This window comes from Hippichthys cyanospilos, chromosome 10 (genome assembly GCF_059441005.1).
Source record: "Hippichthys cyanospilos isolate Australia breed blue-spotted pipefish chromosome 10, RoL_Hcya_1.0, whole genome shotgun sequence".
In the NCBI taxonomy this organism is placed as follows: domain Eukaryota; kingdom Metazoa; phylum Chordata; class Actinopteri; order Syngnathiformes; family Syngnathidae; genus Hippichthys; species Hippichthys cyanospilos.
This window is the reverse complement of record NC_142378.1, coordinates 972,501-1,102,942: the sequence shown is the minus strand read 5'-3', so window position 1 is coordinate 1,102,942 and position 130,442 is coordinate 972,501. Positions and strand designations below refer to the sequence as shown.

Below are 130,442 nucleotides of genomic sequence, written 5' to 3'. Positions count from 1 at the left end.
AAACATCCCACTTCCAAAATGTTTTGTCTGAGAGCTCTACTGGTTGTCCCACTTCTGACACCATTCGTCACAAAAACTCTACTAATATCCCACTTCTGACACCAGCGATTACTTTATTCTACTAACATTTGCATAGCTAGAAAAATTGACAAAAACCTACGAAAAATCACGCTTCTAAAATATTTTGTCTGAGGACTCTCCTAGTTGTCCCACTTCTGACACCATCCGACACAAAAACTCCACTAATCCAACAAAAAAAAGTTTCATAATAATAATTACAAAAATTGCTATGTTTTTTATATTCTTAATAATAATAATAATAATAATGGATTAAAAAAATACAAAAATACCAATAAATAACAAATAGATCACAAATATATATAAATATATTTAGGAATGTGGCGTACAAAATTCTTCCGGGAGTTTCTTTTGTCAACAAGTACGAAAAAGCAAAAAAATACGAAACGCAAGCACCAAGTGATGAGACTTGCTGACGTTGCGTTTTCCAAATGACTTTTATTGACCATTGAAGCAAGTGTACCGATATCAGATATACGACACGGGCCGAAGCGGACACGAACAACCACGGCGGACGGCTTTCGCGCACCGCCGACGGATACGTAGCAACCAAGTCCGTTTTTTTTTTTTTTTTTTTTTTTATAATCTCCTAAAAGTAAGAAAATGAGTAAGGCCTCCACAAAGTCAGCTAATTATTTAAATAGTATCTTGTGAACGGGTATTTTTCTGAAAGAAATGAGTCAAACGACACAGACGACTACTTGGCAACGTGTTGGATGATAAACAGATGTAGTACAAGTGCTTCCGTTTTTTTTTTTTCTTCTTACATTTACAGTAGTGGAACCGATGCGTTCCGTGTCCATGTTCCCGGAGACAAAAAAAATAAAGTCCGGTCTCCAGAGGGCGCCGCTGAAAAGTCCACTTATATCAAGCTTCCCGGCCAGGACACGATGGTCAACGTGATCCTTCCCCGTAGTTCCTTAAGGAGACGTACCAACGCCATATGGGTCATGCCCCACGTACTTTTTCCATTCACCTCCAGTAAGATGTCCCCGCACCTACAGATATCACGTTAGAGCACGACGAACAGGGAGAAAAAAAAGGGACGCGCGGCTCACCTTATCCCGCCGTCGTTATAGGCCGGCGTGCCCTTGACGATGGAGCGTATAAAAAAGCACTGGTTGCAGTTGACTTCCTCCTGGCCCCCCACAATGCTAAAGCCCAGGCTGCCCGACATGCTCCGCCGCAGCACGATGTCCTTGCAGCAGTACAGGTGCCTGTAGGAAGGGACGCCGTGTCTTTACGTGGACATTTTGGGGGTTGTTGTGTCATCAAACATTGGCGGATTGAAATTCTAATCACAGAAGTGGAAAGCTTTTGTCGTCGGCTTTAATTTGAGGTGTAAGTCGATGGGGTTTATCGCCGATGGATTTTCGCGATTCCTTTTGAGAAAAAAAAACGTAAGACGCGGAAAATGTTGCAATGTAGCCTATTGCGACAATATGAATAGTAAGGTTTAATTGCATGTTCTATTTCATTGGACCGCAGAGAGCCTAGTTATACTAGGCCCTAGTATAATGTTTTTTTACCTCTTAGCCAGAGCTGGTCACAATTAGCATAACTTGGATGTTAGCATTGTGCAAGAATGTTAGAATAGACAAAATTTTACTTCTATTTACAGTCCAATTATCCCTCGTGCAGAATTTTTTTCCTTTGATCTTGACGTCAAATACATTTCCCATCAAAGGAAAAGCATTGAAAGAAGGCGCTAGGGAGCTGAAATTTCACCCAGACACTGACAACAAGTCATAGTTCAAAATGACACTTAAAATCCTCCACTTTCTTTATCTCCTCTCCCTGTATCTTCACTCTTCCACTTGGGTCCTTCACACACATATTCTCCGTCTCGCTGCGGCTAACCTAACTCTTTTCGGGGGCCAACCTCCACCACTCGAGCTTCTCCTCCACCTGTTGCCTACTCTCACTACAGATCGCAATGTCACCCGCAAACATCTTAGCCCATGGAGATTCTCGTCTAACTGTTAGTCTGTCCATCACCATAGCAAACAAGAAGGGGCTCAGAGATGATCCCTGACGCAGTCCCACCTCCACCTTGAACTCTTCTGTCACACCTACTGAACATCTCACCGCTGTCTTACGGTCCTCATACATGTCCTGCACTCTTTTACCCTTTTAGGCAATGAACGAAAATCAACAAAATCAAATACTCTTCAGGACTCTCGGCGGAATGACTTTGTGGTCTTTTGGGTGATCTTTTAAAGGACTTCTCCAAGACAAACCTGGGCAGCTGCAGCCACGACACCCACAGCGGGGAGTAGTCGCCGTTGGGCAGCGGGCTCTTGGTGCTGCTGTCGGGCGAGGACGCCAAGCAGGGCGGCAGCTCGCCCTCGGGCGGACCCTCGTCGGGGGGCCGCATCTCCAGGACCTTCAGCACCACGGGCGACGAGGTGTTCTTCAGGTTGGCGACCGCCTCGCTCCGCGTCACCCCCGTCAGATCCACGCCGTTCACGTTGAGCAGGATGTCGCCTACGGGAACCGGACGAGGGCAAGGGTGAACTCCATGAAATATTCAACAATCTCCAACCGCGCCCGCTCTTCAAAAAGAGCAAAGCGTGATCTTCAGCCGACATCTAAACCACAACTTGCTGTGGGAGCATCTGAAAATATGAATATTTATTCAGCCTCCTGTTAAGATTCGCGTCAAATTTACTCATTTTGTTTAGAAAAATAAAAGTACATTTCTGCATGATCAAACAATTTCGCATATTTGCTACACAATGGTTAGCATAGGAGCTAATAATGACGTAAAAAATGATTGGGATGTTTCACTCCAGTTTACATTTTTGTAAACAAAAGACTGGATTTTAATATATTTGATGAAAAATATATCAATTGGACGTGAACCACAGATTTGAGTAACTTTGATATCTTAAAAAAGGCATTCATTCTCTTGGAAACATGCAAAAAAAAAAGTCACTATGAGAACACATTTTAGCAACAGTTTTCCTCATGTTCCCATTAATTTGCTCTTAATTTGAAAAAGAAATATGCAATGTTCCTGTCATGGCATTAAATTAGATTTGCTGATACTTGCAAAAACCTGTTAAAACCTCACATACCCCTTGAGTTGCCTTCAGGTACCCCCTGTGGTACACATACCTTCATTTGAAAACATCATATGTAATAAAGAAAAAATGAATTGAAGCAGTAACAAATATCACTTATATGAAAAAATATATTGGGATGAAAATTGATCCATGAGGAACTCCACATATCACCTTCATAAAATTAGATTTTACTTAATCTAACTGCACATCATTTTTTTTGGTTGGTTAGATCAGCAACTAAACACAATTGTGCTTTTTCTTGGATTGCATCTTTCCTTTTTTGTTTTTCTTTCCCATTTATCAGTACATCATACAATTTCATAATCATTATCTCCACTTAAGTCATATTTTGACCCCACAAGCAGAAAAAAAAACACATTTAGAATTATTACTATTATCATACATTATTTTAGGAAGATGACATTCAAAACATGTCCGGGAACATTCCTTCTATTCTTAAAAAGGAAGAAAAAATCCGAGCATAAAAGGACAGTGAAAGAGCACAAATCATGTACATGCGCCGACCATTCAGCCGTCATAATCCCATAAAGAGAGATTTATATAGTGAGGGTCAATGACATGGTTCATATGCATTAAAAAAACCCGAGTCAGCAAAATGTCCCTCACGTGTATTGCCATGACATAAAATGATCCCGCAGGCAGTTCTCTCTTTCTTGTCGCTATGCTAACGCTAAGGTTTACTCAAGCTTGGAAACGATAGGTTGTTTTTGTCCGGAAATTCAAGAGCAATGTGAATTTTGGGGCAGGACTATGAAAAATCCCGCCGTCACCTTTGCGTATGGACCCCTCCTGGCCGACAACTCCGTCGGGGTCCACGTTGGTGACGTAGATGGGCAGGTCCCACCCGCGGCTGGACATGCCGCCGGCCACGGCCATGCCCAGCGAATCGTACGGCTCCTTGGTCAGCGTCACCGTCTTCTCGTAGCAGGCGGGCTTCTGGCACGAGTCCTACACGTATAGAAATGCCTAAAATAGGTCTCTAGTCATCATGCATTTTGTCGCGTTTGCGTGTGAGCTGACCAGCAGTGTTTGCTCAATGTCCACGGGGGAATACGGCGGGGGGCCATCCATGGCCCACGGAGCTTCTTGGAGGATGTCGGGCGTAGGTAAGCAGATCTGACGGGACACCACGAAGTGGACGCCTTCCTCGCTCGCCTGAAATGACACGGGCGTTGTAAAATAAGGACATTTCAGCTATATATATATATATATATATATATATATATATAAAGCTAACTGAACTAAGCTAGCTGGCTCACGTTAGCTATCCTAGTCAATATTAGCAAGGAAGCTAATGTTGGTTTTCATCAACAAAACATTGCTAGCAAAGGCAAACAACTAGCAATATTTTTAGATGTAGCAACATCAACTTAGCTAGCATGCTAATGTTGGTTTTTGTCTACAGCATAAAAAAAGACAGATTAGTAGTTATATTTGAGTAATGAGAGCATAAAAAGATCATTGCAGATGTATTTCCTGACCTAGCTAAACTCGGCTTGGTGGCTCACATTACCTGGAAAAAAAGATTACATAATATACATTTGGCAGTAGAATAAGAAGTGTATACTTTTTTTTTTTAACAGCCAGAGAGATGCCAGTACACACAACATAAGTTTTTAAAATACTGACAAGCAAAATTGATTTACGACAACTTTGAAAATGCTCCTGTTTAGTGATGACTTCAATTACTTTTATCCACCATTTTTCTCATCCTAAAAATAGCGACTGGCAATTTAACGGATTCCCATTCCTTATTGAAAGTACTTATACACACACACACACATACACACACAGTAGATAATTTTTGAAATCACTCCACCCTTATTTGCATTTGCCATCTGGTGACCTTTGACCCACACGCGCTTATTCGCACTGTCACCCGCCAAGCGTTTCTGTCTCCTAAGCTCCTCTGAGAGTCGCCCTAGTCTCTGCGGCGCAGAGCTCAACTCCTTAATAAGCCAGTCCTGGGCCCATTATTGCCCTAATTGGCCTAATTTAATTTCAGGCCGGTCGACTGTTAATCTCTGTCAGAAAGTGGCTGCTGGTGGAGAACCAATAGGGAGGAACCAGTGAGGCCAGTCAGAACTTGGGGCCCGGAGACCCTGAACGACTTAACGGCAATTAGACGCCATTAGCCGACAAATGTATTACCGGCGACTGGCGTGGCTCTGTCAGTGCAATCAAGCGTAGACAACTGCTCCGCAATTATTACAAATAACTATAATTGCCTTTAATACCACTAGGAAAAAGAACCGTAGCGTAACAATACCGCAGTTCCTCGAACGGTGATGGTAATTCTCAAACACGTTCATAAACGTTACATTTTGTCCAATATTTGGAATCCAAATTTGATCTTTGCATCAAAGGCGCTCCACGTCAAAGGGAACGCATTGAAAGACACCGGGGAGCTGAAATTTCACCTAGATGGTGACAAAACGTCAAAGTTTAACATGGCATGACCATTTCCTGTCATTTTTCCAGTACAAGTCAAGCTTGAGTATAAGTCGACACCCTGGGCAAAATACTGTAGTTATCATACTATCAGGAGTGTGCCAAGTACTGCTGGGGCAATGTGGAAGAAAATGTCGCAAATAGTTGCTAACCAAAACAGCAGCACCTACCGAGGCACCGCTTACAGTACTCTCAGACGAATAAACGGCAAGAAAATCTAGGGACTGGATTTGGACTGATCTTTACCAACCTGTATGAGCATGGCGGCGTGTTCCGGAGCGCCGTAGCGCAGATCGTGCCCGTTGATGGCGAGCACGCGGTCCCCGACCCACAGCTGTCCGTCCCGCGCCGCCAGGCCGCCCTCCAGCAGGTCAAAGATGTACAAGCCGGGCTCCTCGGGCCGCCGCACCAGTTTGATGCCCAGCTGCTCGTCGGGCGCGCTTTTGCTCAGCACCACGTGGACGCTGTCGTCCCGGAAGGGGTGGGGGGGGGGCAGGCCGTGGGACGGGTGGGCGGCGTGCGGATGGCGGTAGCGGTGGCGCTGCTCTCGGAGGATGGTGAGACGGAGGAGCTGGCACGGCTGCTTGAGGGTGGCCACGGCGTAGCAGTGGGATACGTTGCTGATGTCGATGCCGTTTACCTGGCACGTTCCACAAAGGCGTCCGGTGAAGAACCGCTATCGAGCTTCGATATGATTGGATTTACCATCCATTGATAGTACAGTGGACCCCCGGTTCACGACGTCCCTGCCTTGAGGTTTTTCCCCCTTTTTTGTCCCCGCTTTTGGCTTACGACACATCCAACATGGCGGTCAGTCTGCGCGCGCGACCGCCATGTCGGATGTGTCCGCGCTCGTACGTCTATACGCGCTGCTATTGGTCGGCGTCACGGTCAAAATGGCAGCATGCTAATGACTGGATCTGGTGTATAGTGCTTAAAAGAAGTTATTTATTGCGCATTTTACGGCTTAATTGAAACTTGGGTTAGCCACGCCTCCCAAGATTGCTAGTGATTTTGAAGTAAGAAGATTAGTATGGAAATGAAGCTGGAGATAATCAAGAAATACCAAGAAGGCTAAGCTAGCCTAGCCTAGGCTATTCTTACTAGGGAATTTGCCATAAGGGTCACTCAAAGGTAAAGAAATCCTTGATATATTTTTTATTTATGATGTTATTTATTGTATACATGCATATTAGATACGCGTAGCACTATTTTGATATCGATTTTTAATATGTATATTCAATTTCGATGTTTTTACCTGGGGCTTTACACGCATTAGCTATTTAACATAGGTTTCTCGTTACGATCCCAACAGCAGAACGGATTAATCTCGCAAACCGGAGGCCCACTGAATATAGTTTTGTAGAATGACCAAGAAAACTGATATTTTCTTAATATAACAAATATTTTCTTGAAAATGAGATTCAGTCGACTGAATATGATGTTAGGTCCCGGCGATACCTTGAGGATCATGTCCCCGGGGAGCAGGCGTCCATCTCGTGCGATGACCCCCTCCCTGTAGATGTCCTGGATGAGGATGCGAACCAGCGGCGTCTCGTTTCCGCCGACGATGCTGATGGCGAGCGGCTCGGTCGGCTCCGCCCGCGTGATTTTAATACTGGTCACTTCCCCGTCGGGGATCAAGTGGTGGAGCTGCGGCAGAGGCAACGCTGACAAAGGAGGAGAAGAAGAACATTTAGAGTCCAGCTGTACGTTGCTACGAAGAAAAAAAAACACACAATAAAAGCCAAGTTCAACAGGAGAGGAAACAAGGAGAAGTTTGAGAAGATGGCGGCGCAGCTGTCTCGACTCCCTCAGGTTACTCAAACGAAGCGGACGGAGCCAAGAAAAAGCAAACGGCGCTTGGCTGATTGTCCTCACTTGATATTTGTGCAATTAGTCACATACATCTGTACGCAATGTGCATGGGAACGAGCGCAACTACAAATCTCCGCCGCCGCTACGCGCCAGATTTTGTTGTGAAACAAAACGTTTTCGAGCCCTGATTGGGAGGAAACAAAGACATCCTTCATTTCCCTCTGCGTGCAACGCTGCAATTTGGATGGATTTGCATTTGGATGCATTTAAACTTCAATACGCTGGAAATTTCTTATCAGAATGCTGGTCAAATATTTTGTAACTGTACTTGCAGTTGGAGTGTGATTATTCTGCGCGGGAACTACCTTATGCTCTCAAAAAACATCTATTCTGTGAACAAATACAGCGCAGCTAAACCTCTGTAGAGTAGATGTCATGTAAAGTGAAAGATTTTGCTTTTGAGAAAGAAGACATGATTGATTTGGCACTGATTTTTATTTTGCGCTTCCCTAGAAAAAAAGACACTCAGGTGTGAAGGCTTCGCAAGCAGAGGCGGGGCCTAAACAATAGGGGCGGAGCATGATCGGTTTTAGTAGGGGGCCAGGGTGTACTAGTACTTTGATATACTTTTTGATATAATTTAACATTTTTAATTTTATTAGTGCTTGATTTATGAAGTCAGAAACAAAAAAAAAAAAGAAAAAAATGGATTTCACAATAAGAGATGAATGAATGAACCCATTTTTGATGCAGACAAAAGCAATTTATTTTTAGATATCGTGGGCCAAAGAGCACGATTGCCAAAGTCATATTTGAATTTCAATATGTTATGAATGCAGGACGGTTTTATTCATCCAAAATGCTTGTTAGGGGGTACTTAACCGAAAAAAACATCTACAGGTTGAGGTTAAGAACCAATCCGGTGTCTCGAAGGGGTATACTGTATAAAAGTTGAATTATTGGAAAAAATTCTCTGACATCAATAGTTGCAAATGCACAAAATCCTTAAGTGGTTTGACAATTCATGCTGTATAATACGAAAAGGTAGCTTGTATAAATGAAAGAGGAGAGGGCAAAGAATGGATCCCTGTGGAACGCCGCATTGAAAGATGACATGACATCAACGCAAACGCAGGTAGTTCTGGAACATCAGTGATAAACGGGGGTTCGCCACATCTCCAAAATGACTTTTATCCAATTGAGACATTCTGCTGGATTCTGGCATGCGATCTTTGATTTGGCTTTTACCGGCTGGAGATGAAAAATGTCTCCTCCTCCCTCAGCCCGTCTCACTTCGCTCGCATTGCACTTTCTCCGCTTCCAGAGTCAATATTGCGTCTGCTCGGAGTTACGCAAGACTCCCGACCGCGCTCACCTGTCGTCCGTTATGGCTCTTGTGTATTCGCTCTGCCTTCCGACGTTTCATGGGCGTCTCGCCGCCGATTCGCTGGCTGCTCGTTTGTCACGCTCGCCTTGAAGATGACCGCGGTATCGTTTGCATATTCAAAAGAAACCTGAAGCGTTTTGATCCCGGCGCTCTTCAGAACATATCTTTGGCGAGCTTTCATCCAAATATTCCTCCCATCCAAATTTTTCATTACCCTCAGCTTCTTTTCGTTGCGAAGACGTGATCACTTTCTTGTGTGCTATTTTGGTCATTTTTGGGCTCATTTTCTTCCACATCGCTCTGGCTATAGTTTAGGAAAGATCAGTTAAAAATGCTGGCCTTTCTTTTGATTAACTGAGAGTAAGCTGTGCCTGTGTAGGTGCTGTTGTTTCGGTTAGCGACTTGTTTGACCCTTTTAGTAGCAATATTGCACCAGGCAACTTTTTCGGATCCTTTTATCGCTCACCGTACAAGCTTTTGAAATAAGGATACGAAAACTAAATATTTAATTGAAAAAAACGCTATTATCTCTATTATTTTTGGAACATTTTTTCCGAGTAATTCCGGGAATATTTTAGCCAAGGGATGGCACACGCCTGGTAGTGCGATAACTGAGTGTTCGTGCCATGTTGACCTTTGTTGTCACCACCTGGGTGAAATTTCAGCTCCTTAATGTCTTCTTTCCTTTGATGTAACGATGAAAGGATTGGACAGGGGTTTCAATGACTTAAGCTCAAATTCTAACCCAAAACATGGGGATTGTGAGGCAGAAGTACAAACAGGAAAAAAATAATAAGTTGACCCGTTCGAGGTAATTATCAGCAAAGACCAAAAGGTCCACCAGGTTGGACGCGTTTTCCTCTTGAGAGACATTCCATCAAAGCGCGCACGGAGAGAGGAAGAGCGGTGTCCCGCGACGCCCGTTGCATCCCGCCCCTGTCCGAAAGCGCCCGGGGCCGGCGCTCTCCCCCGCGTCCCGATTCGCCTCCCGCGATGCAACTCTTACGCAACGGGCAGCTGAATTATTAAAAGGAACATCCGCTCGGGCTCGGAGCCGTGTCACCGTCCTTGTTTCGGCTTGGGGAGCGTCACTAATACGCATGCATACGCTCTTTGGGGACTGGTAAAGTGCACATGAGGCACTTAAACCTTTGCCGGACATTCCTCATCGCCTCTGCCGCTTCATTTTGGGGGGTTCTAATGTAAATGTAATGAAACTTCCCAATGGAGTATACATGTCACCAGCTGGGTGAAATTTCAGCTCCCTAATACTCACTTGTCAGTGAAAAATACTTTGCAATATTCTTAGCTTCCAATGAGTTACTTGTACTCTACAAACTTCACACATAAGTGAGAGATTTTGAAGTTGCCTGTGAATACTGTTTGTCTACATGTGTTGCTCCACCGCTTGTATACAATATGTAGGTTTTATATTTATATATGCAAATTAAAATAACAAAATACAACAACATTAATTTCAATCAATTTGAAGGAAAATGAAATACCGGATTAATCATAATTATTGATATTAATAAGAATATTTCTTTGAAAAAATATATATTTTAAAGGGCGTTGGAGATTTTGGTGGTATAGCACTAGTAGTATTGTATTGTACTAGTATTGGTACTTGGTATCGGTGACAACTCGAGAGTTGAGAACTCAACCGGTATCACTCAGGAAAAAAATGGTGTCGGAGAACCTTTGTTCCAACACTGCCAGTATGTCTGCTAATTTTTTGCCCAGCAATTGCATTTTCCATTGCGTGTCAGCTGGTGGAAAAATAAGACAAAGATGTTGTTTGTTTTGAAGACACTTTGTCTTATGATTAGTTTTGGCGGTAAACAATAATTGGAAGTGGTCTAAAACAGCTTTCTCCCAATAAAGTGATGCTAGCTAAAAATGCTATCACAGGACAAAGATATTCAAATTTCTGGACTATTCCTGCAACCGGCCCAAGAGAATGTCCATACAAAATCAAAAAACTGGAAGTAAAATCCAACGAGGCCTGAATAACGGGATTCAAATCCATCCACGCGAATCAAAAGGCTTCCAAAAAAGGTAGTCCTCGCTGGTCCATACCTCCTTGCGGCGCGCTGGAATTCCTGGCGTTATCCCGCTCCTCCGAGGTCTCGTGGTTGACAGCGGTGCCGCTCTTGGTCCTCCGCAGGACGCTGAAGGCCCGGTTGAGCCTCCGGAAAGAACGACTCCGCACTGGGAAAGGCGGTTTGAACAAGTCAGGGCGAGAAGGACTTTATACACACGAGAAGTCAACGTGTCCGGACATGTCTGAAAAAAGGGGCTGCGGCAGGTTTGCACCCGATTGGGTGCAATCGTTTTCAGGCAGGAACTGTCAGATGCTCTGCGCGAGCCCGTTTGATCGTCTCTAGCCCGTATCGAAAGAGAACATTTGTCGTTTGTATTTCAAAAATATCCTCAGTGACGTCAGTCCTGGAACTTTTCTGACACAGGCCTCGTGCAGCCTTGATGACTTCCCTAAGCATAATTTGTCAAAAGTTAGAGAAAAAGACTTCCATGTTTGAAACTTTGAAAAGACTTTGAAAAAGCGTCCCCCCCCCCCCCCCCCTCCCCCCCTTGGCCGTGGCCTCGACACCGCCGCTCCCTCGCCGCCCTCCGCGGAGCCGAGGAGATGCGAATGGCTCCTGACAGCCACATTATTCTTTAAAAGCCGCGGTCGCTTCTGGCCGCGACAGCTTGCTCAGCACCGGTGACGCGCACGGCGGCGGCGACGACGGCCCGCGGCGGAAAGTGCTGCGCGACGTCATTTGGAGTCCCCGATGAATGAACGCTGGAGTTACGGGCGGGGGCTTTTGACTGCGTGCAGGTGGGAGATGTTGTCGCTTGAAACGCGTGCTAGCAATGCTATATTTAAACTCCATGGACTTCCGTTTCTCCCTGAGTGCATTACATCCTTGTGACGTCGTCCGCATAGTTGAAATATCGGAACCATTGGAAAAACTAGATAGAAGGACCCCAGGAAAATGACAGGCTTCCTGTATCATTTTAGGCGTGGCTTATCCAGATTTTTTTCTGTGTCTAGCTCACCGGTGTCAAACTCCAGCGCTCGAGGGCCGGCATCCTGGATGTTTTTCGGTTTTGCCTCCCCGACACGCCTGGCTCAAATACTTAGCTTATTAGCAAGCTCTGCGGGAGCTTGAAAATGATCCTAATCATTTCAATCAGGCGTGTCAAACTCCAGTCCTCGGGGGCCGGTATCCTGCATGTTTTCCGGTTTTCTCACACACCTGATTCAAATGGTTAGCTTATTAGCAAGCTCTGCAGGAGCTTGAACATGATCCTGATCATTTGAATCTGGTGTGTCAAACTCCAGTCCTCGAGGGCCGGTATCTTGCAGGTTTTCCGGTTTTCTCACACACCTGATTCAAATGGTTAGCTTATTAGCAAGCTCTGCAGGAGCTTGAAAATGATCCTGATCATCTAGGCAAGTTTGTCGCTAAGTGAAAGCGGCTTCGGGAGCCGAATTTCAAGAGGCGCAACTCACACTGACACTTCTTGCTGCTGCAGCGGGCCGCCAGGCTGCCCGTGCTGCCCGACTGGCTGTGCTCCTCCATGCTGGCGTCGAAGGCCGGGTTGACCAGACCCGCCTCCTCCGACAGCAGGGCCACGGCGGCGGACGCGGGGCCGTCGCCGGGCAGCGTGGCGATGGTGAGTTCCGACGTGCTGTCGGTGCACTCGCCCTCTTGGGAGCGCCGCTTCCTGTCCGCCGAGAGCCCATAATGAGAGGCGCCTTTACACCTTGGTGGAAAAAAAACAAGGTGTCAGACAATGTCAAGTATGTTAGGCCCATTATGCGCGGGTGATATTTTCAAGAATCTTTTGTAACGAATAATGTGCGCGAGCAGTTTTGGCGGCAAGTAGAAGTAAAAGCCGATACGTTCATGAGCGAGACTGAAAAGGTCACAGTTGAAAAAAACAAAAAGCCTGAGCGGTGTTTTTGTTATTTATTTTCGCGATTCTGAACACAACCTCGCAAAATGCGTTTGTTATCATCAAGAAGTTTTGGAAAAAAAATAAATAAATCACACGCTTTAATTTGTTTCACAAATTGGTTGGACGTGTCCATGTCCTCGTCTGCAGTCGAATAGAAAGTCGGCCATTATGTTTGATTATCTAATTCAGTTCCAGTCTCATGAAGTCTGGAACAAAATCCGCCACAGATGCCGACGGGATGCGTGAAAATGTTTGGAAGACCCATGGCGAACATTTGGGCGGACGAGTTTATCATAATAGGCCGTAGAAAAATGTCTCTAGGACCGGCGTCCAAAATTGAATTGGAAGTCAGCCATTTTATTTCAAATTAGTCATTTCTCATTAAGTGGAAACTCCTAGAAAGTCAGAAAAAAACCGTTTCACTGATTAACACGCAATTCGGTGGACACGCCATACAAAGAAGTCAGCCATTTTAGTCTGAAGGAGATATTTTGGGAAAATGACAACTCAACCCCCTAGGTAAATGCACCCATCTGAGCCCCAATTGGAAGCACACTCCATGGATTTTCATTTTGTGACCAAAAAAAAGCAATAAAAACATTAACAGTTATTCAATTCCCTGCAGCAACATAAAAGCTTTTCGGCAACATTTAGCTCTTAAATCGAAGCCTTTTACCAACTACAAGACCCACAATGCATAGGAAGAACTTTGCATTATAGGAGTCAGGCTAAGCCACCCGATGAAGAAATTGATAGGCCTGCAAATGTAATAAAGGGTTTGCTAGCGCCCCTCCGTGTTTTTGGGGTCTCAACCCAAAATGTTCTATTGCACCCTGTTAGAGAGTTTCCATTGAAAGGATTAATGAAAAAACAGGTCAAATGCATGAAAAAACATCGGGTGTTCTATATGTAAAAAATGACATTATTTTCAATTTTTAATGGCAGTAAATGAACCCGACATGGGCTAAATTTGACACCAGTAAGGGTGTACCTTTCAGACTTCCGTTTGGAAGCATTTAGAAGGGTGGCATATTAAAGGTCAAAGTGTTTTGACAATTCTATGCAATATTTTAGTCTCCAAGTGTTTTTTGTATGCTTTTCATTTGACATCAAAAACATCAAAAAACCCGAGTTGGGGCAAAATTTCCCCCAGGGTTTAAAGATGTTAAAATTATGAAGCTACGGTTCACCCTTGCGCAGTATTTTGATCCTTTTCGGGTCATTATCTTCCAACTTTGACTTGGTGAAATTTCAGCTCCCCGATGCCTTCTTCCAACGCTTTCCCTTTGATGTAAAGATCAAAGCATTGCTCAAACACTGCACAGGAGTTAATAAATGTTTTATGGCCGTAGTAGCTCGGAAACCCCGAGAAATCGAAATCGCGTTCAACCAATGAAACTGCGGATGTCTTCTGGCCCGTTCGGAGCAATCAAGTCAAACACGCAAACACAAATTCACACGGTGTAAAAAGCCTTTCCGCGGGCAGGTAGCACAATCCCAGCGGAACACTTTTGCCCTCCGTCTAGGCTTCATCTGAAACAGAAAATAGCCCCCCCTAACCCCCCCCTCCGTCTCTGCGGAGCCATCAGCGTAAGACATTAACCGGGCCGTAACGAGCTGGATCCAACCCAGGCCCGAAGAAGAAAAATCCGTTCTCCGGGCCCAACCGCCGGCTCAAAACGAGATAAAGGGAAAGCCCGGCTGACCCGACAGAGTCCATATTTCACAGAGAAAAAAAATCGCTTCTACGTATCGCTAACGTCTTTTACTTTCGGTCACAGATCACAGCGGGACGGACGGAGCGTTACCCCCCCGCCCCCCAACTCCCCCGAGTCGCCATCGATCCCAATCGAGCCGCCCGCCGCACTCTTACGTAACGCCGCCGGGCCTGCCCGCCAGAGTTATTTCTGCTCGTTCAGTTAGTAAATTGAATGCCATCAAGCATGTCGCCACGGCAACACGGAAGTTAACCTGCTCAAGCGGTTGAATTGAGCAATATGTCAATCCGCTTCGGAGTCGGGGAGGGGGGAGGGGGGGGGGGGGCGAGGGCTTTCGAAGCAGCGGGGAAACGTCTTAAGTGCTTAATAGATGAACTCTTGAGAAAGAGTTGACGTCAAAGCCATTTGAATGAATCTTCATTATTCGCGTTATAGTTTTATAATGAATACATGCTTGCCCTTTGTTGTTTACTACCTTGAAATGGAAGTGTTTTGTTGTTTGCCCCGTTCTTAATTGCTTCTTTGACATCAACGCTATTTGATGGTGACTTGTGGGTAATTGAAAAGCACGGTGAAGCGCCGCATAATAGCAAAGAGTGCTTTTATTGGATTTTTTGTGTGTGTGTGAGTGGTCTCTCAAGCGGAGACTGGTGATGGAAAAGTGACTTTTTAGAGGGTTCCATACAAAAAGGCGGATTTACGGCGCCGGCGAACCAGTCAGAATGCAACGCAGCGCTTTTTCTAGTATTAACAGACAAAAAAAATTGACAAAAAAAAAAACACAATTCACAATTCCTTCTCCGTTTCGCAGTTTGAAAACTAATATATATATATATATATATATATATATATATATATATATATATATATATATATATATATATATATATATATATATATATATATATATACACACACATACATAATCTCACTTATATCTTACATAATCACACTTATGGCTTCAGTGATGCACATATACGCATTACTGGGTGTTGCATCACCTTAATTGTGTACAACACGGGCTATTTTCCGGGGCATTTAAACGTCAATAAACCCACAACGGCAATTAAAACTTAGCACTATACGTGATATTGTCAAAACTTCCTCCAGTTAATCAACAACGCTCCACCAGATTTTCAAATACAGCTATTAATTCGTCAAACTATAAAACACGACATTACGACATTAAATGATAAGTATATTTCCGAAAGTACTTTGTTTCTTCAGTCAAGTGCTTGGTTATTGGTTATTGGTCAAGTAATTGGTTATTAGGTAATAAGTACTAGAATAATAAATATTGACTACTTTAACAAACTACTTTAACAGACTACTCACAAAATGTAGTCTATCTATTGACTAAAATATGTGAGGATGAGTACATTGAATGAGTTAAGCATCAAAAAAAACCAACGTTTGACTGCAGAAAATAGCTTGATAAATTTAGCATCCTTTCAAGCTATACTCAGAAGGTACCTCAGAACGACAACTATTTTAAATGACGAAAGGAGAAAAGATACGCACGTAAAATGTTTTTCATGGGCAAAGAGACTATATTTAGCATTGTCACATCACAAGAAGCTCAGATTTACGGCGCAGAAAGTGCTGGTTTGACATGAAAATGCTTTTTGGAATAGCTTGTCTTAAAGGAATGAGGTATTTCAAGCTAACATTTGGATTTTTTTTTTTTTAAGGCCCGTCAACGACCCGCATGGCTGCGGATTGTCAGTCACTTCGAGAGCCGCGTAGATTCTCCCCTCCAAAAATCCAAAGCGGAGAAAGAACGCACGCACGAAAAAACAACAGGCCTCCCCCGGGCGGCTCCACGCTCGTTAGCGCTCATTCCCCGCGTCGCTCCTCGGATGCGGGAGGAGATAAGGCGAAAAAGTTATCCCCCGCCCCCAGCCCTCACCCCCTTCATCCCCGAGTGCTGTCATAATTACCCACAATGCTGTGGGGCGCGCATGGATGCGACAGTCATGTTCTTGCCATGGGAAATAAACACCCGGCTCACAAGTCATCAAAGCCCGTGAGACTCTCCAATCCTCTTTGGGGCGCCGATGGATTATCCGCGCTAACCCACATACGCTCGCTCTGCGCTCCCCGCCCGGCTGACGACCGACGCCGCCTCGCAAATTAACGCCACCGCCGCTGCCCAGATGACTGCGGGTCAAAAGTCGCCTTCTCCCATGCTGCGGGAAGGCTCTTCGAGTATGGCGGTTTTTCGCAACTGTTTTCGCTGGAAGGGTGAAAATATGTTCGGGGATAAACTCGAAACCGACAAATTGCCACAAGTGGAGATTTTTAGAATTGAAGTTTTGAGCAACTGGCGTATTTTTTCCAGTATAACTCAAATACAAGTGTAAGTCAAAAGCCCTTCAAAAGCCCCTCATTTTAACAGTTAAAAAAGAACTTAAAAAAGTACGGCGTACACGGACGACACAACAATGCTTGTGAAAGGATTTTCCAAATAAAAGCGTAGCAAGGCCGTTCAGGTTGTAAATTACTTGCTATTCAGTTTACTTTGAATCATTGGCTGTCTTTTTCACACCAGCCTATATGGAGCACTTGAGCACTGCTAGCCAGTGGCTAATTTATGCTAAACAGCGCCCGAGCCACCGGTAAAAAGTGGCAACGTCAGTGTCAGCGTAATTATTCTTTGTTGGCACCCTGAACTGGCGATCAAACGCGATTTCATAAAAACGTTCTGTCGTCTTTATCGGGAGTCGGGAGCAAGAATTCCAGTAGAAAGACTAGCCAGGTTGCGCTGCCTGGGAACAACTTCAAAATAAAAGTAAACCAGCGCATTCGTATCCAAAAACTAATGTATTTTGCGCACTATAAGGCGCACCGCATTATAAGGCGCACCCTCAATTAATGACTTATTTGAAAACTTTTTCAATCACAATATAGTAATACCCAAAGTAATAACAACAATAACTCTCAATAGCATCATGACTCAATGTCAATACGACCAACCTTCTTCAACTGTAAACACACAAAAGAAACAGGTAAAGCTTACTTTATCACTTCATTCCCCATCTACCAATCCCAATTTCAATATTGATCCATATATAAGGCGCACCTGATTATAAGGCGCACCGTCAGATTTTGAAAAAAATGAAGGTGCGCCTTATAGTGCGGAAAATACGGTACTTGTCAAACTAAGGTTTATTTTGAAGTGGGCTTTCTCACGCCAGCGTATTTTATTTGCAAGCATATTCGGAAGAAGCGTAATTCCGATCTTGGCTAACTTGACTGCGCCACATGGGGGGAAATATTGAAATTGTGTTTTGTAAACCCGGCCTAAGCCAACGTCGCTTGGCTTTCCACGTCCCTATTATCCATATCTGCATCAAAATGATGTATAATTCTCTGCCGGCTGAGGCAATTAGCAGCTACGAAACAAAGAGCGCGACGACAATGGGCGGGAGGGGGATAAGCGCGGCTGCGTGAGCTGCGAGCGTGACAAAACCTCACTCTCCAGTGTTTGTTGTCTTTCTCTTGTGTATTCGCTTCACATTGTGTTGTCACATGACATCACCTCAAAAAAAAAAAAGTCTTTTGTTTGCCACGCTTCGAAAACAAATCAACACAGGAATCCAATACGAACACCCCGCCGGTTATTCTATCTCGGACGCGTCGATGAGAAAGATCGAGGGACGTCGTTGCCAATGCGGGACTCTGACGGTCAATTTTCTGAAACTGTCGGGAATTACATCGGGGACACCTGACACGTAAAACGCTGAGTGAGGCGGGAAAAAAATCAAGGGAAAAAACATCTGCGGTGTCTCTGCCCGCAGCAAATTCTCACAGAAGAATGTGTGAAAAACAACGTGAAAGAATATGCATGGGAAAAGCTGCCAACAGGAGCTACAATGCAGATAGGAGACTGGCGCAGTCCTTGCATTTACACAACTTTTAAATTACATTTTCTATTCTGTGGCCAATACCACTCAATATGAAGTTGGTGGTTTTTTTTTTGCATGCTAGCGCAAAAACATTCATTATATCCTTTGGCAGCAACATTGATTATATTCAGCGCTAAATACTGCCTTTAAATTATTAAATTTAACACACCACACACACATATATATATATATATATATATATATATATATATATATATATATATATATATATATATATATATATATATATATATATGTATATATATATATATATATATATATATATATATATACATATATATATATATATATATATATATATATATTTTTTTTTTTTAATCAGGCTATATTTTTTGCTACCGTTTGTGGTTAGTTTTAAAAACATATTTAAATCAATTTTTTAAAATGGTATTTACATTGGGACATTCACTAAAATGTGAATATGCTATGATAGGAAATCTGAGGAATGGTAATTCCAAACATTTTGGGGTGTATGATAACATTCAAATGCAAAAAACAAAACAAAATAAAAGGTGGGCCAACCCTCAAAGATTTTCAAAAAACATTTTTTTAAACATTAAAAAAATTGTTGACTATAAAATGCTGAAAAACATATTACATATTACTTACATATCAAAATCTTACAACTACCGTACTATACAGTTTTAAATGACTTGTGAAATTACTGATTTAAAAAAAAAAAAACTTTTACAACCCAGGCTAAACTTAGCTCCTCCCCCTTTGTCAAGATGTATGATTTCAACATCCTTCTTTGACACCACTTACTAATTTCATTATAAGATTGGCTTCAGTGCCATTTTGTAGCCCCTCCCGCCCTCAAGAAATGAAAAAATGCTAAAGCTAGCCTGGACGTCTGCTAGCTGCATTGTGTTTGTTTACAGAGTGTCCAGCTCTACTTTTTGTCCCTTAACAATGGAAAAAAAGTCAAAAACCATGACTTTAGCTCATCGTGACTTACACTCTACACGGTTACGCACCGGATGCGTGAATTTGTGGGATCGGGCGCCGTAGTGAGCGGAGGCGCATAACCGCGCAGTAATCCCGTTAATGACGAATTAGAGAGGTGTTAATCAAAGGACGGCGCCTTGATTGGATCCGTCCGATGCCCACGTACATCCCATCTGCTGCACCGACAGCGGGAGCAGGCGTTCGGGGGGGAAATTCCGCGCACGGATTAGACCAGCAACATTCAGGTGAGGTCCTGCACAATCTGACGATTCAACGCACATTTTTCAACTGAAAAGTGTGGTTAGTCCCCACATGGGTCGGTTATTATTTTTCTTATTTTTTTAATTGACCGTTTAATGTGTAGATTGCCCTGTTTGAATATTTTTCAAAACTACGTTTTAGGCATCTTTCTTTCTTTTTTTTTTGTTCATCTAAATTTCGAAGTCATTTTCACATTTATAACACAACAATTTCTGAAATTCCGAAATTGTAGATTTATAGATTTAACATAAATATAAAAAAGCATGGAACAAAATGATCTTTTTTTCTCTCAATTCAAGAATGATCCAAGAATCAAGAGTTTTATTGTCATATGGATAGTATTATTATACAACACAATGAAATTCTTATTGTGTTCACTTCCGAGCAGTAGACTACATTCCACGGGCAGATAAATAAACAGCAATAAAAAAAAGCAATGAATAGGAATCAAACTAAAAATAAATAAATAAATAAAACCACCAAAAAGAATACTACACAAACATTTATAAAATATGTTTTTCTCTGGTTTTCATTAAAAAAAAAAAGTGCAAATTCATCTGCAAAAAAAACCCAGAAATGTTATTAAAAACAAAGAAAATGACACATTTTTTAGACTTCAATTTTAGATTTTTTTTCTTATGGGCTTGAATTTTGGTCATAGCATTTGTAACATAAAGATGTGTTAGCTTGCTCGTTGGCATGACCATATCTACGAGTCCACATAAACATAAAAGACTTGAAAACAACACCGTCAACAAACTGCGCCGAAAGTATTTCTTTGATATAACAAGTATGACTCCTTCCTTATAAAACGTATCGTTTTTGGAAGGTTGCTAACGTAGCTTTACCAACAGTAGCTAAAAATTGAAGACACGCAGCAGTAGGCAGGGAATTTTGAAGGGACCGTTGTTAGTTTTCCTTTGAAACCTGCTCGGCGGATTTGGCTGGCCGGCTCAACTGAGTCATGGCTTTCCTGCCCAATCGATACGTCAAATCATGAGTGGAGCCCGCCTCCCGATCGTACCGGAAAGGCGCTTTTATATTGTGACGGTGTCTCCTTACAGTAGTGGAAGTTCCCGCTAATCCCGTTGAGGGGACCACACCCCGGACTGGTTTTCACACCATCTCAGGAGAACATCTGCTGGGAATTCCAGCTCGCTATGTTGAGACGCTACACTGGAAAACTAAACCAAAAACCAACCTTAGCTTCCTAGCTAATAACCCTTCCCATGTACACACATAAACAATTTTATATGTGGATATAAGTGACAAAAAAAACCATAAATCCTACCAGCATTGTCCACCAGTGGAAGTAAAACTAAATATAAAAGAAATCCTAACATTCCATCATCACAGAAGCATTAAAAAAAATGGAATCCATGCCATGTACACACATATACATATTTCTAAATGTATAAAAGTAAAATAAGAAAAAACAAGTACAACTATACATTATACCATCAAAAAAACTTTCCGCTGTCCACCAGTGGAAGTAAATCAAAATATGAAAGAAATCCTAACGATCCATCATCACAGAAGTATAAAAAAATGGAATTCGTCCCATGTCCACACATATACATATTTCTATATGTAAAATAAGAAAAAAACAAGCAAAACTATACATTATACCATCAAAAAAACTCGCCTACCGTCAGAAGTAAAACAAAATATATATATAAGAACTTAGAATATCCCATCCTCATAGAAGTTAAAAAAAGAACTTACACACCTATACAAGATAGCGGCGAAACCCGAGTCAGTTCCACTTCCACCGCGGCTAATTTCCCTTACTTGAACGCTTGTAATCCTCTCAACGCAAAAAGACCCATCACAGACCTCCATCTCCACCCCACGTGCCCGAGTGACCCCCCCCGAGGCAGCGTCCCGGTTTGCCGCCCTTCCGCGTGCCGGCCCGGTCCAAGCCCGACCCCGGAGCCCCGGAGCCCCGGAGCCCCGGAGCCCCGGCGCTCGCCGCGTTCGCGTGAGGGATTAACGCCGCCCGCCGCTGTCACTTACACCCCGCTGCAGACCGGCCAAAAAGAAGCCGCGGGAAAATGCTCCCAGCGGCCGTAAAGGGCCGGCATTTGCAGGCGGGGGGGGGGGGGGGGGGGGGGGGGGGGGGGGGGGTCGAGAGATTTAGCCTTCTTAAGCCATCTGGCCGACGAAAAGCACTTGAATGATTCAAGGGCAGATTTTAAAGCGGGATGTGTTACGGGGGAAATAAATAGAGTGAAAGGTTCATTGACGACTATTATATAAGCGCCGGCCAACAGAATGGGACCGCTTTGTGGAATTCCGTTTTTTTTCGGACTTTTCTGTCCGTCGTACTCAGAGAAACAATGTGAGGAAAAGCCGAGGTCGAAATCACCCATTTTGAGAAAAACGCGAAACAAATTTTGTGGCGTAATATTCAGTTTTTATGATGAACTTTGTACAAAATTGTGTGTAAAACAAACTGACGTTGCTTCCTGTTTTTTTCTCGCGCTTCACTATATTTAGATCAGGCGTGTCCAAACTGTGGCACAGGGGCTGTTTGCGGCTCTTCTTGCATTCATAAGCGGTCCACGCTATATTCTAAAACGGAAATTTGAAAATAATAAGTTGGTTTTGTATGCTTCCAGATTTCCTAAATACGCTAAGATGCGCTTTAACTATATACAACTAAACTTCCCATTTATGGCTCCCCCTTGTGGTGGGAGGTTAATCCCGCAAATCTGGATGTACTCCCTTTATGACATCTCCTCCATTTTTTGTTTTGCTTTTTTGTTTAGGTTTCACATTCCCTTAGCCCTCCGTGCGTCTAAATCGAAAGAGACAGGGGCCCGGACAAAAAGTCCAATTAGTTAAGAGATTGAGTCATGAGTTGCTCTGACCCCATGACTAGGAAGTTGTGCTGTAAAATGAGTGACTCTTCCAGTTGGGATCCAGCTAGCGCGTGCCTTCCGGGTTGCTAATCCCGTTAGGGTGCGTCCAAGCAGAAGTGTGATCAAACGCCCCGCAGATGCGGCCCCAAGGCTCCGGCGTTGTCGGGCTAATGGTAACGTTTAACAAGTTGAGCTCTCGAGGAGAAAACACACTTTGGATTTTTTTTTTCAATGCAACTACTGGGCTTTAGGTGGCGCTGGTGCGTCCTAAAAACCATGCACCGTTGTCACACACACCAAGTGGTCAATCCATCTGATGTTGGGCAGCAATGTGGGCAGGTGTGTTTATCGAACGTATGGATTTGAAAGCGATAACGCAACAAAAAAATTGGTGATTTCTTTGTTTTTTTACGACACGGGTGATTGTTATGCCACACGGCATCAAGAGTGATTGTGTCCACTTTGCATGTCATCGTTATTCTTAAGATTTGTGTAATGCTTTGTGTGTAATGCTTCATATACAGGTATATGATTGTTATGCCACATATAAGATGTATTGTTTTCCAGACGTAGCTTTGAGTGATTTGTTTACTACACAGACATGTGATTATTATGCCACACACACAAAAGAAAGTGATTGTTAGGCCGCGTACAGAAATGTCGAATTGTTATGCCACATACGCAAGTTATGCTTCATAGATAGGTGTGTAATTGTTATGACACGTGAGTATATTTTTTCCTATTGAGTGATTTGCATGTGATTGTTATGCCACACACAAGTGTGTGAGTGTGATGCTACATACAGAAGTGTGTAATTGTTATGCTTCATACACAGGTATGTGACGTGTGAGCATGTCATTTTTTTCATCCAGTTGTAGCTCTGAGAGTGATTTGTTATGCCTCACAAACACAAAAGTGTGATTGTTGCGCAGCATGCAAAAATGTATGATTGTTATGCCACATACAGAAATGCATGTTATTCGTCATGCGCAGGTATGTGATTGGTTATGACGTACAGAAATGCGTCATTGGTATTCCACTTACAAAGATGTGTGATTTTGTGTATGATTGTTTTATTTTAGAATGTTGTTGTGATTTTTAAACACTTTGGAAGTGTTTTTTACGACACAGGTTTATCTATTTATTTGTTTATTTTTTTAGTATCTTCTATTATTTTATTATTTTTGTTGTTCTTTTTTTATTTTTATATTTTTTAAGTATTATTTATATCCAAAAATACACAGGTATGCGATAGTAATTGTGTTTGCTGAGTGGGTGCGGGATTGTTATGCCACCCGTTACTTTGAAAGGGATGAATTCCCACAGGCTTGTGAAGCCAGGTGTAGCTTTAAACACGACTTTGATAATATGAGCGATTGTTATGCCACATATTGCCTTTCTTCTTTTTTCAAGTACTGTTCTATTTAGAACGGATTATTCTCTTGCTTTCCGCCAATGAAATTCGGATCTTATTATGGAGCAGAGCCTTGCGGGATCCGGCCGCAGCTCCTTTTGTTTATTTTCGGCCTCGCTCCCCGTATGAAGAAAATGATGTCTGATAAAATGATTTCTTCCATGCGGAAATTCCAATAACCCCAGGTAGTCTTAACCTGTCGAGCTCTCCGCGGTCCACAGCGTCATATATTACGTTCATATCAGTCAAAGCTAGACACGCACCCGCGAGAATAAAAGCTAAAAGACGAAGACGCCGATGGATCAAACCTACTTGCGTCGGCTTGGAAAAACCAAGAAAAATGGAGCGCGGCCACTATCTCCAGCCAAGCGGAAAAACACCACGTCCGCATTTGTCCGTCCCGTCATAATCGAGCGATGGCGGCCGTCACGGGGGGCGGACGCTTCCCCCCGTCGACGATGACTATATGCCCCGAAGCTCGCCGCGCTCCGAGTGACCCACATACAATAAGCGGGCACCATTAGGAGTCGAGCGGGCGTATGCGCGGGCAGATGGAGGGTAAAAAAGCACAGGAAGTGACCTTATAGCCTCTTGTCTAATCTCATCTGACGCCACTCTGAGTGCAAAGTCCACTTCTTCTGAACCCATCCATCTACAGGCGGGGTACACTCTCCATCCCGCCGCGCTAACGTTCTCCCTTACGGACAATTTCGAGTCTTTGATGAACCGTACATGCGCGAGAAACAAACATAAAACATAAAAAAGTCTACAGAGAGACGCTCGAGTCGATATTCTATTGACTGCAGCAGCGGAGGGGCTAAGAATGATAACAGCGTGTTGCCTTCTTCTGAAGTCATTGGTCAATTCGCCCGTACGTTGACGACCGCTTCAATAAATGACTTCCATTCAAAAGGCCTCGGCGGGGGAATTTGCTTGCGTTTGGCAAAACAACCGGACGCTCGGTGAAAGATTTGCTGGAGACGAAAAAGAGCACAATGCACTCATAACGCATCCTTTTTGTGTGTGTATATATGTATTAGGGGTGTGCACCTCTCCACTAAAGACGATTTGATATGGTGTGAGAAACAAGTCAAGGATGGATCCATTTGAAAGTGGAATGATTGGATTCCAGCTGGTACGGCGCAGTATAAGTGGGTATGATGCCATGTTTTGTTTTTTTTGTAGTCATTTCACAGGACAAACATCTGTAGGAACTTGTCAGCACTGTAAATGTGACATTTCCTTTCCTTTCAAGACTTATCACACCAAAATGACGCTTTGATGACGGTTTGTTTATCTTCTTTGTGCATCATAACCCAATGCATCTCATAACCCGGTGCACCTTATAGCGCCATTTCCCCAAAATATACCTGTTCATTGACACTGCACCTTATATAACCCTGCGCAGCTTATAGTCCCAGAAATACGGAATTTTAAATGGAATAGAATTGGTTTCACTTCACAACTGAACCTCCTTGAATCAATAGCACCCAATGTATGGAAAATTGCACCGATATATATATATATATATATATATATATATATATATATATATATATATATATATATATATATATATATATATATATATATATATATATATATATATATATATAGTTTTCAAACTGCGAAACGGAGAGGGAATTGTGAATTGTGTTGATGAAATTGATGAGCGAAGCTGCGCTATTTGATCAAGGCTGGCTCTGTGGCAGTTTTAGGGGTTGTCACTGCCAAAGGCTGCAGCATCCAAACAGTCCTGGAGAGCGCAAGGCGCTACCTGCAGACTCAAGCGAATCTACGGCATACGTCCCGCTGCTACTGTGCGGATGGGATGTTTGAGGGTGAACCTTGTTTCCACGATGATGGTCAAGTGGAATGAGAAGAATGGGCAGGAGGAGGTGGGTGGGGGGTGGGTTGTTGACGCTACGGTTTGACGGCGCGAGGGTTTGGTACTCACAGCTCGGAATACAGGATGTGCAGGTTGCCCAAATTGTCAGTGTAGTTGGCCGGGCTGAGCCAGGGCAGAACCAGCAGCAGCAGAGCCTTCATGGTGGCCTCCGTCCCCTCCTCGCTCCGCTGGCTCCTCGCCGCACTCTTCCGACTCCCTCTTCGTCTTCCTTACTACTCCCCGCCCCCCCGCGCAGCCACCCTCCAGCGCCCCCTCTCCCCGTCTTCCTCTTCCACCTTCACTTCTTCACGCCAGACCCCTACCCCGACTCGCCCCCGCCGCCACCCCGCCTCCCTTATCTCGCCAGAATGAATCCTTTCCGTCCCGCGGAGCCGGACGGGTCGCTCCTCTGCCTCAGGCGGGCCAGAGGACGTCAGAGGAAGAAGAAGATGAAGAAGAAGATGAAGAAGAAGAAGGTCCCGCTGTGGTACAGGAGGAAAAAGACAAAGTGCAGGAAGAAGAAGAAGGAGCAAGGTGGCACATTTGGACTACAATCGGAGATGTGCAGCCCCCCCTTTAATCTGCTCTGGGCAGCGGCCAGTTGTAAGAGGATTTGTGCTCGTATGCGTGTGTGTTTGTCTCCATCCTCGTGTGTATGTGTTAGAGACAAGAGCGCAGGCTGTGACTTATACTGCAGCAGAAACCAATGAGGAGGAGGGAGGGTGCTGCTGGTGAGATGGAGCGGACCAAAATGAGGCAGGAGAGGGAGACGGGGGGGCTACCTGCTACAATCGCTACCATTGGTTCTTGCCTCACACACGTACGCTCGCGCTGAGTGCCGCGCACATACGTGTACAACCTCTGCATTGGCCCCCGAGGGGGAGGGGGGGGATGAGGAAATCATCCCCCTCCCCAATCGTTTTCATCGATGGACTGCTTGCTGTGCAGCAGATTGGTGTGACGGCTGGAATGAACCTGCCTAATGTATATGGGAGATGCGCGAAAAAGTCCAGAGCAGCAACACTCTACAGCGAATAGTATAGGATTTCCCTATATATATATATATATATATATATATATATATATATATATATATATATATATATATATATATATATATATATATATATATATATATATATATATATATATACGTTAGTTGGGGGGGTGCGGATGACCCCGGGGGAAAGGCTTCATTTTTGGCTCGTGAAGTTCAAAGAGTTGCCCCTTATTAACTGTTTTAATGCCATGGACGAAAATTCTCATCTTTTAAAATAGTACTAACATTAAAAAATAATCAAATCCTTGTCAAACCCGTTTTTATGGAGGGTAGCTGGCACCCTTGACCAATGCTCAGCCAATATAGGCCAAAAGGGCACTGTAGTGATAACTGTGACCATTGGATGGCAGTGTTGGCACGCATACCACATAGCTATTACCTACATGCAATTCAAAGTAAAGAATGGAAGTCAATCTTTCATATGATAGCACCCATGTTTACATGGAAATCGCACATAATCTTCTGTTGGCCTTGATAGATGAGCGAAAATGCTAAATATCCTGGCCCTCTAGAGGTTTTCTTTTCCGCACTAAAAGAGTTAAAACCGTAGCATTTCCATCACAGATCTACTGTAGGGAACAGACGAGCTCCAGCTAACAACACCATTACGAATTAAGCTACATTCACTGGAAAATATGGAACATATCAATGCAGTGAAAACATACAGTGAAAGATTTCTGGTGCTAAAACTGTCCAATAAAAGTCATTTTAATGGCTAAAGCTAAAACAATTGATTTTGTCAGCTAGCACGCCGAGCTGAAATATCACACAGGCTCAACCTCACGCTGCTTTCGGCAGCCCGTAAATAAACGAGGCCGCGTGGACGTGCTTTGCTTACAGGCTGAGTGTGTCGCTGCGGAGTACATTATATTTTCCTGTCCTATTTGAATAGTCCGCAGGGTACGCGGCGAAATGGAAATTACGACGGGACGCAGTTTGAGTGCGGAAAGCGTGGTGGCCCCTCGAGGAGGCGTTTAATAGGTTTCGACATTAACGCTGCCAAACGCTCACGTCTCGATTTTCCCGGTTAATTTCCCACCCACGGCCGACGATTATTACCTCGGTGTAATGATCACCCTGCCGTCTTCCTATATTACGATCACTTTTGACTAAAAATATGGAAATTGAAGCTATTCTATCTACATAATGTATGCGGTGAATAATTACGGTAGGGAACATACTATAATAAAAAAGTACTTCCTGTTTAATTTCGAACATGGGCACATAAGAGTTTTTTTGTGCGTGATATCATAGTAGATATGTCTACCAAATTTCATGATTATCGTTAAAACTGGTGCTGGGGCTAATATTTTCCTAGCTTTTCAGTTGGAATTTTTTTTTTTTTTAAGTGTTCTTGGTCCCTGGATCAATTTTTAAGAGTCTCGTCTAAGAATCAAAGGCGGTTTACTGGACTTGTCTGTGTGGACTCTGGATTTCTATTTTAATATAAACAGTATATATTTTTTTGGTTTATAAAATGACATTTGTCGCAGCGTCATAGTCACAACAATTCCTCGATAAATTAATTCAAATTTAATTTTCCACCCAATACTGCATAAATTGTAAAATAAATGAAACAGAAAATTAGCTTAGATTTGCGATTTGTTTCACTGTACTACAAATGTTTTGTCCATGTCTCAATTTCATTTTGGGTTTTAGCTTTAAACGCATCAAAAGCTATACTGTATATCCGTTCTTTAAGAGTACAGACATTCAATATGTATTCCTTATGTAATCCATTATTTGGATACTTAAGTATTCAAGTCATCAAATACTTTAGGTACTGAAGTGATCGATATGGATTACTTTAATGCGTACAGTAATTACTTTAGCACTTTAATCCCTAGCGTAACCGATTACTTTAGTTCTTAAGCATAGAATCGACTACTTAAGGTACTTAAGTATTTTTATTTAATATTTGATTACTTCAGCACATAAATCACTTAGCACAAGCCCTTTTTACATACTCCTTTAGCCAAACACTTGACGGAAACAGAAAAAAGACATTCAATAAAAAAGCAAGTAGATTTCATGTCTGGACTCTAAAAAAAAAAAAAAAAAACGTCGAAAATATGTCTTTGGCATTGAATGAGTTAAGTGTCATAGTGCTGTGTGCTTTCGATCCGAGGAAAACCTGTCATCGACTCGCAGCTACATGAGACTGAATTCCAAACAAGTTCCGACACGATCGGCCGTCGAAGCCTCAGGTGAGAACCAACACCCCGGATAAAAACCGTACCCGTTTTGCATTCGGCCGTGCCTTGAATAACTATTCATCAACACTCCGATACCAAGCAGGATTCAACAAGCGTGAAAGCAGCAATACGAGCAGATGGCGCGGCGCGGCGGTCTCAGCCATGACAACACTTGAACCGCTGCCAGATTGCTCCCTGATAGTGCCGTCAACCCCTCCCACTGTGGGAAGTGTGGTGGGGGGGTGTCATACGCAGGAATGGTTTATAATTGCTTCCTATTCCAAGTCGCTGTGAAAATGTGGCGTTCCTCCCCCAAGAGGCAACGCAAGGTGCAAAACATTACACACGTGCTGTACTGCGACAGTACCAACCAACTTAGCTTATTACGGTTAAGTAGAAATTAGATCTCACCATATGGATCTAAGTACACGGAATCCATGCATACACTAAAGCGATAGGGAATGAGATGGTAATTAGCAACAGCTAGCAGTAGCCAACTGCGCCGCGGTGTCAATTAGATACGTGTTACAGAAGCCCTTTGGTCGTGAAAAATCAGGAAATCTAGAAAGGCTTGAAAGTTAGGCTAGCATCAAAGGTTAAATATGGTTTGCAAAAAAGAAAATCAACATTGTTATCATTTAGCTGTATCAGTAACCACAAGCTAGTTAGCCACCGCCAGCCGGCAGCTGATTTCTTTGCTCATTTGTCAAAGGTAGAGCTTTTGAGTAGCTAATTGTGTTTTAGTGTAGATTAGCTACAGCGCACAGCATGGTGGAAGAAAACCATCCTTCAAATGTTGCATAAAAGCCTTTCGGTTATCCCGCAATCATGCGTGAAATATCAGAAAATCTCAGTCTATCAGATGACCTAGCATCGGTTAAATGACTGCGTTTACTATGAGGGAATGACAATTTGATAGGAAGAAAATCAAGCGTTCGCGGTAAACAACTAACATTCGATGGTAAGCACTGGCTAGCTAAGCGCCAACAGGCTAACGCTTGTCAAAGTTGGACCATTTTAGCATCTTGTAAAAACAGCAGTTTCTCACTGTTTCCAAATCTTGAGCCTCTTTTGACCGAAAGCCAAACACAAAAGGAGTCGTGTTCTTCAAAACGTAAACGTCGAATGAGACTGTGGCTTTTTCTGCTCGTGCGTGATAAACTTGCTGAGATGCGCTCATCATCTCAGGGGCCTTCGGGCTAGCCGAGCGCTAATGAGCGTTAATGAAAACACGGCCCGACCGAAAGGAAACCAAAACACGGTGCTCTTAATGTTGGATAAACACGGGGGCTGTGTTAGTTTGGATGAAAGCTTTCCCTTTTGGGCACAGAAGCCGGAGTTTGACAATTTGGAATAAGTGCTTAGTTAAACAGGGTAAATATGAAAAACATGAGTACAGCGATAAGGCGGCACGGCGTCGGGGGAGGCTTTGTGTTAAATTACAGTAACGTCGTCCTTACCTGATTTTGATGTGGTCCTCCATGTCACCGCGGGCCAGGATTTCGGCGCAGTGATCCTTGAAAGGGCAAACCACGGTCAGCTTGTCCAACAGCTTGTGCACCAGCAAGCTCGGCTTCCTGCAGTTCTGCAACATGAGGGGTGCACGGCACACTGGACAGAAGTCGCTCTCCAGCAGGAAATTCGTGAGGCACTCCTGACAGTAGGTGTGCCCGCAAGGTGTGTCCAGCGGCTGGATGAGCGGCTGCAGACAGATGTGGCACATCAGGTCATTGTCCACCTCTTCTTTGTAGAGGTACTCGTGGTTCTCCCCGAGCTGGTGGCTGTGGCCGCATGAGGCACACAAGTCCGGTTGCGGGGACTGAGGACCTGAATCCGACGAGGAAACGGGGGGCGGCGGAGAGTCCTCCGTCGTCGCGGAAGGTTCGGGCCGCCCGCTGAAAATGTTTTGGACAGTTTTTAAAGAGTCACACTTTGCTGGTTTTCTATTTCAGGGGAATAGCACTCACTAGTTGCGTTTCTCCAGATCCGTCTTGTTCTTAGGTCTCAGAATTAAAGACATTTTTTACTCAGTCTTGCTTATCTCTGTCTTGGAAAAGGCTTACTTGAGATTTTTCATCAAGACGGGTCCATTAATACGACTACGAATACTTGCTGTGATCCGTGATAATTTGTCGAAGATATTTCCAAATCGTAGCAGAAGTTTGCGTTTGATAGAAACGTAACGAAAATAGAAACCGGTCATTTTGTGTCCTGTTTTATTGCGGGGAGATTGCTTTTTAATTTGATGGTCCGTCTTGTATCTAGGCCCGATAAGTCTTGGTCTAGTCTCCATACTTTAATTTTGCTAGTGTCTTGCTCTTGGTTGGTGTGGTCTTGACTGCAACCTTAGCTCTCATGAAACTTGTGTTTGGAATTTCCTACCTGTTGTCCGTAGTGTCCTCCAGGTCACCGGGTCCCTGGACTTGAGCCGCAGGGTGAGTCATAGTCAGGTTATCCAGCAGTCTCTGCATCAGCAGCCTGGGTTCTTTGCCGTTGTGTAGCACGAGAGGCTCGCGGCACACTGGGCAAAGGTTGCCCTCCGATAGGCAGACGTCAAGGCACACCTGACAGTAGGTGTGTCCGCATGGCATGTCCGACAGTTGCTCAAGTGGCTGCAGACACTTGTGGCAGACGGGGTCGCTGAGAGGCGGCGCAGAGGCCTCCGCCATTGCGAGGTGACGTTGCAGTTCGGGCTAGATCCAATCAGGTGGACATGAGCAGGACACATGGGAGGATAATTTAGCTAGAAAAAGAGGAGAAACTCAAGTTAAGAAAAACAGATAAATCAATTGTCCACAGTGAGAAGGAACCAAAGACTCAGAAAAGTGGTCTAGTATAAATACGGTGCCAGTCGGCATCGAAGAAGTGCGTCTTGATCCAATGGTAATTGGACTATGAATCCATTCAGTTCCAAACCAAAAACATGTACCAGTACTACGATGATAGTCTGGCTAGATCGGTCAAGTGTGTGAAGATACCTTCTGAAATCAAATGCACACCCAGCTAGCCAACCGAGACCAAATTGAGGACATGTGTCTCGGCCCAACTCCAAGTAAACTAGGCTAGGGTGAAGTTCCATTGAAACAGACCAAAACCATGAATCCTGGCTGCTGTGAAACATTGCAGGAACTTTATCAGCTATTTATCTGCTGGTAGTTTGAGATCCCCTTTTTCCATTGACACCAAAAAAACATTCCGGGTCTGGAAGGTTCCCCCTTGCACTACCAGGAACCATCCAAGGACCTAGTCACGACTAGGGTCTTTGGGAACTTTGGGTGAGGTATTTTGGGAACTTGAGCTCAGCCACTACTATGCAACCCACTTGCTGGACAGGAGAGGTAGTGCAGTCACCCCCACCCGGAACTCTGTCCATGGGTATAACGCAAAGTCACCGTCCATGGATAAGGAACTTGGGATTTGGAAACCCTGCGATCAGGAACTCTGAATTCCTGGACTTGCGAAAAGGGCTACAGTCTGTCTGGTTAGATTAATTGAGTCTTAGTCCACTTGCAATAGAAATATGATATTTTTCAGATCCAAATGAAAACGACCAAAAACATAGACCAGTGCCTCTCTGAGAGTCTAGCAGGTTCGGTCAAGTGTGAAATCATCAGGACGCGGGAAGGGACCAAAACAAGCAGATTTGGGTGCAAGATTTGTACACGGACCAAAGACTAATCTAATACTAATCTCATACAGAGGTCTGTTGTGTCAAGTGGGAAGATGAGCATCCGAATTCCGATGGTGCGATCAAGCGGAAACTTGCAAATCCTCATTCACGTGATTCGGTGTAACTTAATATCCGAGCGGCATAAACTCATCCGTAATGACGGATAATAATGGTTTCAAATCCAGAAACCTGTTCTTGCTCCGCATTGATAATCAACTGAGCAACATGTATGCGGCCCACATGCCAGTTCTGTCTGCTGTGTTGCTTCAGGGCTTTACGTCATCCAGAAAGCGGGCCGCGAGCAGATGGGCTCAGTCGGACAAACGTCACCTTGGCAATAGACATCTCGGCGAGGATCAAACCGCGGGATGCCACTTGCTTTCAGGACCCCATCGTTCGGTCTTGGCTGCGGCATGGCATTGTCAACGCTACGCACACAACGCTCTCCGGACCGAAGGAAGGAAATGTAATAAGATCCTCCTCGAAACCGTCAAATTACAGCGTGATCTGATGATACATGAAACGCTAAATGGGATTTTCCATGTTTGAATTCGATTGCTGCCAAATGTGCAAACGGGACGGCGTCCAGATTGAACCTAAAAAGCTTTACGCCTGCGAGATATTTTTAGTTCAATCGTCGCTGTGGAATGGAGAGGCCCATAAATACGCGATAACAAATGTTGACAAACAAATAAGTAAATAAATAGAATTCTTATTTTAAATATATGTTTTCAAAGAAAAAAAAATGGAAAAAATTCCGTTCAAAACGACAAAATGTTTTATGAGGATCATTAATGAAAACGCCATAATGGAATGCTTTAATAAAATTGGTCAAAAAGTTTGAACATTTCTTTTCATTAGAATAATTATTTTTGTATACCTTTAGCTAGCATAGCTTTAGGTATGGATACTTTTTTAGAATTCAATCATATTTGTGCAACAGCATAAGTGGAAAAATAAGACAAAATATATGGAAGTCAAAATAAATATGGACATGTAAAAAAGTTTCAATTTATGAAACTTTTATAATATATTATAATAATAAAATTATAATATATAATTATATTATTATTATTATTATAATTATTATAATATAATTATAATAATAAAAACAAATTTTAAAGTATTATTTTCATTGCAAATGTTATTGAAAATGCTAAGAATGTTATTATTAAAAAAATAGAAAACCATTTCTAATAATAACATAATAATAATAATGATAACATTAACTGATAATAATATTGGAGTTATTTTACATCCAAGCAAATTAAATCATTCACCTCTACTAGTTCCTCACTGTACTCTGATAATCGGAGTTAGGGAAGGCGACTACTGATACCAAGTATTGATATTGGGACAATACGTGACCTTATTTCAACGCATTGGTACTCGCAACGGCTCTTGGAGTTGTTTTACGAAGAAATTACACAAAAGAATAGAACATTGAAATTTTAAGAAAAATGCCAAGTTTCAATAAGTAGCTCATTCTCTAAAATTATCGGTCATTTGTTTTTTGGGGTGGAGGAGCGGTTTCTGTGTTAAAAGTACTGTAAAAGTATGATATTGGTATTATTGACAACTTGAGTTGAATGCTCATGCTGTTATCAGTTTGAAAAAATAGCGTCTGGAACGGTGACTGCATAACAGTACTCGAGCCACATTTATCAAGAGGAAAACACAATCAAAGTTTTTTTTTTTTTTTCCCCATGCACACAAATGCACGTAGAGACACGCACAGTGCACACACACATGCCTTGACAGGGCACACACCCTCGCGTGGCGGCAACACCGGCAAAGTCCGATAAGGCGCTTGTTCAACTCGCAGCCAAACGCCGACGTTTAATCAATAACCGACCCTGCGCTCTCATACGCAAAACACTCCAAGACTGCAAAGTAATCACTCCTTGCTTTGTTATTTGTGATAACAAAATGTGGGAAAGGCTCTTGGCACGCCAGGCTCATGTTTCAGTTTGCTTAAGTGCGTATATGTTCCGACTTTGATGTTTCTTTGCCTTCTTCTGTTGTTGTGCGATTTGCCTTTTCGCTAACGAGTAAAATACCGATAACAATATATACAAAATAATCCCGAGAATAATTTGAAACGCAGGATAAAAGGTACAATTTTCCATCATTCCGGAGAGGTCGCCCGTATTTATGGTCCGTGGCGCTTTTCCAGAGTGATGCGAAATGATGCGCGGATGTACGTAAATAATGAAAGCAGAGCTTTTAACGGTTAGCAAAAATGATGCTAACAAAGTGGAGCGAGCGGCTAGCGTCAAAGATCTTTAAATATACAAATAACAGAATGGATGACGTATAAAAGATTACATCGGAACTGCGTTTTTCTGCTGACTGGCAGCGCGTTTGACAGATGAGCAAGCAGCTCCGCTTGGACACGAAACTAAACATTTACTCGGAGCAACAAATTAACATCAGGCATGCCAAAACGCAATCAAGTCACTTTTTGTTCAGGCATGTCTCTGAATCAGAGTAAATTCCAGCCAGGTCGTTTATTTGTCTTTTTGTACTTCTTTCACGTTCGCTTTGTTGGAACTTATGTCAAAAGAACAAAAAAGCTATGTAGCTAGCTAATAAGCAAACAAAAGGAATTGAAAGATAGATGGTTGGACGATTTTATTCCAGTAGATAAACAGCTAGCTATCTTGATGGAGACATTAAAAAACTAGCTGCAGTAAACTTACATATTTTCACATCTCAAGAACACGTTAGCTAGGTAGCTAAAACTCCCTATACAGTTTACACAATCCAAACACTTGCTACACTGAATGAAAGTAACTTTTACTGTTGCTATAAATCTTTGTCATCCAATGGGAAAAAAAGAATGGGAGCCATGGGAACTAGATTTTTGTTTTCTTCACCTACCTACCTACCTCGGTAGCTAGCTCTCTAGCTATCAATCTAGTCTATTTTCTGCCTAGCTTCCTAAATACCTAGCTATCTAGCTAGTCTACTTTCTGCCTAGCCACCTAGCTAGCTAGCTACCTATCTCGTCTACTTTCTGCCATCAAACTGCCAGGTGATAACAGAAAGCGCCTTATTCCAAAACTAGACTTTTCCCCGGCACAAAAAGGAAAGTGCACTTGTTTTTTATTCACAAAATAGAACCCTAAAATAAGGGAGTACAAAGCAAGGACAGTTTGTCTATTGAAGTACAGAATGTAAATGTAAGAAACACAAGAGCAACTGTTCTTCAACCTTTAAACAGACCAGAAAAATCACGACACCAAATTGCAAACAAAAGCAAAATCAGAACCAGTCTACTTTCTGTCACCAAACTGCCAGGTAATACACGAAAGCCCCTTTCTTTTCCCTGCAAAAAATTGAAAGAGCACTACTTTTATATGCACATGCACAGAATAGAACCCTAAAATAAAGGATTACAAAGGAAGGACAGCCTGTGTATTGAAGTGTGAGACGCACGAGAGCAATCGCAGATATGAAGCCCTCCAACAACTTTCTTCAACATTTACGTGTACCGGCGAAATCACAACGCCAAACTGCACTCCAACCCAATCTAAACACACTAAAACTAAACCATTACCAGCAACCTTTTACGACTCAAATCACCTCCATTCAAATCCAATGACTGAGTTTGTTATTGCTGGGAAGGGGAGGAAAAAGTCTACTTACACGACTTCATGAGCAGTTCACCTGGACAGGTAGAATGTTGTAACACTAAACCGTAGAAGAAAGGGGCTGCCGCGGAAACTGGGAAGGAAGAACTTTGTCCCCGTCTTCCCGCGTCGGTCAGGAAACTTTACCCCAAAAGTGCTGCCCTTTGGGGGGATTCTCCCATCCGCAGCGGCTCACCTACGACAGGCCGAGGTGAGTATGAAGCAGGAAGTGGCGGCGCAGACAGGGGTGGGGCCAGAGATATTAGTAACAACAGACAAACCGGACCAACCTGATCGCGCAGCCGGGGACTGACCAATGAGAAGACTGAAAAAAAAAGGTGAGCGATTTGGCTAAAAAGAGAACATTTGAGAACATTCTAAATACTTTGAGGAATCTTGAACAGTGGAAAAAAAAGAAAGTTGGAATATTAGAACCAAAACATTGTATTTTTTTGTTTAAAAAAATCTTGGTTTCCATGAAAAAAAGAGTGATATATATATATATATATATATATATATATATATATATATATATATATATATATATATATATATATATGAATTCAAATTACATGTAAAATTGAGATTTTTTTTATTTGCTACAAGAGTTTAGAAAATGAGTTGCTACATGCTTGCTAACTCTGCTAGCTAACATGCTAACAATGAAAAGGACATGTTAAAATATGTCACAGTACAAAAATGATTTACCAGTAGGCTTGTCTTTGTTTTTATGTGCTTTTAATTAGATTGTTTTTGTAATGTTCTTTTTTCTTTGGGCCACTACAGCCCACTCTGTAGCGGCCATGATTCAGCGGCGTTTGCGTCAATGTCTGACTCACACCTAAATGCTTGTTATGTGTTTCGAGGGCGTCGCAATCAGAGAGGGAAAGCACAACTTAAAATAGCATTCATTGCTGGCCTCACAAAAATTGTTCTTATGAAAAATCGAGTAAATGAAGGCTGGATGTGATTTGAGATGTCATTAATGTGCTTCACCTTTAAAATGATGCCCATTATAGTGATACTCACAAAAATAAATGCTTTACGAGAATAAAAATAACATGTTGTTGTAAAGAGTTTATTATTAAATATGGTCCCTCGAGATACAAGTGACCTGGCAATTTTCTGCTCTGACTTGCGGGTTTGCCTTTGATAAATGCGTTCAACTTTATGCTAACAATCAAAGAAAAATGTTTTGCAAGAATGGAAATATGATACAGTATTGAGAGGAAATTGAAATAAATAAAACTACGGTATTATTGTACTTAAAATGTATGATTTTTCACGTGAAAATAATATGATCATTTATGCTTTATTGGATATTAGTACATGGTTTAGGCATATTTTTAACCCTTTTTTTGTAAAAGATACCAATCACAGGAAAAAAAAAAAAAAAAATCGCAAAATTCTCCGGATCAGTGTTTGCTGGGAATTTCCGTCATTGCTCTACTCTATTTCTAGCTAGAGACGCCAACGCCGTTGATGTTAAGAAACCAAAGTTCTTTCTGATTGGACAGAATTTGCCGAAACTACTGCCACCTAGTGGCTTGGAGTGCCAATAAATGAATAAAACCACATTATGAGGTTTTGTGTCCCGCGATTTTTTCAATAATCGAAGCCACGTGGATGGAATTTTTCCTATTTATTTCTTTGTATTATTTAGTTATTTGTGTGTGTTAATCACTCTTTTTCAGGGATGAGCGCCCAGTTTCGGGATTTTTTTCCGATCATGTCTCCCGCTAACTAGCTGGACTAAAAATGCTATTCCAGTCGATTTTCATACTAGCCATATCGCAGGAGTAATGCGTCTACTCGATGACGTTATTTCGGAATCAAATGCACAGACAAAACAATAGGCGGGCACCCGACGCTCGTAAAGATGCCAAACTGACGTATGTTTCACATCTGGAAATGGAAGTAGGGCTCATCGGAGACCCCGGCACTGTTAAATTATTCATCTTTCTTTGTTACGTGATTTATGCAGTGACGCTCAGCGTGGCAAATACTTTTTACGTTAGTCACGCTACTGTATTTTTCCCGTTGTTGTTGTTTGTTTGTTTTTTCAATCACTGTGCATTCAGTTTGCATTCAGTTTGCATTCAGTTCCTCATTTTTTCTTTTTTGTTTAATCATTTATTACAGCGGGAAGGTCACATTGCGATAAAATCACCCTTTTTGTCCGGGGAGGCTGGAACGATAAAAAGTTCCCTAAACAGATACCAAGTAAAACAGTCAATCACCGCAAAGGGGGTGATGAAAAGATGAAAAAAAAAAATCTAGTGGTAGAAAACATCTTTGTAAAAACTGGTTGTGTATGTAGTGGACTGAACACTCGTGAAACTTGTTTCGTCATCTCTTTAGCATAACAATGCCAAACGAGACTAATCAATTTGACTCCTGCGTGCTCCTAATGGCTTTATTGAAGGATTCATCAGTCTGGTGTCTATTTTCAACCCAGGGAGGAGTGTCAAAATTCCAAAACGAGCTGTTTGTGAACACTGTCACGCGTGGATAGCGCCACTTATTTGGCAATTTGTCACCTGTCGCGGCGAAGAAAAGGAAAGTGTTAGCACCTGTGGGACAGGCCGGACGTTAAGTATGATGTAGTGTCGGAATCGCCGGGAACGGCCGGCGGGCGGCGCGTCTCGATCCGTTTTCAAGCATCAAACGGTGGCCGCCAGGCCTCCGGGAGGCAGCTAACGACGGGCTGCAAATGAAGATGAATCCAGCTAATTTCTCGGGGTGTCAGAAACACACCTTTGAACGTCGGGACTGACACTGTTACACGGTCAGTTGAGGTGGGCAAACTTTGCGAATTACGTTTATATTAAGAGCCGTTTGGTTTGTTAGCTGTCTAGTTAGCTCGCCGGCTAGTCAGCGAGCTAACTATTGGACCTAGCTAGGTCCTAGCTTGGTCGGTGGCATTGGATGAGTTTGATTCATGAACTCAAACTGTTTGATGTTTGAGTGATGGGATGAGATCTTGCGAGATTAAAAAAGTGTGGGATTTCTCGTTTCTTTTAAATTTGTGGCAATAGTTTGGTTTTCCGTTGAAGACGTTATTGGTAATATAAAGGTACATCAGACAGAGACAGTTTGTAAACGAAAAATCAAGCCAACCACTGAAGCTAATATGATCAGTGTTTTGTTTTACTAGCTTAACTGCATCTGAAAAATGAGCACGAGCATTTGCATGCTAGCTTGTTCATTTTCTCGCGGGCTTCCTCTATAATAACAAGAAAATATATACCGGACCAAAATTTTGCCAAACTTTTGTCTCGTCTCGTTCTCGCAGACTCAATCTCATGAGACATCTGGTCTCGTGGGATTTGGGCCTCGTCCCATTCCTAGCATCGACTAATCATCAATTAATATCAGAGCACCCGTTTGTCATTTGTGACAGCGTTTTTGCGTAACTGTCTCCGTGGTAACATACTACTAGCGCCTTCTGTTGATGTTCACCTCACCCTGGCGTGTTGCCGAGGCGACGTGCGATGACGCTCCCCTAGAGGTCATCGCCTTCGATAGAAGAGCAGCCTCGGAGAATAACAACGCCGCCTTAGATGTGAAGCGTTACATAATGCCTCGGGGCTCACTTTCACAGCCTGGCGTGGATCTGGAACAGAGCCACCTGGAACAAAGACTGCAGACGACGTCACATGGCATATGCTACTCAATTGATGCTTTGTCCTTGTTGAATGCTTTAATCCACAAACACATGCTAACGGAACGTATTATACTAGCGCTAACCACAATCCGTTGGCTGAATGTCCAACTTGCTAGTTCAGTGGCAAGTTCGATACTGTGGGGGGGAGGGGGACTACTCGAGCTAGAAAACATTTGAATGAGATGAACGGGAACGTTACCCAGCTGATAAACTAGCGAGTTAGCTAAAGGGTGACCAAGTCCGTTCCACGAGAGCCACGATCCAGCCCATTTTTTATGTTCCTCATCAACCGACACACCTGAGTTAGTTCATGCTAAGTGAGTCAGTTTATGCAAAAACTGCCCAAATGAATCCTAAATTTGGACATTTTGGAGGAGTTAGTTAGTTAGTTAACTACCTCATGCTAAAACTAATCAATTCAATTAACTTACCCCATTAATTACTTAGTGAGATCATTTTCTTTGTTTAATAAGCTGATTTATGTTAAAACCTAACTTCATTTAACTAGTTAGTTTGTTAGTTGAACAAGGCGATTCGTGTTGAAACTAATCAATTGGTGAAAGTTAGTTGGATGGTTTTCATTTATATTGATGAATACGGCGACTCTTGTTAAAAACAATCAATTCAAATACGTTAGTTGGTTCTTTTTATTTCAATGAACTCACGCCAGTCACTAAGTTAGCTGACGAATGCTAAAATTGATCAATTCAATTCAATCAACAAAGTTATTCGGCTCGCTTTTATGAGTTCAAACACTAAAATAGAAGCATGCTAAAAATGTAGTGTGCCGTGAAATTTAGCTCGCTAGCTAACAATGTAACAATCTAGCTACCTAACTAGCTTAGCGGTTTGTTCATTCATTCGCTAATCATACGTCCATTTATCAGTTTATTATTTCAAATACGTGCGTTGATATTTCTTTTAACGTTGACATCTTTTTTTTTTTTTATTACGAAATAAAAGCCATTTGCGATGGGTCCATCCTCCATCTGACTCTTTAGCACGACTTCACTCGATTGCGTCATCACCAGAGCAACGCGGCCGAAACAATCTTCCCTGTAACCTGCGAGCCGCAGGAGAAACGGACTCAATAAGCCTGCGCGGAGATTAGAATGAGAAGTGAATAGCGCCGCAAATGTGACTAATTGCAGGAAGCGAAACGGACAGGAGGTGAGCCTTGTTCTCTCATCCTTCCCCCCTCCTTGACCTCCCCTGCAGCGGCTCGGTGACGCCAGCGGAGACGGGGGATGGGAGGAGCGGGATCAGACGTAAATAAACGCTGACCTATCGCGAACATGCTTACAAAACTGTATTAACATCATCTCTTTAGTGTGTTTTGCGGGATTATCATTTGGGGAAAAAAAGGCTCGATTCAAGGGAAGTGATATCCTTCATTTGACCTTCATTGTAAAATCAAGCAAAAGCAGCCATTGTTCAAATGAGCTTCATTAGTGGCTTTTGCATTTGTGCAACTACTATTTTGGTGCATTGGAAGAAACTGCATATGACAATGACAACAAAAACAAACCAACAATGTAAATAAGATAAATGACACATGCCACAGATCTATATGTCGTTATTTTTTAATTATTTTTCAAATTATTAGTTTATTATAAAATATTATTTTTTTTTAGTTTTACATTTTTTAAGAGTACAGAAAATGTATGGTTTTTACTAAAGTAATAAAGTAAGAAATTATTTTAGTACTTGTAAACTAATGAATTACTTTAGTACCTCAAGTAATCAATTAGTTCATCTGTATTTTAACAATCTGTACTTTAGCACTTAAATACCTAAAATAATCAGTTATTTTGGCACTAATCCATCTAAAGTAATTGATTACTCTAGTACCTTAGTACCTAACTACATAAAGTAACTGATTATGTACTAAAATAATCAATTACTCAAGTACTTTTGTACATTACTTTGTCAAATAATCAATTACTTATCTAAGTAGTTATCTAAGTAATTGGTTACTGTAGTACTTTACATTACTTCAAGCAATTGTGTGCTTCCGTACTTGACTAACTAAAATTACGTTGGCGCTAATTTAATTTAAGTAATTGATTAATTTAGTACTTAATTAACTAAAATAATCACCTGAGTACTTAATTACTCCAATTAATTGAATACTTCAAAGCTTCATTTAGTAACAGCCATTTGAAGACCAAACACTTGGAAAAACTATGGAAAAAAAATGTAAACAAGTAGCTGGCATTGAATGTCTTAAAAAAACGAAAAAATATGTCTTTGGGATTGAATTAGTTAACACCAATAATGTGTCCAAATTGCTGTAGATTGCTATTGCTATGACTAAGTAAAAGGGGCCCTAAATCTGAAGCTAATCCCTTTTGTGTGGCCCCTAAGGCTAAAAGACTGCGGGCTAACGATGAATGCTAATTGGAAACCTAATTAAATGGATCGATATGTCAATTGAAGGGGAAAGGCAAAGGCGGCCATATAAACCTGTTAACATACTGTACCGCCTGGGAGCTGTGCTCACACACACACCAACGCACGCATTTCATTGGCTATTCAAGAAGACAGGCTGAGTTGGTATAAAAAGCCCTGGTTAAAAAAAAAAAAAACGACCATTCATTTCCTCTGTGTCATTTTCATCAAAGCGTCAGTCGTTATGCTAAATTATTCAAATGCAAACGGCTGGCAATAAAGTCGTTGCGTAACGCGGCGGGCGATGAAAAGGGAACAAATGGCGCGGGCGCAAGTAAAGGAGGCGTGGCCACACAACTGGTTAGTGTGGATAAGTGTAAGTAAATTAGTGAGGTGGAATAAGCATCCTTCTGAAAAGATTTCCTATAAAAATGATTTCTAAGTGCGCCAGACCAATTAAACTTTATACCTTTCAAACAACAACTTCAGATTTCTTCTTCTTTTTTTTTAATACTGTCCAATATAGTACAAGTAACTATAAAACATGAACTCATATTGATCTAAAAACATTTCAAATTTTCACATACAAAGTCATCTTGTGGGCCGGACTAGAAGAGCCGCTACAATGCTAATCTTTCTTGTTTTATTTATTTATTTTTTTTTTTACAAACTACTCCAAAAAGCTTGCTCAGTTTTCATGTTGTTTTTTTTCAAGGTACGCTGGTTAAAAGGCTGATTTGACACATACGGCGGCGGATGGCTAGCAGCGCGGCAGATTGATACACTAGCAAGCGGCGGCACACTACTTAGCGCTAATGAGCCCGTGTAACTTTAAGGCATATTAATGAGCGCCTCATTCATAATGAAGAGCTGCGGTCCTGCGGACTGCATCCAAATGCTAACTCTGGAGACACACACACACACGAGAGATGCTAACATGCTAGCAGCAGACAAAAATGAGAAGAAACAGAGTCCAATCTGCATTGTTACTATACAAATGGGTAACAATTTTTTTTTTTCTGAAGACCATCACTTTAGAGCAGCGCCTACTTGATGTACTGCAATAAAACTCAGTCCTAACGGCCTGTTAATACTCGATCTAGTTCAGCCGCAAATAAAGGCACTTTAGCTAAAAACTCATTTCAACCACTTTGATTCATTCTACATCTATAGAATAAAATCTATGGTATTAGATAAGGGCGTTGGTAACAATTCTTCACATCTCACAAGCAGTGCGCTTGTGGCTGCGAATGATGGAGCTGCGCGGAGGCGTGGGAGGGGCTGGGGTGTGAGCGGACTCATGGAAATACGTGTTTTTATGAACGCAATCTATCGATAGAGTGTTCACGAAACGGTGCTATTCGAATAAAAATGAACACGACGTGATGCCGGTGTAAAAAGCAGGAATATAATAATGGCCTAAAGACGTAATTAGCATCCAATCGTGAACAAAAGGCCAGAAGAAGCTGTCGATTTGGATTGATGGCTCATTCTTCAACAAGAATTGCCTGTTGACCAAAGGGGACTGAGCACACGCGCACACACGCAGACCACACCCCCCAAAAAGTATAGAAGAACTACGTGCAGAAGAGGTGAACCTCTACCGCGTATGCCGCGAGTCCCGTGTACAGTATTTCTGATGAAATCAATTGTTTCAATGACGTGGTGCTACGTGCGTCCTTTCAACAAAAACAAACACTTTGGGAACTAATTTGACGTCGGGAATTCATGTAGGTTCCTTTAGGACACACGAGCGTCATTAATATTACCTACACGGACGGCGACCTTCAGCCGAGACATTTTCCGGCGTCCGGGCCCGGCCGGTGCCGCGGGCGTCGCTCCGGGGCCTCGCTGACTCACCCGCATCTGTAATTGAGTTTTTCTTCATTACCATTCAAGTTTGAAGAATTATATTTCAAATAAGACTCAAACGCTCGGGTGGATGCGGCTCGCAGATGATGGGCCTAATTTTGTAAGGTGAAGAGCAGAAAGGAGGGAGTTACGCAAGAGAAAAAGCACAATTACGCAAAGCTGACTGCGGCCGCGGGAAGCTGGAAATAGCACAAGTGAGGCGGCACATGAGGAGATTTATGGACGGGGCCCAGGCAAACGCTTCTTTACTGGGACGCCAAAAGCAAAACAAGGTCCTGAATGGAAGTCATCATACGTTTGGATGGAGATTGAAATGATGATTGATTTTTTTTCTTTTCCTGGGCTAAAGGGGAAGTCAAGGCAAAAACGCTTTTTTAACAATATAATGGTTCATTCAGATGATTTTTTAATCTCACGGGGAGCCATTTTGTTCCTATCGTCTAAAAATGACAGCCCAATTGATCAGGCTCGTGTAATGACCAATCACAGCTCGGCGTGCAAACGTCACATGACCTTACACAGGAAGGAAGTGAGCTTTGATTGGTTGTTACATGCGGTCTAAACTGATATCATTATTAGGCTAGCTATAAGTGGTTACCTTTCAAAAATAAAGAACAAAAAGTTGGCCATGTGTTGGCCATTTCTTTGGAGAAATTCAGGTAGAGATTTCACAGGGTTATAATTATAATAATTATATTTTTATATATATTTTCTTTTTTTTATTATTTCAATCAATTTGACTCCATTCATTGATTTTGTTTCAATTCATTTTAATTCATTTTAATCTTTATTTGGTCTTTCTCAACATTCTCAACAGGAATCATGCATTGCAGACCAAATAAAACCATAAAAATTATGGGGGGGGGGGGGGGGGGGGGGGGGGGGGGGGAATGGAACGTAATGGGATATTAGGCCAAATGTGAAAAAAAAAGTACAAATCAATAGCCTATGGCATTATGAGGAAAAATGTACAAATGATGCGTTGCATATGATAAATATATATATAATATAATAAAAACCATAAAAATGATAGATAATGTTTGCTTTCATACTTTTTTAACATGGTAATATTGTTGGCCAAATGAAAAATAAATTACTTGCACATGCACACAATCGTGGGGCATTATGGGAAAAAATGCCTGACAGAAACGAAGCATTTCTTATGACATAGTTTTGTTGATTTAAAAATAAAGATAAAATCTTGCTTGCCAGTTTTTGCACCTTGCCCCCATATAAATGGCTTTATAAACATTTCAAAGAGGGTGTTTAGAAAGCTTTTAATTGTCAAAATTACATTTATAACTAAAATGCAAAGACAAAAATTGAAGAGTTTACTTAGATTTAGTTATTTTCTTTTTTGGTAAATGGAAACCCGTGATTTACGCACTGAAAAAGGCAAATATGGCGCGGTGCTAACTTTTTCGAAAATTGAAGGCTTTTAGGCGCACCTTAAAGTGCGGAAAACGCTCTGTGAACTCCGCAATCCGTCAATTCTACCCGTGTTTTCCAAATGTGTCATTTTGTGACATTACAGCCTTCTCAAGTGTGTTTTTCCCTACCGCGATAAAGAATTCTATTTTTACTTGTGGGTCCGCCTTTGAATCTTTGGGGGTCGCGCATAAATAAGTGAGCCCAAGTGAGCGCGTTGTTCTTACTCGACGTTCATGCGCGTCTTCAGAAGCTATCCTCGCGGCGGCGGCGTTGGCGGCGGCGTTGGCGGCGTTGGAGGCGGGGCCGTCTGAGATATCGATTGAAGTGTCTCCATCCATCCTTATTTCCTTCCTTTGAGTGGCGTTATGTAACCGGAGGAGAGACGGAAAAGGAATTTGAAATACAAGTTATATGAATAGGCCATTCTGTCATTTCAATATTAATATCGGAACATTGTGCAGAGTTGTTTCGATGCAGAGAAAAAAGACTTTATCCTTTACACTTTTACACACAAACTACACACATTGCATTTTTTCCCCCCTAATTTTGTAAATGCTTCTAAAGATGTAATAATTTGAGTTATTTATGATTTTTTTTTTCCCTTCAACCACTCAAATTGTTCAGTGGCGTCAGTTCTATCCATGCATATGTACCAGTGGGTGAAATTTCATAACACCCACAAAAAAAATGGAAAAATGATGTGGTTTGTCTTTGTAGCCTGTGAAGTGACGATAACACTTGAACTGGTCTCTACGCCACCTACTGTCTTGAGGTGAAACACAAGTCAACAAAGAATTTTCTGTTTGCTGACCACCGCTCGACGGAATGTTGCAAAAATCGCAGGAAAATCAATGGAATGAATCCTTTTAAAATGCGTCTCAAAAATTGTAATTAAAATTGTTTTATATGGTCCGAAATTTGGACAATGATTATTTTTGTACACAAAATCTCACACTGCAATCACATAGAGATGTCACTTTTCGCAATTTTACATATTTTAATCATCTTGGATCATCCCGAATGTGTTAAAAAACATAAACCCCAAGATTTTTTGAGAGGAACGTAAATAAAAGCAGACTCCATGATTTTTTTTTCCTATTGTGGGAACTTTTAGTCTGCTTGTACTGCCACCTAGAGGACTGGAGTATTACTGTATCTTCTACCGTATATGTCCTGCTTGTTCTGAGCATTTTTTTTTGCACAAATGTCCCTAAAGTTTTGTATTCAAAGTCTTACGTGTCCTCCTGAGACCCAGCCTATTCATTTTTTGTCCACCGTTGTGTCCATTTAGCCTCAGTAAAAGGACAATGTTACCTCCACCCCACACAAACACACAGCGCATTATTAGAAAGCCCGGAAGGTCCTCCGCTGAGGACACTTGGAACAGTTATCTCCAATAATTCAAACGATATAGAGCAAAAACAAACGTCCACTACAGTGGACACAAAGGAATAGGCTGGCTTTCAGGAGGGAATCAGTATTCCATACATCACCGCACCCTTACATAAGCCATATGTCTAATATGATATGTATGGACGCACGCGTCCCCACGTCCCAGGAAGGGACGTCGGGGGACGTTGGCCTTGGTGTCAGAGCTTGCTTCCGAGAAGACGCGCTGCGCCGCAATGCGTCTCCGTGAGGCGGCGCGAGTGGAGGAATACTAAAAAGTCCATTTTGCCCGGGTTCTTTACTTTCAAAATCAAATCAAATCAAACAAACAGGCTTTTTTCATGGCGCGCTGTCCTTCAACTGGAACATTAGTAGTCTGCTGCGGTTGCTAAGCAATACGCGGCCGCACAATGGAGACAAAGTCCCATTTGGAATCATGTATTCTATCTTCATGTGGTGGGAATTTTAAACAGCTAAAATGATGATTCCCAGATATGAACAATTTATAATATCACCATTAGCGCGAACTTGATCACCCAAGTTGATTTTTTTTATCTTGTTAGCAGAAAAACGTGAACAAAAAAGATGTTCTATACTATTATATTCAGACCGATGCCAATAGGAGTGCTCGATTCTTGAATCGCCGATACTAATACTTGATAATTTGAAAAAAAAAAAGATCATTTTAAACATAGGCCTATACACGCTAATATAGTATTTTATAAAATAGCTATTTTTCAGGTTTCTAGTTCCTGATCGTAAAAAAATATTTGAGCAGTCACGGATACCGAAGTACAGTACTAATAACACTAGTACTTTTGATACATAAACTTTACCCTCAAATGAAAGGTCATTTTAAAAACGGACTTATGCGTCCAGATTTTTCCTTTCAATTTGATGAAATTAACGTTTTTTTCAGTTCCAGTTCCTAATTGTAAAAAAACACAAGCAGCCACTGCAAGTACCGATACCTTGAAAGAAAAGCGGTACCCATCTTTCTAGTAAAAAAAAAAAACGTGAAATAAAACTGGTATCTGCACAGATGCCTAGTACAGATACTCATCCTTTCCTAGTAAAATAAATAAATAATAATAACGTGAAATAAAATTGGTATCTACACCTAGTATCAGTGCATCCCTTGCAAAAAAAAAGAAGAAAAAATAACTTGAAATAAAACTGGTGTGGTGTCTGCACCGACACCCTAGTACTGCTACTCACCAATAACTAAAAAAAAATGTTTTTTTTTTAAAAAGGCCCTTTCCCGCCCCTAGTAAAATAAATAAATAAATAAATAAGAACGTCTGATAAAATGGTGGGTGGGTTTATACGGGCAAATATAATTTTAGGTTTTCAAAGCCGTACCAGGAACAGTCCATCTTTTGTTACAAATTAAGAGCAAATTAATTGGAACATGCAACAACTCATTGCTAAATCGGGTAACAGTGACTTCTTTGCAAAATGTTGGATGTATTCATTTTCTCATCCAGATGTGCGCTGTCATTAGTAGAATTTCCAGTCGGAAATAAAAGATGATGTTTGATCTATCTTCTAGAGTCGCTGAACAAACGACATCTGGATTTTAAAAAAAAACTCTTCAGGCTGATGTCAAAAAACAAGCCAAAACAAACAAAAAAACCCATGATCCGATTCAATGAGCGAGACGCCGCCATGTCGTGGGATCAACGTAAACACGGGAGGTCAGGAGGCGGCGCCCGCCGACCGGCGGGACCGCCATCCATCACGGCTCGGACGAGGCCAAGGTGAGCGTTTGCCTCGAGAGGATGAGACGGGCGAGGGCCGGGGTCGAAGGTCGAACGTGTTCTCGCAGCGGCGAGGGAGGCGCTCGCCGCCGTAGTCGCATTTGTTCTTTTGTCGCCGAGCAAAAGTCCGTTTAGCTTCTGCGCGAAATGGGACTGAACCATTTCTCTCTCTATTATGATTGCGATGGGAAAACGCAAAATGCCAAAATCTATATTGATTTATTTCTTCAGCTAAAATAAGTGCAATTTTTTTTTTGTCAAGGTTTTTTGCTACCAATTCTAATAACTTAGAAGAAATAAATAATATACATAATTATTAATGAGTTTGGTAGATACCATTTCCAATTTTATGCAAATAAGTGCAGTTTTGGTCAAGGTTTTATGCTGGAAATTCCTAAAACTTAGTAGCAATAAATAATATACATAATTATTAATGAGTTTGGTAGATACAATTTTGGTCAAATATATGAGGAGCAATTTTTCAAATCCACAGGCAGTTTTTACATGAATTTCATATATATATATATATATATATATATATATATATAAATCAGATATTGATGTATTTATTTAAGACTGCTTGATAAGAAACAACATTCTATATCATATCATGTAATATAATATAATAATTCGTCATGTAGTGGTGTCTTAATATTATAATTTGTAAAAAGATTTTAGAGGAAACACAATCATTAAAAAAGAAAATTTGGCCTGGTAAAACGTAAAATGTAATAGTAATTTTCAATCTAAATTCCCTGGGTAAAGAAAAAAAAATGGAATTTGATCGCCCTGCTGCTTTCGTGCAATAAAGTGACTTTTATTCCGAGAAATGTCTTTGATCTATATACAGCGTATATCTGAAACGCAACATGAATGTTTTGAAACTTCCAGGTTTGCTCCCCATGGCTACTTTTGCCCGATGATAAAAAAAAGAAAAAAAAACCCAGAGGCATTCAAGCGTATGCGCAAAAGAGCATGAGCATGCTCCGGCGGCTCCGGCGGCTCCGGCGGCTCGGCGGGAGTGAGCCGCCGCCGCTGTTGAGCGCCAGATAAGAATGCCGCTAATCTCTGGGCTCGCTATCGCCGCCGCATCAAAAACATGACCTTAATCCCAACGCCACAACAAATATACACTATCCTTTTCGTGTAACACTCTGCCCAATATATATATATATGTATATATATATATATATATATATATATATATATACACACACACACACACACACACACACACACACACACCGTATTTTCCGCACTATAAGGTGCACCTAAAAGCCTTAATTTTTTTCAAAAGCTGATGGTGCGCCTTATAATCAGGTGCGCCTTATATGTGGATAAATATTGAGATTGTAGATGGGGAACGAAAAGTAAAGTAACGAAAAGTAAGCTTTACCCGTTTCTTTTGTGTGTTTACAGTTGAACAAGGTTGCTCATATTGACATTGACTTATTACGCTATTGAGAGTTTAGAGTTATTATTTGAGTTATTGTTATTACTTTGAGTATTACTATATTGCGATTGAAAACGTTTTATAATATGTCAATAATCGAGGGTGCGCTTTATAATCCGGGTCGCTTTACATATGGGAAAAGTTTTAAAATATGTCATTAATTGAGGGTGCGCCTTATAATCCGGTGCGCCTTATAGTGCGGAAAATACAGTATATATGTATGAAAACATCAAAATTGTAAAGACATTAAAAATTGGTACCAAAATCATATAGTAAGAGCTACATGTACATAATATACATGTATACCATCAGAAATCATCATAAATAAAAACTATAGAAAGGATTTATTTAGCTTTGAGTGGCGCTTGTTATGCTCATATTCCCTAGTAAGGGTAGGCTAGGCTAGCTTCATATTTCTTGATTATATCCAGCTTGGTTTCCTTATAAATCATCTTCTTACTTCTCTCTTTAACATCACTAGCAATCTTGGGAGCCATGGCTCACCCTTTCAACTTTGAATTAAGCAGTAAAATACGCTTTTGTAACCACTCGCGATGGAACAAAGCTTTACCGTTCCGCCATTTGGAAATAAGTGATGCCGACCAATAGCGGCCCAGCATTGGAGTGAGGCGTTGCATGGAGGCATTGACGGCAACAGAAAATAAGCGCAATTACCTAAAAACGCCTGCAGATGGAGACGAAATAACACAGCCGACCCCCTAAGGTCGTGACAGTTGTTTTGTTCTCATAACAGGGAAAATGTCATAAAGAGGGGACGAAAAAACTCAGTATTTCACATCGCAGCATGAAAAAAAAACGAAAGCCTGGGACGCTATAACCTGGGGGTCCACTGTATTTAAAAGTATGTCTTGGCACGCAAAAGTGCCTTTGGGTTTAATTACACATCCCCTCATATAGATGGTAGCTAACCTTCGGCCGCAGCGTGTCCGACCTAATTGCGATTGTTAACCTTAAAGTCGCTCCGCTGAATAAAATTGACGAGCTGTCCAGAGTCCTTATGTCACCGCTCAGAACGGATCGGGCAATTTTCTCCCGTGCCGCAACCGTTCCTTAGGACGTTTTTTTGTTTTCGTTGAGCCGAGTGCTAACGCTGACGCGGCAGTCATTTTGAACAGCAGTCAAACATCATTATTCCCGCCCGAGGTTCAAATATTTCTTTTTTTCCACTTTTATTCGATTAGGACTGACTTTGGATATTTATATACGTTTTGTACGCGTTTGCTCTTACAATAGATACATTTAATTCCCTTAAAGTATGAAATCAAAAAACTAGCGATTCAATATCATTACTTTTCTGTCCGCCATCTTGATTAGCGCCAAACGTTACGCAACAGCAAATATCAAAGACGTGGTTTGGACGCCCGCCACGTAAGCGGAGTGAAGCGTGAGTTCCCGCGTGTGGAAAACTCGGCGGCGTTCCGTACGTCCTCGCCAGAGGCGGCGTATGAATAATGTACGATACGAGTTGTGCATATGCGTCGGCTCCAGTGGAACTTGGCGGGAAGTCCCGAGCGTTCCAAGCCTCGTTCTATTAATACAGCTTCCGAACCTTCTTGCTCATTTTTGCTACAATTTTTCAAATATTTCACTGAAGAACTCCGATCGGTTGGAGAAGCAGTCAAATATATTTGAAGTGAAATGGGGCCTGACGCAAGTGATGGATGGGGGTGGATTTCCAAAACAGGCTGCGTCGCCAAATAAATAGAAACGACATGAAATGACTAATGCCATCGGTTGTCTCCGTCGCCCCGGAGCAGCCAATCAAATCGAGAAGGAGGCAGAGACAAAGTGAGCGAGGACATGAAATATGGAAAAGCGCAAGCGCCATGATGGATGGCGCGCCGGCGACGTGAAATTTACTTAAGACTCTTGCGCTATTTGGACCATCTTGGGTCATTTTCTTAGACATCATTCTGGAAGTATTTTAGCCAAGGGACGGCACACTCCTGCTAGTGTGATAAATAGTTACTTGTGCTATGTTGAACTTGGATATGTGGGTGAAATTTCAGCTCCCTACTGTGTTCTTCCGGTGCTTTTGAGTCATTTTCTTAGACATCATTCTGGCATATTTTAGCCAAGGGACGCACACTCCTGCTGGTGTGATAAATAGTTGCTTGTGCCATGTTGAACTTGGATATGTGGGTGAAATTTCAGCTCCCTACTGAGTTCTTCCAATGATTTAGGGTAATTTTCTTAGACATCATTCTGGAAGTATTTAGGCCAAGGGACGGCGCAATCCTGATGGTGTGATAAATAGTTGCTTGTGCCATGTTGAACTTGGATATGTGGGTGAAATTTCAGCTCCCTACTGTGTTCTTCTGATGCTTTTGAGTCACTTTCTTAGACATCATTCTGGAAGTATTTTAGCCAGAGGAATAGCACATTCCTGTTAGTGTGATAACTAAGTTGTCTTTCCATGTTGAACTTTGACATGTCGTCACCATCTGGGTGAAAATTCAGCTCCCTAATGTGTTCTTCCCTTGCTTTCTCTTGGGGTGAAATGCTTTTGATGTAAAGATATACTGCTGCAAACATTTGAAAAGAGTTTTCAAATGTATTTTTAAAAATACGTTTCGTTTTTTTCTTGTAATAAATGACAACGCCGATGACCGGCACGGAATATTAAAAACAACGACGAGTCAGTGTTTGCACACACATCAGAGAAAATGGTTACTAATGAGCAGCAGTGAGTCACACGGGACCCAACTGTTTTTTTTATATGATCCACATGACGTAACAGCGCCGTTGCAAAATCAGCAGTGTGAAGAGCAGAAAGAAAGAAAAACACAAGTGGAATATTCATGAAACAATTGCGTAAGCCTCGGAGGGAGGAATTCGATAGGCGTTATCGTGAATCGTCTGGCCCGAGTCGCACATGGAAGACGTTCGCTTGCGTTTCATGTCAGACTTTTGAGACGGGCCCTTACTTTTAGAAACTGTCGTCGTATGCACGCCGGGCCAGCAGGTGGCCATGTTTATCTGTAAAGAAAGGATGGGATTTTTTAACTTTAGACTAAAATCTGATTTTACCTTTGAAAGACAAAAACATTTTTGGAACAAAGTATAAGATTTAATAGATTTTAAAAAATTCCACAGCAATTGTGACCATATTATGAATTTTGTAAAAGAAGCTGTACTGTCAAGATTTTTTTTTTTTGAAAAACAAAAATGGTATTATTGTAGGATTAAAAAAAATACTGCCTTTATTTGGTTTTATGTTTTTTAACTAGCCACCAGGGGGCAATCTGTGGCGACACAACAAAATATTTGCAGCCACAGGACATCAGCGTGAATCATGAATGGATTTAGAAGAGGAAGATGATAGTGCCCAAAAGCTAGCTTAAATTGGGCGCGTCACTATCGTGTTGGTGCAGCATTCTAACAATCCGGGTGTGTCGGTGATATATTGAAAATATTTGCGGAGCTGCTCTTATTTGCAGACATGTTCAGTCTGTGTTGAAGGTACTACAGTATTTGGCTATAGGCAGGCAGTTTGAACAAAAAGTTATAAAGAAATTGAAAAAGATTTACAGGACTCTTTTTATACAAGCATTTGCAATAAAGACTATTCTCTTGCTATTTTTCTTTGCGTGTTTCGATGTGATCCTAACAGTCCTGCCTGGCTCGGACTTTTCTTCATCTTCACCTCATTGGTGGGATCATTTGAATTGATTTCCCGATAGCAGGGAAGCAGCGGCGAGATAAGCCAATGATATGGGAAACGTGAGCCGGGTTTCTTTATCTGCGGAAACACTTGGTCTTTGCTGAGGCAGCTGCGTTGTTCGGCAAATGTGCAGATGTCTCAAATATTTACATGAGGTGAGTACGGACATTCAATCTCTGCCTGGTGCTTCCTCTCGTTCTTCCTGCGAGGTGCGGGGCTGTGGATTCTCTCCAAACACTTTTATTAGACGTATTAAGGGAAGCTAAATATTTGTGTAAAGTATCAATGGTGGAAGAGTGGCACAAAAATAACATTTACTACACTAACGTTTTTGCTCTTCGGTACCTGCTTTAAATTGGGGCCATTCCCTCATCTTGAAGCTTGCAACAAAAATCACTAACCCCACACCGCAATGCCTAGCGTGCATGCATCAACACGTATGCTATACGTGAGCGCAATGTGTTTCCCAAACCTACTAAAAAGCAAACACGTCATGGTGTTTGAATGCCTTCAATTTCTGGAGACATTCGATCCAAAATCATTTTCAGAAACAGTCCGGTGTCACATACCCTACAAGTACAAAGCAGGGATTTCCTGAGAATAGTTCACTAAATAATGCCTGGGGGAACTTACAACTTCTATCTTGCATTTCCTTGCGAAGTAACCAATGCAAACGCAAGTTAAAAATGATTTATACATTCAAATCATATTTAAAACGCAACGTCAATGTTGTTTTCCTCTTTGTCAGACAGTGACAAGCCTCAAAAATGTAAAATTCAAAAATAAAAACTTTAAAATACTACAATTTCGAAGAATTCTAAAATTCCAAGACTCTGAAGAAGGCGAAAAATATCGCCAAAACATGTCAAGTGAAATCTCTTAGAAATTTGAGGATTTTAAATTATTTTATTTTTGTTTAAGTCTTGTCACTGTTCCTCGCGGTTTTAGGAATATTCCTGTGCGCGAACAAGGATGGACTCGAACGTTGGTTCGAGGTTGCTCGCTTCTTTTATAGAAAATAATGTTCAGCCAACTGACGTCCGCCCTCTAACTCATCTCGTTTTGGTAATTATGGTAAGTAAAAATACTGATATAATAATGCACGTACGTGCATAAAAACTCGGCTTATGTGGCTGATGGGTCAATCTACCTCGAACGGCGTCGAATAAATCTTTAAGTTACCGTTTATAAGACGCAGGCATACATTTGGTCTTCATTTTTGGGAAGAAACTGTGTTTTACGCTTGGGGAATTACGGTGACCGGGCGATAAACTATTATCAACGGTGCAAGGTGACACAAGTGGCGACGATTACCACGACGGACAAAATCTACCGACAAACTGCCCACCTCTGAAAACTGCGTTGAGGGAGGGAATATTTTACAAAACGGGTGCCATTAATTAAGTAAGTTGTGTTACTTCAAATATTGGCCATACGTCACCATTCAGTCTTGTTCTGAATGAGCGAGAGCAAAAATCCTGTTCCCATTTTTCTCTCCGCACGTTTCCGCATTGAATTTTTTTCAGTATTCCCTCCGAGCCTTCCTGTGGACTAATATTTGTCTTTCTACCTCCTTCCTTCTTTGTGAACATCTGGAGTGAAGCTTTGCAGAAATATAAACTTCCTCGGGGACTTTAGTGGCTTTTTGGTGCATGCGTGAACATCTCAGCGTCAGCACGTAAACGTGCTTATCGCTCAAACGACACGCATCATTACAAGCTTTCCGTAGTACAGAGCCCAAAACAAGAAGACTCAAATGATGAAGTGATCGGCCGAAGGAAACTACGGCGCATCGGATCGAAAGATTTAGTACGACTGACCCCGAAATGACTAAAAAAAGAACATTAACAAAAATTTTAAAAAATGGACATAAATTTGGCTGAATTAGGGCAAACACAAACACAAAAATGATCAAATTCTTAAATGCAGATGCAACTTGAATATTGTTGACCCAAAAATTGCTTGAGTCTGATCAAAATAATAAATAAAATACAGGCATAAATCTGCCCGTTTCACTATTATCTCAAAAATAGACAAAAATAGCAACAAAAAAACAAACATATACCTGACAGTAGAAGGGAAATTAAAAAAATGACAAATTCTAGACAAAATATGACTAAAGTTGACAATGTTCCATAATAAAAAAATAATAAAGTTTGGAAAAATATGAATTTTACACACATATATGGTAAAAAAAACAAAAAAAAAAAACAACAAAAGTCAGACAAAGTATAAAAATATGGTGAAACATTTTGAAAAAATTGGAGGTATGGCAAGAAATGGTATACCCTTGGCATAAAAAAGAAAAATACAAATTTGAAAAACTAGTAAAAAAAATACCGCCAAAATAGAGCAAAAATCTGACAACCTGGAGCAAAAACTAATCCCCAAACAGAGCCAAAACTAAGCTCAAGATGTACAAAAAGTAAAACTGAATGACAATAAGAAAAAGATAAAAATTTGACAAAAATCATGCAAAGGTACTGCAAGAACTTATCTTTACATTACATCCAAATATGACAAAAAGCTATAAAAAAGATGACAAAAAATATGGCAAAAAAAAACAAAAAATAGCCAAAATACAGAAAAATGTCAAAGCTAGAACACATTTCAAAGGAAAAAGCTAAGCTCAGGAAAAGCAGAAGTACAAAAAGCACAACCAAATAACAAAAAAAAAATAAAAAATCCACGGAACTGAGGAAAATGCGGATATTGGAGGAACTTGGCAAAAATCCACCGAACAAACGGCACAAGTTGCGCACAACCCCTTAAAAAAAACACAAAATAAGCCAGGGAACTGGCCATTGGGTTTTTGCACTTGAAGCAGTATTGTTTCTTTAATGATAGCGCACCAGCTATTTGAAAAAAAAAAGAAAAAAAAAAGGAACGCAATCAAAGCGGACTCGTTGCTTTATCTGGAATCGTGACGGCTCATCTGCTCCTCTGACAACAATACAGCCAATAAATAAGGCACTTCCATGTGCACTTCTTGGGCCCAAACCGGAGCACATCTACACTCCCTACGCGTGACCGGGAACAAAAGTGGACGCCCTTATCTTGTACTTTGCAGCTGAAAAGAAAAAAAAAAGAAAAAAGCCAAACCGAGCGGGGCTTCTACTTCAAGTCCAATTTCCACCGAGTGATGAAAGTCCTGATTGTTCTGCTTCTCACGTCTGATTGAAGGCTCTTTAAAAAAGAAGGTGCAATTGGTATGGCGGCGCTGGGGGAGAGGGAGTGGGCGCGGCTCTGCTGAAAATGGCTACCCGGCCGAGGCCCGAGGCTGATGGATAATCAGGCAATCGGGATTTGGAAAGATTGGGGCGTGCGGGGTGCCTTGGTGAGTTCAAAAAAAAAAAAAAAATATATATATATATATATATATATATATATATATATATATATATATATATATATATGAATGCAAAAATGGAAAGAAACTTAGTCACAAAACTTGCCAACTAAACTAAATCTAGAGATTTTTTCTGATTTTAAATTGCGGCCTAATATATACATATATTGCCAGTAGCGAAGGTAGCGGTAAGCAGAGCCGATGAAGAACCAGGAGAAAGAGCAGTTTCAATCAGGGAACTGGCTGGCTGTTGAAAGAAGTAGATGGATGAGAACTCGGGGCTTCGTCGAGACCCCTCGCCAGGTCCCGGAAGGCCCCCCCTCCCCAATGGCGCTCCCCGACATCTGGAGCCTGTTTAGTGTCATCCGCGCGCCGTGACACTCTTCGGAAAAATGACAAGAATCTGAAGGGTTTGCGCAAGGCGCCTTGTCTTAGGCCTTCTACTATATATAACCAAAAATTGACTTAAATAGATTGAATAGATGCGGATAAATGCGCCCCCCCCAAAGGGGCAGGGGGCAGGCCTCAAAAGCTGTTTTATAGCCCGTGGATCTCCTCAATTCACTTCAACATAGTTCCTTGGCACCATGATGACACAAGATGGCAGCGAAGCACAACTTTTGTCTAAATAGAAATACTCAACTTATTTCGATGTTGTTCCCAGGAAATAAATATTGATTATATGTATTAATAAACATATATTTCTTTTTTTTGTCTTTATGCTGATCCCAGTCTTCGGGTTTCCCAAGTCTGACCCGGCGGCCATTTTGTGGCTCTTTTGAATTGCATGTGTGTGTAGTGTTTACACAGAGCTGTCACAATCTGTCTGTGAAAGTCTTTGGCGACCACAGATTTTTCACGCCGGTCAATCAACAGATGAGCTCGCTAATTCTTTGTGTGTGTATGAGGGATTACCCCCAATTCACCTGACTATGTTTTCCGTGGGAAACTTTTCTACACAAAACCAGATGGGAAAAAAAAAATATATATATATATATATATATATATATATATATATATATATATATATATATATATATATATATATATATATATATATATATATATATATATATATATATATATATATACACACACGCACACATACACTCCTAAGGATTAACATGATCATATCACATTGTCATTAGATGACTTAAAGACATTTGGCTGACTCCCCGCAGGAAACGATTTCACGATTCAATGAGCAGCAACAACCAAAACACAACTGACGTCTGGAAGCAACTATGCAAATGTTCAGCAGAAACAACAATAAAAAAGCCATAGAAATTGTTATTTATAGTCTCAAATATCCATGCAATATTTGTTTGACTTTGGTGGGGTTTATTTCTCCTTAAATAATGTGCATTCATATTGAAAAGTATTTTATTATTTATTCAAATAGAACTAAAGTTCAATCGGGGATTCAAATAAACACAAAATAGCAACAAAAAATAGAAGATCTCAAAGATGTCAAAATTAATTTAAAAAAATAAAATTCAAAGGCATTTCATGTATTCATATAAATCAGCAGAGAAAAAACAAATTGCGACAAAAATAGAAAAGAATAGAAGAGATGACCTCTAAAAATACGGCACAAAATCTGTGTAAAACTATATTTTGTGTTTAAAAATATCGTAAAACCTAAAACAATAAATACAAAGCTACATAAAACAACACCAAATACACACGTTGGACACTTATCATTAGCAACAGATTCATGAATATTTTAAAAGAAATAAATGCATATTGCAATGCTGAATTAATTTCATTAAAAAGACGTGTGCGATCGAAGTAATAATGCGATCTATACTCGACAACACAAGTGTATTTTAATGAGCAAAACATGTCGAAAAGTACTCACTTGTGAGGAAAAGTGACTGAAGTTCCCGCAGCCACAGATAGAGGGCAGCGTTTGTCTTTCCAATCTGCTGGGGGGCCTGAAAAGGAAAAAAAAAAAAAAAAAGTTAGCATTCAAACAAACTGGCTTGTGCGCATTTGTTTGCATTCCAAATGGAATCTTTTACGACAGGCCTCGACGACGTGACCTCCTTGCCCCCGACCCACTCTTTCCCCATTTGCCCTACTTTGTTGCAGCCTCTAAGAATGATTACTTTTAGTGTAATTGGCGCTCTTGTACCTTTGTGTCCCGTGACGAGAGCGTCTCAAGACCAGGCCCCGAGTGGATCCTGACGAGTGCTGTTGTAAGCGGCCTCATTTGCTCCCTTGTGCCGCAAAACCGCCGCATAACACCGCACGTGATGCGCACGTGTTATTTTTATTTCTTCCTTTTTTTTAATATATTTTCATCGGCGCTGCCTTCAAACAACATTAATAAATCAATGACATCTTGTCTTCATTGAAGACGAAAGAACACAACATGTCAAGAGCACAGTTTGGCCCGTCACCTACAAATGACCTCTAAAATGAAATTACAAGCCGCTTGCTCGCGGGTTCTACCTGTCCACTAGACCCCCATCCCAATATGAACACCGACAAGCGCCTCTTTCTTTGGGAAACAGCACTGAGAAAGCAGAAGCGGCATCATCACATCTCCTGGACTAACTTTTCTGTTTGGGTGCGCATGTGTTAGATGAAGCCAAAAAAGGAAAGATAAAAAAATGAAGAAACAAAACATGGAAGTGAAGATAGATGAAAATGAACACAAATGAAAGGAAAGTATTAAGGAAAAGGGGGAAACACGGGCAAATGAGATCAACAAAGCTGATAAAGGGAGGGAGAGATGGATGGATGGAAGGAAGGAAGGAAGGAAGGAAGGAAGGAAGGAAGGAAGGAAGGAAGGAAGGAAGGAAGGAAGGAAGGAAGGAAGGAAGGAAGGAAGGGAGAGAGGGAGGAGTGGAGAAAGGAAGCAAAGAAAGAAAGAAAGAATTGAAGAGAAAGAAAAATAATACAACAAAAAGAGAGAAAATGAATCAAAACAAAGAAAAAAGAATACAAAAAACAACAAAAAAGAATGAATGAAAGAAAATATTAGGTAAATGAGTAAAAGAATGACGGTTAAAAGGAAATAACTAAGGAAAATAAGAGGAAAAGGAAGGAAGAAAAGAGAAAACGGGAAATGTCAAAAATTGGGGAATCAAGAAAGAAAGGGAAACAACAAATACAACAAAAAGGAAAAAATATAGAAAAAAGAACAGAAAAGACAAATGGGAGAAAACAGAAAGAAAGAAACAGAAAAAAAAGAAAGAAAGAAAGAAAAAACCTACACAAAACAGATTACATCTTTTGATAATTTATATAGTCTCCAATATTTGCTAACATTGTGAACTAATGCTAGATGCTAAATTAGCTAAAGAAAATTGCCTTATTTTTCTTTCAGACAAGACTATTTAGACTAGCAGGTTTTTTTTTTTTATTTTTAGGTACGTCAAAGGATTCTCCTGACCCCCTTATGCAGTATTTTGACCATTTTGGGCCATTTTCTTCCACATCATTCTGGCAGTATTTTCGCTAAGGGATGGCACACTCCTGGTAGCGTAATAACTACAACATGGTGGTGCCATGTTGAACTTTGACTTGTTGTCACCATCTGGGTGAAATTTCAGCTCCCCAGTGTCTTCTTTCACTGCTTTCACTGCTGTGTATACTTCTGTACTGGACTTATGTGTATCTTGTGTATTTTATTTCTCATATTTTATATCTCGACTTGAGGATACTGCTGGAAATGTGAATTTCCCTACGGGGATGAATAAAGTATCTATCTATCTATCTATCTATCTATCTATCTATCTATCTATCTATCTATCTATCTATCTATCTATCTATCTATCTATCTATCTATCTATCTATCTTTTCCTTTGATGTGAATGGCCGGTACTAAATGAGCTCATATTTGTACCATGTTACACCTAACGAAACAAATGACTTAAAGTGCTTGCCTGCACCGCTAACAAAGATTTTTTTTAATAGCAACAATTTTGCGCTATTCTTGTCCGCATGTGCTTACAGGCCATGTGAAGCGGATGCGTTTGGGGCCGGCTAATCAGAAGCAGCGAAAACATGCGCCGCAGACACGACACGCCGCAGAGGAGAATTTGTTTTTTGTCCTCCCAACAAAGACAAGATGCGGCGCTACATAAAAGTCATCAAAGTCGAACAAAGACAAACCGGCGCTTCGGACAAGCTAAATAGAACCGAAACATTACATCAGCAGCTAATCTGGGTCTTACGATGAAGGGATGGGGTTGTTTTTCCCCAAGCGTTTACTAGATCCTACGAGTCGAAAATATAGCAGACCCTTGGAAAGTTGGGCCATTTAATGAGACGGACCAGACAACAAATTTACAGACGAGTACGACCATCTGAAGACACAGACATAATGGGCTTCTTCAGTGTCGGGACACCAGGAAGAGGTAAAGCCAGAAAGAAACTGATGCGTTGGACCAGCCAAGACTGTTAGGATCCGAGACAGCCATGTTGACTGCTAGGGATAATTTCGCTAGAGGAACAGGAAGGAAACTATGACTAGATGGATGGACACTACAACGTTACGGATGAGACAAGTGGGTAGGATGTTGGACAGATTTCTTCCATCCAAGAATGACACAAACGGACGAGAGACTAGAAAGTGAAAATACGGTATATTAGACACAAGGAAAAGACTGAAATTGGACCCTAAGAAGATACGAAACCTCAGAGGTGGGATCTCATGACGAGGTCGACAGGTACAAGAAAGATACTGCTTCATTGGACAAACCAGACTGACAAGGACAAAACAACACGAGACTTTTTGATCAGACATCAAATCTGAATCCGAGACGACCGATCTGTTAGACCCGACGAAGAACCCAAGCGGAGATGGATATCTTGTTACAGTACCCTTAGCAAAAGACAAATTAGACACTAGAAAGAGAAAGACCAAAAAGTCGTAAAACAAAAGTGTGTCAAAAAATGGAGCGGCCAGCCAACTTGAAGGAATTTGAACTGATCTACCTGGAGAATTGGAATGGATGTGAATTTCCCTACGGGGATGAATAAAGTATCTATCTATCTATCTATCTATCTATCAAAGATGGACATAGTTAACCCAAGGTAGTGAGTTGCTCTCATTTTTGAACCAGCAGTTTTAGGGGGTTCTAAACATGTGGGTCAAAACGGGTTAAATGGTCCAAATGAGCCAGAAATCTTTTTCGTTTTGACCCTGACCCAAACCCTTTAGACCAAATTTGGACTATTTTGGACCCGGCTGTTTTTAGATCGTACGGAGAGACGGTCAACGTGGTAGGACCAGATACTGTAGGTGTTTTGGAACACAAAATAAGATCTGTAGGACATCAGACCACCGTAGAGCAGATTGGGATGGGACCTCAGGAAACGAAAGACACGCTCGTTCCCAGCATCATCATAAACATCACAAAACACTTCCCGCTGTGTCAATGTGGAGGTCAGATGTTTGCTTTTGGAGAAGCGTCTGCGAGAGGCCAGCGAGGACAAAAGACACCGCACGAAACGCAGCGGCGAAGACGCGCCAAAGTATTTGGGGATAAAACCACAATAGAAAACCTTCAAAGCATTGAGAGCCTTTCCAAAAATGCCTGACAGTTAATATCAACAAAATGTCCATTGTGCCCGACGACGATCTAAAAACGCGTCGCCGTCATTCTATCGGAAAATAGATCTCTCGGTCTATCCTTGATCGCCGTGTGGGGCGAGGCCCGCCCCCCTCCCGCCGCGGCCCCCCGCCGTAATGAAAAGTGTTATGAATGTATGTGCGTCTTAATTCTCTGGCGGCCGAGGTTTTGTGGGTGGCGAAATTGGGGTGGGCCGACTTAAATGGTAAACCGTGTCCAGTTTAACCGAGCTTGCGCTAAGCCGATTCTTTAAGGTCACGTTGGCACCAATGGGGGATTAGCTCGGGTCGAATCAATGTCTGATTGGGAGCTTTCTCTTGCCCGTTGCCTCCCCGCATCCTGGCAGAATGCTGCCACAGTCTGACGATTTGTACCCGCCCCATAAGAAGGATCTCCCCTCCCACGGCGGACAAAGACGCACATTAGCTCACTTTTTGCGGTTTTTGGGCCGGGAGCCAGGCCCCCAAAAGGATCAAAGGGATCAAGTCTCAGAGAAGGCCAGCGAGCAGGTGTCGGTTATTAGCTGTTAGCAACTATGCTAGCAGTAAGCGGCTCCCAAGAAACGCCAAAACTTACGTGGAAACACTAACCCGAAGGTGAAACCCCAGTTCCTCACCCTGACTTGAAACCTTACTTTGAAACCATAAGTCTAAACCCTAAAGGACTTTGGAGTGAAAATCCTGTGTCAAAACCCTCTTTAATACCCGTAAACACAGCTTGAAACACCGGTTCTTGGTTGAAATCTGAAGCCGGGCCTGTATCCCCAATATGAAACCTACACTATCCTAAATTCAAATTTAAACTCTGCCAACTCTACCCTTGGTTGAAATCCTTTCTCCAGTGTAAAACCTTAAGCAAGACTCAAAACTTGCTTCAAACCATTACATGAAACCCAGACTGAGGTTTGAAAGCCTAACCTGCCGCTAAACCTTACATGGAAATTGGACTCTGAAACACTAATCTTAATTGAAAGCCTGTCCCTGTCACAAAACTCTAACCATAACTCTATGAAACCATAACGCTTATTTCAAAAGCCAGCCCTATCCTAAAACCTCAATTTTAAACAATGACTGAAAACCTAAAGGCTTGAAATCGTTAGCTGAATTCGAGACTCAGGTTTGAAAAGCCCAAACTTTCTCCTTAAAATATCAAATTGAAACACTCGCCCTTGTTTGTAACATTAATCAAGGCCTGGAACAGTACTCTGAAAACCCAATCCGCATTTGAAAGCCTAGACCTGTCTCAAAACCCTACTTTCCATTACAGTGGGTTGAAACCCTAAACCACGGCTCTAAAACCCTAAGTAGGAATCTTAACCCTTCTTTAAAACCTTCACTCAGATTCAAAACTGTAAAAAAAGTCTTAAAAGTCCAAATTGAAACACTAACTGGTGTTTGAAACATTAATCCAGACTTGGAACCCTACTCTAAAAGCCCCAAACCTCAAAGCCCAACCCTATCTCAAAACACTACTTCAATCCAATTCCCCTGGCTTGGAACACTAAACCACAGCCTTAAAATATGACCTTCAACTCAGATTTGAAACCCTAACTGTCTCTAAAACCCTGACTTGAAACCCTAATTCAAAATCCTAACTCTTGAATGAACCCGACGCCAGAGAACCTGAACCCAGACTTCAAACCCTCAAACAAAACCTGAATAAATTTCTGTTTATTTTCCAGCTACGGCTCTTCGGTTCCCGGGCGGGCTACCGTGAACGGACCCCGAAAGTCATCGTAGACGCTACTTATCATTCGCCCCGACACCATCAAAATAATAATTGGCGCGCCGGGTCCTTGAATTGGCGCGCGAATATCCGACGAGGCCGCGGAGAACGCGGCGGGCGCCGTTCTGAATGGTCATTAAGCGCCGATAACAAGTCTCAAGTGAGCGTCCGCCGCCACGAGTGGACGGCGAGGGCCCGCCGCTGGCAGAAAGGACACTCCGCCCCCTTCAGTCGGAGGCCATTGAGAAGCTCAGCAGCTGGGAGTGTTTGAAAAGGGGGCGGGGGTCACGGGGCGGGGGTCAAGGCGCCCAATGGGTTGAATTGACACGGAGCCGGCCGTCACCTGTGACATCCCCGACATAATGACGAGAAAGCTACTCTAGTCTTTTAATGAGCAAACAACAAGCACAATGGCCGCCTTGTGGGCGGGGAAGACCACGGCGGGGACAAAAGTATTGGGACGCCTGCCATTATCCTGACAGGAAGTGAATAACCGAGCCCATTTTCCTCAAGACTTTGGACAAGATGTCAGAGCGTGTCCGAAAAGTCTTTGACGGGCCGCTTCCAAATCAAAGTCAACCAAGCGTGCCCTGACGCCGATTTACTACCAGTGACGTCTATAGATTGGATCCCAAAGACAATTTTTTTTACTGGGCCGGCTGTGAAGAAGCTAATGGGAAATGATCAACAAAAAATAGATGCCTTCTTCTGGTCACATCAATTCCAATTTAATGGTTTGTCGAAGTTGGAAAAGGGAACTCGATATGCTCAGGTTTTAAACGAGGGTTTCAAGGTTTACATTGCAAACGAGTCTTGGGGATTCAAATTAGGGCTGCCCAACGCGGGTTCTGGTTTGAAGCCAGGGTTAGAGTTTCAAAGTTGGCTTTTAGGGTTTCAAGCCTGGGTTGGGGATCCAAACATGGGCCTGGTTTTCAAAGTTGGGTTCCAAACAATGGTTAGGGTTTCAAAGTTTCCACTCGGAAAGGTGTTAAATTTCAAGCCCGGTTTGAGGTTTCCAATTAGGGTTTAAAAGTAAGCTTGGGTTAGGACATGTGCTTTAAAATGATGGCTTCGCCCAAGGCTTTCAAAGTAGGGTTTTAAAACTTGAGTTAAGGTTGCAAAAAAGGGGGTAGGGTTTCAAAGTCGGGTTTTCCACCAAAGGCTCAGGTTCTGAATTGGGGTTTCAATCCACAGGTGCGGTTGCAAAAAATGTTACAGTATGCCCAGTTCAAACGGATTTTTGACATACGGTAATTCCTGCTTATTCATGTGTGTCCACTGGTGTGCCCATTCCGCAGAGGGAAAAATATCGCACCCAAACACACGAGACATCACCGGAAAGGCCGGGATGTCCTCATATGAGGACACCGGGACTCAAATGAGTCAAAATAAATAAAGTTTAAAAAAAAAACAAATGCAGTTTTCAATAGCTCGTTCACCGGCAGACAAGTTCAAATTGATTTTCGGCGTCATCGGTAACGAACGAGTCGAAAGGGCTGAGCCGGGGCGCACCTGGGAAGGAGCGAGGCCTGAAAGGAAGCTTCCTCAGCTCAGCAAACCACTTCAGTTCTCACTTGAGCGCCCCTCTTTAGGCCCGGACCCCCAGAGCCCGGCCCCGCCCCTTCTTCGATCTCGCCGCCGCTTGTGAAATTCCTACACTGGCCCGGTACCGCCGAGCCCCGCCTCCTCCCCCTTGCCATCGAGGGGCATTCAAAACGAATTAACACCCAATCAATGGGGGGGGACGGTGAAAAAAGGGCAAAAAAAGAAACGGGCAGAAAGGGAGAAATCTCCTTAGCAACATAATCTAGGCGGTCTGGCGAGGGACGGGCGCTGAAAGGAGGAGAAAAGGAGTCTTGTCGGCCGCGCCGCTGTTTGGGGAGGCGCGAGGAATCGGGCACAAAAGGCGGCGGCTACAAAATGGAAAATGAACACATAAGAAACTGTTCCCTTTTTAGCCTCTCAGAAAAGGAGCACAATCGGGCACGTGAAACCCGAGCCGGGCCCCTCGCTCCCCTGCGCCAAAACGCTAACTGTAAAAGGAAGTCGGGATTACGGGAAAAAAAAATAAACGTTATGATTGACCGCTCAATACGGCCATAAAAACAGATAGAAAATGTTACATTAAATTGCTAATACTGACTGACATTTAAGAACATTTTATTTTACAGTTTTTTTTTCCACAACTAATGTCAGTGTATGTTACATATTTCAAAGAACACAAACTCAATGTTCTGTTCCCCCAAAAGAAAACAAACTAACCATTGTGCGCTTTCCTATACACGTGATAATTTACCGATTTGCAAAAATGTAACCACTGATGCTGCACATTCTTAAAATGAAAGCAAACTATTGATGAATGATTTTGAACTGTCCTGGAAAGTTTTGAAACCAGAGGCTGGAAGAACCTGTTCAAAAGAGAGATTGGGAACAAAAATGCTTTTTTCTCCCACAAATTTTAAAAGATGAACTTGCAAATTTGGTATTTTAGCCAAGTCCAAGCAGCATCTGGCGGGCCACTTCAACTGATGCGGCGGGCTGGATCCGGCCCACGGGCCTTGGCTTTGACACCCACGGTCTAAATCAATGGCCCAAAGTCGGACGGACGGGTTATTGTGACAAAAAACAAAAGCTTAACACGGTGTTTGTCATTTTGTTGAACAAGCTCCCTGGAAGAGGCCGCGTCCGCCATATTTGCGCCGGGCTAAGCCTGTTTGCGGACCTTATCTCCAAGCCGTCGTCGGGGGGATTTACGGCGTCCCGTCTAGCCTTTGGGCAAACACTCAAGTCTGATTGAAGGAACCGGGAGTCCGCTCGGGGACGACGTCAACGCTCCCACGCGGGGTCCTAACAGGCTATTAAGGTGCGGAGCCGGCCGTGTTATGATATTGTTTCCATATCGGAGAGCAATTAGCGAGAGGGGCGAGCCCCGTGGCCACCGGCCGCCCCGTAAGCGGCCTTTGACCTCCCGGCCCATTGAGAGGGGGGCGGGCTTTAATTAGGAGGCCAATAACCCTCCTGTTCTGTCCCTTTCTCGCCAGCGGCGATCATGCTAAGGGGTCAATTTGACCCGCGGCGCATTTGCCCAGCAAATGTCTTACAAATCCTAGTGTCAAATATTCACTCTAAAGACAAATACAATTCAAAACAGCTTTGTTTTGTTCTGATTTTTTTGAAAAAAAAAAAAAATAAATAAATCATGCACTCAGGGTCAAACTGACCCGCTGACTTGGAATCACCACATTAAGGTTTTTTTTTTTTTTTGCTAAGAACTATTACTGCAACTGAGTCATAACTTAACAAATCTGAATTTGAAAAAAAAAAAAAAACATACACTCAAAAAAAATTTAAAAATGGGTCAATTTGACCCACCATGCAACAATGCGAAAAATTGGCAAGAAATTTCTTCCCCGACTTACAATGGAATAATGGTATTTGAGTAGAGTAATTTAGAGTTTGGATTCCACAAACCTATTTTTGACAAAAAAAATAAACTTCAAACACAGGGTCAGTTTGACCCGAAACACAACTCGATTGTTAAGCGCAATAGAAAGGAGCTTGCTTTGCTAAACTACAGTGAAAATGAGAACTGATCATTTTGGTGTAAATTCACAATATTCATGCCATAAAAACCCTTTTAAATCTAAATTTAGTTGTAACGGGTCAGTTTGACCCGCCCAATATTAACGGCGTTATGAGTGAGCCTCCATACAGTTTGTACTGTACATTATTTTGACATGTTGTCACCATCTGGGTGAAATTTCAGATTCCTAGAACCTTCTTTTTTTCCCTTTGCATCAAGGCATTTCACATCAAGGGAAAACATTGAAAAAACACACAAAGGAGCTGAAATTTCACCCGCAAAGTGACAACATGTCAAATATCAACATGGCGGGACCACTTAGTTATCACGCTACCTACCGTCAGGTTATGTGAAGAAATATATGAAGAAAACAACTCAAAAACAATAAAAAAAAAAATGCATGAGGATTTGACGACATTGAAAAGGAGAATGAATGCATCGGAGTGGAGTAAACGTGACTAAAAAACGGTGACAAGCAAGAGGAAAATCCACTTGTTTTTCTTCCATGTTAAACATGCGTGACGTGAAGGTCACACGTATAAAAAAAAAAAAAAAAAGAATTTGAAAGGCGGGTCAGCACCAGAGCAGAGAAAAGCATCTAAAGAGGTGAGACAAAGTCAAAAGGTGGAGAAAAAAAAATGGATGACAAGAGCGATTCTCCGCATTCAAGCGCCCGATTTCACACTGGCACAAAGACGCTTTGGGGACGTTTCATCCTTTTCACATTTCCTGCGCGTTTATTCAGCGTTTATTCGCCGGGCGCGGCGTCCGCTGGAAGGAGTCAGCTCCATTCACGGCGCTCTTTTATAAATGGCCCCGGCGCGCAGCGGCGGACCGCGGCCAATCGGCCAATTACGCCCCCCCTCGGCACACCGGGGCCGCGAAAGAAGGCGGCGCACAATGGGATCACAGGCCAGATAAACGACCCTTTAATGGAGTGGCCCCGCAAACAGGCCCAAACCGCGCGCCCCACTTACGTATTCCATCACGCCGCTGCCCCTCGCGTTTCCTCTTGCGGAAGGCGCAGCCGGCACCAGGAAAAATGACTCTTTCCCCCGGGGCCCCCGGCCCCACGCGCTCGCCGCCCCTTTCAGACTTTTGGCCCAACAAAAGCATCTGTTGCAATACTGCGCCCGCGGCCCCCCCGGCTTAACCCTCTCGGGGAGCCGCTTCCGCCGCAAATTCGACGCCTATGAAAAATCTTCGCAACTTATATAGTGCAACAAAATAGACAAAAAACGTTTGGTCCTTATTTGTCCGCCGTCGTGGCGGTTAAAGGGGCTTTGAGGAAAAAGTTCAAATTCGCCTCGCTCCGGCCTTCCCAAGTGGAGTTTGCGTGTTCTCCCCGTGCCCGCGCGGGTTCTCTCCGGCTTCCTCCCATGGCAAGTGTATTGGACATACTGAATTGTCCTTAGGCGTGCGAATGGTCGTTGTCCAGCGAGCCGGCGACACTTGAGAGGATGAGCGGCTCCAGAAAACGGATTGATGAATAAATATGACGGATGGATGAGCTCCTATCGGAAGCAGGACATTGGTTGTCTAAACCTAGCTTAACCCTTCTGGCATTATGCTACAAATTATGGAAATTCCTTTGATTTTTTTTTTTTTTTAAGATATCATAAAAGAATCAATGGAGAAAAAAACACTAGGGAGCTGAAATTCCAGCAGATGAATAAAACGTAGAGTTGATTGCAGCTGGACGTGTGAGATTTTGTGCACAAAATTAATCATTGTCCAAATTTTGGACCATATGAAACCATTATAATAACAATTTTGGGGATTTATTACATTGATTTTCCTGCCATTTTTGCAACATTCCGTTGAGCGGTGGTCAAGCTATGACTTGTGTTTCACCCCAAGAAAGTAGGTGGCAGTAGAGGCCCGTTAATGACTACGTATGTCTTACCCTTGTGCATTCATTTTAAAAAGACGCGTTTTTTGTACCAACGTGGTACCTGCTTTTGAGGGCGGGATAACTAACATTTTGGATGAATTTTTTTTTCTAATTTATTTTCTTATTTTTATTTTTATATTTTTATAGTTTTTATATTTTTTTATATTTTTATTTTATTTTATGTTTATTTTATTTTTATATTTTTATTCATATATTTTTATTTATATTATTATTTTTTTAATCTTATTTATATTCTTTTTTTTTAAACCACTCAGTGTTCAGTGGCATGAGCTCTATCCATCCGTATGCAGTTTTTATGAAAGGCAAAATACACAACTTGAAAAAGTGAGTCAAGCTCAGCGCTTTTCCCCCATTCACACAGAGTAACTACAAGTGCATTCGCACCGGTTCGGTGTCGGAGTTGACGCGAGGACAAAAAATGAAAAGGTCCCACATTGGTACCATGTACGCGGGAGGGTCCAAAATGTTAGTTATCCCGCCCTCACGTTGGTCCAAAAAAGTAGTACTTTTTAAAATGAATGCACAAGCGTTAACACGTAATAGCAGGTACCAAAATCCCACACGCAGACTCGTAAAAAAGCGTGTTTGGGAGGGGCCAGGCTCCTGAGCAGCGCTATGCAGCTGAGCCTTGCTCACCTTGTGCCACTCGCTATTGTGCGCCATCGCAGGAGCTTCTCATCCCATCCATCTTTGTCCCGCGCGCTCAAATAGATAGAAGCGAGCGCGAGAGAGGGATGGATGGCAAAATGTGCAGCTGCCGGATGAATAGGAGTGGGAACGAAGGCATGAGTTGGGAAGGGGGCGGCTGCAGGGTGGTCCCCCCGTTTCTCGCCCCATGCCGCTCGCTCGGGCGGCGCCGCACTTTGTATGGATTCACACGTCCTACTACATTATTTAGTCATCGCGCTGCTAAATGGGACTGTTTAAATGCTTGAATGCACAAGCAAACAGGATTTTTTGCTTTGTTTTTTTACGAGCCTTTTAGACCGTCGGCTTGTACAATGCCCGATGAGTTCTGCTTCCATGTCAATATTACCGGTGATTAACTTATCCTAAAAATAGCGTGAACGCATCTCGGACATAGAAAGACTTTGCGGTCGTTTTGGGAAAAGAAAGTTCTTAAGGATTTAGGGTTGCTTGTTGTCGGAGGAGCAGAACGGTGCGCAACAACATGACGGCCAGCGCTGAGGTCTAATTGAAGACGCGCGGCGCAAAAAAGCCCAGAAACGAGAAGAAAAAGGAAAACGAAGGTAGAGAGGAGAAAGATGAAGAAAAAGGAAGAAACAAGAAGAAAGAGGAAAAAAAAAAAACAAACATACGTCGCTACATGTGTCGCTGCATACGTCACCAAGATGCTGGTCTGCTATTGGTCGCAGTGTCACTAAGATGTCCAATATGCTACAGACTTGATCTGGTGCCAGTGCTTACAATATCGTATTTATTGTGCATTTTAATTCTTAATTCAAACTTGAAATTGGTTAGCCATGGGTCTCAGGATTGCTAGTGATGTTTAAGGGAGAAGTAAGAAGATGATTACCATGGAAACGAAGCCGGAGATAATCAAGAAATCGTTAGCTTCGCTACGGAATATGGCGGTAACTAGCTTAAGTCACGCCACTAAATAAATACAATTGTATTTTTCCTTTATATATTTTTTATTTATGGAACGCATTCATTTCGTGCGGCGAACGTTCACAGTATTTAATAGTAGAAAGTGGAAGAATACCATGATCTAGACTAGGGAGTGGCTAAAATTTTCGACTCCGGAGTTGCAAAGGGTTGTAAAATATGACAAAAGGCCCGGACTCGGATCAGATCGATGGAATGATTTGATAATCCACTTCATACGTGAAAAAACAGCGGGATATCTACAAAACACCTGCTTTAATATCAATAGAAAGTTAAATTACAACAGTGTTATTCAAATCCCATGTAGTTAACTAGTTACTGAAATAACTCTCCTCCCGATAGATAATTACCGCATTTTCCTCACTATAAGGCGCACCTGATTATAAGGCGCACCCTCAACTAATGACATATTTTCAAACTTTTTCCATATATAAGGCGCACCGGATTATAAAGCGCATCCTCAATTAATGACATATTTTCAAACGTTTTCAATCACAATATAGTAATACTCAAAGTAATAACAATAATAACTCAAATAAGAACTCTCAATAGCATAAGTCAATGTCAATATGAGCAACCTTGTTCAAATGTAAACACACAAAAGAAACAGGTCAAGCTTACTTTATCACTTCATTCCCCATATACAATCTCAATATTCATCCATATATAAGGCGCACCCGATTATAAGGCGCACCATCAGCTTTTGAAAAAAATCAAGGCTTTTAGGTGCGCCTTATAGCGCGGAACATACGGTACTTCAAGTTTGGCGGGCCGTAGTTTGCATGCCGAGTTTAGGCCTCGAGGTAATGTCATTTGTTTTAAATGTGTGTTTCATCAGGGATTTTCACTGGAGGATCCGAAATGGTCCCCCCAGCGATAAACGGGGGCTGAGCGTATTAGGCTCTCTAAAGAACATAAGCAAAGAGTTGCAACACTTTGCCGGATGAATAACGCCACAAAGGCTGCAGGTGCAAATCCAAAGTGTCCCTCCTCCTTCCCCGCGCCCGGCGGGTCGCACTCATGGGCCGAACCTCCACCTGCCGGCGCCCCCGAACGCACCTCTCGTCTTCAATCGCGGTCAGGGACACCCCGTCCCGGTTTTCGACGCGGGCCTCGTCCAACGCCACAGTACGAGATATCTCGCACTTAAAACAAATTTCCTCGCGGGGCCCATTGTGAAGCTTCTTTTTCAAGAGCGTGTTTAGCATTCAGCTCGGCTCGGGAAGTCTTTGTCCCACCCGTTTGCTCTTCAAACCTCCCGAGTGTCGGCGGTGGGCGGGGGGCACCTCGGGATTTGGGGGGGGGGATCGATTTGATTCTAATCGGAGCATGAAAAGAACATGATCTAACTGCTTTCACGGGCGAGTATATTTAGGCCCCGGTCCTCGAGGCCGCCGCCCCTCCAAAGACTCACACAATGAAGCCGGGCCAATTTAAAAAAAAAAAAAAAAAAAAGCTTTGAATGTCTCGTCAATGACTTTGCGAATGCAAAGGAGAGAGATTTGGGGAAAGAGCGCTGACAGGGTGGAGGGAAAGGGAGGTTTCAAAAAAAAAAAAAAAAGGCCAGAGAGCAGACATAAAAATTCCAAGAGTTGTTTAAGGCATGGGCGGGTTCATTTGCATGACAGCGCCTGGTGAATACAGCTGACCCCTCTCGGACCGCCCCGGTGCTCGGGGCCGAGCCGCGCACGCTTTGACCCGGCTCATTGACTCTGAATGAATACTCTGTCCCAATGAGAAAGGTTGGGACATGACTACCCTGCCCAAAAAAAAAAGAAGACAGTTTTAAGCCAATTTAATTAAGACGCTTTGGCCATATGAGATGATGCAGAAAGGTAGATTGTTGTCACATGTTGGACAAAGCCAATATTAGCCATAAAATCCACAAAGCTCAAATTTGATACCCATTCTTAGATACACATACACAAAAACGTAGCCGAGCCCTTAAAATAGATGCTCAATAACCAAATATGTATGAGTAGATTGTTGTCACATGTAGGAAACACCCAACCCTCGCCAAAACACCCGCAAAGGTCGCATTTGATTAGATTCCGTTCTTCTGATTATCAGACACACACAAGTAATCAAAACATCTTCAGTCAAACCCTTAAAGTAGATGCTCAATAACCAAATATGTATGAGTAGATTGTTGTCACATGTAGGAAACACCCAATACTCGCCAAAACACCCGCAAAGGTCGCATTTGATTAGATTCCGTTCTTGTGATTATCAGACACACACACGAAAACAAAACATCTTCAGTCAAACCCTTAAAGCAGATGCTCAAAGACCAAACCTGCATGAGTAGATTGTTGTCACATTGGACATATTGGAAACACCCAACATTAGCCAGAAAACCCACAATGATCACATTTGATAGATTCTGTTCTTCTGATTGTTACATGCACACAAAAGCAAAACACTTATAATAAAAGTATTAAAATAGACACTCAGGGAGCAAAACTGTCAAAGTAGATTGTTGTCACAAGTAGGAAACACCCAATATTATCCAGAAAACCCACAAAACTCACATTTGATTAGATTCTGTTCTTCCGGTCATCAGAGACACACTCGCACACACGTACCAAAAACATGTCGTCAAACCCTTAAAAGGTGCTCAATGACAAAATATGTATGAGTAGATTGTTGCCTCGTGTTGGAATCGGCCAATATTAGCCAGAAAATCCTCAGAGCTCAAATTTGATCCCTGTTCTTAGATGCACATACACATACACAAGAAAGTGAGCACATTCTGCTCTTTTTTTCATCAAATTATTCCGAATGTTTTGACCATAATGCAGACATCAGCCAGGTGTTAGTATCCTATCAATTCCATGCTTCTAAATGTAAAAAGGGAGATTGTTGGCACATAAGGGACATCGACTTTGGATGAATTCCCAATTACACAACCTGAAGCCCATTAAACTTCAGCAAAATCAAATCTAGCGATATGCTAACATTTGACGAGCGGCGGCAAAAGACTGCGGGGCGATTGCTGTCACGCGTAGGCTGGTTAGATCCTCTCGTCTAAATTTTAGCCGTACTAAGCAGCTGCTTGCACTCTTCTTTGGTGATTTCTTGAATGCTTTCTAGGCCGGTGGGAAGATGAGCACAAACGCGGTTATCGCGGAGCCGCAGGCCCGTTGTGAAGTTGCGTCACGCCCACTTCCATAAATCAAACCCCCTAAACGGGCCCAACACGCGCATACGCAGCCGACAGGTGCAAGCCAGCTCTCGCACGTGCGCCACTCCGCGCTTGTGTCTTTGATTTAATGCAAACAAGCAGGTGAGACGAGGACATAAAGTGGAACCCCCGAGCGATGCGGCCCGCATACAAATCAGCCCCCGACTCGCCCCGGCCCGCGAGCCCGTCCCCTCGACCTCACGCCAAGTGGCGACAAAGCTCAGACGGGGGCGCAAACACTCGGCGCATTCATGCGGGCCGCCGCGGCTCAGGCGAGAGATCCTGACCTCGACCTCAGCTGTCTCCGCGACGCTAAATTCGTGTACTGTCATAAGATGAAGAAAAAAAAAGATGGGAGCCCACTGGCTGGAATAAGAAAACCTGCGCAATTGGATCAGATTAAATCAGCTTGTAACTGGGTTTGGGTAACTGTTTTTACTTTGTATTTTGGAGTTTAATATCAAGACCTGCTCGATAGTTAGTTCTACTGTTTTTACGTCTGTATCCAATCCTAATCGCTGATGTTACTTTTTTTTTTTTTTTTTGCATTCAGCCCTGCTCCTGTTGTTACTTTGTATTTTTTTTTAGTTCTACATCCAGCCCGTATCCCTGTGGTTGCTTTGTGTTTATAAGTCTTGCATACAGTCTGGCTATCTGTTGTCACTTTTTGGACTTCTTCATCCAGCCATGCTCTCTGTTGTTTGTAGTTTTGAGTTCTGCATCCATCCTTGCTTTCTCAGGTTACTTTGTATTTTTTAATTCTACATCCAGCCCTAATCCCTGTGTTTATTTCATATTTAGGAGTTCTGTGCTCAAATTTCTCGATGTAGTTACTTTGTATGTTTTGGGTTCTGCATCCAGTCCTGCTCTCGATTGTTACTTTGTGTTTTTGAGTTTCGCAACCAAGCTTTGTTGTCTGCGGTTAGTTTGTATTGATGAGTCCTGCGCGCACATTTTTCGATGTAGTTACTTTTAGTTAATTTTAGTTCTACATCTAGTCCAAATCGTTGCGGTTACTTTGTATTTATGAGTCTTGAATTCAGTCTGGCTATCTGTTGTTACTTTAGAGTTTTGGACTTCTGCATCCAGCCCTGCTCTCTGTTGTTTGCAGTTTTGAGTTCTGCATCCATCCATGCTTTCTCAGGTTACTTTGTATTTTTTAGTTCTATGTCCAGCTCTAATCTCTCTTGTTTGCAGTTTTGAGTTCTGCATCCATCCATGCTTTCTCAGGTTACTTTGTATTTTTTAGTTCTACGTCCAGCCCTAATCTCTGTGGTTACTTTGTATTTATGACTCTTGCGTACAGCCTGACTATCTGTTTTTACTTTGTATTTTTGGACTTCTGCATCCAGGCCTGCTCTCTGTTGTTACTTTGTATTTTTGTGTAGAAAGACCTTTTCTTTTCCACCTTGGTGTCCTGCGTGGGTCGAATGGCTTGATTAAAACGGAATACACACATGCCCAAACTTGGCCCAACTTGAAAATGTTTCTCTATGATTCACAACAAATGTGGGCCCAATTTGCATGTCTTGGAGAGATTATCCTGATGTATGCAGCATGGAAAAGATTTTTCCTTTGATCGTTAAACAGTTGAGCTGACAACTGCAGAGCGAAATCCAAACTGTACATGTGTAACACTAGCATCTAAAAGTTATGTGGGCACTGACCAAAAAACGTTGAGATGTTAAAAATCGGTATATGACAATGACAGTTCAGTGAAAGTTATTACAACTTTACCCCTGCGTCTCATAGGCGCATGCTCATAAAAACAGCACAAGCTCATTTTCCACCGAATGAACATTTGATGATGGGCCATTTCTGGACTGTTTGTGCGGCCGGAAACTTGTCAAAGAAGAAATGGAATGCCAAACAGTCATAATGATGACAAAGTCAAAACCCGAGATCAAAATCACAGCAATGGTTACTTCATTGTCCAAATGAGCGCTTGTTTCTTCTTAAGCTTCTCCATCAGAGGAGCACAAGACGAGCGATAGAGAGAGAAATGCGCCGTTTGTTCGACCTCGGACGCGGGATGGAGCGCAAACAAGCGGCCATGAAAATCGACATAATGACACACTCAATTTAGCACATTCTATCCCATCGTGGAGTGTCATTTGTTTAAGTCATTGCGGTAAACACACCCATTGGCAGCCATTAAACTGAACAGTGGTACCTTGACTTATGAGCGTCATTTGTTCATTGACAGAGCTCGTACCTAAATTCACACATGTATTAAGGGATGTTTTTTCTCACAAAAATGAATTGAAATCCTATGAATCTACCACACTGTTTTAACAGCAAAGACCTTCAGTGGCAAAATTCCCACCCCGCCACCTTTCCACCTCCTACTCCCTGTGGAACATCTCAGCTCCTTACCTCTGATGAACAGATGAACATTTATGGTTTAACTTAAACCTCTGGTTTAACTTGACCCCATTTGACCTTTGACTGTCAGTCATTGATCCTCAAAGGCATACATTACTTTAGCAAGAAAAAAGAAGGAAAAAGGAAGACAGAAGACAGAAAAAATAGAGGAAGAAAAAGCAGAAGAAGGCAGAGGAACTGAAGGAGCAAAGAGAGGATGAAAATGGAGTGGAAGGATAAGGAAAAGAAGAAAAAACAGCAGTCACCTTCATAGAAGTCAAAGAAGAAGAAACAGATGAAGATGAAGAAAAAGTAGGCCAAGGAGATCAATTGGAAGAAGAGAATGAAGTGGAATAAAAGGAAGAAGACGACGAAAAGTTGGAAGAGCACGAAGGGCAGATCAAGTGGAAGAAGCGGTAGAAAAATGGATGGAAGGGGAAGAAAGGGAAGGACAAGAAGTGGAAAAGGTGAAGAGGAATAAGGGGTGGAAGTAAAAGAAAGGGAAGAAGATCAAGTGGAGAAAGAACTGAAAAAGAGGAATAAAAAGGTTGAATTAGACCGGGATCAAGTAGAGGAAGAAGTGGAAGAAGATGAAGACGAAAAAAAATGGGTTGAAGAGGAAGAAAGGGAAGCAGAAGAAGAGGAAAAAGAAGACCAATAAGGGGTGGGAGAGAACAAAGGGGAAGGAGTAGAAGAAGAACGGTAGAAAAAGAAGGAGATAAAGTGGAAAATGAAGAAGCAGAATAAGGGATGGAAGACAAAGAAGGAGAAGAAGTCCAAGAAAACGCGGAAGGAGAAAAAGTGGAAGAAGAACTACAAAAATCGGAACGTGGGAAGAAAGGGAAGACGAGGAAGAAGAACTAGTGGAAGAAGAAGAAGAGTTGGAAGAGGGACTGAGTCAAGCAAGGCGTAGAGAAAAGAACGCTGTGCGGGTTTTAAAAAGGAGAAACATCTGAAGCAGCAGAAGGACGTGAGGCATTCGAGGTTAGTTGCGAATCGAAATATGGACGTTCTAGGACGACTTTAATCAAGGCAAAGTACAAACACCCAGATGGATGCAAAAAGGCCGCTCATTAACCAAGACAAACCGGTATCTCCAACCAGCAGGGAGCCCAATAACGAGTACGAGCAAGAGCTTCTCATTACGACCGCGGCCCCAAATTCGCAGAGCGTTTGACAAGTGGAGCAAGAAAAGATTGAAATAAGGGCTGTTTTTCTTGCCGTAATTTGCGTTTGCTTGATCTGCCGGAAACAACAGAGGAGGCGGCCGCGGGGGCCGCGGGGGCCGCGGGGGCCGCGTCGGCGCTGGGGGGGTGACAATAAGCTTTAATGGCGGCGCGTTCTCGTGGGAACTTGACCGTGAGCCGACGCCGCCGTGGCCGACGCCGTGGCCGACGCCGTCGCCGGCCGTTTATCTCCGTTTGGTTTCGGCCGGGGCCTCGTTTAATCGCCGACGATATCCGGGAGACGCCGCGGACGGGGCCGCGGGGGCAAAGGGGCGCGCTTCCGTCCGGGGCGTCGGGAGTGTCCGAGCGAACGGCGAGCCAGGCTGAGGAGCGCGGTCCTAATTAGCGGGGGGGCCGATGCGGGACGTCTGTACGGGCCGCCCTTTGTTCGCGACCTCTTCTTCCTCGGTGGCTGTCACTTTACTTTTCTATGAGGCTGAGAGACGGGCCCTCCAAACGTCCTCCGACTTACACGCGCCGCCTTTGCGGGGCATAACGATCTTGCGGGACGCCACACGACTCAGTCGGTTTCAGCCTACTGTATACAACCCAAACCAGCGCTTCTCAAATGGGGGTACATAGCTAGGTGGGTACATGATATTTGAAGGGGGTTTTGGGTTCACAAATTATAAATATATATATCAGCGAATCTCATCAAATGCAAGAAAAGAGACAGCCTTCTTTTCAAATGAAGAGCAAATTAATTGGAAGATGAAGTCATTCATTTCTAAATTGTGTTATACAGTAAAGACCCATTTGGAAAAACATTTATGACTATTTTTCTAAATGATGTGGTAATTTATAGTACGCATGTATACGGATAGTTGGTTAAATAGAAGCCCTGTGTATCTATTATGTGTTTATATTAATAGCAGTGGAGTATAGTGTATCCGTTTTGAAATCAGAGGCAAACTATACCCATTGCATTTTTTTTCCCTAACTTTGTAAATGATTTTAAAGGCATAGAAAATAAAGTTATTGATGATTTTGTTTTCCCTTCAACCACTCAAATTGTTCAGTGGCATCAGTTCTATCCGTATATTTGTAGTTTAAATTTATTAACACCCACAAAAATTGAAAACCGGTATGGTCTGTGTTTGCAGTGAGTGACATGATGATGACACTTTGAAACACTCTTGACTGCCATCTACTGTCTTGAGGTGAAACCCAAGTCAACAAAGAATTTTCAGTTCTCCTCTCAATAATTGTAATTTTAATGGTTTTATATGGTCCAAAATTTGCTCAATGATCAATTTTGTACACCAAATCTCACACGTCCAGCTGCAACCACATAGAAACACGTTTTAATCGGCTGCTGGAGATTTCAGCTCCCTAATGTGTTTTATCCCATTGATTCTTTTATATCATTAAAAAAAATGAAATCAAAGGAAACAAAACAAAATGGATTTCAGTTACCGTGGGTTATTTTAGGATCGTAACCCACAATAAACTATGGAGAGAGGGGAAAAGACGCGAGGTTTACCGAAGTCCATTCGGTTGCGCCTCTCTTTGTTTCAGCATTTTGCATATTTTGCAAAGAGCGCAACTATTGCCGACTCATTTTTGCATAGAAACCCAATTATTCAGAAAGAAGCGAAGGCGATTTCGTACCCATGAAGCCACGCTATTCACCAAGGGCCTCCCCGGCTCCTTCCGCCCCCCCCGCCACCGCAGCTGCTATTCACCGCCGCGAGATAATTGGTAATGAAAAGTCATCGCGCGGCATTATGTTGTCGTTGGGGTCATTGTTCATCTCATTGAAGTCTATATGGCGGAGCAGAGTGTTTTCCTTTGAGTCGGGGGCATTGAGGATCTGTTGCCCGGTAACTAATAAAGGGCCCAATCAGCCACTGTATTGGCCAAGATGGGCCGCAGACCGGCCCCGCCCGCCTCGACAATGCCACCTTTGTAAAAAGGCGGCGATACAAGTTAATGATGCTTGTTCAACAAAACCTTAATGGGCTTCTTCACGCTCTAATATAGCATGGGATGGGCCGTGAATGGGGCGGGGGGGGGGGGGGGGGGGGGCGCGGGAGGGGGGGGGAACGTCGACGTTTTAACAACTGTGTGTTTTTACCGCTGCAAACAAACAACGCAATGGGACGGACTAAGAGGAAAAGACTTTTTTCTTCTGTTTGCTAACGTGGGCCCTGAATCATCTTTCCCCCGCCCCCCCCCCTCCGTTAAAATTGAATTTACATTCAATTGAATGGGCCGGTGATTAATTGCCCATCACAAAGTCAAAGGGGTGAATAGTGGCGGCGAAGCGCTGCACTCCGAGCTTTAAGGAAAATAAAGAGAAGGCGCGCAACGCTGAGAGCAAAAAAGGAGGCAAACAAGCCAGGGCTCAAACTATTTTTTCACGTAAACCACAACAATACCATCAAATGAAGCCTCCGTCAAGTTATGTCGGAAGATAAATATTATACCAATCAAGTCATAAGTGAAAAAAAGAACGGTTATATAAAGTCATGTACCAAAAAGTGGGGCTATTACAAGAATAATGCCGTGAAATGTTACGTTTAACAAGTCACGTTCCAAGACAAAAATTGTACGAATCAAGTCGTAAGTGAAAAAAAGATTGGTTATATGTCACGTTACCAGAAAAATCGTGTAGTCACGAAAATAATGCCGTAAACTACAAGATAAGATGAAGCCTCCTTCCCACAAAAAAAAGTTATAATCTTTGACGAAATCATCATGTTAATAGGTTTCAAATGAAATGCTGCCTTTAACAAGTTATGTTAGAAGATGAAATATTATATGATAAGTCATAAGAATGGTTAATAATCATGTTAGCAGAAAAGTCGAGCTATTACAAGAATAATGTCGTAAAGTACAAAAATACGATGAGAGAAAGCGGTCATGTCACAAGGAAGGAGTTAGAATCTGAAGAATAAAATCGGAACGTTAAGAGTTGAAAGTGAAACGTTACACTGCACAAGTTATAGTCAAAGTTTTAAGAATCAAGACGAGTAAAAATACATAAATAAATAAAGATTATTTCAGTGACATCACCAGAAAGCTCGTGTTATTACGAGACCGATATCCGAACGGATTGAATTTTACACGTAAACTGTTTGTTTTTTTCACGACTACGCCATTTCTCTCATATTCCGATTTCGATGTAAACGTCACTCATCCATCCCAGACATTTTTTTTTTTTTTTGAACCGTTGGTAGACATCCAAGCAGGAATGATCTCAATTCGGAAATAAAGCTCGGAGGCGGTCATATCCCCCCGAGCGGAATAAAAAGGAATGATAGGATATACCTTTTTGTCCTTAAATGGACTCATTTTCTCCTTGAATTCTGAAAGTAATGGCGAGGTAACAGCCTGCGCCGCTCCGTACCCGGCGGCTTAACGCTTGCTAAATCCTTCCACGTGGCTCCACTGGCCCCGGCAATTAGGCCTCATTATAGCCTCATAAAGGGCCTCGTTTAGGGGATTACTTCATAGACAATGAAATTTTATCCTGCAGAATTATGGAAAAATAATATCGGGTGCGATTGGGGGGGACGCGCGCCACGCATCATTCCGCATGGTTGCCGCGCTGCTCGCGTACTGAAACACACACACACTGTTTGCTTGGCCATAATAGCTAAGTGTGCGTGCGTGTGTGTGTGTGTGTGCATACATGTCACACACTGCCTTTGCTTTATTATAGCAATTATGTTATGGGTGTGATGTGACACTTGGATTTGAAAGAGTTTTAGGGAAAGTTGGGATCTTTAAAAAATGACAGTCCTTCTCTTGTAAACATTTATTTATCGGCATTCACCTGTCCAACGCTACGCTAAATTGGCGCTAATTTAGGCCAGTGCTTCTCAACCTTTTGTCAGTTCTCTTAAATATCTTTTCAGCCAAGTACCCTTAACTAGTGCGATGCATTTTTGGGCTAAAAAAAAAAAAAAAGATCGAAAACGTAACATCAGGGTCTGATTTATTAAGTTTAAGAGCCTTTCCGGCTTCATTTGTATTGTCCGCAGAAAAATATGTCCTCTTTTGGATCATAGACGGAATCTGGTATCATTATTAAGAAATATTTATCCATAAAAAATCATCAACATCAAGCGTCCGACCTGAATAAATATTTGTACGCAGAAAAATAGTCAAGTTAAAGCATCCTCTTTCGGGATTACAGTCGAGATCTGGTCACCAAAAAAATAATTATTATATTTATTTGTCAACAAAAAAATAATCAACGTAAAGTGTCAGACCTGTTCTCAAAAAGAAATCATTCTAAATAAATATTTGTCCACAGAAAAATATTCAACTTAAAGTGTCCTCTTTTGGGATCATAGTAGAAATGCGTTGACCAAATAAATCTTTAACTTGACAGGTAACGAGAGGTGGCACGTGAAAAGTTTGTTTGTGAATTTGTTTACCTGAAACATTTAATACAATATTTTGAAAGGATTTTTGAATTTTGTTTTATAATATCAAGTACCCCCACTGATTTAGGCAAATTCCCAAGTCCAAATTGGACAAAATGAGAACCCTGAAATTCCCCTAAAATGGCACCCTTAACATTTGGTGCAGCATTTTATCCAATCCTTTGATATTTAGATTAAAGGTGATTCCCAACAAAGGGAAAGCAATGAAAGAACCTGAAAGAGCTGAAATTTCACCCAGATGGTGACAACATGTCAAAGTTCAACATGCTTCAAAATGGCAAGACAGAAAGATGTGGCACAGCTCGGCATAATATGTACAAATTAATCATCCGTAACTTTTAAAGGAATGCCACATAGAGACGTAGAGTCTTTTTCGCTCTTGCATGCTTACGTCTGCAAGAAAAGTCAGTGAACAAAATGGCGGCAGAGCTTAAAGGCAAATATTTTAGTTGACCTATTTTTAAAATAGACTCACCCCACTTGGTCGTCTTTTTTCCCTTCTCCATTTTTTTCCTCACTTTCCAGGCGGTACGATCAAGCTAGAAATGGAATGATCGACATCAACCAGTTTTATGTTTATGGCCTGAGCCGTTGTCAGGGGCCATTTTTTTTTTCAACTTTCTAGAACGTGAGTTTTAGAGCGATATGATCTTAAGGTCCCCCAAATCCTTGTTTATGATGTCACCAAAGACAGAGGCGTTTCAAGCATTTCGAGAACACACTGATTCCTAGAGGACGACCCTGCCAAGCGTCGCCGGATCAGAACCGCAGACCCAGCGAGTGGCTCCGAGGGTCCGAGGGGCTACCCGGCAGATGAAAGCAGAAGCCGAAGCCGGCGGGTGGCGGGTGGCGAGCCGCCCGCCGCAAGGAGTCGGGCCGGGAGGCCCGGGGATCAAACCCGCTAATTATCGTCACAAGATGAGGGATTAACGCATTTCTGAAATAACTGCCTGTTTACCCCCGGTGCCGGCCCACCTTCATAAACACTTTCTAATTGAATCCTAATCGCCATCCAATAGCCCCTCGCAGACGCACCGGGCGCGGCGCCACAAAGCCGCCATTGCTGCGAGTGACCAAATCGCAAGGAAAAAAAAAAAAAAGCACGATTACGGGAAGGGTCATGGCAAATCGCATTTGCAATACTAAACCACGAGAGAATTTTTCAGGGCTGGGTTCAATTGTTGGCTGGCATCAATTCATTAGGCGCACCCTTGAACTGGAAGAAGATGGTTCAGTCTTGGCAAAAATGCTAATGAAGGCTCACTTTTAACAAGTATTCAATGAACAGCGTGCTATCTTGTTTTGTTTTTTTTAATTGTGGTAATGTTTTTCAGAATTCTAATAAATATGAATAAGGTGACCAGAATTTTAGCAACACTGTTGTTGTACATCGCAACTACTTTATTAAAACGAGACTTACACAGCGACTATAAATACGTGTTGAATTTCTCGGGGAGAAGTGATAGCTGAACATAAATTTGATGTGGTATGCCTTGGGTCATTAAAACTCACCTCTTTACAGCTTGTGTCAACAATCCATGTCATAACTTTGTTGATTATAATCTGTAAATGGGAGAAACATGTCAACACATGATAATTGTTTGACATCATGTGATATGCTTTGTATCATGTGCTCTTTTTTTTTTCTGACCATCCATTCATTCATTCACCCATCTCTACCATGTATCAAATAGTCACGATTACATTCTACAATTTCAAAGATAGCTTTTTTTTTTTTTTAAAGAAAATCACGTTCAAGCCAATAAATATAAATCAATTTTTTTTTTTTTTCCATACGCTTTGGATCATACGTGCATAAATAAACACACATTGTACATACATACGGAATTTTTCCCCAGTATGTGATGTGGAATTCATTGGATCATGAGCGTTTTCGTTTCCACTTAGATTGTTGACAGTTCCAGCGATGTTACTTTGCTTTTGTCCGTTCTAACCTGCAAACAGAGAATAATACGCTGATTAGGAAACTTTATTTTGAAAGGCTGAAAAAGGCGTTTTGATGTCAACTGTTTACAAGTAATACAGCTCCAAAAATGACATCTTTTCAATGTCCTGAAACAACTGAGTTATGCAGCACCAAAAATCACAACTCGGTATAATATGTAAAAATTAATCATTAATATTAGTACATGAATAAACATTTTTGAAAGAGTCAGGCAAAGTCCGAAAAAAAAGCAGCAAAGTGAAGTACTGTTTAAGGCTTTTTGTTTGTTTGTTTGTTTTGTTTAGTTTTGCTTTCACGTGTTATTTTGTTTAAAAAATATCAATATTCTTAGTCTGGTAGAACGTAAAAGTAAGAAAGCTATCAATAACACCAACGAGGTAAAGCTGCAATAGACATGGCCTTAAATGAAAATTCATGTAGTATTTTAACTTTAATTGCTTTTTGAACGACTGTAAAAAAAATTCAAGAAAAACAGTATGCATAAACCTGCATAGAATTTACGATCCTAGATGAAGCCGCAATAAACAAGCCGTGATGTAGCGAGGTAGCACCGCAATGCATCATTTCGACCTGAGAAACCAACTTAACAAATAAACCGTTGAAGAAGTGATGTTTGGGCCGGAGTTAATGAGGGCTCGTTGCGTTGTGTCCGCGATGGCGGTGGGCGACGACTTGCCCGGGGGCCCACCCACACCAGCCCCCCCCTCCCGGCTCTCTTTTGTTGCGCCATCAAACATAAGCACCTTTGCGAGCTCCCGAGGGGCATCACACGCACCGAGGGAGCTGACGCCGGCACCATGTCCAGATCCTTCTACGTGGACTCGCTCATCGTCAAAGACGCCCGGCCGGCGCAACACCCGCCGGTGGCGGCGGCGGCGGCGGCGGTGGCGGCGGCGGCCGCTGCGGCCGCGCACGACTTCCTGCTGCCCATCGGCGTGCACGCGCCGGGCGCGGTTCCGACGTGCCCGTCCAGGAAGAGCGGCGCCTTCTGCGTGTGCCCGCTTTGCGTCACCACGCATCTTCACAGCACTTCCAGGAGCGGCGCGACGAGCCTCAAGGGCCACTTCGCGGCCGGGGCCGGGGCCGGGGCCGGCGCCGGGGCCCCCGGGACCGGTGCCGAGTACTGCCACCGGCTCGCCCACCACCAGCACCAGCACCAGCATCAGTCCGCGGCCTTGGCGCACCCGGGGCACGCACCTGTTTGCACGGCGGCGGTTTTCAGCGACCCGCGGAGGTACCACTGCATCTCCATGGGTAAGACTTTTTTTTTTGATGTTACGTCATACTTTAACAAAGTTTTCCAGTCTCCGAATACAACTTATAAACGTATCAAACGCATGTGCGCAAGAATTTGCTATAAAACCAATATAGCGCTCTGCATGACTCTGTTCTTGAAATAGAGGTTCCCAAACTGTGGAGTGAGGTCCAAAATTGGGACAAGATTGTTTTTTATTCCCTAACTATTCACATTATTATTTTATGAGCCATTATTTACTCAGACGTAAAATAAGCATCGTAATAATTTGCACCTGAGTTAGCATACAGCAGAATAAAAAACGCAGATGAACAAACTAACAAATAAACAAATAAAGTTACCATACATAGGAAAATTTGTAAAGCTGAACAGTTTTTAAATGAATAAAAATAATCATTGTTTTTCTATATTGATTTAATTGGGTTTGCTTTGTCAAACCAATGCAACTAATACACATTTTCAACAGTCAGCTTATAACACAAAACATCAATGATAAAAACGTCTCATAAAATTATAATCAGCCACACAATTGTTTTCAACAGTCATTCATGTCGCTATGTCAAAACATAGAATTAGCCCAATAGCATAATTGCAATTTTTGAAAACAAATACACAACAAAATCAAACGCCCGGTTATTGAAGATTACCCAGATCACCTCAAACATAGACACGCACAGTAAATTAAAAAAAAAAAATTCATTTTAAGCAGATATATTGGCTATTTTTTTAAGTTAAATATGACTTGGTCTCTTATGCTAATAGGCTAACAACATTTTAACTCTACTGACCCAGCTTTATGTACAAACCAAAAATGACCCGTTATCCAAGACTAGACCCTTATGAATGTGTTATTTTTCGTACGTATTTGTTTTTCAACGTGGCGGATTACTTTGAGCGTAACCAAGTAAACATAACGGAAGGGTGAAATGGGTCAATCTGACCCATTGTCAAAAGTGTCAGGGAAGTGAATATAAGCAGTATCTCATTATTAACACTGTTCGTCATAATTTCAATAAGTACTCTTACTTAGACTGGGTCAATCTGACCCAATATAAGATGGTGAAATTGATGGAATAAACTCAATACTGTATCTTAAACTCAATCTTTTCAATAAGTAGCTGTAGTCAATTACAAGTACACTTGCCAATAAATATTTAGACTGGGTCAATTTGACCCGGAACAAGATGGTTAAATGTGAGCGGATTCAACTCAATATCTTACAATTAACGATGTTAATCATCATTTCAAGAAGTGCTTACTGTGAATTACAAGTATACTTACCAGTACTTCGACTGGGTCAATTTGACCCGGAACAAGACTGTTAAATGAACAGATGGAATTCCATAGCTTACTAGTGTCTGTTGGTCGTCTTTTCAATCAGTATTTACAGTCCGCTACAAGTGCACTTAAAAGTTCTTAGAATGGGTCAATTTGACCCATAACAATAATGTTTAAATGGGTGACATCAATTTCTAAAACTACCACACACAAATCATCCCGATAATGACTGTTTATTTGTGTTTAATGGCTCCTTGCCCACCACACAAAGCCACAAATATACTTCAGACACTTAGACCAACTCCTTTCATGCTTTGGGTCAATTTGACCCATTTAAACCGTCTATGTTCTGGGTTAAATGACCTCGTTAAAAACCAAACAAACGAAAAGCATATTGGGACTTAGTTATAATTATAAATCAATTTAAAAGGGATTTCACATCAATGAGAAACTATTGAAAGAAGACCCTAGGGAGCTGAAATTTCACCCGAACGGTGACAACACGTCAAAGTTGAACATGGCACAATCACACTACTAGGAGCGTGCCGTCCCTTGGCTAAAATACCGGGAGATTTTCTTCACGCGGAAGAAAACGAGCCAAAAATTCTCACGGTACCGCACGACGATTAAAGCGACGTGAACTCATTCGACGGCGGGGACTTCCCTCCATCCTTCGCTAAATGCTCACTTCATATCCCAACAGGCGCCCCGGAGAGCGGCCACCTCCAAAACGGCAAGCGCATGCGCACGGCCTTCACCAGCACGCAGCTCCTGGAACTGGAGCGCGAGTTCTCCAGCAACATGTACCTGTCCCGCCTGCGCCGCATCGAGATCGCCACCTACCTGAGCCTGTCCGAGAAGCAGGTGAAGATCTGGTTCCAGAACCGCCGCGTCAAGCACAAGAAGGAGGGCAAGGCGGCGCAGAGGAGTTCCCGCGCCGGCGCCGGGTGCAAGTGCTCGGGCGCGCACTACCCTCGCTCGGAAGACGAAGAGTCCCTCTCTCCCGCCTCGGCCTCGGAGGACAAGGACGTCATGTGACTATTGGGGGTTTGGACCGAAAGGCCTCCGCCGGACCCAAAACTTCCACCCGCATGAAAACTGTTGAAGAGGAAAACTTCATTGATAATGTGAATGCGCGTTTTGACCCAAGTGAACGTTTCGGACCCAGCTCCATTTCCGATAAGTCTCCTCAAAATGGGTCCATGAGCCATAGTCGGGGGTCGGTTCCCTTCTCGCTTATAAAACACTGTCCGTTTTCAAGAATTCGTTGTCAGGGCCAATGATAAACCTCTAAAGGACTCATTAAGGCCAAAGAGTGCAAGCAAATGGCAGCCAAGCACCACTTTTGTCCGAATGACACGCCTCAACTCACTTTCTTGCTACCAAAATGCCATAATACGGTAGGCGAGCAGTACTTTTTTCCAAATGGAACTCCTCAACTCACTTTCTTGCTACAGAAATGCCACAAAATGAGAGTTAAGCACTATTTCGGTCAAGAAGAAATTGCTCAACTCACTAAAACGACAGGCAAACAATACTTTTAGCGAAACGAAACTCTTCAACCCACTTTCATGGTGGAAAAACGCCACAAAATGGAAGCCAAGCAGCACTTTGGTCTAAATGAAACTCCTCATCTCACTTTCTTGCTACAAAAATGCCACAATATGGTAGCCAGGAAGTACTTTTTTCTAAAGGAAAGTCCTCAACTCACTTTCTTGCTACAGAAATGCCACAAAATGAGAGTTAAGCACACTTTTGGTCAAGATGAAATTCCTCAACTCACTTTCTTGGCATGAAAATGCCAGAAAATGGCAGCCAAGCACTACTTTTGACCAAATGAATCACCTCAACTCACTTTCTTGCTACAAAACGTCATAAAACGACAGGCGAGCAATACTTTTGTCGAAATGAAACTCTTCAACTCACTTTCTTGGTGAAAAAAATGCCACAAAATGGTAGCCAAGCATTACTTTTATCAAGATGAAACTTATTTTCTTGCCACAAAAATGCCACAAAATGGAAGCCAAGCGGTACTTTGGTCGACACGAAACTCCTCAACTCACTGTCTTGGTACAAATATCCCACAAAACGGCAGCCAATCATGACTTTTATCTAAATAAACCTCCTCAACTCACTTTCTTGGTAGAAAAATGCCACAAAATGGCAGCCAAGCACTACTTTTATCTGGCGGAAACTCCTCAACTCACTTTCTTATTAATGCTGCAAGATCACTTTTGTTGTCAAATCCACACCCTCAACTGAATTCAAATCGCTTCCAATGAGATTTGGAAATCCCTGTTTTATCCAGCCTCCAAGTTTTCCACTGTGACCTTTCACTGTGAGTGAGTGCGTGCGTGCGTGCGTGCGCGCGTTTGTGAGCTGTGTGCGAGCGTGCACGTGTGTTGCCGAATCTTTAGAAGCAATATGAAAATAGCATATAGGACAACCTGTGTGTGGAACCCGTAAGCAACATGTGTTTGCAAGCTATCTGTATATGATGTGTATTTATTGCAATAAACAATTGACTTTGGTTTTGTCATTTTTCATTTCCCGCTTTAAGAGGACGCAATGCGCTATGTGTTGAAATAGTGAGCAAAAGACGAGAACCATTTTTTTTTTTTAAAGATTCAGTTAAGATATTCGGATAAAATAGGATTTGAATAGGAAAAAAACCTTATGGCTGTGAAATATGAATTTGACTTGAGTTTGCGATTTTAATTGACGAATTGACTTTTACGCATTTTCACAAAATCATTTGAAATATTGATACTATAATTCTACACTTATTTCTATTTGAAATGATAAATAATACACGGAGATAGCTCATAATTTAACAGAGAAAAATGTGCTTAAAATTTCGGTAAACGAATTTATCAACGGTGCATATTGTCTACTAAAGCATTTTTTCATACACTTTTATTACAATTCGAACCTTTTGGCTGCTAGAAAATGAAGTCAAGACTTTGAGGAGGTTGTCAAAAAATGTGTATGTTTGTCAATAATTCCAAACTAATCTTAACTTTATTTTAACACACACACACACACATTATATATATATATATATATATATATATATATATATATATATATATATATATATATATATATATATATATCTCATACCAACTGTACGTCTGGGATTATAATGTGTTTTTTTTTTTACTTTTGTAGTTCTCAGTCATTCCCATATATTTTATTTATCAAAGGGCAATTTACATGATATAAGCCCTTGTTAATTCCAAATGGAACTCACAAACGATGGCGATAATGGTCCCTTTTGAGGAAGAAAAAAAAAAGACGATTTTTTTCCCCCTTTTTTCCGCGAGGTTCTTATAAAGCAAGTTTAATTGCGTTTGGGGTCCCACGTCGCTCGATTGTATCTCGCTATTTGGGGCAGCGCGATGGAGGGACAGGATATATAGAAGTGGCCAAAGGCTTTGACAGGTTAGATTGTCCTAAGGGGGAGACCCCCTGATGTGGGGGGCTGCGCGCTCACATCGCTTTTGAGAGCGGAGGGGGGGGAGAATATTGACAGGGTTCCACACAGGGACCCACACAAGGCGAGTTTAGTCACTGTTTCATTAGGGCCCATTTGAACCTTTCAACTCGGGGGGACGAATGGGAAAAGACCTCTGAGGAGGGGATTAGGCCAAAGGGGGGCGGGGGGGGGCTCGAGGGGCGCTTAAAAATTAGCTGACGCCTAATTTAACTCGTTGCTCTCGGAGTTTGGGATACATTCCTAATTGAGAGGGGAAGCAGGTGAACTTTTTGGGGTTCCCATTCAGGGAGGGAGTAAATGGCCCCCTTTCACACTGCTGCTGATCATATATTATTATTGGGCGATAGGGGAGGGGGCACCTAATGAATATATACTAAAGTTCCTATTAAGTGAATTAGTGGTGCATTGCAGGTGTTGGAACACGTAGGGGGGGGGGGCGTCAGGACCCCTCCCCCGTTTTGAAGGAATGTTTACTATTATTATTATCATCGTATGAGCATTTACTTCTTGCCCACTTGATCGCCGTCAAACCTGCCATTGGAAAATCGGCCAATTTTACGTCTGCGGGGTTGCGTCAAAAAAAAGAGAAAAAATTGACGTCATTTTATACGAGAGGTTGGATTGTTGACGTTTTGAAGCGATCGCTGTGGGTTATTTATCGATAGATTGTTTTATAGGAGTCAGGGGGCTTGTTTGTGAGTAAAACACGGCCACTCGGAGGTGGAAAATTTACAATGTTCTCAATGGGCTTCCTAATTGTGATGAGTGTTGTTACGTTACACTGGAAACATAAATTGGCCTCAATCGACTTATAGAATGCAATGCAGTAGTTAGAATAAAGATATATTTTAACGTTGTCTTAGATTGTGTTGTCCTCTGCCATACATGTTTTAACTACTTGATAATTTGGTGCGATACGTTGCAGTAGTTTTCTAATTAGATTGACTTTTTGCAATGTATGACGTATTTCACGGTCATTACGGGAGCGGTCAAGGATTTTGTGGACGTTTCAGCACACCGGACAGCTCCGGCGAAAAAGGATTTGACCCGGAAATGTTTGCGTTATGATAGTGACGTCACCGGTGTGTAAATACGTGATAACTACTTCGATTGACAACAAATACTAAACTTTAAAATAGATCGCGTGAAAAGTTGATTAAACAACATTATTCAACTTGGCATTAAAGATTACCGCAGTCACTTTTTAATGTCAAATTAAAAAAATAATCGAATTTTAAGCAAAAACGTTGTACAAAACAGGACCCACCTCACGGAACTGCAGCAGAGGCCTCTAGTGGACAGTAAAGGATATGCATGCAGATCTTAACGTATTGACGACTATTCATTTATCAGATCAGAATGTTTCTCAATTTGAACTTTCATTTTAGGTCAAAGGGACTTTTTTTTTTTTAGATTAAATACATGGCAATATTTCCAATACAAGGTGAGATTAAATTAGGACACGCGTTTTAAAAGATAAAAGACACCTAATTCGGTACACCGGTCAGGAACCGCAAAGGGCCAACGAGGGAGTGCAGGTGTACCTAATTAAATGCACTGCAACTTTGAACAAGTCACCACCGCTTTTTTCTGCACTCCGGGTCTTCGCCACACAAAGTTTCCAGAATCACTATGCACTTTTCATTGAGTTATTTTAAGAGCAAAACAAAAAAAAAAGAAGTTAAATAAATACAATACTTGGTGTAAAATCCCACATAAGTGCAACGGTCGGCCATTTTGCGGTGGTGCGCTTCCAGGATCCTTTTGTTTGGAGAACAAGGACGGTTTTCTTCCAGCCAACATGTGGAAGTCATTGCGTCCAGCCAACGTCTGCATGCGCGAGGAGGGTGGAGGCGGGGGACATGTAAGGGGGTGTTGGCGTGAGGAACCCCACTTCTTTACCTCATGGCCCGGTGTGTGTGTTGGGGGTTGTCAAATTCTCTCGATCCGGTAAAAAAAAAAAAAAAAGCTGACGCATGCGTGCCACTCACTTAGTTGCGCTTTGCGAGCGCGTTTGTGTTCAGCGATAAAGCCGCGGATTAAGATGGTGTTGGGGCGCCCTCTATTAGACCAGCGCGCAACTGCACCCTGCATGAAGCTTGCCAACCTACTGAGGCGACTCCCAAAATAGTTGACTTCGCTTCACACGATCACGAGACAAAAAACAAATTCCAATTTCACTCGCGAAAGAAAAAAAAAAGACGAACTAGCATTCCCGACACAAAAGACAGCAATTACGTTTAAACAAAAATGAAAGGAAAACTACTTACTCTCTGAAAACACATAGCATGCATGCATGCCATATTTTGAATATTCAGGAGGAAAATTATACAGTATACATGACTTGACTTCCCCTCAAAATGCAGACAAAAAGCTTGTGTATTCAACCTGACCAGCTTAATGCTAATACAACATGCAAAAATGCCATAGACTGACTAATGATCTTGATGTTGCTGAAATTATTTTTAAAGTTAAGGATGAATACAAACGGTACTTCAACACATGTAGATAATTTAACATTATTCACAAGCATCTATTCTTTATTCTCTGCAATAACTTTTTTCCTGTTGTCCAACAAAATTCGATGTGGTTTTGTGGGTTTGCTATCTTAATGATAAAACACAATGTAAAAATGCCACAGACTTACTAATGAACTTGCTTGAGTTGTGTTTAAAGCAAAGAAAATAAACACAAACGGTACTGCAACACATGTAGACAGGTAACGGCGCTCAGGTATACATTGTTTAACCTTTGAAAATAAATTTATTTCTTGTTGCTATCGACAAAATGTGATGCCTTTCTTAAAAAAATACATTTATATATATATATTTGAACAAGCGACTTAATGTGTAAAATTTTGCAAGCTTAATGTTAAAACACAATGTATAAATGCAATAGCTCAACTAACGAACTTGATGTTGCTGAAGTTGAGTTTAGAGCAAAGGCTGTAAGCACAAATGGTACTGCAACACATGTAGACACACAGCAACACTCAGGCATATATTCTTTATCCTCTGCAAAAAGAGTTGATGTCTGAGAAAACTTGACGGCTTCTTAAAAAAATAAACTAAAATATGAACCATTGCTGCCTAACCTATCAAGCTACCTAACGCGTAAACATTTGCTAGCTTAATGCTAACACAATGCAAAATTCTATCGATTGGCTAATATACTTGACTTTGCTGAGGTTATGCTTAAGCAAAGGCTATAAACGTGAACAGTAGCGCAAAACATGTCGGCTACAGGCATTTATTCTTTATCTTCTGCCAAGAAGCATTTCTTGTTGATCTCGAAGAACGTTGTTGCTGCTTAACTCAAATTTACACAACGTCCATATTCCTAAATACAATTTGACATTTTTACTATTAGCATATACAAGACGCTCAATCGTGGAATTCAAACTTTTGTGCAAGAATGGGGAAGGTGCAAAAGGGAGGGGGGTGGATAAAGAGTGGGGGAGGGAGGGGGCATTTCCTGAGAGTGACTTACTTGGAACCAGATGATGACTTCGCTGAGGGGAGGGAGGGGGGGGGGGGGGGTGGGGGGGAGGGAGGAGGCAGGACTGTAAGTTGGACCCACTCGCAGGTCGTCCTCGCTCAGTCACTCACTCAGTGGACGTGGACACACACACACACACTCACATTCATATCCAAACCGTGGACTATTCTGCGCCATTCTGGAGGAGACTTTTTCCTAAACTTTTTTTTTTTTGGATGTACTCCTTCTGACGGATTGTAACGAGAGGATTGCGCAAGGTAAATTGAAATCAGGGGTGGGAAAAGGAAAGAGTATCGCGCTCTTTCATTGGGTTCATTTGTCAAAAATGAGCTTTTTTTTTTTGTTTTTTTGCTAATATACATGCGCTCAATTGAGGGAAGTTTGTGTATTGCCCCCGTTGCGCGCCATATGGTCACCCCCCTTCCCCCCAATCCTCCACACCGCTGAAGGTGAGACTCACCCGGCTGGAGAGAAGCTCCGCGCAGCTGGAGGTATCACCTCAAAAGTCCTGCAAGTCATCCACCGGTGGGATTCTTGTTTTTCCCCCCCAACTTTGGAATTTCAACTCAGCCTTGTTTTGTTTCCTGTGGAATGCGTGGAATTAATTAAAAAAGACAAAAAAAAAAAAAAAACAGGAGGAAAGCGTCATTAAGAGAAGATTGGACTGTGGAGCGGAGGATTGTTCAACATGTGCACGCATTTTGGGTCAAGCTGGCTTTTTTTGTGGGGGGTGGTGGAAAAAGGGCTAAATTTGGAGCAAAGTGGATACAGTTGTACAATTTACATGGAAAATTAGAGAAAGTCACAAAGCCGTTGCGCATTTTTATGCATTAGGTGCACGGGGCCGCGGCCAAAAAACAAACAAAAAAACATGCGCATCTCGGCCGTGCAAAACGGAGAAACACCATCTAAAATAAGTCTTAATAAGTCTAGGACATAAAAGAAAAGAAAAAAAGAGGCAAAAAAGTACTTGCACGCTAAATCGCGCAGCAGTTAAAAGAGACCAAATACAAACATTTATGGCTACGAAACTTTAAATGCACCTTGATTAAACCAAACCTTAAACTTTCATCATTTCGCAGAAAACGACGACGAAGCTTCACAAACAACTTTGCCAACTTTTTCAAACTAAAAATAAAAGACCAAAACGTGCAAAATAAATTCATACAACTACGTGATAATCAATTGGAATCGATTCGCAATGTACAAAAAGTTAAAAACAACAAACAAAAAAAATCCACCAGAAACAATTAACGCGTTAGGGGAAGAAAAAAAAAAAAACGACCGAAAGGTTTCAAAACGTGGACTGTGTCTCCCTCTAGCGGCAACCTGGTGAACTACAATAGCAGGAGAAATAATCTTGAAGTCAGTTCAAAGAAAGCAAAGGGAAAGCGAGGATTTTAGAAAGCAAAAGGTTTAAGTTGGAAATTCTACTCAAACTCTAAACTTGTGCAAAATAAACCTCTGGCGTATTTAATATACACTTCAGTTGGTAGTCCTTTACTTTTACAAAGATATATAGCAAAATATTTGTGTTTAGCAATGAAAAAAATAGTGCAGCTTGTGGCGGACACTAGGACCATGTCTCTCACCCAGTAGGCATGTCTCTATGATCCTTTGATGCTTTGAACCTGTTGGCTTTGTCTTTGCTGTTTTGGACTTTGTTGTATCAGTTTTGTGATGGCATGCTAAGAGTAAAGATCTCCACTAGCACAGCAACGTGGAGTTTCTTCGCCTCGCCACGAGCTTTTATTTTCTAACGTGTGCTCACACCGAGAAGCTAAACATGCTAAATTGGCCTATGATAACAGGGAAAATTAGCTGTAAATGTATTTTTCTTTCAAAATAAAAGTGTAAATATTTTTAACAGGTAACAAGGTAACAATCCTATTTTGACGACGTGATGAGTACAAAGTATGTTTCCAATTGTACATAGAAAAAGTCAAATGTTATCAGGTGTCTGCAGTGGATACTAATGCTAAAATAATAAATAAATGAATAAATAGATAAATAAATGTCATTATGGGGAATAAATGTTTTGTTTTACTATTTCGCCCACAAATAAATTTGAACGTACTTTTAAACATGTTTAAAATATCAATTTCTCCAGAAAAAAACCCTTTGGGGGATTGAGAACGCTCATTTTAGCTGTAACAATTCCTTGACATTTTGAGTTTAACGTTATTTGTCTGTTTTTAAGATGAGTGTATTTTACGCAGGATGAATTCCATTTCCTTTGCTTGTCTTCACAGTCCAGAACATCCATCAACATGGATGATTCCAGAACATTCTGCGTGATCTTAGGGTGCATCTTGGCGCTGAGCTTCACAGGTTTGTTATGATTTGCTTTGACGTTTTGGAGCGCCTTCCTCTCGCGCAAACTAAAGCGAAAAACGTTGACGTCGCAGTGGAATGCGGGCCTTCGCCCCCCGCCATCATCTCCGACAAGACGGAATTCCTCCTGAAAGCGGACTCGGTCTTCAACGTCAGCTGCACCGGTACCGGCAGCGTCGCGTGGGCCGAGCCCCTGCCGGAAAATACTTTTGTGTTACCGGGCTACATGACGGCCACGCTCTTCATCTACAACGCCACCGTGGCCAACACCGGCTTTTACGTTTGCGTGGACGAAGATTTGGCGGCAACGGGCGGTGACCCGGAAGTTGAACACGAAGCCGAGATATACGTTTTTGTTCCAGGTCAGTTTCAATAATTACATGCGTATTTTACGAAACCGGGCGTATATCGCGGAGACGTTTTGGGTTAAATATAAAGACGAATTTGATAGAGTTGTCCGTTTTGAGAAAAAAAAAACCTCCTCAAGATCTCGACTTTTATTTCCCAGCAGCCAAACGGCTCAAATTCGAATTGAGGAGCATGAACATAAGAGATTAGTAGAGGATGTGCTCTGCTGAAAATTGGCAAAAAAGTTTTGTTTTTTCCCTCTCTCAAAACTAGGGGCATCAATTTGGTAAAATTCAAAATAAGTCTACTCAAGTGTACACCCCATTTTTTTATGTCAAAATGTAATTTGGCACGAAGACGTTACAGCAATCACGATCTCGTTTACACCATATCCTCATGAGACCCATCTCAATCATTTCTGTCCACTGGTGTCCCCATTTTGTCTCAGCAAGACAGCAACGCTAGCCGCATCGCACTCAAACACCAGACATCATTGGAAAAGCCAGAACGTCCTCTTATGAGGACACTAGGACTTAGTTGGGTATATCCAAGATAAGACGAGACAAAAAATAAATGTCCACTACAGTGGACGCAAATGAACAGACTGGGTCACAGGAGGATATGTACCAAGAAATGTAAAGAAGATTTCTTTTATTTGTCTTACTTTGAAGATCCAATCAATAACAATATTGGTGGATGGGAAAATAACTGAAAGGAGATGATAAACGATCCTCTTTGGCACCCTCAGATCCCCAAGTTCCCTTCGTCCCAGAGACTCCCAACAATCTGGTCGTCCCCATGGACGCCTTGGGAGTGTCCATCTCCTGCCGCGTGTCCAATCCCCACTCTCACGTCACCCTGAGAAAAGTCCCCGGCGGGGACAAGATGTCCGCCTTCTACGACAACAAAATGGGCTTCTTTGGTAACCTCTCCCCCGGCCAGTACCAGTGTGAAACCGCCGTTGAGGGCCGGCTGCTCACCAGCGCTATCTACACTGTCAAAGATAACGGTGAGGCCGCACTCAAAAGTTTGGATCACATCTGGATTACGGTTACATTTTTTTTGGAGTATTTTTGAAGTGCTAAATGAGAGTCTAAAAGTCATTGACTACAACTTTGTACAACTTCAGATAGTACTAAAGGAACCGATTACTTAAGGTGACAAAGTACTAACATATTCAATTGCATAAAGTTATTGATTATTTGAGGTAATTAAGTATTAAAGTAATTAAAGTTCCTGATAATTATTCTCATTACAACGATTTGCCCGAAAACAAAAGTTCAGAACGTTCAGAGATTCCCGTCCCATAACGTTTACTTCATACGACTGAGGAAATGTAGTCATTTGCTAAAAACCATCCGACATATACATGTAATGTGTAATTGCATTTACATTGTAATCTGGATCAAATCCGGTTTGGGCAAAATTGTAAATGTTGGTCCTGTTTTGTAGTGGTGTACATCAAGGACAGCGTAAAATGGGAACATGCCAAATAATGCACCGGACTCAGCCAGTGCACCAGTGCATTTACGATGAGAGCATCGGCGGCTGGGCTGGCTGCACGAGGGCCGTTATATTAGGTCATTATGGCAAGGGAGGAAATGACCTCACGGGCCTGTTTTTACTCACCCGGCGCCGGATGACAAATGACTTTACGCCATCGAGTGGTCAGACGATCCCTAACACCGTCCGTCTTCTGCCTTTTCCAGTCGAGGCGGCGGCGGAGGCGGAGGCGGAGGCGGAGGCGGAGGCGGAGGACTTCGACGTGGAAGTCAAAGTCAGCGCGGAGGCGCTGCAGGCGGGGGGGCCCCTCAACATCACCTGCGTGGCCCCCGCCGGCTCCGCCTATCAGCAGCAGTGGCTCCACCCAAAAACACAGGCGAGCCGCATTGAATTTGTTTTTTCTCTCCAAAACCTCCGGGCTTTACGGGCCGTCCTTTTTGTGCTCTATTTCACTTCAAACCGTCGGTCACGCCTCCGCGTTGTTGTCCTCCCCCGGAGCTCCGTGTCTCAAATTAGCCAAGAGTCGGTTTTGGCCCCGCTTTTAGCTAACGCCTTAAGAAAAACACTGGCCTCGCGGCGGGCGCTTCTCCCGGCGGGCGCTTCTCGCGGCGGGCGCTTCTCGCGGCGGGCGCTTCTCGCGGCGTTACGATCGAGACGTCGGCACTAATTGTTCACGCGCAACAAACGCGAGAAAGTCCAAATGCGGGACAAACGGCCCGGGAGAAGGACATAGTTCAAAGTGTTGTAAATCCTTCGACCCCGCCGGCCTCGGGACTTGGAGGGCGGATGTTGTTTTGCGCATGACGGCGAGGGATTGGTGTTATTCCTGTGCAGGTTTGGTTTGTTGTCAGTGCAGGATCCTGAGCCCGGGGGTTCCCCCGAGTTCTTTTCCAGAGCCTTCAAGTCTCGGACTCGGTCGCGATTCATCTCTTGCCCCGCGTCCTGTGTTTTAATCATTACGCGCTACTGTAAGTTTGGGTCTCCCGAATAACTCTTCCCCTCCCCGTTCTTTTATTACAGGCTGTCAACGCGGTTCAGAAGAAAGAGATTTTCCCCGACAGGGTCGTCTACACTTTGGTTATGGAACGAGCCGGCCCTCGGGACGGCGGCTCCTACGAGTGCTCGGTCACCCATCGGGTCACCGGAAAGGTCCGGGTGGGCGCCGCGGCCGTCGCCGTCTTCGGTAAGACCCCCCTCGTTTATGGCCGCGGCTTCGACGGATGTGTGCCAAACCCTCTCCGTCACAAATCCCGCCAATCCAGCTCCAAGTTCTCCGGTTTTAAACTGTTTTCCGCAGAGGAGGGTTCCTTCGTCACACTGGACCACAGCGGCATCCTGGCGACAGAGTTCGTCAGCCTTCTGGAGGAGACGGAGTTTACCATCCTCATCCATGCGTCGCCCTCGCCCAAAGTGACCTGGCGGCGAGATGGAGAAGATATATCGGGCGGTTACTACATTCTCAGCAAAACAAGCCATCTCCAAGGAAACAGGTGAGAATCGCAGCTAGTTAGCTTGGCCAAGTCCCTGGCAAACCGCTGCCCTTCTCATAAACACGTCATACTATACGGTATCTCCAAACAAGAACTGAGGGGTTCTGTGCCAGACCGTCTTGGCTTACTCTGCCACGATCCTGGAAGCTTTGGGGTTCTTTGGCTCCGGCCAAGCACTTAACCGCCCGCAGGACTACGTTGTTGATTTTACATGTTTCTTTTTTTTCGCGCAGATCAAATAAACCACCTGAGCTCTAAGAGCTCTGGCTGATGTGTGTTGTTATGTTTGGACAGAGCCGAGTTTTTTTTTGAAACGGCACATCTGTTTTTTGGCTTTGTGCTGAGCTAAAATAACGACCACCTGGACCCGCAGTAAATATATCGCGATATTTAAACTTAATAACATGAATACGGAAAGACGGGCAATCGCTTCGTGCTATTGCGCACGGGGAAATATTTGATGCTGTCTGGGGATTGAGAGGATACGACAGACGAAGGCGTGCGTTTGTTTTTGGCAGGTACCAGAGCATTCTGACATTTCGACAGCCTCTGGAAAGAGATAGCGGGATGTATACTATCACGGCTGTGAGCGGCTCTCGCACGGCTCAGTTCTCCTTTATACTTAAAGTCAAAGGTAAGACTTTTAAAGGAAAATAAGACTTTGGGGTGAGAAATTAATTCCGTAACACGGTTAAAAGCTCCAAGAAGTTAACATTTCCACGATAGGGACTCTTTAAGCAAAGCATGGTATAGGGTGGCCTTCGTTTTGGGAGTTTGCGAGCCGGATCAACAATAGTCCGGTCGCCCCGGTGACGCTAACAAGACTCCAGCCGGTTACGAGCTACCACCGGTCCTGGCTTAGCCCCAGCAACATACTGGTCCTGGACAATCAAACCGTTGCTATTTTTTCTTCTCCTCAGCGACCACCGCCTTGACCTTCCCGCCGTCCTCGGGCCCTGTGCTGTTGCCACAGAAAGAGGAGATGGTTGTGGCCCTCGACTCTCCCTTCACGCTGACCTGCCGGGGCCAGGCCAGGCTGGCCTGGGACATGCCGCTCGACGCGCCCGAGCAGACACAGGAGGACAACAGCGGACTGTTCGTCACCACCGTCACGGTGGATCGAGCCACCGCCATGCACACCGGACCCTACGCTTGCTTCTATAGCCGGAATAACACCGACGAGGAGGAGATGAGCAGCATTTACGTCTACGTGCCAGGTCCGCTCCGCGCACTTAGCATTGTGATCATCCGATTCTTGAGCTGAGCCGAGCAAATCTTCTTTTTGGCTCAGATCCCGATGTTCCTTTTGTGCCGTCGCCGGTGCCTTTCGGGAACCACGTCCTGTCCGGCCACGAGGAGATGGAGATTCAGTGTCGGGTGTCTGACCCCGGCGCTAACGTGACCCTGGTCAACGTGGACACCCAGCAGCCCGTTCCCAGCGTCTATGACAGCAAGAGAGGCGCCCTGGGGGTTTTCACCGCCGGGACCTACGTCTGTAAGGCCGTCATAAACGGAGAAGTCCACTACAGCGAACAGTACATCGTCCACGGCTGGATCGGTGTGTATTTGCGAGGCTCGGGGAGGAAATCCGCCTTTCAACAAGTCCTTGACATTTTTAATGGTCGCGTGTCAGGCGGCGGCGCTCTGCACGTGGAGCTGGCCGCCAAACGCACCGCTCTGCTGGTGGGAGACACCCTCACAGTCACCTGTTTGGCCCGTGGGTCGGAAATCCTGGAGGACCATTGGAAATATCCTGGCAAAATGGTGAGCGGCGGGAAATAAGAGTCGCGGTCATGCCGTCAGATCTCAGGACAGACTTGAAGTTCCTGTTTTGCTCTGGACAGGCCAACCGCGCCCTGAAGACGGTGCAAGAGAATAAGCGGGATCAGGAGATTCTTTACACTCTGACCATCGAACGAGCCTCTGCCAAAGACAGCGGCATCTACGCCTGCTCCATCACTGATATCATAAGTAATGAGACCCAGACCAAACAACTGGCCGTCACAGTTTACGGTATAAAAACACTCGGTGTCGGTATATGCGCGAGGCGTCGTTAAACACCGGTAAAACCGTCTCATAAACCTCCGGCCTCCGCTCCGGAACAGAACGCGAGTTTCTGTTCCTGCGGCCGCAATTTGGCAGCCAGGAATCGGCGGAGTTGGACGCGGTCCGCGACTTCAAGGTGGAGATTGACTCGTTCCCCGACGCTCGCGTCACCTGGCTCAAAGACGGCCTCCCGCTGAGCGACGTCACCGCCGAGATCTCCGCCAGCCTGCGTCGGGTCAGCGAGACCAGGTGGGACCATTCGCTGATGGGATGCGATCTGGCTTGCGAGGGAACCTCAGCTCGCGAACCTCAGGAACTTACGCTCCTGTTTTTTCACCTAGCTACTCAGGCGTCCTCACCCTGATCCGTGCAAAAGAGGAAGACAGTGGGAACTACACCATGAGGGTGGAGAATGGAAACCAAACTCACAGCGTCAGCTTTAACCTCAAAGTCAAAGGTCGGCAAAAGGAATGTGTGATTTGAATGTTATCGCCTTCCTGCACCAGCAAGCTTTTAGGGACGTTATCTCACATACTTCTTCCAGTCCCTGCGGTCATCGTGGACCTGATGGACATCCACCACGGGTCAGCCTCGGGCCAGTCTGTGGTTTGCGTCGCCGGGGGGCAGCCCACTCCGGAAGTGGAGTGGTTCATCTGTAAAAACATTAAACAGTAAGCCCCGGTTGCGATGGAAGTCAACCCGGAGCTTTTTGGAGACGTTTGAGCGTCTTTTCCCTCCTTCAGATGTGCCAACGACTCATCGTACTGGGTGCCGCTCCCTGCCAACTCCACGGATGTGGAAGTGGAGTCGCACGTGGACGAGGACAACAACTTGGAAAGCCAGGTCATGTTCGGTCATCTGGAGAACACATTAGCAGTGCGCTGCTTGGCTCGGAATGAAATGGCCGCCGTCAGCCGGGACGTCAAGCTGGTGTCCAGCGGTGAGAATAAACGCCGCGCCCTCTATCTTCCGATGTTGTTTAGTAGGCGTGGGACTATAACCGTTTTAACAGTTTACAGAGATGTCAAAAAGTCAAACGCAAGGTAATAAAAGGCCTCTTTGAAAATAATTAGACGGTAATGACTTTTTTCTTGGCATGCATGGAGGATGAGGATCGTCTTGGATCTTAGCGTCACGCCGGAGAACGTGACACGTTTGTGTGTTTAAAACTATGCGTGCGCTGATTTTTTTATGATATTGGCACTTCTGGGAGATGATTGGATGAACCTTTACCAATCAAAGCCAAGTCATGACCCTTGGCACACCCTCCGTGCCTTTTGGGGGTCTTACAAAATGAAACTTTGTTATTTTGAAAATGTATCTTTTTGGGGGGGATTTTTTTTCAGTCTAATGCGTCCCACAGTATATCTGGCTTTATTTATTTGTACTAAACATGGCACGGATTTCTTAGTGTAAGAAATATTCAGTATTTTGTTTGGAAAAATATAGAAGAAAATAGAGCTGTAATTTTAATGCGGTGACGGAAGCTAATATTGAGCCATGCCTATTGTCCAGTGCCTTCCAGCTTTGGGTTCACTGTCAAATTGACAATTCATTTCAACCGTGACCTGATCTTTCCAACCCACCATGGCCCTTAAAAAGTAAACATCTCCCAACCGAACATATTTCGGCCTTAGCAAAGCAAACGGCCTCCGGGTGCTTCCTAAGGCCCGACGGACATTTCTCACGTAACATCTCATCAAAGTAAGAGAAAAAGTTTTAGACCCGACTGTCCTCCTGAACAGGCCCTCACCGGGAGCTGACCGTAGCTGCCGGCGTGCTGGTGCTGCTGGTCATTGTCATCATCTCACTCATTGTCTTGGTTGTCATCTGGAAACAGGTACTACGTTCGGGCATTCGTTCTCACAAATTCACCCCGCCGTCCGATAGTTTGCGGCGCTCGCCGCCAAATTCCGTCGGCGGCCATAACGTAACAAGCGGCCATGCGTTTTCAGAAACCGCGCTACGAAATCCGCTGGAGGGTAATCGAGTCCGTAAGCCCCGACGGCCACGAGTACATCTACGTGGATCCCATGCAGCTGCCCTACGATTCCAGATGGGAGTTCCCGCGCGACAGGCTGGTCCTGGGTGAGCTATGAGGAATATTTGGAGAACACCTTGCCAGTGCACCTACTCGGTTATATTTCTTTACGACGTAAAGAAATATGTAGTCTGTCAAACCTCTTGGAAGACTTACGAGACGTACAAGACTTCCAAGTGCGCCTGTGGAAATTTCAGTCCATTCCTCCAGATGATCCAAGAATGCGTTCACTTTTGCGTTGACTCGTGCCAGAACAGAAAGGAGCCTTTGTGCGAAGTCGCTATTATACAAATGGCTTCGACTTGGAGGCGTGTCCAGGATTTGTGTCCATATACTGTAACAGTGAGCTTTGTGTTTAGCGAATCACAATCACAGATAATAAAACAGAGACGTCCAGACTGCGTTTTCATGAATATGCTAGCTCCATAGCTGACCTTTGTGACCCCCCCCCCCCCAGGTCGCATCCTGGGTTCCGGAGCCTTCGGAAAGGTTGTGGAGGGCACTGCCTATGGACTCAGTCGCTCCCAACCAGTCATGAAAGTGGCAGTGAAGATGCTAAAACGTGAGTCAACTTCGTTTCTACTTTTTTTCCATCTGAAAACCTGATCTGCTCCATCTGAAAAACTCAAGCAATAAAAGTCTCATGACCGCGTTACCTTCTCGCAGCCACGGCCAGATCTAGCGAGAAACAAGCTCTGATGTCAGAACTGAAGATTATGACTCACCTCGGACCTCATCTCAACATTGTTAACCTCCTGGGAGCCTGCACAAAATCAGGTGAAGACCCCGAGATAAGCCTTTACGTCAAACATAGCCAGAATCTTGGTCGGAGAGAACTCAAGCTTACATGGGAAATTTGAAGCTCGCCATCTTGACCGTGCCTGTTTTTAACAACCCTCTGATAAGATTAGTCCAGAGGCTGACTTTTTTATCTGCCGTTTCCTTCCCAGGCCCGATCTACATTATCACCGAATACTGCTTCTACGGCGATCTGGTCAACTATCTGCACAAGAACAGAGAGAACTTCCTGAGCCTAAGCCCGGAGAAACACAAGAAAGACTTGGACATCTTTGGAATCGACCCAGCGGACGAGAGCAGCAGAAGGTAGCGCGTTGCTGGGTCACTGGAGTGTAATTTATTTATCGGGAGTGAGTCAGGCGCTCGTAAAAGCGCGTAACATCCACGCGTTCCATTTCCTTGCACACATGCGCTCACGTTCCCCCGAAGCGGCCATCAGTAACTCTATCGTCGTCCCCCGTGAATTGCGGAGATCGTCTGGCGTCTTTACCAAATCCGATCGCGGACCTGAAGCGCTCTCGGCTTTCGCGCTAACTTCATTGCGACCGACGCGCAGTCTGGCTGTCAATCGTGACGCGGCCAATCGGTGGCCAGCTCTCCCGTATGAGGGTCGTCCGCGTTGACGGACGACTCACAGCTACCGCTCCTGGGTGGTGACCACAGAGCATTCTAAATGCGGCGCCCGCGTTAGCCTCCGCCGCCTCCTCCACTAATCCCGGCCGCAGGCGCATGCCGACATCAAAGAATGGTTTGTGCGCCGGACGGTCACGCGAATACGATGCGGAAACTGGGACGTTCAAGTAGAAACAGTAAAGCTAGCGCCATTGCTAGCTTGGAGACATTCTTAAAATGAAACATTTTCTGATGTTTTAAAATACAGTGGGCCCCCGTGTTACGAGATGAATCCGTTCCGCGGTTGGTCTCCTAAGACGAATTCGCCGTATGGCGGCTAATCCGAACCGTTGTTAAATAGCTAATGAGTTTCGAACTCCAGGTAAAAACATCAAAATTGTACATACATATTCAAAATTGGTCCCAAAATAGTGTAGTAAGTATATATAATATGCATGTATACAATCAGAATACATACTAAATAAAAAATATAGAAAGGATTTATTTACCTCATCAGAAAATGTTTCATTTCGAGACTCCGCTCAAGCTAGCAATGGCACTAACATTGCCGTCGTGATACGGGCGTTGACACCAACGAGGCGTGCGGTCAGCCTCTTTTTAATCCTGCGGAGGGAGGGTAAGCAATATAGAAAGCGGATGAACGGCTAGAGCAGAACCAATAAGTACAGTTCTCAGTGACGTCCCAGTACGCGGATTCGCGTCGGATCCCCCGGCGTCGGAAATTCCCGAGCCGTTTCCCGGAATGCGTTTTCCGGTCGACGCGGGCTGGTGAACTTGGCCCTGACACTCGACTGGCCTTTGCCCACAGCTATGTGATCCTGTCTTTTGAGAGCAAAGGCGACTACATGGACATGAAGCAAGCGGACGGCACTCAGCAGTACGTGCCCATGCTGGAGATGCCAAACACTTCCAAATATTCCCACATCCAGCGCTCGGATTACGACCGCCCGCCCTCCCAGAAAGGCTCGAGCGGTGAGTCCTTTTGCGTGGCTCCTTTTTGCCCTCTGTTGTCGTTTGCTCGGCCTCTTGGTCCAGGGGTACACCCTTGTCGGAATTTAGGATGGGCACGGCCCTGTAATTACGCGGAGGGGAGAGGATAATTGCAGTACTTGCGTATTATTGCCCGGTTTCTCCCTGCCATTAACCAAAGTCGGGTCGGCGCGGCGCGGCCGGCGCTATATTTACGACAAGAACTTTTTTGCGTGGCTGTCTAAAGCAGAAACGGAATCGGACAACCTGCTGGCGGACGACACGGACGAGGGGCTCAGCACCACGGACCTGCTCAGCTTCACCTACCAAGTGGCCAAGGGCATGGAGTTCCTGGCGTCTAAAAATGTGAGCGTGGACTCATGTGCACCGCTGCGGAAGGGCGGAGCTGCCGGCGGGACGTCCGTCTTTTCCGAACGGAAAACTCTTTCGAACGTGTTTGCAAATACTTTTGAGTAGACTTATAAATAAGTTCAACGTTTTCACGCGGAATAAAAAAAAATCGTACTTGAGGCATTATGGGAAAAGTCCCAAATATACATAACCATTAACTCATTAACTTAGTATGTCAGAATATACGGTGTAATGTAGATCAAATATAACAAACGAGAGTGTTTTATTTTTACATTATTATGTATTATTATGGGGGAAAAATGCTATATTTTTAGCGTTTAAGTATGGTCCATGTGATAATACTTTTTTGCTAGCACATTGGAGCATATTGGTTATATGTAGACCAAAAAAATAGCATTTTATTTTTCCATGTGCAAGCCAATGCCTCGCGGCATGATGGGAAAGACATGAAGTACATTCCATCATACTTGCGAATACGTTCAAACATATTTGTTCGACATTATGGAGGCTAAATGATAAAAAAAAAAACCCGCTGTATTATTACTTGGATTCAGCCCAGAACGGCATTCGAATGTATTTGCAAGTATGCTAAAATGTGTTTGGAAAGATTTTTGAACATATTCGCAAACACGCTTGGGCACTTGCGAACACTTTGGAACCGCCGTTGTGACGACGGCCGAGGCATTCCGTGTCCATAAGCGTTCGCCGGCGAGTCCCCACTCTGAATATAGCAGCAACACGGCCGGTCTAGAATTACCGAGACGAGCTCCCGGCTTCATAGTTATTATCCCTAAATAAAATAAGCGGTCACGTCCATCCATCCCACTGGCATGTTTCTACAAAGATCGCGCCGCGTTAAGCAATATGTATTATCATTAAAAACCAGCGGGGTTTTAACGCAGAAATAGAAATCCCGGGAAGCAAAAGGAATGAGGCAAGGCGGCTAATTTGGTTGTTCTCCTTCACAGTGCGTGCACCGCGACCTCGCCGCCAGGAACGTGCTCCTCTCCCAGGGAAAGATTGTGAAGATCTGCGACTTCGGGCTCGCCAGAGACATCATGCACGACAATAACTACGTGTCCAAAGGCAGCGTAAGTCTTGCCAAATACTCCGGATGGCTTCTCTTGCCAGGCCCTCTCGCGAGACGTGTTTTTCCTGCGCAGACCTTCCTGCCCGTCAAGTGGATGGCGCCCGAGAGCATTTTTGACAACATGTACACCACTCTGAGTGACGTCTGGTCTTACGGGATCCTCCTTTGGGAGATCTTCTCCTTAGGTGAGCCACCTGGGAACGCTAAAGCTAAATAGCTTAGTCGCCGAAACATCCGGCTGCTTGATGAGGCGTAAATATTTTTGACTCGCAACCTCATTCCAGCGTATTTGTATGTACATACAAATATTTGCAAGTGTGTGTGAACATATTTGCTTGCCGACATCTTTGACTGGCAAACTCGGGTGAACACGCATACGTTCGATTGTACTAGCAAACACCGCTTGTTCGAATTTACCGCAAATGTGTTCAAAAGTACTGGCGAATATGAACAAACCGACTTGCAAATACATACCGACATACTTGCAAAGACATTTCAACGCTTGAAAATGCGTTTGAACGAATACGTTTGAACCACTTGCAAATACGTTCGAACGTACTTGCAAATGCGTACATACCTACTAGCAAATACGTTCGAACCACTTGCAAATACGTTCGAACGTACTTGCAAATACGTACATACCTACTAGCAAATACGTTTGAACTTGCTTGCAAATATGTTCAAACATGCTTGCAAATATGTTCGAACCTACTCGCAAATACGCACAAAACTACTAGCAAATACGTTTGAACATACTTGAAAACGTACAGTACTACATATAGTACTTGCCAATACATTCAAACACACTTGACAATACTGTATATACTAACCTACTTACTTGCAAATACGTTCAAACTTACTTTCAAATATCTTTGAACATACTTGCAAAAACGTCTTGAAAATACTTGCAAATAGTTTCATACACACTTGCAAACACTTTGAAACATACTCGCAAATACGTTTGAACGCACTGCAAATACGTCTGAAAATACTTGCAAATACATTCGAAAATCCTCGCAAATTCGTTTGAACATTTACAAATAGTTTTGGACACGCTCGCAAACACACACAAAGAAAATACTTGTTCGCGGACGCGTTCCAACACGTCACAAATATATTCAAACTACTTGTAGGCTAAATTTAAAAAACAGCCATTTGTTTCCTAATGCAACAAATCAATTGAAAAAAATGCATTTTTCTTCGCCTTGGTGCTGCATTACAACAAGTTTGAAAATGTAAACGTTGTCGATTCTAGAACGGCAAAGTATTTGCTAATATATTTGTGCTTGGCGCCAAGGCGGAACCCCGTACCCGGGCATGGTGGTCGACTCCAGCTTCTACAACAAGATCAAGAGCGGATACAGGATGTCCAAGCCGGAGCACGCGCCCCACGACGTGTACGACCCCCTCTAAGTTTCGCCCGTCCAAACTGCATTCACTAGCTCGCCCTTCGCGTCATGTTTTTGTTTGTTTGTTTTTCACAGCTACCAGCTGATGATGAAGTGCTGGAACAGCGAGCCGGAGAAGAGGCCGTCCTTTTTGGGTCTGAGTGACACCGTCTCGTCCCTGCTGCCTTCCGGCTACAAACGAGTGAGTACCCCCCCCCCCCCTCCCCCCCCTTTCTTAAAAAGAAAAAATTGTGATGCTGCATTTTCCTAAAAAAAAAGACAACAAACACGTACTTTCTCCATAAAAAGACGATCACTGAAGAACCTTCTAGGTCAAATACTGTACTCTTTAACAATGTCATAAAAAAGAAAACAAACTTGGACTTCACAAAAAATCATAACAACTACGCATTTCCCTAAAAAGGCAAACTATCAATGGCTCACTTTCCTAAAAAGAAAAAGACATCTGACAGCCATCAGTGCGATATTTGACGCTTGTATATCAGAAGAGAAAATGATACATTGCGAAATTTGGTTCCACTCTTAGTAGCACTTTGCCAGTTATAATAGTCTCTTCCATTTCCTCGTTTACATGTGATTACAGCAGTCGCTGGGTCCCCCCCCCCGCGACCGCACGTGCTCCCCACAACCGCCCGAGCCCTTAATTACGCCGTTAAAGTCCACGCCGCACAGGCGACATCGCAACGGCTTCCTCCTCCGACTTTTGGAGACGTGCGGCGGAGCCTTGTGAGATTTTGCGGCGCCACCTGGCTGCGATCGCCATCGTCGCATATTGCGCCGAGTACAGAAAAACATTGGAGAGCGGCCCCCATTTCGCGCAGTATTTTTGGGGATCGCGAGCACGTTCGCGGCCTCGTTACCGCACCGACTCGGAGCTGACCCGTCCGTTTTCCCGTCAGCATTACGAGAGGGTGAACCGCGACTTCCTGAAGAGCGACCACCCCGCCGTGACGCGGGTGCGCGCGGAGAGCGACGGCGCCTACATCGGGATCGCCTACAAGAACCAGGGCAAAGCCAAGGACCGGGAGAGCGGCTTCGACGAGCAGCGGCTCAGCTCCGACAGCGGCTACATCATTCCCTTGCCGGACCTGGACCCCGTGTCCGACGACCAGTGCGGGAAGAGGAACAGGCACAGGTGCGGGGAATGCGGCCGCGCTGCCATCTGGGCCCGGGGGCTCGGCCGTTAAGCTTCGCGCTTCGGCGCGGTCGTCTTCGGGAACTTCTAAGTTGGATTTGATGCGGTGACCGTTTCAATTTTCAAACGGTGATTATAAAAAGGCCAGAAGGATTTTTAACGCATTCACTGCCATTGACGGCTATATACGTCATATACTCATTTTACACCAAAAACGTAAAACCCCAAAAAGATGGAAATTGGTGTCAGATTTTAGTGAAAAGTCTAATTATTTCCAAATAAAGAGGAAAAAAAAAGTCACATTTTTGCAAATAAAAGTAAAAAAAAAAGTTTGAAAAAGTAATGAAAAAGTTTGATAAAAAGAAAGAAAAAACTAATGATCAGGCCATAATTATTAAGTTCCAACTGAATAAATCTAAAGCTATATTTTAAAAAAGTGAAAGAAAAGGTCACGTTCTATGGGTCTCCAAAACTAATACGCATCGGCACCAATACTTTGGGGTTTCTTTCTTTTACTTTCAACCAAGCACGCTTCTAAACATTTGTTCCCGCCCCCTTGCAGCTCGCAGACGTCGGAAGAGAGCGCCATCGAGACGGGCTCCAGCAGCTCTACGTTTGCCAAGCGCGAAGGCGAAACCCTAGAGGACATCACGCTTCTGGACGAGATGTGTCTGGACTGTAGAGACCTGGGGGAGGACAGCTTCCTGTGACCTCACCGTTGAGGGCGGCACCAAGGGGAGGGGGGCGGGATGGCCTCTAAAGGACCCCGCCCATCAAACGAACTCTCCAGCTGTCCCGCCCCCCCCCATTTGAAGGACATACCGCTCGGACTTTACCTCTTTTGGGACGCTGCCCCCTGTTGGGCTGGAGGAGCGAGTGACGGGAAAACAGACTTTTTTTTTTTTAAATCAAGAGAAGAGCTTTATTTATCGGGCATTCCTTTGGTTGTAAGAAAGGGAAGGAAGAGCAGCTTGAAAATAAGCGTCCCTCAGGAGACCTTTAACCACTACGTCATCCTTTTCTGCCCCCCCCCCCCCCCCCCATCAACATACTGTAGCACCTGATGCTGGTACAATCAGTAGCAATATTAAAGCACAACAATGTGTGCACATGCTTTATTCCGACGTGACCACATGAGGGCAGAATACGCGTTGCCATTATGTACACTTGTATTATTTGTGAATATCAATAGTTAGTTAGCGTGAATGCATTGGACCGTATGTAACCAAAAAAAAAAGGTTTTGAAGAAGTGTGATTGTAGTGTAAATAGTACCAGAGTTGTTTTTATTGAATTGAAATGGGAAATCATATTTTAAATGCGAGAACGTATAAAGCTTCCCGGATGGCATGTTGTAACAAATACGGTGGATTTACGGAGGCCTTTTGGTGCCAAAGAACGGTTGTAGTGAGTTGAGGAACTCCATTTAGACAAAAGTAGTCAATTGCTGCCAAAATGTGGCATCCATATCCGATTACAGGGAAACGTTTCAAACCTTTTTGAATGGACTCAATTATTTTTGCCAGTTTCACTTTTATAACATTCAACAGTATTTGTTGAGTGCATAAAGTGCTGTTAAACATTCCAGCTACTACCAAACAAGCACAAAATAAACTAAATGTGTCCATCGTCTCCCCCACCCCAAGCTGTACCACTGCCTGTTCCCTGACAACTGTGATGTCATCGGCAATCAACTGTTGCACTTTTTAATTGCGTTTCTTGGATTTTTTTTTTTTTTTACTACCCATGCTGACGGTACACTGTCTGTGTAATATTCCTAACAGCTAATCACCCAAATATGATGCTTTACTACTAGTATTGTTGTACATTCAGATGATTTACAATATATATTGAAATAAATGCTTCATAATGTGAAAGAAAATGGCGTCTGAAATGAGAATTATACATTAGCCACAGAGATAGGACTCAGGTACACGAACACAAACCCCCATATATATATATATATATATATATATATATATATATATATATATATATATATATATATATATATATATATATATATATACACACACATACACACACACACACACACAACACAAACGAAGTTATGCAATCTTCAGCACTTAAATAAAATACGACGAAGTATTTATGAATCAAATACATGTGGTATTCCATCTCACTTTAAAGTTTTTTATTTTATAGCTTTGCGCTAGTTAATGGGTGAAGAAAATTTTTCATAGGAAGTACGTGACTGGAAATACGAGTAGAACGACTGCGCGGCTACATTTTCCTCAATGCTCTAGCTAAGTGGAGCTGCTGTTAGGCATTTGTCCACTAGAGGGCGACAGAACCGAGCAAATACAGCGCGCTCCTGTGGCTATGGAGCAGGGGGAAGAACATGTCCAGTTCATGAACCGAACCTGAGTGATTTGTAAAGAAGGCGGTGTTTTCGGGGAGACTTTAATTGGTCCCACTACTCTTGATCCATCGAAAAGGTTTATGTCTGTAAAATTATACCTAATATTAAACTTTTAACTGTTTATTAACGAATGGCGTGCGGTCCTTTTACCACATTAGATTCACTCCACTTTTGCTTATCAGTTATTCAAACATCCATATTCAAATTGCGTTTCATCGGGTTGTGTTTTGATGGTGTTTATTGAAAGCGTTAGGCCTCGAAGCAGATGGGCTGCTGCAAGAAGAAGAAAAAAAGAGCTTCAAAGCAGCTGGCGCCTCAAAGAAGCAACTGTACGGGAAGCGCAGGACAGGGACGACTTGGATGGGAATGACTTGTCTTATGACCAACACACGTTGGGAGTTCATTTGGATGTGAAAGTTTGTGCGAAACCACACTTCCTTCAAAATAACAGATGGATATAAATGCCCCAAAATGAGATGAAAACACGGATTTGTAGACTAACCCTAACCAAGTAGAAAAAAAAACCCACACAATTTCTCCAAACATTGCATGGGAGTGCTAGATTGCCTACTGAAAAATATATGATATGGAATGATACAGAATGACGTGGAAAATATGGAATATGAAAAGTTCTTGAAAGATAAGGTATGATGAGGTATGTAAGAAAAAACAATACGGCGCTACGCGATGTGGAAGAAATTGGTGAGAAATGCGCATATTTTGGCGGAAAATGTGGAAATGTTGTAGGTAAGTTGAAAATCATTCCCATTGCGAACCGAACGCGCCGAGCATTTTGACTTTCATACGGTAATGACGTGACTCGGGTACAATAACTTGAACACGGCGTGAAAATGTGAAATTGTAATTTGTTGGAAGGGGGAATATTACAGCGTGAATATTTGGAAACTGTTGAAGGTGGAACGGTGAGAGACAGTTGCGAAGCACGCCATTTAAAAGATGTCTGGCCTGTTGACAAGGCGACATCATTTCACGGCAACGTTTTGGAGGGAAAATGCGTTTCAAACGTGTTGCCCCACTCGTTATCGTAGCGTTATCATAAAGGCAAACTTTGTTCACGTACCTTTAGGACACGCTCGCAGTTAGCTAGGAGCAAACAGTCGCTAGCCTCACAAGCGTATTAATGTGAAAAGATGACAGTTTTCCTCGGCAAGGGCGGGAAAACACAGAGCGGCATTATTGGCTGCGCCCAAACACTGGAGTTTATTTAATAAATGATTGGGTTTCACGGGCGCTGATAGGTTTCTCGGTATTTTTCTCCTTTCACGGATGGAATTCGAGATAGATGTCAAATGACTTTGTTTCACTTGGATGTGATTCTACTGACTAAAGTCCGAAGGACCCAAAGGCGAAAGGTTACCTAATAGCGCGTAGAACCAATCGGTTCGGACTTGTGTGGAGTAGCAAATTCTTTTGGGAAATGAATTTTCCCATTCGACTGGAACGCGTCATATTGTCGTCGGGGCGGGTGCGTTTGGGAACGCTCAGCTGGCTAATGAGCATTTTATTAGCCAAAAGTCTAGACAGTCTAACACATTTGTTGTTACCAAGCCGAGATTTATTCTGTTTTGCTATCACGCCGTCCTACACAGGGTAAAATAGTACATTTCCAATCCCTATATTTGGGGAATTACGGTACATAAAGTAACTCCGACGAACAAACAATTGAATCGGCTTAGTGCGATGAAAAAAGACAATCCGGACGGACGCGGCGAGTGGTCGCGAAAGCGATTGAGGGCAATTTAATTGCGCCTTGTTTTCGCGAGCCAGAGTGAGGCGCAATCTCATTTTGATTTGGATTTGCCCGAGTGAGTGAGAGACAATTGGATTTGCCGTCTCCTCGGGAGTGTTTGATATGTAACATCACTCCCGCGTGAAACGTGACGCCTTCTCTGGCTGTCGGATCCTCGGGGGGGGGGGGGGGGGGGGGGGGGTCTCCGGTACGGGGTCTCCGGCTTTCCAAATGTGGGCCTGGACAAACTGCTTGGGTGTGGATGACATGTACGTGCTTGTAACGGATACTCTGGGAAGGGCGGGGTAATTAAATATAGCATAATATGGTAATATTTTGGCGATGCGGCGTTTGCGCAATAAACAAGAAGAAATAATATTCGGGAGTGATTAGTGGTACTTACAATAATTACTGTCACGTGATAATGACCTTAGTTGGCTGTTAGCAGCCAGTGCCTGTTGCAGCTAACGGCAACTCGTGTTAGCTGAGTTGTAACGACATTATTTTTAATAAAAGACAAAAGCAGACTGAATCAACATCCGAGGCCATCCTCGTTCACAGGCGGGGATATTAGTAAAACCCAAAGGTTTCGATGTCTCCGGCCGATTCGGTTAAATGGATACTGTGTAATTTTTCGCATGCGCCTGTGGGAGCACAGAAAAGTACCACAGAAAATACCAGAATTTGACCTCAAAATGAAGGTTGCGTCATATACACAGGTGCGTCCTATATTTGTGGGATGGCGGTATTTATCTATTTTTTGCGGAGCAGTTTTGTGCAGCATTTATCAAATTTGGGAAGCAATTTTCTAATGTTGTGCTTTATTCTAGTTTGAGATGTTGGACAGCATTTGAATGTACCGTACGGCTCCATCTCATGCCAGCAGCTACCGAAAACTTCAAGCTAATCGGGATCAGTACTAATTCTGCTTTATTCTCGGTTAAGGAGGCGCAAAGTCGAAAATTGACACCGCGAACAGCAACGCCAAAGCGCTTATTTTAAGCTTTGTATAGTAATCGTTATTTTGTCGATTGTACTTTGCGTACTTGGCTTTAGTCTTCTACGCGTTTTCATCGTGCGTCAATAGGGAAAAAAAAAAGAAAGTGAGTCCTTTTGAGAAAGGTTGGACTGGTATGTCAATGTAAGTGTAGTGATTTGACGTTCTAAGTTGCTATTAGACCGTTTAAGTAGCCCTTTGTGTTTTGAAGGTTATGGTTAGGTGTGAACTTAATTACAGGTCGGGGCCCTCCGGTATATGACGGTCCCGCTGGAATGCCGTTAAGCCCGGACTTGTCAAAATACCGTTTAATCGAGAAAAGACAGAGAGCTTTCGAAAGCTAGTCCGAAATGTGTGCGGTTAAAATAAGCAGCCCCGTGATCCGGTTTGGGCCTGGACGCGAAAGAACGTTTGGGAAAACCTGACCCGGGGAGCGTTTGTTCCCTTTGGCCCAAAGAAGCCAGGAAAAAGATTTGAAAGTTGGTCTTATTACTTGACGGGCGTTTGACGGTTCCCCGTGTTTTTTGACACCTTTCAGTCTTATATATTGACAAGTCCCCGAACGGCTGGATTAGAACCGTTAAGTTGGGTGTTGTTGACGGGAAGCGGCCCGCGGGCCAGGAAAAACATGCAAACTCATGACTACGCAGACTTTGCACTGGGAATCATATGAGAGCGCTCCGGGCTGGGAGAGTGCTCCAAACAACACTTGACTCACTCCTTTTATACTTTGAGTGAAAATATTTGTTGACTCGTTGGTCCGATTCAAAAAACAAAAACGGGGGAATATTTGGAAACACAAAGTGTGCAATTGTCCGAGAGTGTATGTTGTTGTTATGCTTCTGTAGAATTGAGCGTGTCCTCTTAAATTTAGCCTGTCTAATTGATTCCGGGGGGCTGCTTTCAATCCATTTTCCCGCCCCGGATTAGTTGTGTGCAAACACCTTGGTAAATCTTGATTTGGGGGCATTTTCGTGTCAGCGTAATGGAGCGGCTGAAATTTATTTAGGCTTACTGAGGGCACTTGGAATGTTAGTCAATGACGGTCATATTAATATTACTTCCTTTAGAATGACCCAAACTGAAAAAATTCTGTAGCTTTTAACCCGTGTGCGGTATTTGAACCATTTTCGGGTCATTTTCTTCCACATCGTCCATGCAGTATTTTAGCCAAAGGTGAAATTTCAGCTCCCTGGTGTCTTGTTTCATGCTTACCCTTTGATTAAATGATCAAAGGATTGGACGAATACCATAAAAGGGTTAAACAAGTTATACATAAGTTATGACCTATTTTTGATGAATCATAAAACTGTCCATATTTACACACAGTATTTGCAAGTATTTTAGCAGTTGCTAGTACACTCAGATGTACAGTATGTATTTGCAAGTATATTTGATCATACTTGACTGTATGTTCAGACAGTTATACCGTTTTTTTTTTTTTTAGCTATATGAGGGTTTAAGAATAGCTGGTAATAAATCAGGTTAAGTATTACCGAGTACTGATGGTAATTCAGTACAAAGGCGATCGATTACTTTAGGTAATTAAGTCGTAACAATTCAGGTAATTAAATACAAAATGAATAAATTACGATATGTAATTAAGTGATCAATAAGGAATCTAAGCACTCAAGTAAACAATTCTTTTAGGAGCGGCTACCTTACTAGGTACTTTAGGAAAGTACTAAAGTAAACAATGACTTAAGTACTCAAACGGAGTAATTGTTTTCTTCAGATAATTAAGCACTGGTTATCGACTATTTTAGGTCATGAGTACTAAAGTAATCAATTATCTACACTTGAAATTTGACAAACTATTAATACCTGTACGTACCTGGAATTGACTGTCTGAAAAAAAAAAAAGTATAAATACGTCTTTGGGATTGAATGAGTTATGGTTTTAAAATGTACTAAAATCATTCCATTCGAAACAGCATTTTATCGTTTAAAGTGGAACAAGAAGTTAAACCCCCCATAAAAAAGGCCTGTTGACTGCAAAATTGTACAAATCTGCAGATGAAGGATCATAAGACGGCCTTTGGTCAAGGTCTGTGCACTGTTGTTTTGGGAAGCGGTGCCGAATACAAAAAAGAGATTTATACCAGTCGCTAAGCCAAATGGTTTGCTGGGACCGTTGCGCGTGCCATCGTCAAGGGCTAAGCGCGAGTCCCAAATACTTAGTCCCAAACGCTTAGCCGAGCACAACCATTACAAATTTCACAGACTGCACTTTTGTTTTTTTTTGTTTTTTTTAGTTTTGGTCAAAGTCTCAGCGGGATTAGTGGAGGGACGCTCCGTTCAAATCTTGCCGTTTTAACGCTTGCAATGCCCTATTTGAAACATGCCAAGTGTAAATTTAACCCATTATGGACTTTGCTTTCTGAGTTGGTCATTAAAAACAAGGTCAATATTCTTATATGTGATATTTAATGTAGCTAAAAATGAAACTTTGCAAAGTGGAATACTACGTTTTTTTTGTCTCCTCTTTACGGCATTTTTCCTGCTTTATGGCATCAACAACAGTTGCAAAATTCAAACTTTGGTTACTAATTTTAAATACGCGTCTCAAATTTTTAGCTGAGTACCATAGGTTTCTATTGGGCCATACAACGATTTCACTTTAGGATCCCAACTCCGGAAGGGAATCATTTCTTACGGCGGGGGTCCACTGTAAAAAACAGGGGTTTATTTTTTCTTTAGTTTTCATTTGAATGTTTTATATTCCTGGGCTATAAGTACTTTTCATACAAATGTTTCCTGTAATTCTGACTTTATTAGTGATTTAGCGTTAGAATTTGGGTTATGTCACTCCAGTAAATTTGGATCACATTTTTTTTTAAATTTCATAACGCTGTAAAATGGGTCAAACATGAGGTCAAACATGTGTGGTATTGAATTTGCACACTGTAAGAAATCATCGCAAAAAAGAAAAAAAAAAAGTGTCCCTTAGGCCACCCGTACTGAAATTAGCAACTTGTTGCTAGCCTCTTCCAAATTTACACAATTCCAAAATACTGAACGTTATCTGCATCGTCACGCTAAATCCGTCCTCATACATGACCCCCCCCCCCCCCCCCCCCCCCCCACCCCCCTCGACTCATTCCATTCAGTTCCATTCAGTTTGGAACAATTCTCCCCTTGTTGTTTCCTGAGTTCTTGACCACAAACAACAATGTTTATTGAAGAAGTTTATGTGCGTGTGTGTATGTCTTGTTTTTTGGGTGTGTGTTTGTTCATGTGTGTGCTATTAAGTTGTGCGGATGTGTCATGTGCTTTTTGATTTGAGACCGTAGCCGTGGGCACAACACCCCGCCGTTCATGTGATCACCAGCTGTGGGTGTCACAGGCACCCGGAGCCTCGGGCTTCACCGGAGAGATGCTCGGCTTTCATAAGACGGACTGACACAAATAACGTCGGAAAAACCGAGGTTACTGACGATGATTCATTTTTCAGGTGCTCAACTATCTGAATTTCATCAGTCGGATGATAGGAAAACAGAACGGAATGTTTCTTTTACCGAAAGTACAGATCTTGACAATAAAGGTACGTTAGGGAGCTGAAATTTCACCCAAATGGTGACATGTCAAATTTCAACATTTACACAAGCACTCAGTTTTCACACGATGAGAAGTGTGCCATCCTTTGCTACAGTACTGCGAGTGAAATGTGAAAAAATTGGCCCAAAAAATGGACACAATACTGCAATACTAACAAAAAGGTCTCAAATGTTGACAAAGTTGACAAAAATGGGCAACATCCCTTGATCTAAACATCCAAACCGAGCAAAGAAAACTCAAAAGAAAACTTGAGGAGGGAAGATGAATTAAGATCACTTAACTACAAAGTTAAAGAATTAAAAAAAATACACCAGGGAGCTGAAATTTCACCCAGATGGTGACAACATAAAGTTCAACTTGACAGTACCACAATGTTATCACATGACCAAGAGCGTGCCATTCCTCTGCGAAAATTCTGCTCGTAAAATGTGGAAGTATTTGTCCAAAAAATGGACACAATATTGCGCAGGGGTTAAATCACAGTCTGGAATATTGACAAAGTCGGGCAATATCCCCTGAGCTTAACACCCCAAAAGTAAGCAAAGAAAAACTGCAAGAAAACTTGAGAAGAAAAGATTGATTGCGATCCATTAGATTAGATCCATCATCAATTTCCTGCCATGTTATGAACCAAAGCAGTTATCGTTTTTCTGCACTGACAATTTGAGAAAACGTCCAGTTTTTCAACAAGGGGATGTCAATTACAACGTATTTCGAATCCGATTCATCGATAAAACGGATGAACCGATATTCAAAATAATCATTATATAGGAACGTAGCTAAAAAGGGAGGTATAAAGGAGGTCTTTGTGTTCGTTTTGGGTGCGGCGAACAAACTGAGCGTTTTGGTCATTACCATCGCAATCATTATCATAACGATAATTCCTGGGCTATGTTGTTACATGGTAATTTATTTGTGTCCAATTCAGGCGCGGCCAACATTTGATTTTTTCTATGCAAAGACCTCAGGACTCGTCTTCAAAACCGAGCCACCATTGGTAAAAAATCATTCAAATTTTCCCTCTGGGAGTCACGGATGGGATAGGATTTCAAAGTCATTCCAAAAAAATCACATGCGGATTTTATTGCCTATGTATTAATCACTACGTATTGTACGGTAAAGAGATACTGTAGTGTATTTTTTTTTAGGGAAAAAAGCTTCAACGATTTTTTTGTGTATTTGACATTGAAATGTAAAATAAATACCGTTGTAACTCCAGAGTATATTTACCATCCATCGTTGGACGTCAAACTCACGTTTGGCCTCGGGATACTGAAAAATTGCTGAGGGTTTTGTTGAAACTATCTTGCGCATTTTTTTTTTTTTTTTAGAATACATATTGTTCCGCCGTGATTCCAATGACGCCATTTGGCAAATTCTCTTTTGTCTCGTGTTCCTCGCTAACGGTGGCTGTACACGAGACGGGAATTGTTGCATCTGAGACAATGAAAAGGCCCAAAGCAATATCGCCAATAGTTGGGCTCCAGCGAAGAAATCCATTAATTCCGTCCCTGAGTTTATAGAAGCGTGTTGTGTTTCTCATTTTCTGCAGTTGATGAAAGAAAACGATTCAAATGTTACTTCATAACCGGGCATGAATTATTATTGCGGACCGGCATGGCACAAATGTGAGACAGGGATTTTATACATTAGGGATTAGGCTAGTTAAAGTTAAATTAAGATTAGGTTAAAGTGGAGAAATGTTCAGGTTACTATTTGGGTTATGGCAGCGCTTCTAAATTAAATTTGTATTTTGTATGTTTGCACTTGCTGACGACTGAAAATGGAATCACTTGTGCTCAAGGCTTGGCTAACGACCAATCGTGGCTCGGCTGTTGGTCATGTGACGTTCATAACCGCGATTGATTGATCGATACATGAGGCTTGAGCATGTGATGGCATGTGGCGAGAAAGGGTTTTTAAAAAAAAATTAATGCATTCATGTGTGAAAAATTATTTCGCTATCAAACTGTCTCATTCAATCCCAAAGACGTAATTTGACGTATTTATTAAGTACTGAATTCTAGGCTATTTTTTTCAAACATTTGCTAGTGTTAGGCTGGAGGAGTGAAAATCTCTGGTACTAAAGGAGTTAGAACCAAAATTTAAATTTTTTACAGCTAAATTACATTTGAAATTGTGAATACCTATTGCAAAGATGTCTCGTAAGGCACCCGTCCGATCTCTCGACGCTACCATTGAGCTCATTTTCAAATCTTTCATTTCTAAAATGACAAACCGATCGAATGAATTCAATTTACTGCTCAGCAATCGTTCAAAGCAATATAATGGTCTACAATTCAGAGACATCGGCGTTGTAATCAGCTCCATTTAAATGACCGTTTTTGAAAAATAGCACATACGCTGACTTACGCTTTTTGAAAATTCCTCAACACTGTCCAGAACCGACTCATTTATCACGTTTTAAGCTCGGAGAGGAAAAATATCAATTGATGTATTCCAGATCGACTTCTCCGGCGTTTTCACTGCGAAGTTCAGCAAAAGTGGCATCGGGTTCCCCCAACGGCGGTGAGGATGGTCAACAACACATGCTTCGCATTTCTAGACGTTGATATAGTGCGATGAGATCATCAGGTTTAGACAAGAGCTAAGATTCTAAGATATAACAGATGGGGAAAATATTCTGGAGTCTTCAGTCAAAAAAAGAAGGGTCACTTGTCTGGAAAAGTGTCCGAGTGTTAACTGGATATCCGCGATATCCATTATAATGGCCGTGCACTATTTGCACTGTTTGTCGTCACTTGGTAGAAAATTCATTCCACTATAATACAACTTTCAATAGACACATCATAAAAAGTGAAGGTTAGTCTAAAACTGAAAAAAAAAAAAGAGGAATCCCCCATTAACTCGTGAGAGAAGCTGCCTGTTAGTTACCATGAGGTCAATAACTTCCTGTTCTTCTTCTTCGTTTTCTTGACGAGCAGACAGGGCATGTTTTGCGCTTGACTGGTTAAAATCCGAATACGCCGAACCGAGACACTATGGAGTGTTTGTAGTGACAGGTTAAATTCTCGGATAATTTCTTTCTTTGTTTTGTGAATTTGCGCTAATATTGACTTTAAAAGTCTGCCGACTACTAAATCATCCCAAGTTTTCAAGCACATAAATAGCATCAGTCATTTAGCTAGTCCGACATGTACCGAGACAAGTCGTATGTCAAGACTGTCTTTGCACGTGTTTTGTTTTTTTTTCTTTTTTCCCCCAGGTCCTGCCGTGGAATGCCATTTCCACTTTGCAATAAGTAAACAAAATGTTGGAAGGGGGCGGGGGGGGCAGGGGTCTCCCCGCCACAATTGCAACGGTGCATACGTCTACAAGAAAGGTACGTGTAGAAAACAGACATAGTTCCTATTTTGAAAATAGACTGACCCAACTTGGTCGAGTTTCTTTCCCAGCACTAATTTGAACGAGTTCACCTTGAATTTAAATGACGGCATGCTCAGGTAACACAGTGCAGCCGTTGACTATAACAATATTTGGATATGCGGAAAAGGCCCGGAGGGAAAGTTTCATGCTAATCCTCACGAGCTGTTTCTCATCTGCCTGGACAAAAGTCGTAAAAATAATAATGTGCCCTTGAGGAAGTTGCAGACGGTGATGGATATTTCACATCAGGTTCAACAAATTGGAGGAAAAGACCTTCAATATTTTGAAAAATTACAAAAATGACCAGCACACGTACGTTCAAGAAACAAATGCTAAGCCCGTTGGTTGGTTGCTAACCAAACGAGGGGCACCCACCGACAAAAGCAGAGCGCAGAATTATCAAACCGAATGACTTTTGTTGAACTATTTCATAGGTCGCGACCGTGCATGCTTTGGATTCTGCTCTCTGATACGCACCAAATTCAAATGATTAGGATCATTTTCAAGCTCCTGCAGATCTTGCTGATGAGCTAATAATTTGAGTCAGGTGTGTTTAAGAGAAAAGCATCAGAAACACACAGGATTATGGGCCTCGAGGACTGGAATTTGAGACCTATGATGTATTTTGGAGAGGTTTCTTTGTTTTTTTAGTGTTAGTTTTTGCATAACTTCCTTGAATTGCTTGGATTAGCCTTAATGACATTTAGTGTAGTGAATGGTGACATTTTGGAAAAAAAAGCTCAATGACAAACGGTTACAGCAGTGTTTCTCAGTTATTTGATGCCAAGCCGCCCCAGGAAAGAAAAAATCTTTCACCCCCCCACATTCTTTGGACTGACTATAAAGATAAAAATTGTAAAAGTACACCTAAAACTGTGTCATTTGCAAAATTAACAGCACTTATTTTTTTACAGTGTTTATAGAGATTCAAGCTTAGTCTAAAACTGAAAAAAAACCTACCGTTTTTTCCGCACTATAAGGCGCATCGGATTATAAGGCGCACCATCAATTAAAGACATATTTTAAAATCCTTTCCACATATAATGCGCACTGGATTATAAGGCGCACCCTCAATTAATGACATATTTTCAACCCTTTTCAATCACAATAGTAGTAATAATAGTAATACTCAAAGTAATAACAATAGTAACTCAAGTAATAACTCTAAACTCTCAATAGCATCATAAATCAATGTCAATACGACTAACCTTGTTCAACTGTAAACCCACAAAGGAAACAGGTCAATCTTACTTTATCACCTAACTCCCTATCTACCAATCCCAATCTCAATACTGATCCATATATAAGGCGCACCTGATTATAAGGCGCACCGTCAGCTTTTCTAAAAAATTAAGGCTTTTAGGTGCGCCTTATAGTGTGGAAAATACGGTACATAAAAAAAAAAAAATACTAATCCTTACTTTGTTGCAATTATGCTTCGCATGACCAAAACAATTTGATAGGTTAGGCCCAAAGTACCTTAATGGACTCGACACGCAGTTGCTGTTCAACCAGAAAGGATAACGCACGCGTTTTCCGAAAAGTTGAACCTGTTCCATGAGCTCCGTGACACGAAATCACCCTCGCTCTCACGCAGGCAACGAAGATGCTGAAAAGGTCACATGAATGGTATATTTTTCCTCCCTATCTCCCTATCACAATGATGCCTTCACGAACCGGGAAAACACTACTGGGATTTATAAGCGGCGAAGAAAAGTGTGATATCCAAACGTCCCATGTGAAATTCACGGCAACCGCAAAGCACAAACCAATCAATCCAAGTCGAAAACAAGTCAAAGCTCCAGTAGAAATCCAAGTCGGAACGACGGGAGTGAGAAGCGTGCACTTGGTGAACGGAACAGGATGATTATTGTCTTGCTAACTAATTTATGGTTGCGGTTGGATTTCGCAGCCCGATTTGTGTCCTCGGTGTGTTGGAAGCGATTTCTTTATCGCCACCAAAAATCTCTCCAAGATGGAAAATAAAGAAGAAGAAAAAAAAAATGGGATCATGTTACTGTGAGTCAGAGACGACAAGTCCACAGGTCCAAAGGACATGAGGCTTTTCCCGGTGTTTTCTGGATGTTTTTTTGGTTTGATTTTGGATCTTAAATAATTTGTTTCAAAAGTACAGCTGCGCTAACACTATCGAAAACTCGGGTTTCAGCGTCGGGAATTCAAATGTTGAGTCTTTATTTAATTGGATTATTTTTTTTACTTTTGGGTTCGCCGCAGTTTAAAGCGGAGCGCTGGACACGTGGTTTGCTAGGTGTCGTCTTGAAATGTCTTATTGGGAAGACGGCTTGTTATCGCTGCGTGTGTTGAAACCGGATTTGGGTCTAGAATTTGCATTTGAATAATAGTTCTCGAATGGAAACGATTTTGAGTGATTTTGCGAAAATGAAACTTCTCCCTAGTACCTAATTGGACTTATTAAATCTAGCGCCACTCGTCACTTTGGCAGACACCTGAAAGTCTCTGAACCTCCACCGTTGTGCCGAAAATACTGGTGCAACTATTAATCATTTCTCATAATCAATGACTTGTTTAGAAACTTGTTTTTAATTAAGGAATGAATTGGTAGCAAATTGATCTTTGGAAATGAACACCGAATTTTCCCATTCCAATACAATGCGTATGCACACATTGTAGCTGTCTAATTAGCATTATAATAACCTTTAATAATTAACTTTATAGTAAAAGTTTGATCAATGAGGACCATCTTGGCAGTCTATTAAATTCTTTGTTAGTATTTTGCTTAGCTAGCACAAAGGGAGTTTGAAAACTTGGACGGAGGACCGAAAAACCCTTCGAACGTTAGCTTAGAACTAGCTAGCTAGCATGACATGGGCGACATGAATGGAGTTAAAAAGTTTATCAAAAGTGAAAAATCATTTTGGGTTTTTCTTAGCTTGCTGGCCAAGAGACACACGGGAGAACGTGCTGCTTGTCAAGCCACTTCATTTTAGTAAAAAAGCCAAACGTTTTGGGAAAATCAGCCAATGCACCAAAACCCTAACCCTTAGATATTAGAAAACATGCTTTTTTTGGGGGTGCGATTTCTCAAATAATATGCAAGATACCGTATTTTCTGCACTATAAGGCGCACATAAAAGCCTTCATTTTTTAAAAAATCTGATGGTGCGCCTTACATATGGATGAATATTGAGATTGGGATTGGTAGAAGGGGAATGAAGTGATAAAGTAAGCTTTTCTTTTGTGTGTTTACAGTTGAACAAGGTTGCTGGTGTTGACATTGAGTTATGATGCTATTGAGAGTTTAGAGTTATTATTGTTATTGTTTTGAGTATTACTATATTGTGATTGAAAAAGTTTTAAAACATGTCATTAATTAAGGGTGCGCCTTATAATCCGGTGTGCCTTGTATATGGAGAAGGTTTTAAAACGTGTCATTAATTGAGGGTGCGCCTTATAATCCGGTGCGCCTTATAGTGCGGAAAAAAAACGGTAATTGACAGATTCATCGATTGCTGAAAAAATTAGTTCCAGCCCCAAAGAGAAAACCAAAAAGGGTTTGCGACCAACTTGGACCACACACGTTGCCCTTCCTGCAGATGAAAAATGAGAGCGACGCGCCATCCGGAGACCGTCTGCCGACAATCGCACGCTCGCTACGGGCATGTGATAAGATCTTGGGGGGAAAAAAATCACTTGACAAAATAGTTGATCAAATTGGAGATACGGTATGTATGACTGTGCGGTGCCACGGGAGAGAGATTGGCCCTTTTCGACAAGGCAGACGCTGGACCGCATGTCGAAGCTTGCGCTCCAAATTTTTCACAGGGAGAAAAAAAGACTTGTGTGTGACGGCCCAATTAAATCAGAGTGACGAAAAACGATTATATAACTTCATATAATGTTACATCAAACCTTGTGGGCTTAAGCGGCGTCTATTGACATGAGGTATTTTCTGCTGTGAATTGGATTTAAAGCCGCTGCGGTGTGAATCTGGCCGCGGAAAACAACTGCAGCAATGTCATCAATCGGTGCATTTAAGAAGGCGTTATGCCGATTTCGTTGGCGTGGTGCGCGTCGAATCTGCAAAACAAGCAGCTGGCGGATCTTGATTTCATCCGCTGTGACGAGTGCCTGTGTCCATCCACAAAACCAGCCCCAAATACCCTAATCCTATTGCAACCCCATCCAAAACGTTTTGGGGAGTAAAAAAAAAAACAAAAGGATCTACATTTGTGCCGGTGTCCCTCGTCAAATTTGACTCGGCAAGTGCAGAAGATCGTGCGACGCCATTGTTTTTTTTTTTCCCCTCCAAATAAAAGCCTCCTGCAAAGGAGTCTAATAAGTTGCTTGATGTTTCAGTTAATTTTCTCTTAATTTGAAAAAAATATGCCCTGTTCCTCAAGGCATTAAAGAGAAGCTTGTGATTATAACATTAAGAACTCCTGTGATATTGTTTAAGTCTTTAGTTGCATTTTCGATCACTAAATGACCCCAAATACACAGCACTGTTTGGTTCAAAGGCAGTTAAACGTGAATTTGTGATACACTTTAAAAAGTGTCCTTATCATTCGATTAATTGAAAGACTTTTCGATTCCAAAAATATTCACTTGTGCAAATATCAAATTGTTTTGTAAAAAAATTGTTAAAGGTAAGAACAAAAAACTGTTTGAAGCCGAAGAACATAATCACTATTGGAAATAGGTTGTTTATTCGTTTATTTGTTGTCGGGTGTTTTTTTTTTTTTTTTTTTAAAACAAATTACTACGCTTATAATAAAAGCTAATATCCTAACTTAATAATCTGAAACCCAACCTTAACGGCCAATTCTCCAACAAAACTTCTCCTATGTGAAAAAAATCATATCTTATTCAGTTTTGAATGCCCTTATTCTAATTTTATTCCATATTAAGCTTGTGTGACAGCAAAACATTTTCTGCCAAGTTAATAAAGGTAACGACGACAAAAGTACCAGCCAATGATTGCACGTTATTTCACTCTCGTTTATTTCCCATGGGAAATATCATTTTAAAATGATAACGGGCATAATGGAATCCATTGTGTCCCGGTATGATCGTTCCGCTGTATTTTTCCTCCATGTTGAAGTCAAAACAAAAATCTTACAAGTAAAGTCTGTTGCAGTGATACACAAGCACTTTTTTGTTCAGCGCTTCCCTCTCTTTTAAATACACATGCCAGCGACGATCGGAATCTTTTTACTGGATTGGAACGAGCACATGATCCCATACCTGCCGATCCAGACGGGCTCCAATATGCACTCCGGTGTCTTTTGTAGCGGCATTAATGCGAATTAAAGAGGGGGAAAAAAAAATCAATGTGCGATAACTGATGCGTCGTTTACAGGCGTTAATGTGTTGAGGATGTTCAATTAGAGCTACGGTTTCAGTGGGAGGAGCCACCCGAGCTCTTAAGAGAGTGAAATTGTGGATGCCAGACAAGAGGCACAATTTATATATATATTCCATTATATATAATATAATATTCTCCATTTTATGTTCTCTTCGTCTTATATTATGTTCATTTGGTTGTAGTAGTGTTGTAGTTTTAGGTTAGCGTTTTTCTCCAATTAGAATTCAGCTAAATTGTGTCGCCAGGCTGTATGAAATCTGCCCCAGGCCTTCACGATCAAGTGCGGGCGTCCGTGTACTGTAAGTGAATAGGAACATGTAGTTGATAGATAGTTGTGCTAGCCAATCAAGTGACGAGTCAGAGACTGTAAGGCCAGCTAGAAGGCCTCACATTGAATGTGACATGTACGCACATGTACATGTAGTTTTTTTTTGTGTTTTTTTGGTTTGTTTCTTTAAAAAAGTGACACTCCAAATCGTGATTAACTCGCCATTTCTTAGCAAACATGTAATTGTAAAACTCTAAATAAAACTGATATAAGGCAAGCAAATAAAAGCCTATAAAGGTCATCGCATCGATGTCGATGTGTTAGATGGCAAACTTTACTCTCAAGTGAAGTTCATTGACATGTAAATGACGTCACACACAAACAGAAAATATCCCAAAAATCATATCCATTTTTTTTTGTTGTTGTTGTTTTTTTAAGGTTACCTGAAATACTCAAGGACTTACTTCACCCTATACATGTTCCCATGCTATACATGTGACTTAAATGGCCCACAAGCGTTTTCATGTTTCTGTGTGGCTATAAATGAGAACCCATCATGTCGCCTTCACGCGAACCTCCCGCGGGGCCTGAACCGCGGCGTTATCCCAACAGACCACGGCTCCGTTGTACCGCTCAACGTATTTGTACGTGTGAATGACTTAGGTCGCGTAGTACATCGATAAAAGATATTTAACTGCCGTGTGATGGATATTTTGAGTTTACGAGGAACATATGTTTTGTGTAAACATTTTTTATAACGTTGAAGCTGTGATTTCAATGTATTTTGAACACAAGCATACAGTATGCTAAATAGCGGCGCCAATAGTGAGCGCTTCAAAACGTCCGGTTATTTTTTGCATGACCCGTTTTACGCATAGCACAACGATGCACGGCTATCACATGTGGCCTCTGGTTAGGCAACATATAACAAAGTGGGCCCTTGTAAAGCGTTGGCCATAAATCACGAGTCTTGTAAAACATGACATGCGCGCATTTGCTTTAGCTTGTTCGACAAAGCAGCCAAAAGCTAATTGCGTGGACCGTAAAGCACATCGTGCGAACAGCGCTGACCTAAATGTACAGATTTAAATGACAACGTTTTTTACATGAAATTTGATCAATTTATACTTTTACCACTGCTTGTAGTGAATGTATTTGGGTGTTCTATGTGTTGTTTAATCACATATTAGCCTTGTTGCAGTACGTCATACTCTGTTAGCTGCGCCTGGATTTTGGCCTGTTTTAGTGCCGCTTCCCCTTCTATTTATTATTTATTTTTCTCTTGGCCGAATTGAATGACCTTGATCAATGTCAGCGCTTCTCATTTACGTTTTGCCAAGCCCCGCCCCCCCATTCAACGTGCTGACTATAAATAAAACGATTATCTAAAAAATTGCATTAGTATGCCTAAACCTGTATCCTTTTGAACATTAACAAAAGAAATATCAACTTTCAACAACTGTTATTATTTTTTTACAGTGTTTATATAGGTTACAGCTTAGTGTAAAAGTGAAAAAAAAAATAACCAAGTGCATCAAAGAGCCTGAAAAAAAAGATGAAAATTCTTATTTTATTGCAATATACTTCACATGACAAAAACAAGCCTTTTCCCTGGGGTCATCCACACACCCCTGGCATGACCCCCCCAGGGGGGCCCGCCCCACTATTTGAGGAACACTGATCAATGTGAACTTAAAACCCATTGAGACGGTGCCACTATAATAAACATGAAAATTGTGAAATTTGACTTGATTTTGCCTCGCAAAGCCAGCCAGCTGGCCCACAATGACATCATCCCAGCAAGCCAAGATAGACAGATTTAATAATAGGCATCCCTGTTGACTCATTTATTTTATTGAACTAGTTCACCAGCAATTTGAGGTACAATTTGACAGGTGAAAGCAATTTTACGTACTATTTCACAAATGGCAAAAAAATACCAGCATAAGATTGTCTATTCTTAATTCTTAATCAAAATATCCCGTGAGAACCCGCCCATTTGAGAAAAAAATCGTATCACAATGTCCTTTTTTTTTTTTTTTTTTTTGCAACTATCCATTAACATCCAGCCCCTCCCTAACGATTCCGTCCTCCTTTCTGTCAACAAT

The 130,442-nt window shown here is 42.5% G+C and overlaps 3 protein-coding genes and 2 long non-coding RNA genes across 8 annotated transcripts; 3 read left to right on the top strand and 2 right to left on the bottom strand.

Annotated features, from left to right (window-relative positions):
* Window positions 1-496: 496 nt before the first annotated feature.
* lnx1 (ligand of numb-protein X 1) lies at window positions 497-36,588 on the bottom strand. Of its 3 annotated transcripts, XM_088425085.1 has the most exons (13): window positions 36,391-36,587; window positions 31,634-31,812; window positions 31,452-31,534; window positions 30,530-30,964; window positions 12,344-12,597; window positions 10,903-11,034; window positions 7,080-7,288; window positions 5,869-6,258; window positions 4,188-4,322; window positions 3,938-4,115; window positions 2,319-2,565; window positions 1,137-1,295; window positions 497-1,076 (listed from the first exon to the last, which is right to left on the bottom strand). In XM_088425085.1, the coding sequence occupies exons 2-13, from the start codon at window positions 31,736-31,738 to the stop codon at window positions 941-943; spliced, it is 2,463 nt and encodes an 820-aa protein (XP_088281211.1). In that variant the 5' UTR covers window positions 31,739-31,812; window positions 36,391-36,587; the 3' UTR covers window positions 497-940. The 3 variants fall into 3 exon arrangements, with proteins under 3 accessions (XP_088281211.1, XP_088281208.1, XP_088281209.1); XM_088425082.1 differs by having other exon boundaries at window positions 31,452-31,812; window positions 36,391-36,588; XM_088425083.1 differs by having other exon boundaries at window positions 31,452-31,812; window positions 36,412-36,588.
* LOC148416479 (uncharacterized) lies at window positions 11,412-16,369 on the top strand. Its single transcript, XR_015866929.1, has 3 exons — window positions 11,412-11,665; window positions 12,367-12,507; window positions 16,202-16,369. It is a non-coding gene; the product is annotated as an uncharacterized LOC148416479 (long non-coding RNA).
* A 9,423-nt stretch (window positions 36,589-46,011) lies between the features above and the next one.
* On the bottom strand, window positions 46,012-85,957 carry LOC148416477 (uncharacterized). Its single transcript, XR_015866930.1, has 5 exons — window positions 85,692-85,957; window positions 84,823-84,937; window positions 84,495-84,545; window positions 59,233-59,308; window positions 46,012-46,086 (listed from the first exon to the last, which is right to left on the bottom strand). It is a non-coding gene; the product is annotated as an uncharacterized LOC148416477 (long non-coding RNA).
* gsx2 (GS homeobox 2) lies at window positions 85,705-90,011 on the top strand. The gene is made up of 2 exons (XM_088425086.1): window positions 85,705-86,202; window positions 88,185-90,011. Exons 1-2 carry the CDS (start codon window positions 85,746-85,748, stop codon window positions 88,517-88,519), a joined length of 792 nt encoding a protein of 263 aa, XP_088281212.1. The 5' UTR covers window positions 85,705-85,745; the 3' UTR covers window positions 88,520-90,011.
* A 4,578-nt stretch (window positions 90,012-94,589) lies between these two features.
* On the top strand, window positions 94,590-112,526 carry pdgfra (platelet-derived growth factor receptor, alpha polypeptide). Of its 2 annotated transcripts, none has more exons than XM_088425006.1 (29): window positions 94,590-94,735; window positions 96,731-96,809; window positions 96,887-97,174; window positions 97,909-98,169; window positions 98,870-99,039; window positions 99,684-99,846; window positions 99,961-100,153; window positions 100,672-100,787; window positions 101,074-101,370; window positions 101,445-101,711; window positions 101,787-101,917; window positions 101,998-102,166; window positions 102,259-102,448; window positions 102,541-102,656; window positions 102,744-102,870; window positions 102,943-103,139; window positions 103,945-104,039; window positions 104,155-104,287; window positions 104,698-104,802; window positions 104,907-105,017; window positions 105,191-105,344; window positions 106,480-106,643; window positions 106,891-107,006; window positions 107,981-108,103; window positions 108,176-108,287; window positions 109,400-109,499; window positions 109,587-109,692; window positions 110,411-110,646; window positions 111,209-112,526. In XM_088425006.1, exons 2-29 carry the CDS (start codon window positions 96,749-96,751, stop codon window positions 111,354-111,356), a joined length of 4,449 nt encoding a protein of 1,482 aa, XP_088281132.1. In that variant the 5' UTR covers window positions 94,590-94,735; window positions 96,731-96,748; the 3' UTR covers window positions 111,357-112,526. The 2 variants fall into 2 exon arrangements, with proteins under 2 accessions (XP_088281132.1, XP_088281131.1); XM_088425005.1 differs by having other exon boundaries at window positions 106,888-107,006.
* The last annotated feature ends 17,916 nt before the right edge of the window (window positions 112,527-130,442 follow it).

Coding starts and splice junctions, on each gene's coding strand:
- lnx1 (XM_088425082.1), bottom strand. CDS start 31,738: ATGGCGGAGGCCTCTGCGCCGCCTCTCAGCGACCCCGTCTGCCACAAG. Junction 30,965..31,451: donor GAGGACACTACGGACAACAG/GTAGGAAATTCC, acceptor AAACATTTTCAG/CGGGCGGCCCGAACCTTCCG. Junction 1,077..1,136: donor TATAACGACGGCGGGATAAG/GTGAGCCGCGCG, acceptor TGATATCTGTAG/GTGCGGGGACATCTTACTGG.
- gsx2 (XM_088425086.1), top strand. CDS start 85,746: ATGTCCAGATCCTTCTACGTGGACTCGCTCATCGTCAAAGACGCCCGG. Junction 86,203..88,184: donor GTACCACTGCATCTCCATGG/GTAAGACTTTTT, acceptor ATATCCCAACAG/GCGCCCCGGAGAGCGGCCAC.
- pdgfra (XM_088425005.1), top strand. CDS start 96,749: ATGGATGATTCCAGAACATTCTGCGTGATCTTAGGGTGCATCTTGGCG. Junction 97,175..97,908: donor GATATACGTTTTTGTTCCAG/GTCAGTTTCAAT, acceptor TGGCACCCTCAG/ATCCCCAAGTTCCCTTCGTC. Junction 110,647..111,208: donor GGGAAGAGGAACAGGCACAG/GTGCGGGGAATG, acceptor GCCCCCTTGCAG/CTCGCAGACGTCGGAAGAGA.